This window comes from Sphaerodactylus townsendi, linkage group LG07 (genome assembly GCF_021028975.2).
Source record: "Sphaerodactylus townsendi isolate TG3544 linkage group LG07, MPM_Stown_v2.3, whole genome shotgun sequence".
NCBI lineage: Eukaryota > Metazoa > Chordata > Lepidosauria > Squamata > Sphaerodactylidae > Sphaerodactylus > Sphaerodactylus townsendi.
In genome coordinates, this window is record NC_059431.1 from 122,703,333 (window position 1) to 122,847,511 (window position 144,179).

At 45.7% G+C, this 144,179-nt stretch overlaps 3 protein-coding genes and 1 long non-coding RNA gene across 6 annotated transcripts in view; 1 reads left to right on the plus strand and 3 right to left on the minus strand.

Moving 5' to 3' along the window:
• Positions 1-15,352: 15,352 nt before the first annotated feature.
• On the minus strand, positions 15,353-94,298 carry NAT8L (N-acetyltransferase 8 like). Its single transcript, XM_048504464.1, has 3 exons — positions 93,986-94,298; positions 75,198-75,362; positions 15,353-19,345 (listed from the first exon to the last, which is right to left on the minus strand). The coding sequence occupies exons 1-3, from the start codon at positions 94,296-94,298 to the stop codon at positions 18,978-18,980; spliced, it is 846 nt and encodes a 281-aa protein (XP_048360421.1). The 3' UTR covers positions 15,353-18,977.
• LOC125436090 lies at positions 50,572-59,110 on the minus strand. The gene is made up of 3 exons (XR_007244996.1): positions 58,263-59,110; positions 52,123-52,128; positions 50,572-50,585 (listed from the first exon to the last, which is right to left on the minus strand). It is a non-coding gene; the product is annotated as an uncharacterized LOC125436090 (long non-coding RNA).
• Positions 94,299-109,960: 15,662 nt separating the features above from the next.
• LG07H4orf48 (linkage group 07 C4orf48 homolog) lies at positions 109,961-128,351 on the minus strand. Of its 3 annotated transcripts, none has more exons than XM_048502696.1 (4): positions 127,872-128,351; positions 123,994-124,135; positions 120,944-121,032; positions 109,961-110,287 (listed from the first exon to the last, which is right to left on the minus strand). In XM_048502696.1, the coding sequence occupies exons 1-4, from the start codon at positions 128,334-128,336 to the stop codon at positions 110,264-110,266; spliced, it is 720 nt and encodes a 239-aa protein (XP_048358653.1). In that variant the 5' UTR covers positions 128,337-128,351; the 3' UTR covers positions 109,961-110,263. The 3 variants fall into 3 exon arrangements, with proteins under 3 accessions (XP_048358653.1, XP_048358652.1, XP_048358654.1); XM_048502695.1 differs by having other exon boundaries at positions 109,961-110,946; XM_048502697.1 differs by lacking the exon at positions 127,872-128,351 and adding an exon at positions 127,250-127,510 and having other exon boundaries at positions 109,961-110,946.
• Positions 128,352-133,779: 5,428 nt separating this feature from the next.
• NELFA (negative elongation factor complex member A) overlaps positions 133,780-144,179 on the plus strand; it is a 43,290-nt gene continuing 32,890 nt past the window's right edge. The window contains exon 1 of the mRNA XM_048502704.1: positions 133,780-134,031. Coding sequence (XP_048358661.1) covers positions 133,780-134,031 — 252 coding nt within the window. The remainder of the gene's footprint in view (positions 134,032-144,179) is intronic.

The following is a 144,179-nucleotide window of genomic DNA, read 5'->3' on the forward strand; positions in this document are numbered from 1 at the left end:
CCTGCAGGGTGGCTTTCTCGATGGGCACTTCCATTTCAGACCTCCACTCAAAGTTTGGATCCCAACATGCTTCGGTTTTTTTCCAGTCAAGTAATATTTTACTGATGGTGACTCTGGGTGTTTTCAAGGCAAGAGACCTTCACAAGTGGTTTGCCGTTGTCTTCCTCTGCATGGTGACCCTGGTGTTCCCATCCAAATACTTGCCTCTGCTTTCTGCTGCATAACAACCCTCGTGTACCCATCCCAATGCTTTCCTCTGCATCAGAGGCGTTCCTCCCATTGGGCAAAGTGGGCAGTTGCCCAGGGCGCAGCCCTGTGGAGGGCGCAAAAACTGCAGGTTCGTTTGTGGGATTTTTTTGTATTTTCAGTGTTTTTCCATTTCTGGCCTGCATAGAGCGCTGTTTTTAGGCTAGCAGCACCAAAATTTCAGGGATGTTTTGGGAGACTCTCCTGATGCTATCACCCAGGTTTGGTGAGGTTTGGTTCTGGGAGTCCAAAGTTATGGACTCCCAAAGGGGGTGTTTCCAATGGGAGCTAATAGGAGATGAGGCTACACCTTTGAGAGTCGATAACTTTGGACCCCCTGAACCAAACTTCACCAAACCTGGGAGGTATCATCAGGAGAGTCTCTTACTGATACCACCCAGGTTTTGTGAAGTTTGGTCCAGGGGGTCCAAAGCTATGAACTCCCAAAGGGGGTGCCCCATCATCCATTGTTTCCAATGGGAGCTAACAGAAGATGGGGGCTACACCTTTGAGGGTCCATAACTTTGGACCCCCTGAACCAAACTTCACCAAACCTGGGTGGTATCATTAGGAGAGTCTCCTAAAGATACACTGAATGTTTGGTGCTGCTAGATTAACAATTGCACCCCTGACAGCAGGCACCCCTCAAATTTCCCCAGATTTTCCTTTTAAATCCCCCCCCCCTTTGACATGGATTTAAAGGGAGAATCTGAGGTCCCCACTGAAAGGGATGCTGTTTCAGGTTGGGGGAGAATCAACTCCAAAATAGCATAACTTTCAATGTTGCTTAAACTGGGAACCCCAGATTCTTCCTTTAAGGTCGATTTAAAAGAAGAAACTGGGCTCCCTAGTTTAAACACCATTGAAAATGATGCTGTTTGGGGGTGGATTCCAGCATCACTTGTTTAAACTAAAGAGCCCAGATTCTTCTTTTAAATCCACCTTAAAGGTTGAATCTGGGGTTCCCAGTTTAAATAACATTGAAAGTGATGCTTTCCCCCACAATTGGGGGGACTGGATACAACACCATAAAATGTTTTCATAGTAATAATAAAACAATTTGAAAGCATTTTGAAAATGTTTTCAAAAAATTATTTTTGCTGTGTGGCACGGCTTATTGCTGTGTTCAGATTTGTGAGTTGGGGCATGTTCCATAGTGTGATGGTGACTTTGAAACAACCTGGTGTAAAAAATCATTGCTTGGTCACAGTGCGGGAGGGTGGCCACCCATGGGGGGGGGCGCCAAACTCCAGTTTGCCTAGATGTGCCACTGGGCATAGCTACAAGGTGGGGTGCGCGTTGCATTGGGCATGTGCCTGGGGGGCATCAAACTCAGGTTTTGCCCAGGGCTCCAGTTTGCCTAGCTACGCCGCTGCTCTGCATAGCAACCCTCGTATTCCCACCCAAATACCTTCCTCTGCTTTCTTCTGCATGGCGACCTTGGTGTTCTGTCAGAGGGATGCTATCTAGGTATTCCCGGAATCATGAATCTGCCTAAAATAATACATTGCTGATGCTATTGAAATATATGTAACCACTGCCAGCTGTGCATTCTTTCCTTGATTTTTGCTGTATGGCTTCACATGCATTTAGACAACTAGGCTTCCCCTGGCCCTCCTGTCCCATGGGAACAATGTTGCTTTGTTATCTCGTGGGGCAGGAAGCCAGGTGGCTCTCTCTCTTGCTATCTGCTGGCGATCTTGGGTGCCTGAGCGCCAAAAACTGTTTTTCACAAATTCTTGGGGAAATGGGAGGGGGGCTCGCTTGGGGGATAAAGAGGATTGTGAATGCCAGATCCACCAGAACTGTCTTTACCAGTGTGGTACTTTGATGCCTGCTCAATAAATGCTACTGATCAATACTTCAGAGTCCATTTGTTGGCTTAAGGGTCCAAGACCTAACATGTTCCCATCCAAATACTTGCCTGTTCTGCTTTTGAGATCTGACAAGATCAGGCTAGCCTGGGCTATAGCGGTCAATGTGCAATGTACACAGCAGACTTTATTTAATTCCTTTGTACCTTGCCATTAGTGATTACATCATTCTCCTCTTCTCCATTTTATCCTTACAACAACCTTGTGAAGTAGGTTAGGCTGAGAGTGTGCCTGGCCCAAGGTCACCCAATGAGCTGCCATGGCACAACTGGGGCTTTGAATCTGGGTCTCCCAGACAATAAATAGTTGGACACTCTTAATCACTATAGCACACTGGCCCTCAGTGCTTACAATGCGCTGCCTTCCACTTGGTTGTTTGGGCCAAGAGCTTAGGCTCTGCATATACGCTGCACACAAAATATCCCACCTTGCACTGTCTTTAAAAAAAAAAGGATTTCTGGAAAACCAGATAAAATGCTATGAGTTCCACATACAAAGTTCCCAGCATGAAAACAAAACAAAATATAAATTATCAGATGCTGATAAGGCTACTAATAGCCATTCAGAGGCACGTATGCCTCTTTCTGTCAAACTTCCTACTGGTGGACATCCAAGAGGCAGTTGGTTGGACACTGTGTGAGCAGAATGCTGGACCTTATGGGTCTCTTTGTCAGACCTAGCAAAGGTCTCACATGGGGACCCTGTTACCTGAAATGGTAGGGTCTGTCCCTTCTAGAATGGGAAATTAGAAGAACAGACCTTGCTTTGTGAGAGCGGGTAACCATTAATCTTTTCCACTGGAGTTCACAAAGGTGGGTTTCTGCAAGAATTCCACAGAGTCAGAGAAGTAAAGTTTAACAGTTTTACTGAGGAAAAATAAAACAATAAACTTACACACGCAAATGAGAAATGCAGGCACACAGAGCATTCAAACAGTCCTAGGCTATAGACAGAGTTGGGGGAATAGGCTGGGAATAGAGCAGGGCATTGCAGGAAAGGTGATAATTACCTTATCTTGGAGTGGAAAGGCCCAGAAACAGAGTCCAATGCCTGTGCTGGATTCCAAAGAGGCAGGGTAAAGCAGTTGGTGCACAGTGCAACGGAACAATAGTCAGTTCAGAAGACACTGGGCACAGTGTACTAGACCAGAGGTCAGTCCAGAAACACTGAGCGAAGACTGCTGGACAAACAGGAAAATTTGGCCCTCTACCAATGTTAAGAGAGCTAATTTTCCTAAAACAAAGAAAGTTTTTGTCTTCTGTGATAGGACAGTAAAGTTGATGTTTGGCTTAATGACCCAAGCCAGGGAGTGTCCAGCAATTGATTAGATTTAGGGTAAAACTGGTAAAGGATTTCATTGACAGACTGCAATGAAAAAAGGAAAGATGATTCTGGCAAAAAGGGGCCAAGCAGTTGATAATATGGTTAGCCCCCATCCCACAGAGAAGCACAGACTTGAGGCCCATCCCAGCAGTAGACTCCCGAGGCCAGATCGTTAGATAGCAAGGCACCTGCAAAAGCAAAAGGAACTCTCCACATCTCCCCCTCCTAACAAAGCCGGTCTGACACCAGGGCACATCCAGGGGAGACTGCTAGAGCACCGCTTGTCCTTAATCTAGATTCGTCCTTAAGAGCAGCAGGAAACAGCCTTCGCTGCTTCCCAGAGGATCAGCCCTTCTGGTAATTGAAGAGTCTGGTCATGTTTCCCCTTCAGTCTCCCCCAAATTCGACACACTCCGTTTCTTTAATGTTTCCTCATAAGATTTGTTTTCCAGACCCCAGGACGTCTCTGCTATCTTCCGCTAAACACAATCTGACCCTTTTGTCCTGGATAACTAAATCTAAACAACAAACTAACCCACCATTGCCCTAGGTGTAATTATTCTGAACAATGTGATATAATCTGCAAGCTTTTCTAACCTCTTGTCCATTTTGACTCCAAATTACTTATATTTACCACTCATATTTACCATGATTTACCACCCACCTGCCTGCCCTCTTAAAAATATTCATTACTGCTACTTGTTCTGACACAGAACCTTGGGAGAACCCACTGCTTACATTAGGGGTCCCCAACCTTTTTGCGCCTGTAGGCATATTTGAAATATAGACACAGGGTTGTGAACACAGCCTCAAAATGACCCCCATGGAAGGTGGAGCTAGCCACAAAATATCTCTCTCTCTCTCTCTCTCTCTCTCACACACACACACACACACACAGAGGAAAACCAAGTGCAGGCAGCAGAAGGAGTAATTCTACAAAAGACACCCAGACAGAGGAAGGAGAAAGAGAACGAGACCAGTATTGTGGCAGCCACTGACGCAACATTATTTTAATCCGCATAGCCAATCAAATCTCCAGTTGCCAATTGGGAGCCCTTTTGGGTAGGAGCACTTTCCCAGCCACACTCACATTCTAAAAGTACTTTGTGGGCACCAGAAAAGTTTTCAGTGGTTGCCGTGGTCCCCACGGTGTCATGTTGGGGCCTTCCATTATAATCAGGGTCCATTTGATCCTATCCTTTACATTTTATTAACCCAGTACTTTTATCCCATGGTCACTAAGTTTCCTTTTGCCAAAACATTTGTGAAAGTTTTGAATATAATATCTACTCAGTTATCCCTTATGAATGTTTGTTGGCATATTTAACAAAATTTAATTTTAAGGAGATTCGTGACGCAAGACTTCCATTTGAAGAATTCATCCTTGTTCTTTTTCAGGACATCCTTTCATCTTCTGTGCGTTTCCATCAGCATTCACTGCAAATGCTACGTCAGAGTTTCAGTCACCAACTGGATTGTGATTTACCACCCACCTACCTGCCCTCTTAAAAATATTCATTACTGCTACTTTTGTTTGGCCAATGTTAAACAGGTAAACAAAATGTAAATATTAAAGGGAGATGGTCACTGATAATTTGGTCACCTGTTACAAAGGGGTCAAGGAGAGTCCACATGTCAGATGATATCAAAACATAATGCTACACCTCTAGATCCCCTTCTGCACATGCAGAATAATGCACTTTCAATCCACTTTTGCAATTGTTTGCAAGTGGATTTTGCTATTTTGTACAGTAAAATCCAGCTGCAAAGTGCACTGAAACTGGATGGGAAGTGCCTTATTCTCCATGTGCAGCCCAGGTGACACCAAAGTGCATTAATCAGAGTTATCAAACTGTGTTAGCCCATTTAACCAAAACTTATTGAACAGGAAAACTTGGCCAGGATGCCGGCAGAGTTAAAGATGGTGTCCTTTGATCTATGCAGTTGTGGGGTGAATGGGAGTTCGGCAGCATCTTGATCAGTCCCCACGCTGCAAAAAAGAGACTGTAGATCACGACCTGCTTTTGTATTAACGCTCCCGGCCAGAATGATCTCTGTCAGGATGACTGCATTCTAGCACCCTCACTGATATTACTGACAGTTTGTGCGGAGAAAAGGCAGTTCGGGCTTTTCCACGCTGTTCTCAAGATGCTGAATAGAGGACTGTTTTAACAAGACTTCGTTTCCATCATTGGGGAACTGACAATAAGGCTGTGAGGCAATTCCAATGTGCAAGCAAGGACAATTAGTCCAAACTGGTGGGCATATAAACATTGACTGCAATCATGGTATCAGTTCCAAAAATAAGTTGGATTGCCTGAGCAATGGGAAGGCAATTCTGAAGTTTGGTTGAATCCAGGGTGAAAGAAACAAGACCAGAAAAACAGCCTAATAAATGGCCTTGTTGAGTTGACTTACAGGCTGATAGGGGTTATGATTTAAATCCATCAACATATATCAGTGATTGGAGTCAGGCTTCCTGCAATAGAGTTAAATAATTTTTTTTAAAAAAATATAATCAAGAAAATCCTGGTTCTTAGCCTTATTCCTCCCCCTCGCCATGTTCCGTAAAATGAACTTGATTTTGGGTGGGGGTGGGGTGTCAGATTCTGTTTCACGGGGGTTGGGATATTGCCTTGCCTTTCGTGCTGCTATGCTTTTCTTCCACAGCTGCCTCATCTCGATGTAGCTGTAGTGGAGTCTGACCTTGGAGGACAAGTGACATGTTCTAGTGAATTCGGTACTGTCTTGGTTCACATGGGGGTGGGGTGGGAGTCATGCAACATCTTATCCAAATTCTGAGCTTGGGAGCTCAGAACAGTCTTCTGCTTTCCACCTGTCTCAGCAATAAAATAATCTTTGAACTTTCAAGTGTTCCATTGTCTGTTCAGGGGAGTTCTGACATTGGGTGGTGGTGAGTAAAACAGATAATGGACCATGACGATAGTATCAGAGGGCAGCCATGCTGTTCTGCAGCAGAAGAGATATGTTGAATCCTGGTGCACCTTAGAGACCATATTTTCTTAAGTTAACACAGCTCAATCTTCCTTCAGGTCTGGCTTTGGGAAGCTTTGGAAAGCAACCTCTGCTTGCAGCTGTATAAAGGGAAATGATCTGATCACTGCCTGTTACTAGCATTGGAACAGATCAAAATAGTATTGTGGGTTTTTTCTGTGCGTCATTGTGGATGACATCATTGTGAAGTCTGTGAAGTCATTGCAGGTGACTTCAAAATAGGCCAGGATTTAATCCTGTAGTGTTACTCCTTTCACATAGAATGTCCAACCTATGGGCCAGATTTTGAGTGTGATTGTCCATAGCCTTGGATGTTGTCAATACATAGATGATACCCAGTTGAATATAGTTGCAGATGGTAGTCATACTGGTCAGCAGTAGAAGAGCTAGATTCAAGTTTAGTAGCATCTTACAGACCAACAAAATTTTCATAGTCTCCCCCCACCCTCCAATCCAGTTGGTCTCTAATGTGCTCCTGGATTCAAATCTAGCTCCAACTCTGTATGTCATTGAATAAGCCTTCAGAAGTGCCAGGCCACTGTCAAGACGGTGTGGTCAACTGGCCAAGGAATAAGAAGCTAAGCTTGAATACAGTGGTAAGGGAGACATGATGCTAGCTGGTAAGGCAATGTCCTCGCTGGAGATTGCTCCCATCTACCCTAACTAATGTTAGGATGAAGCTTGGAATGAAAAGGCAGAACAACGATGCACCCCATCCACTCAAGTAACCTCACAATGTTCTGGAGTTAAAAGACCAGAACACGGACTCTCAGTGTATGGACTTTCCGAAGTCATTATTTCAATATATTACATATTAGGATTACCATTACAAACAACTAGGGGGGGGGCTTCATTCCTCCTCTCTCCTGCAGTATTGCAATGGATACATCAGCCTGGAACATCTGCCACACTTCCAAGGCTTTGTGTGAGTTATTTAGCCCCCCTCCACAATCTTCAAGTTTCTATACTTCCATAAGTGAGATAGGCAGGTTCCTGTCCTAATTCTCACAAGTGAGATAGGCAGGTTCCTGTCCTAATTCTCACAATCTTGGGCTGTGTGTGTGTGTGTGCAAATCTTGGGAAATAAGGCTAAACTGATCTAAGGATCATGTGTAAGAAATTAAGCTGCCCATCATGATGAAACTGTACATAGACACACTCAGATGCTGACCAGTTAATCCAAGACAACTGTCAATTTCTTTTTCATTGTCATCCGTTTGTTTTCAATACATGGAAATATGATATCTACTAGTGGCACAATTTTTATTAAATACATATCATTAAATGTATCAGTAGGCCATATATTAAATATATTTTTTAAATTGCTTGGGCAAAGTTATACAGACTTTTAGCTCATAACTTGTTACAGTTTTGTTTAAATTGGCAAATCCCGTAAGACTTTATTCAATCATACATCGTTTTACAGCAGCAGTTTCATATTTTCACATTTTGCTTAGTAAAATCTAACCTAATAACCCTTCTCTAATCAAGCTTTAATCACAGTAAAACTGGTTGGTTTTTTTCACAGTTACTGCGGCCATCGGGAACAAGAGATCTAGCCATTCACGTCCACCTGCTGCCCCAGTGGAGCAGACGGCAGCCACATTGACAGCCATGCCTTCAAAAAGGTCCTCAGCGCCCCACCCGTGGAAAGCTGACTGTGGCCCAGCAGCTCCAAGCACAGCCTGGAAGACACGGCTGAACAGCTCGCAAATTGAGCATCGACTGGCTCTGGCAACTGAATTACATTTGCATGCTCAGGATATTCAAGCATCAAGTATCTTTATTGTCGGCTTTCACAGGAAAAAATACATTCAATTGACATTCTATTGTTGAGAGACATTTGCTTTGTCATGTAGGAATCAGGAGTCCAGGACTGACCTTTGGTTGCTGGTGGAGCTGCCTGCGGGGGCATTTATTTATTCTGTACCTGGCCAGTGGGCTCTGGCATCTGGTGAAAGGGCTGGGGCAGCCTCTCTGTTTCCCAGTTTTTAGAATGCTTCAAAGGAGTCAGGTGCTTTAAAGCATTTCAAACATCCCTTCAGTAACCGGTTCCGTGTCAATCCGCTACACATTAAGGACGTTCGCACAAGCATGAAGGAAACCGAGATTTGTCAGTTTCAAGTGACTAATTAACAGCAAGAATGCAGAAGAAAGAAGTTTTAAACCACAGGTTTTTAGCAAGGGTTACAGTTAGGCTTGTCATCTGAATTTACCGATATGTAGAAATAAAGGTCCAATTTAAGACTCACTTGTGAAAACAGTCTTGATCTTCCTTGAGCAACAGCTCCCCTTGATAGCTGGGACTTCTGCCCTAACCCTTTTACCCCACTGGAGTCTGCACCTGGATTTTGTAAACAACGTTTTTTTTATAATGGTAATTATTGCTGTCTTAAATACACAGGACTCATAGCCTCTCCCTTTTAGAAAGCACAGGACTTACTATGGTGAGCATAGAAGGAACACAATTCCCCCCCCCCCCCCCCCCGCCATGTTTTTGTCACTGCAAAAATTGGCAGATAACATGATTGTCGAGGGCCACAGCCTGGTTGCCACTGACCTGTCTGCCCCTGACACTTTATACAGGAAGTCTGTCATACGATACATTCCCAAGCAGAGAGTTGACCGGCCATTGCCAGCAATGGAGGATGCAGGTCAGTAGGATGACGGGCAAAGGAAGACCAGCTCTCATCCATGCAACTTGTCGGCCATTTGCAATCTTCTCACTAAAGGAAGTGAGAACTGATTTTTCCCCCAACATTCAATTTGCAGAGAATTGAGCAAGACGACTGGAAATGTGTTAACAATCCACTGACTGCACACAAAACATTAACATCTCTGTTGCTAGTTCACATCCAAGGCTGTTTCCCCATCTGTGATGCGCTGATATTGACAACGGGCATTAGTTGTGGTCTGTGAGTGCACGGGGGGTTGTGTCCCACCTGGCCTTAAAAATCACACTCCCAGTCCCATCTGACGCACAGCCACACTTTTCGAAGTCCACTGACTTCAGTGGACTTGGCTGTCAAGTCGCAGCCAACATGTGGTGGACCCCCACGGGGTTTCCGAGACAAGAGAGGTTCAGAGGTGGTTTGCCATTGCCTGCCTCTGCCTGGGTGGTCTCTCCCATCCAAGTGCTAAACAGGGACAGCCCTGGGGTGCTGCTGTGTGGTTTCCGGGCTGTCTGGCCGTGTTCTAGCAGCATCCTCTCCTGACGTTTCACCTGCATCTGTGGCTGGCAGCATCTTCAGAGGATCATTACCCTGAGGATGCCAGCCACAGATGCAGGCGAAACATCAGGAGAGGATGCTGCTAGAACACGGCCAGACAGCCCAGAAACCACACAGCACCCCAGTGATTCCGGCCGTGAAAGCCTTCGACAATACAGGGACAACCCTGCTTAGCTTCTGAGATGTGGTGAGTTTCAGAAATTCAGAACAGGGATCACTGGACTTAGACGGGTGTAATTTTGAAGAAGAAAAGTTTTGATATATACCCTGCTTTTCTCAACTGTAAGGGATCTGAAACCAGCTTATAAACTTCTTCCCTTCCTCTCCCTTTAACAGGCACCTTGGGAGGTTGGTGGGGCTGAGAGTTTTGAGAGAACTGTGACTGACCCAAGGTCACCAGCAGGTTTCACACGGAGGAGTAGGGAATTGAACCCAGTTCACCAGAGTAGAGTCCACTGCTCTAAACCACGACACCCCACTGGCTCGCCTGGGCTGAGACTACAGATTCAGCAGAAGTATATCAATGTTGTTTCTAGCTGGCACCCCTGAACAATCCTAAGAGCAAAGGGCCCAATGATGGAAACATAACATTATGATCACAATGTACAGAAACCAATAAAAAGGAACGCACAAATACACACTCTAAACATGACTCTAGAGGAAAGGGGCACAATGATTCTAATCCTTCATGGTTTCTTACAGAAATGAAAGACTATATGATATGTATTTGGACACATTTTGCGCATAATCCAGGCAAGCTAGACAATCCCAAATGGTAATTATTTCAGTGGAAAGAAGTTTCGATTTTGCTCAGTTTACCTCCTTCTGTGCTGAAGCTGGTTTTACCTTCCCCATATATCATACGTATATGGAGATTTAAATCTACATTTTGTATAATGACCTTCTCGCCCCACCCCCGGCCCCCAAAATAATTGAAATCCAAACTAAACCACCATTTGTGATTATATCAGAACCACGTGGCTTCTGCTTGGGGAGATGGTTTTTTCAGGGGAGAACTGAACACGCGGCTGCTCTCTGGTCATCTGAGCATTCGTTTTGTAAAAGCAAGCAAGCACATAGTCCTTGTCTACGTAAACCTAGTCTCTTCCTTTATTTTCTATCGTCAGAGAGGTTCTGAATGCTCAGTTGTATCAATTAGCCAGTTTTTCAATAATCTCTCTATACCAACAATTGACAGATTTCATTTATACAGCTTTGTCATGTATAGCTTTCCCTTAGAGCCCTGGGTGCTGCTACCATTTTTTGCTGGCAGATTTTGAGTCTGTGGTAAGCCACTCAGTTGCAAAATATCTGGCTATTGTGATTTCCCTAAAAGGCATTGAATTATCATACTATCTTTATGTTGTGACTATATTATTAGTTGTTGTTTCAGCTGTTTGTACAATTTTGACAGAGTATTATAATTATTTGCTACTATTCCACTGATTTTAACTGCATTATAAATTGCTATTTACTATTCAGGTGCTTAAGAACTCTGATCAAAATGAGTTCAACAATAAAGTATATAGCACTGCATTGACGGGAGCAACAAAGGAAAAGTGGATAATGGTACTCTTTAGTCACAACTCTGCCCTCCGTCCAGGCATCCTTCAGTTGATGGCTATTCCACACCCACCACCTCAACCCTACCTGAGATAGCTCAGCAGGCCTACCTGGGCCTGATGCCTCCATTCCCATGTTAAAGGGACAAAAGCTTAGTTTCTTGTACCTGTCACTTCTGGGTGATCTGGTCACCCAACACAGCAATCAAAATACCACACAGACATGTAGACTGAACACCAGGTCATTCACCTTACCAACAGTGGACTATCTTATCTTGGCTTTCAGTGAAAATGTTTTTAACTGTTATTGTATGCTGCCTTGGACCATGAGGAAAGGTGGGATATAAATATTTTAGTAAACAAAATATACCCCCAACTCTCATAGCTGAAGGTGTTTAATGCCAAGGTGGTCCAGTACCTACTGTATGGAATCCCTGTCTGGATCCAAGCTTGGCATAAGAACTTGGAGCACATCCAATCAAACTTCCTATATAAGATATTTGGCACCCCTCATTGTGCCCCTTATGGTGTGCTCTGCCTGGAATCAGGGCAGCATCTATTAGAAACTAGGGCATGGGCTGTGACTTTTAAGTTTTGGCTGTGGCTGTGCTTCTGCATGGATCCAAAAAGCTTATCTTTGCTAGAAATGAGGGAGCTTCAGCTTTCTTAGTGGTGGCTTCATATTGGAAAAAAAAATCTTCTCCTTGGGTTTCTCATGGGAGTCTCTTCATATGCTTACCGCCACGGAAATCTACCATCATCTAAAGACCAGACTGTATGACCAGGAATCCCAATCTCTCCCGAGTGCTGCGCAAAGCTCTTGTTCCCCTCTATACTTTGGGATCACACCCCAGAAATCTAGCTCTGCTGTATGTTTAGAACAGCTTGTTAACTACAAGTGCAGATGGGTCATGACCAGAGCAAGGTGCAACTCATTCCCCTCTGTCTATCTTCAAGGTCGTTTCCTTAACATCGCACGAAGTGAGCATTGTTGTCGGTACTGTCCCAACACTATGGACTCAATCTCTCATATCCTGCTTTACTGTTCGAGGTATAATGATATTAGAACCAATCTGGGAGCTTTACTACCTCTAGAATTTATGTTTTTTTTCAGACAAACTAAAAATGTCTAAGCTATTGAACAGCCCTCATGTAGAAATTTCTGAAGCAGTTGCCACATTTTTAATCCATGTTCTACATGATGTGTAACAATGATCCTGTTATTGCATTTGGAATGTATGGTACTTCTGGTTTATGCCTAATAAAGGTTTTTGGATTGGATTGGATTGATTGGACATTACAGATTGACATTTAAGGAACAAAGGGTGTGCTAAAAGATGACAGGGAGATTGCAGAGAAGCTGAATGAATTCTTTGCATCTGTCTTCACCCAAGAGGAGGTGAGGAAAATTCCTGCACCTGAACCAAGCTTCTTAGGAGGCGAATCCGAGGAACTAGCAAAGATAGTGGAAGACAAGGAAGAAGTTCTGGCAGCCATTGATAAACTAAATGCTACCAAATCCCCTGGCCCAGATTGCATTCATCCAAGAGTTCTTAAAGAGCTCAAGCATGAAATTGCTGATCTTCTCACTTTAATATGCAACTTATCTCTGAAATCAGGCTCCATCCCTGAAGACTGGAAGATGGCCAATGTCACACCAATCTTTAAGAAAGGATCTAGGGGGGGACCCAGGAAATTACAGGACAGTCAGTTTGACATCTGTTCCTGGTAAATTAGTAGAATCTATAATTAAAGATAAAATTATAAAACATATAGAAAAGCAAGACCTGCTGAGAAAGAGTCAGCATGGCTTTTGCAGAGGCAAATCCTGTCTTACAAACTTACTAGAGTTCTTTGAGGGTGTAAACAGGCATGTGGATAAGGGGGAACCAGTGGACATTGTCTACTTGGATTTCCAAAAGGCTTTTGACAAAGTTCCTCACCAGAGACTATTGAGAAAACTCAGCAATCAAGGAATAAGAGAGGAAGTCCTCCTATGGATTAAAAACTGGTTGAGGAACAGGAAACAAAGAGTGGGTGTAAATGGGAAATTCTCACAATGGAGAGATGTAGGGAGTGGTGTCCCCCAAGGATCAGTTTTGGGACCAGTGCTCTTTAACCTATTCATAAATGACCTGGAAGTAGGGGTGGGTAGCGTGGTGGCCAAGTTTGCAGATGATACCAAATTATGTAGGGTGGTGAGAACCGCAAAGGATTGCGAAGAGCTCCAAGCGGACCTTGATAAATTAGGTGAGTGGGCTAGGAAATGGCAAATGCAGTTCAATGTAGCAAAATGTAAAGTGATGCACATAGGGGCAAAAAATCCAAACTTCACATACACGCTACAGGGGTCAGTGCTATCAGTCACAGACCAGGAAAGGGATTTGGGCGTCTTAGTTGATAGTTCCATGGGAATGTCAACTCAATGCATGGCAGCTGTGAAAAAGGCAAACTCTATGCTGGGGATAATTAGGAAAGGAATTCATAATAAAACTGCAAAGATTGTCATGCCCTTATATAAAGCAGTGGTGCGACCGCACTTGGAGTACTGTGTTCAGTTCTGGTCGCCACATCTCAAAAAGGATATCGAAGAGATAGAAAAAGTGCAGAGAAGGGCAACGAGGATTATTGAGGGACTAGAGCGCCTTCCTTATGAGGAGAGGCTGCAGCGTTTGGGACTCTTTAGTTTGGAGAGGAGACGTCTGAGGGGGGATATGATTGAAGTCTATAAAATTATGCATGGGGTAGAAAATGTTGACAGAGAGAAATTTTTCTCTCTTTCTCACAATACTAGAACCAGGGGGCATCCATTGAAAATGCTGGGGGGAAGAATCAGGACTAATAAAAGGAAACATTTCTTCACACAACGTGTGATTGGTGTTTGGAATATGCTGCCACAGGAGGTGGTGATGGCCACTAACCTGGATAACTTTAAAAGGGGCTTGGACAGATTGATGGAGGAGAAGTCGATCTATGGCTACCAATCTTGATCCTCTTTGATCTGGGATTGCAAATGCCTTAACAGTCCAGGTGCTCGGGAGCAACAGCCGCAGAAGGCCATTGCTTTCACCTCCTGCAGGTGAGCTCCCAAAGGCACCTGGTGGGCCACTGCGAGTAGCGGAGAGCTGGACTAGATGGACTCTGGTCTGATCCAGCTGGCTTGTTCTTGTGTTCTTGTGTATTACATGGCCTATGGAAACTTCTCTGCAAACCTGGCCATCCAGAGCTGGCTGCTGCTGCTCACAAGTGTCGGGATGGGACAGTCACAGAATGTGATGTCTCATGAGTTCTTCCTATCGCGAAAGGTACAAGAAGAAGGTTGTGTTGTGGGTTCCATTTTCTTGGCTGTGGGTCTGTTTCCACCCCAGGACTTTAACAGAAGTGCAAGGGGATCCAAAATGGGGATCTGTGTGCTCGACAGCAATATCAGTTTCACATGAAGGTAGCTGAACAGCTTATGAGAGAACTCCTGTTCACTGATGACACCACCCATGTAAGTCATATCTTGGAGAATATTCAGTTTATTATAGATCATTTGGTCTTTATCTTAAAATGCTCTGCTTGTGCTTTATGGAGTAGATAGTTGGTCAACACAACAAATATCACAGTTCCACCATAAATGACAAGATGTTTCTCAGTTCATCTAAGGAAGCTTGGACAGTGAGCTTCCTAACAGTTCCGTAGCTGAACAGTGAGATGCCACAGTATGTGTTTTTGGTGTGGGTGGGCATGGCACTGTCAACACTATTACTGGGATCCACAAAGTGTTTTTAGAAAGTGGGTACAGCTTTTGCCCAACAAGGCTTCTGATTGGCTATAGTAGATTTGACTCACTACTCTGGGCAAGGTTGGATGGAGATTTGGGTTGGAAGATAGTGTCTCTGAGTAGCTATATGTGCAATATCTGCAGAAAAGCAGTGCATAACATATGCAAACTCTGGATGCAGAGTGCTCCTCAGTGTATGTACATAAGCCAAACTTGGATTTGACCCTGTATAAAGTGTGAAGCTATTTATACTTCTAATGTTTTATCTCTACCGACAAGGACTCCAAGGAAAACTTTATTTCCTCACTGCATACTATACCTTTTTATTAAAAAAAAAAAAGCAAAACACTGTTATCTACCCTGTCTCCTTTCACAGATTTATACCCACAGACAACTGAAATCTTTTATTTCATGAATCTGTCAGGTTTCTGAAATGCCTGTTCTCTACTGCTGTTGTCTTGTAATACAAAGCACTCTTAATTTACCTTTTTTGTCCCCAGCCATCTTTAATTCACATTTAAGCACTTACTTATTGCGTCCAGTTTTGAGCATATTTACTGTGATCTTTTAGACTTGTTTAATAAAACTTACTTTGCTTTGTCCTCTGTAGGGTTTTGTGCTACAGTTTTAAGTGTAATTCACACATTTTCCCAGAGACACTCTGGACGTGGCACAGAGTGAGGGCCCTTCTTTTCTTTACTATAAAGAGTGGTACTTTCCTATCAGCTTCAAATAATTACAGAGTGTTTCTTGTTCAAAAGAAAATCTACTATCAAATCTGCCTACAACCTTTTTCTAGAATTTTTAAAACGTATTCTATGTATTTGAGCACATATTAAATTTTTGGCTGTTTTTTTAATCTTTGACATTTCCCCCCTCGAGCTAGCTGAGGAAATACAAGAGGTGTTCGCCTCATTTAAATCTGTGGGGAGTTGCCTGTTTAGGACAGGAGCTGTAAGCTTTTTGGGTACAAAGTTTCTTTGAATTTTGACTCTGAGTTGCACCTATCCCTTTCATCATGGTACATCCTTTTCCTATGCATTTTCCACTTAGAAGGGCTGTACCATGTCAGAACCAGAACATCACAGTCTGCTCTCAGTTTCCAAAAAAGGAAGCTGAAGTGAAAGAATTGTAGTTCAAGAGAGAGGTGACACCTGCTTGTGTTTCTCTAGCAAGAGGAATAACACTTCAAAAACCATCTATTTTTAAAAACTTATTCCAAAATGCTCTCTTAGAGGTAATCTAATGTTTCACTGACACTTCTGTGGTAAGGCTTGAATTCCAAGGGCCTTTTCAGATATGAAAGTGGTAAACTACACAAGAATAGGAATCAAAACCCATCATGTTCTTTAAGTGCCTCAGGTAAAAATAATATTCAATTTAGACTTCATGTCTTGTCCATCAGCAGGTTGTTCAGGCTAGATACTGTAACTGTTTCTCCAGAAATAATTTAGTGCAATGATAACAGAGGAACAAAAAATAATTAAAAGGCACAAGAAGGTTTTTTCCACTTTTCCTAACATTTTATAATATTATTCTGTGTTACGCAGATTAATGAAATCACCAAAAACAGCTAAAAAATATTTTACCAATTTCTGTACACTATACACCTCTATCCTACACCTTCCAACAAAACACATTTCAACTTCAGCATAGAAATAGTTGAGGAAAAAACACAACCCACACTCACACACGCTCTGTTCCAACAGGCACACTCTATAAATCAAACTCAACTGATACCCATTTGTTTTATTGCTGGGACATGAATTGATGCTCTTGTTTTTAGGGTTAATAAAGATGATGGCGAGAAGCAAACCAGCACTGTCAGGACATCAACTAATTAAGAAGGGGGGAGGGGGAAGAGTTCTGGATTTTGTACATACTATTTGGGGGCTTTTTTGTGTGCTGCCACTCGGTCAAGTGGTGGAATCTCTCTTTTGTGACAGCAGCCCTCATCTTGATGAGCTTCTCAGTCTCCTCCGAGTCACTTGAAAGGAATATTATGGGTGCTGCTGCAAGTTTAATCAGGGTGCTTGAATTAGACTTAACTGGTTTTGTTTCAGGAGCAGGCCTGGATAATCTACTGGGAGCCAGAAATCGGACTCTCATATCTACCGGTAGTCAGTGATCTGACTCTTATCTTCAAACTGCTGAATTTCAGCAACACTGCAAAACAAGAGTTGGTTTGCACACCACTACCTCTCGTGAACACTACATACGGCTCTTTTCGTCTGATGACAGCATCGTTTCCTCTTGACTAGGGGTACCAACCTCCAGGGGAGGACTTGCAATCTCCTGGAATTATAACTGATTGCCACAAAATAGAGATCAGTTTTCCTGGAGACATCGTGCCGTGCGGAGGTCTTGCTCCTCCCCAAAACCTGGCCTTCCCAGGCTCCACCACCAAAATCACCAGGAAACTCCTATCCTGGAGTTGGCAACTCCACTCTTGGCTTTAGCAGACATGAAAAGGGTCCCTCTTTACTTCAGAAATGTTCCTTGGCCTTGCCTAATGGCCATTCTCTTTTATTTGCAAGGGATACGTTAAAAGGGGGCTCCTCTTCGAGAGGTGCAATCTTTGACTCAACCAAAATTAAGTGCAATCAGAAATGTTCTTAAGGTTTCTTAATACATCATTGTTTAAAAAACTTAAAACCTGCTGATTTCCATCAAGATATACTACATGCAAAGTTGCTGTTTCTTGAAATAAACTATAAAAATTGGCATTTCAAGCTTGAAGTTGCTGTAACTTTTGGTGGCAGGCACTTCACACGCAGACTGGGCACAGGCGCATGCCAGAACTAGGTTGCATTGCTGTTGGTATCATACTGTGCAATTGATGCATTGGACGTCATTAAAGCAGCAGTGAATTCATGGCTGGCTCAACTACTCTGCTAGCTCCTGATCGACGCAGCCTCTCGGCTTCTCCCGCTGCCTTTCACACTCTCTCCCTTTTTTCATATTGCTTTCCCAAAGCATTTAGATTGGTGCGCAAATTAGCATACGAGCATGTCGCCATAGAAACTGAGGCCCTATCACACCTCAGTTCAACCAGTCAGCTAAAGCGAGAACTTCATGAGGAAATTAAAAAATAGCAATAAATAAAAGTCATACACGACAGTCTAATGAAACCCAAAGGTATTCCACTGCATGTAGAGATGTCTGGCACAGAGCTGCAGGTTTTTGTATATACACACATTTACATTTGTTACACTGGGCTCAGGGTTCAAAACGCTTCAAGTGTATTTGCTGGCTTAGGAAAGAAAGGAGGAGAAAGGAATGAGTCATAATGTTTGGATGCACCAGGATTCTTTCGGAGGCGCATCCAAGAAGTGCAACATCTAAGCCCGCTTGGCCGCTGCTCTTGTTGGAATAAGCATGCAAACACTTCCTCTTCATGCACTGGAGCAAGCAGGCTTTTCACATTTTCTTTCAATATTATTAGCCAAGGTGTTACAGTAAAATGAACATATATACTCCTCCATAAAATACTGAGAAATGCGGTCAAGTCAGATCTCTGCACTTAGCTGTATAATGAAGTCTATCAATACTTTTTTTAAATATTTTGGGCAAGGGGGCACACACTATTTACACACAAAGGGCAAGCAGTATTGATAACATATTTAAAGTTTCTGTGCTTATGTAAGTAACCTGGGCAAGATAAGATGAGAAGGAAAGGCAGAGACAGTCCCACCATGACCTCCTGGGCTACTGAACAATCGTCCGCCTCAAGGACAGCCAGCCTGACCCCCCCCCCCGGGCGTTAGCACCATCATTCTACTCACGTGTCCGAAAAGGAGGACTCTAGTTTGTACAAGCAATCTGTACAAAGCAAAGGAATAAAATTAAATGAAGACAAAGAAACAAAAAGAGGAAAACTGCAAACAGTGACCGAAAACTCCCACAAAACACCCCCAGAGAAGATTTCGGGAGGAACAAAATTAACAAGGGTGTGTGTGTGTTATTCTTCACGCAGCTGCAGGCAGTAGCGGTGATAGCGAAGCTGGAAAAATACTTGCTCGAGTAGAGAATGCGTCATCCCCGGCAGAGTGTAGTGTTCGACCACACCCACGTGCTTGAATCCTAAAGACTCATACAACTTGTGGGCTGCTACCTTCACGGCTGTGGTTCCCAGTACGACGGAGGAATAGTTATTGATCATGGCAAACTCCAGCACTTTGCGACCCAAAGCTTTGGCAATCCCTTTACCACGGTATTTGGAGTCGACAGACATCCGACGCAGTTCCAGTGTGTTGTCTTCTTCGTTGCCTTGGGCGGCCACAATCCCCACCACGTTGCCGTCCAGCATGGCCACCCAGAAGCAGGAACCTGCATGTACAAAGCATTGTATGAAAATGAACAAAGGCCTCTTCCAAATACACAGCCTCTTGACGATTTTCTAAAGCACCAGCAACCTTAGTGATAGATACAATTTCTGAAGCCTTCTGGCCCAGGGATTCTCCTGGCAACCCTAGTTATATATAAAATTTTAGCACAACGTATATGGGATACATATATGGGATAAATGAGAAAGAGATTCCTGCCTTACAAGTAAATCCTCAATTGTGACCCTCCATTTGATCTTCACCTCTTTTCCCTTTATAGTCTATTAACATAAGAGAGCTTACATTTAAAATGGTATCTCACCTCAAGCAAACCACATCATATTGCCCCTCAATATCCATCATCTTGCCGGAAGAAGAGCGGCAAAATTGGTTCATGTCTGGTGAGGCTGTGTCAAGATGTTAAACTTTTTGAAACTAAACAAGCATCATATCAGTAAAATAACAGGTTGTTCCATTTTCTTGTGAGCCAAAGTTAACCTATTATGAGTTTTAGGTAATAAATCAATACCCCAAATAGAAGACAACTCACTGTTCTGTTATAACATCAACCAAATTTTTACTAGTAATAAGTTGGAAGGGGAAATTTTTATAACCTAACATCAGAAGCTGGTATAAACAAAAGTGGGAAATCATGACAATGGAACAGATCTTGGCACAATTGAAACTTATGGAAAACCTTAATTTTATCTTAAACTCTTTAGAAAAATGGTTCTCCTTCATATGCACAAACTCCAAAGGAATATGTTATAAGACCATCTAGACTCTGTCAAGAGAATAACTCTGAGCAAAGTCACTCGAAGCGAAATTGTCACAGTTGAGACACCAGACAGGCAGCCCAATCAAGGGGGGGGGGGCACAGATTGCCAATGGTCGGGGATGGTTCAGGCGAACGGCCTTAGCGGAGGCTCCTGGTGGCGCAGAAAGTGCAAAAAGACAGGAAACTCGCAGATCATACTGCACGCACCCTTTGCAAGAGCCCCATGGGCAGCACCTGCCTTTTGGCTAGCATAGTTGCTACCAGCAAAAAGGGGGGTTCCCAAGTTGGAAGGCCTAAGGAAGCCCCACCCCCAGGAATACCCCCATCAGCACAAACATGGCCTCCTGTGCAGTGGTGGGATTCAAGTAATTTAACAACCGGTTCTGGTGTGGGATTCAAATAATTTAACAACTGGTTGTTTACAAGCACCATTTTAACAACTGGTTCTGCCAAAGTGATGCAAACCTGCTGAATCCCACCATTGCTCCTGTGGTGAAGGAGCCCTGAGGCAGACGCTGAAATGATGCCTGGGCGACGTGGATTTGCGTGCCCCCCACGCTGCGGTAAGTGGCACTTAAATTGTGTGGATTGTCAGTGGCGCTGGCACTGGGGTCTTGCTAGCTCTACATCCATTTAGGACCCCCTGGTGGGTTGCACTGTTAATCTTTCAGAGATTGACAGCCACATCAACAGAGGAAACCAGACGGTTCCAATGGTGATGGGGCAGAAGAATCCTTGAAGGCTAGTACCGGGGGGGGGGGGGGGCGCAGCGGCAGCGGCAGCAGCAGCAGCAGCAGCAGCAGCAGCAGCAGCAGCAGAAGGTGATACCGGTGGAGGATCTTTCATAGACAAGGCAGCGTCACTTCAGCTAACCATGGTTAGTGCTGCCCAGAAGAAGGCAATGGCAAACCACTTCTGATCATCTCTTGCCTCAAGACAGACACTTCAGGTCAGATGGCAACTAGCTACGGGGGAACAGCTGAGGACAACTACGAATAGTGGTATTCTTGATCGTGGTATTCTTGAGCACAAGTGTGCTAAAGCCAAAAGGATGTTCAGTTGTTGACATGAGTGGATGCAAAAGGAAAGTCCCAAGCTGTTTGATGCACATAATATGAACATGGTATGTGAGAAGTATCCATCATGGTAAGATCAAAAATAATAAAACAAGAAATGGAATATTTAAACACTGCAAACCTGAGAGTGAGTGAACCAAAGTGGACTGGATCAGAGGATTTTCAGTCAGAAAATTACAAAGTGTTTTACTCTGGAAATGACAAACACAGAAGAAACAGAATTGTTTTAATAATAGTGAGGTGAAATGTGGTACAGGCAGTCAGGAGTTATAAGGCAAAGTCTGACAAAACATTTTCACTCAGACTTCATGGAAGGCCTACCAACATAACCATCATTCAAGTTTATGTCCCAACTACAAGTGCTGCTGAGTAGGAAATTAAAAGATTTACACAAGGCTCCAGGAAGAAATTGATCACACATTTAAACAAGATGGGCTTATAATCATAGGTGACTGAAACGCAAAAGTAGGAAACGAAGCAGAATCAAATACTGTTGGGGGGGGTCTGGGTTAGGAGCATAAAATGAAAAGTGACTTACAAAATTGTGTGAAGACAATAATTTGTTTATTCTGATCACATGTTTCAGGAAACAAAACAGATGACTGAATTTGTGGATATCACTGGATGGCCAATCTAGAAATCATAGATCACTTAATTGGAAGCAGAAGATGCCGAAGCTCCGTTCTCTCTGCTAAGGCAAGACCAGGAACTGATTGTGGGACAGACGGCACAAATTGTTAATATCGAAAATTAGAGTAAAGCAGAAGAAAACCCCCAAAACATTCATAGTACCAAAATACCATCTAAACAACATCCCTGAAGTATTCAAAGATCCTCTGAAGATGCCAGCCACAGATGCAGGCAAAACGCCAGGAGAAAATGCTACTGGAACACGGCCACGAAGCCCAGAAACCACACAGCACTCCAATTTAAAGACCATGTAAAGAACCAGAAGAACTATGGGCTGAAACCAGAGACATTATCAAGGAAGAATGTGCAAAGACTGATGAAACTTAAAATTGTGAAAGATAGATAAGCAAAAGTAAAAGATGACAGAAACAGAATTAAGTCTACATGCAGCGTTCCCGCAACTTGGACATAGAGACGAACAGAGCTGTTCTAATAACCAGTGTGAAGAAATAGAACAACAAAAAAGGAAGGACAAGAGATCCATTCCACAAGATCCAAGAAATCAAGGGGAAATTCAAAGTATGTTTGTTTAGACATGCAGAAAGATTGACATTGAAACACATCAACTGAACAGGACAAAATAAAGATGGGAAGTATACACTGAAGAACTATAAAACAAAGAGGTGAAAGGATGATGGATCCTTCTAACAAGAAATTTTTGAAGAAGAACCTGCAGCTTTAGAAAATGAAAATCGCCTTGACAGCAATTGGGAGAAATTACCCAAAGAGTAATCAATAGATAGATCAATAGATCAATAGATTTAGGCATAAGTGGAGTGAAAATTGCTGGAACAACATTAACAATTTAAGATTAACAATCTGCTGGTAGAAAATGGTGAAAGTCTTGGAATGGCTACTGAAGAAAATTAGAGCAGAAAATGGCAAAGCGGGCTTACAGCTGAACATCAACAAAAGTAATGACTACTGGAGAATTACACAACTTTAAGGTTGATAATAAAGAAATTGAAATTGTTCGAGATTTTCTATTGCTTGGCTCCATTATCAACAAAAAAGAGACTGCGACAAAGAAGTCAGAAGGGGACTGGGGAGGGCAGCCACAAAGGAGCTAGAAAAAATTCTTAGAGTAAGGATGTGTTTCTGGCAACTAAGATCAAGATAATTCATGCCTTTACTATATATAGGTGTGAAAGTTGAAGAAGGTTGACAGGAAGTAAGCTGATTAATTTGAAATGTGTTGACCACAAAAAACCACAAATAAATGGGTTCTAGATTAAATCAAGCCTGAACTCTCCCTAAAAGCTTTTGTATTTTGGTCACAGTTGGAGAAGATAAGAGTAACTGGAAACGACAATAACACTATGGAAAGTTGAAGGTAGCAGGAAAAGTCGAAGACCCAACATAAGATATAAAGGAAGCCATCTGGCCCTCAGCTTGTAAGCTCTGAGCAAGACTGTTAACTACAGTATGTTTTGGAGACCGTTAATTCACAGGGTTGCCATAAGGAGCAACTTGACGGCACTCTCTCTCTCTCTCTCTCTCTCTCACACACACACACACACACACACACAGATTGTGCATATTTTTAATTTTTATTGTAGATTTTTTAAAAATGTCATAATTTGTGACAATACAATATACTACTGACAAATCTTTAATGATAAGATCTTACATTCTGTCTTTGGCCGTGGCAGAAAATGTCATCAAATCTCAGCTGACTTATGGAAATCCTGAAGGGATGTTCGGCAAGAGATGTTCGGAGGTGGTACACTATCGCCCTGCCTCTGCAGAACAACCCATCCAACGTATGGTTTTTATTTAAGTTGAGAGGGGAGGTGTTCCAAGAAGCTGCTGCTGCTGCGGCTGAAAAGGAGCAGAGTGGGAAGACAGCCTTTCTCCCTGGGGCACACACAGCACCGATTGTACCTCTGAGGGGAGAAGGTATTCACATTGAAACGCTGGCTCTGAATCAAAGCTCTGTGTACACACACACGCTATCAACAGTGCAATACACAGGGACCATGAAAGAGTAACTTTTTTTTCAAATTCCTGGATGTTTTACTTCTTTTACCTTGATACTTCATCAATATATAATATATTTGATGGAAAAAACTAACACAATGGCACAATCCCATTACTGTGTAATGCCAACTTATTACAGTTAATGAATTGGTCGATTCAAAAAATCTTGTTATCAGTTATTGGTAATGCAGTGTAATGCAATCATTTAGAAAAAATCATCTACAATATTCTGCACTGTTATCTGTCAAAACCTCCAGTGAAAAATACAGCTGCAACATGAAAAACAATTTACTTTAAAGTAAATGAGCTCCAATTTTCTAGCAAACTCAGTTTAATGTTATATTTTACATTCCCACATTATTTGCTTCCAAGGACATTTCATTTCAAAGGGTTTTTGTAAGACCATTGTTCAAATGCCACCTATCAAGTTTTTTGGAACCTCTGCAATAGAATAATAGAATCAAAGAGTTGGAGGAGACCCCAGGGGCCATCCAGTCCAACCCCTGCAATGCAGGAACACACAATCACAGCACTCCCAACATATGTCGATCCAGCCTCTGTTTAAAAACCTCCAAAGAACTCCACCACTCTCTGAGGCAGTGAATTCCACTGTCGAAAGCCCTGACGGTCAGGAAGTGCTTCCTAATGTTTAGGTGGAATCTCTTTTCCTGTACCTCCTGGCCCTAGACTCTGAGGCAGCAGAAAACAAGCTTGCTCCCTCTTCAACATGACATCCCTTCAAATATTTAAACATGGAGATCATGTCAACCATTAACCTTCTCTTCTCCAGACTGAACATCCCCAGCTCCCTAAGCCTCTCTTCATAGGGCAGACCCTTTGCCATTTTGGTTGCCCCCTCTGGACCTGCTTCAGTCGGTCAATATCCCTCCCGAACTGCGGTGCCCAGAACTGTACACAATATTCCAGGTGAGGTCTAACCAATGCAGAATAGAGAGGTACAATTACATCCCTCGATCTTGACACTATACTCCTATTGATACAACCCAGAATCGCATTGGCTTTCTTGGCCACTGCATCACACTGCTGACTCATGTTCAGTTTATGGTCTACTAAGACTCCCAGATTCCTTTTGCATGTAGTGTTGTCAGGTGTCACCCATCCTATATCTGTGCATTTCATTTTTTCTGCCTAGGTGTAGAATCTTACATTTATCTCTTTAGAAATTTATTTTGTTTGTTTTGGCCCAGCTCTCTAATCTGTCCAGGTCATTTTGAATTCTGACTCTGTCCTCTGGGATATTAGCTGCTACTTCTAATTTGGTGTCATCTGCAAATTTAATTAGCATGCCCACTATTCCATCATCCAAGTCATTGATAAAAATATTGAATAGCACTGGGCCCAGGACAGAACCCTGTGGCACCCCACTAGTCACTTCTTTCCAGGAAGAAGATGAGCCATTAATGAGTTCGATCAGTCAACCAATTAGAAATCCATCTAATAGTAGCATTGTCTAGTCCACATTTCACTAGCTTACTTGTGAGATTATGGGGCACCTTGTCAAAAGCTCTATTAAAATTGAGGTATGCTACATCCACAGCATTCCCTTCATCTACCAAGCTTGTCTCTCTATCAAAAAAGAGATAAGATTGGTCTGGAATGACTTGTTTTTCAGAAACCCATGCTGACTTTTTGTGATCACAGTATCCCCTTCTAAGTGCTGGCACAGTATCCCCTTCTAAGTGCTGGCTGTCTAATGATCTGATTCAGAATCTTCCCTGATATTGATGTCAGGCTGACTGGATGGTAATTATTAGGGTCCTCCTTTTCCCCCTTTTTGTACATGGGGATAACATTAGCCCTCCTTCAGTCCAGTGGGACTTCTCAAAGATTTATAGCAAGCGGTTCTGCCAGTTCTTTTAATACCCTGGGATGTAGTTCATCAGGCCCTGGAGATTTGAATTCATTTAAAGCAGTCAGGTATTCCTGCACTACCTCTTTATTTTGTGCTGAATTTCTCCTACTGTATCCTCTGTTTCATTTTCTCCTGGATGAGAACTGTTTCCTTTTTGGGAAAAGACTGGGGCAAAGAAGGTATTGAGTAGTTCTGACTTTTCTCCATCCCCTGTTAGTATTTTGAGAGGTAGTAGAGAGGTGGCAAGAATAAATAATGAATGGTAATATAACAAAGAAAAATCTTTATAATCCATTTCCAAATGGATTATTTCACAATTCTTGAATGCTTGTTTGATCAGATAAAAACCAGCACCATACATCATTCCACTTTTTCACCTTAGTTTTCAGCATAGGAAAACCTACATCCAAACAAGAAGTTGTTCTGCTTAAAGATGATCAGCCATACAAGAGTTCTTAAAAAAACCTGCTACCGGTCCGGATCCTCCCAACAGCTCTCTCCAAGTTTACGTTATCAACTGAAACCAGATATCCCACCATTCGAGCTTTTATTCCCAGATACTGATGATGTTTTTAAATAATTTCATGATCTTTCTTCATCTAATGAACCCATTTCCAGTCATTCCCATGTAGATCTGCTCATTATATATATCCCTAAAATTATCTAAAGTAATACTTCCAGAGATACTTCCAGATGTGTCAAAGTCACAAGCAATATGGAATACCACATGGGTAAATTTTTCCTGCATGGCAGCACATTTAAATCTCTTATAATCCACTATAATCTTAGCCAGCAAAGAATCAATTTTTGTTACATATAGTTTTTATCAACCAGAATTACAATAATCACCACGCTGCATTCAAACTGAAATTTGGTACAAGTTTCTGACTTCTGGTTGATTCTGGAATCAATTCCTAATTTGCCCACTAAACTCCTCGAATGCAGCATGATATTTTACTTGCATTTTCTAACACCACCAGACTGGCAAAATATAGAATTTTAAATGTCGCATGTTATCTATACATTTTTGCTTTCTTCAACAGATGTGATAAAACTTACTCTAATAAAATGAGTTTGGTCAAGAAAACATACAATCAAAAACAAAAACATCAAATAAAAACACAGTACAACACCAGCAGAGTCTATGTCAAAAAAGCAAAACAAAAATTCTCCGTTCTTAAAATGCTTGACAAAATGTAGCTGTTTTCACTTGCTGCTGAAAGTGTGGAAAGGAAGGTGCCGAACGAAAGTCTCTTGCAGTGATTTTAAATGCCTAATTTGTCAAGTGCCGCCAGTCATAGCTGACTTATGGAAACCCAGCAGGGCATTCCAGGCAGGAGGCTACAGAGTTGGTTTGCCATTTCCTTCCTCTGTATAGTTACCACAGCATTCCCTGGTGGTCTCCCATTCAATTACGACAGGGCTGACCTTGCTTAGCTTCCGAGATCTGACAAGAGCAGGCTCACCAAGGCAATCCAGGTCAGGATTTTCCTAGGCACCACCAAGGAGAAGGCCCTGTTACTAGCCAGCACCATTCTAGGCTCCAATGTTTTGGCCAACCAGACCAGGACCTCTGATGAAGACAGGCTCGTATGAAAGAAAAAGGTCCTTCAGTTTCCCACGCCTCATGTGCATGGGTTAGATCTACAAAGCCAGGGGAATGCTAACGTTCTGTCAGTGGTAATGCAGAGAAATGGAGTGACGACACCAACAGGGGTGGGAAGAGGGTAATGGGTGGCTGGGAGAACAGAAGAGGTGAAAAGAATGCCCACTAAATAAGTTAAACTGGGGAAAAAACCCACACACCATTTACTTTTTTTAATGCAAAAAAGGAAGGTAGAAAAGTACCTCAGAAAAACCAACTTAAAGAAATTAACTTGGAAAAGTTTGAAACATGAATTGTACAAACGTGCATTGTCTTTTCTCTGTAAAACAATTCCTTTATGGAAAAAATAGCCACCACTGAGATGTTCTAGGGGTTTCTTGAAGGGTTAGCCTGGGCGAATGTTTGGCTTTCCTTGTCTGCTTCATTAAGGCTGGTATTCCTGCGAAGGAAGGGAGGAACAAGATGCTATTATTTCTGTCGGAACCCAAATAACTCAATGTTGACTCTTCCCATCCCTCCTCCTTTTGCTTCTTTGTCAAAGCATTTTGTTCATTGCAACTAGATTCAAGTCCAGTATCAACTTAAAGACCAATGAAACTAATTATCTTGGTCAGAGTTCTGACTTTATGGGACCATCTTTCCAAATACACCCCCAGGAGAATGCCTTGCTGAATGGATAACCACTCATTGGTGATCCTTGGCCTGGAAGATATCTGGCGGTCCTCGACCAGGGGCCAGAGCACTTTGGACTCTGGTCCCAGCCTGGTGGAACGCTCTGTCAAATGAGACCCGCCTACCCCCCCCCCCCCAGTCCGGTCTAAGAAACGTTAACAGGCTTGTAGGAATTTTTAAAAGGTTTTATTGTGCTCAGTTTATAATTGCTTGTAGGTTATTTTTATGACTTATGTTGTAACTCACCCTGAGCCCTTCAGGTCTGGGGCAGGTTAGAAATGTATATACATAAATAAATAAGTTAGTTCTGTAGGGCCTGTAAGATGACACTAATCAGTGAGGCCTCAGGTTGAGGACAGCAACAGCCTGTTCCATCATATCTGGCCTCCCTGCCCCGCTGCTGTTTTGATTCTTCGTGCCTTTCCTTTTTTCAATTTCCTTTCCCATTGCCTTTAGCTAAAATTATTTTATGGTGCCAGTGATCTTTCTTAATTGTATGGGTTTTTTAACTCTCTTTTTTCTGTTAGCCACTATGAGCCCCTTTTGGGGAAGGGATATGTTACGTCTCAGGAATGAGGAGTCGGGGGAATAAAATACAACACTTTGTTGAATGGCTACCACTCGCATATAGCATAAGATCACACTGCAGCTGCGCTCAACATAACACAAATGCTAATGACCAATTACTGTGCAGCAGCTACAGACTCTTAAAAAAATACAGTACCTCACATCAATACAATACATTACTGCAATGAACTAGTAAAGTCCAGGCAAAAGTAACCATTTTCAGTTTTTTATTGTACTGGCAGTCATAGTCGAATACAGGCAATGCAAGTTCTAAAAGACTCAGAACTTTGATAATAGCTTTAATACAGTAGCAAACCCCTTTCCCACCACAGAATAATCAACAATGCATAGTTTCACACAGTCGAGCTGAGATAACATGAAAGCAGACCCAGCAGGAGGGAAGAAATCCAAGGACAGAACACACACCAACATCATCCTGACAATTACACCCCTTCCCCCTAACTCCTGTAATAGTCTGGCGGGATTCTCTTTCGCTGAGATCGTCTCAACTCCTGCTCTGGCTCCTGAGTCTGTGTTTGTTCCTGATCCTGCAAAACAATTGGACTATTTATTGCTTCCTCAATGGGAGCAGCAGTGGCGTAGGAGGATAAGAGTTCATGTATCTAATATGGAGGAACCGGGTTTGATTCCCAGCTCTGCCGCCTGAACTGTGGAGGCTTATCTGGGGAATTCAGATTAGCCTGTGCACTCCCACACACGCCAGCTGGGTGACCTTGGGCTAGTCACAGCTTCTCGGAGCTCTCTCAGCCCCACCTACCTCACAGGGTGTTTGTTGTGAGGGGGGAAGGGCAAGGAGATTGTCAGCCCCTTTGTGTCTCCTGCAGGAGAGAAAGGGGGGATATAAATCCAAACTCTTCTTCTTCTTCAATGTCCTTCCACATGGTGCGCCACCAAAATTGGCGGCGTAGCAGATGTAACGTTTTCAAAAATCCGAAATGCCCCACTTGTTTAGCGTCATGGCCAGCAAGAAGCACAGTTTTTCTGAGATGCGGCAGCACATACCAACAGTCTCCTTTTCACCACACCCCGTCCCGCAGTAACAGTGATGGGCCGCTTTCACTCTCTGGAACGGGGCTTTTCCCCGCCGTGAGAAAGTCATGTAGGAGAGAGGAAACCGTATCAGGATACCTGGGAGGAGCATTGGCCGGGGTTGATGAAACCAGGGGCGGTTCGGACTGCGCGCAAGTTTGGGACCGGGTGACTGCGAGACCCAATTGTGTTGGAGAAAGCACAGTACGTGGAATGGCGCATAAGGAGGTATCCGCCCCCGAGGAAGGTGGGAGAGCGCGTCCACTAATCGGTTGGTTTTCCCAGGGAAAAAATGCACTGTAAACTGGAACCGGGAAAAGAAATCAGCCTACTGCAATTGCTTAGCCGACATTTTACTGGGGGTGGGCAGAGCTGACAGGTTTTTATGATCCGACCCAACTTGGAAAGTGCAGGCAGCACCCTCTAACCAATGGCGCCAAGTGCTGAGAGCTTCTTTAATGGCTGCAGTTTCCTTATCACCTACTGTCCAATTGAGCTCAGGACCTGAAAACTTTTTCGAAAGATAGGCGCAAGGAGACAGTTTTCCATCCGCACCCCGTTGTAACAGGGCTGCCCCTAAAGCTTTGTCAGACGCGTCTACATGTACTATAAATGGCAAGTCAGGATTGGGATGGGTTAAAATAGGCTTGGTCATAAAGGCAGTCTTAAGTTGTTGAAACGCCCACTGGCAACCGTCGGTCCAATTAAGAGGGGCACCCGGCTTAGCTACTTGCGGCCCCTTGCCTTTTGTACGTAGTAAATCGGTTCAGGGCAAGGCTATTTGGGCGAATTGCGGAATAAAGTCACGATAGAAGTTAGCAAATCCCAGAAACGATTGGAGCTCCCTGCGGGTGGTAGGGATGGGCCAATTTACTACTGCTTCCACCTTAGCAGGGTCCATTTCCAATCCCCCCGCCCACGACACACAATATCCAAGAAAATCCAACTTTTCCTGATGGAAGGTACATTTGGACAGTTTCACAAATAAAGAGTTGTCAAGAAGCCTCTGCAGCACTGTGCGAACCAGAGCTACATGCTCCTCCTCGGTGCGGGAATAAATCAGGACATCATCTAAGTACACCACCACTCCTTTCAACAATAAATCTTGCAAAACCTCATTGATCAAGGACACGAAAGCCCCAGGCGCGCCGTGTAATCCAAATGGTATTACGAGATATTCATACTGTCCAAACTTAGTGTTGAAGGCTGTGAGATACTCATAACCTTCCGCGATGCGTACTCTATAGTAAGCCTCTCTCAAATCCAACTTGGTGAAAATCCGCCCCGACCCCAAAGCATCTAAAAGGTCTTTGATCAAGGGTAAAGGGTATTTGTTGGAGGCTGACACTGCATTCAAACCTCTATAGTCAGTACACAATCTCAAAGAGCCATCCTTTTTCTTGACAAAAACACAGGTGCAACGTACGTGTTCCTAGTTGCCTTCCGAACGAAACCACGAGCCAGATTCTTGTCCAGAAACGCCCTTAACTCAGTCTCCTCGGTGGGACTCATCCGATATACACAGCCCTTTGGTAGTTTGGCTCCTGGGATCAACTCAATCTTACAATCCGTATCCCTATGGGCGGGGGGCAGCTGGTCGCATTCCTGCTCTTCAAAAACTCTGGCAAGGTCCTAGAAATGCTTAGGCACTCCGGGGAGTTCGGGTAGCGAGGAAACGCCAGAAGCCAATGCAGGGGTGCTTGGTTCAGGTGGATCATGCATGTGATCCCCACAGGGTGATCCCCTTCATGCATGTGATCCCCACAGGGTGGCTCAGTAAAACAAACTATGCGAGATACCCATCGGATAGTGGGATCATGTGTCTCTAACCACGACGTTCCAAGAACGATCGAGTATTTTGCCACTGGGGCCAAAATGAAATTACGGTGCTCCCAATGCTCCTCACATTGCAACAGGACGGGTTCAGTTTTAAAATGAGCTGGACCACTTCCTCCTAAAGGGCTACCGTCCATTTGTGTAAACGGTAAGGGTTTGGCCAGCAGAATTAATTGTAATCCAAGTTCCTCCACTATTTGTGGTTGCATAAGGCAATGGGAACACCCGGAGTCAACAAGCGGCCGGGCCAAAATACGAGTATGCTTGGCCGGATTAGACAATGTAGTCATTAGGGTAATAGGGGCACCACCATCACTCAGCGCATCTTTAGGAGTCTCCGTAGTTTCAGGAACTGCTGTAGAGAGTCCGATGCTGCTGGTTTCATCTTCCTCGGGGAAATCAAGTTCCTCTGCATCCAAGGCTTTTGATGTGCCCTGAGTTGACTTAGGAGGCGCTGATCGCTGTGCTGGCTTAGCTGTAGATCTTTTTGGAGGCAAGCTGCCTGTAGGTTTGGTGTTCTTTGGGCAGGTAGCAGCTACATGACCAGGTTTGCCACAATACAGACAGAGTCCTAAACAACAACGTCGCTCTGAGAAACTTTCAGCAGTGGCAGGTGGGGTGGCAGCTGAGGCAGGAGCTTTCTTCACCTGAGGCACAGGGTGTTTGGCCGGCTGGGTTTTGGTCCCCAACCCTTTGGAACGGTTGAGTCTGCCCACAATGATACTGCTGATTTCAATCCATTCTGCCACTGTACGAGGCTCGTTGTTCATAACAGCCCAACTCCGGATTTCTGGATCAACAGCCTCATAGAAGTATTCAGCTTTCATCCGGTCTGGCCAGTCAGGAATTTTGCTGGCGACCGCAATTGACGTGCAAACTCCGTGAATGGCTTGGTGCCCTGCTGCATTGTTTTAAGTGTCTTTTTAGCGTTATCACAGGCATCTCGATCCTCAAACCGCAAGTGTAAGCCTTGCAAGAAGTCAGCTACTGAGTTAAGTTCCTCAGAATCAAGTTCAAAAAGTTCCACGAACCACTCTGCCGCTTCCCCGTCCAAAACCAATCTGATGTCATGGACCTTCTCCCTTTCAGAACGATACATGTCATCGTATTCCTGCATATGCGCATTCCAGCTGTAAGATGAAATACGGTAGTTTGGATGCAGTACCATCGAAACGAGCCGGAATACGTGGGCGAGTGAAATCATGACCCTGAGGTCCAGGACGAAGGGGTGCTGCGTGTTGGGCTGGAGCAGGCTGAAAGTGGCGTCTTGGCGGTGGTTGGGTGGATCGATAGTCCACCGAACGTGGGCGAGACATATCTGGCTGTCCGTGGGTCTGGCTTGCTGCAACATGTTGGTGTTCCAAACGCAACTCCGCCGTTTGAGCAGTTAGCTGGCATTGCAGGTCTGCCGCTGCAGCGCGTTCACGGGCCTCGATGGCCACCAAGTCACGTTCCTTCTGAAGCAGTTCGGACCTTTCCTTCTCCAGGGCTGTATGTTCACGCTGGATTTGAACAAGTTCAGCGCTGTAGACAGCCGCGTCCTGGGATTGTTGTAATCTCAGAGCGCGTAGTTGCTGTACTTCCCGGAGCAATTCTTGCTTGGACTGCTCCACGGCTTGCAAAACTACGTGTTCCTGTTGTTCTCGATCCTTTTGCAGCTGCTGATATAACTCTTCACGTTCCTTGTCATACTCTTCCCTGAGTTGAAACCGCTGACTAACACGTTCGTCAATCAAGGCTTCCCGGGCCTCCTGCCATTCACGCTTAGCCCGGTCCAGAGCAGCCTGTTGCGCATGTAGGGAACGTAGACCTGGGTCTACTTGGGAGTCCTGGCCATCCCGGCTCATCCTCCTCGCATGAAGGGGATCAAGTATTTCCACTGGTTCATCCTTCCCGAACACTCCATGGGGAAACGAGGCTGGGTGTGAAGTGCCCAGATTCACCAACTGACCCACTTCCACTTCCTCATCGGGCCAAGGCTTTTGAGACTCCCCTCAGGTTGATTCAGTTTCGCCCAAATCATGTCTAGGAAGCATCTTTTAGGGGACCTTGGGTCGAGCGCCGGTGCTGTGTAGGTGTCCAGTAGCCATGGTCTTCTCAAAGCGACGATCAAGAAATCATTCAAGCAACTCACGAGTAGTACCATGGATAGTAGAAAGACCAATCTCCTCAGTCACCATTCTCATAATGGGTTTGTAATCCATCTTGCGGCAGGTGGTGAAATGCATCGCTGCTGGTTCATTGTCCATGGCAGCTCCTCCGCCCATGTCACATTGTTCCTGGGTCAGGGGAAGGCAGCATGCTGACAGGGTTCTGCAGGTCGCCATCAGAGTTGTCTGTTCAACCTGCTCCTACAACCCGAGGAAAGTAACACTCCAGCTGAGATGAGGTCGGGACAGCGCAACGAATGACCGAGGCTCTGGTTCTGGATCCAGCTCCTGATCAGCCTTCTCTGCATGAATCAGGGCAGGGGGAGGTTGGGCAGGACTCTCTATGGGGGTCTCCATCCTAACCTCATATTCAGAATTGAAAGGACCCCTGAATCCCTGCTTATCAGGATCCGTGGAGATGAGACCACGACGAGACATCAGGTAACCTTGTACTTCACGTCAAAAGTTACACTGAGAGGTGAGAACTCGCATAATGTAATGAACTAGTAAAGTCCAGGCAAAAGTAACCATTTTCAGTTCTTTATTGTACTGGCAGTCATAGTCGAATACAGGCAATGCGAGTTCTAAAAGACTCAGAACTTTGATAATAGCTTTAATACCCCTTTCCCACCACAGAATAATCAACAATGCATAGTTTCACAGTCGAGCTGAGATAACATGAAAGCAGACCCGGCAGAGAGCCAGGACCGACAGGAGGGAAGAAATCCAAGGACAGAACACACACCAACATCATCCTGACAATTACACCCCTTCCCCCTAACTCCTGTAATAGTCTGGTGGGATTCTCTTTCGCTGAGATCGTCTCAACTCCTGCTCTGGCTCCTGAGTCTGTGTTTGTTCCTGATCCTGCAAAACAATTGGACTATTTACTGCTTCCTCATCCTGCATTTCCAACTGCGCCCGTACCACCCTAGATTCCTCAAGGACCTGGGGTTCCTGATCTGCATCTTGCCCCCCCTTTTCCTCCGTCATTTGTTGTGCAATTTCCTGATCTATTATTGGACCTGGCACTCTTTTCCTTACTTGGTCGACATGTCTGCGGATCACCCATCCCTCTTCAGTTTCCACCCTATAAGACAAGGGTCCTGTCGGCTGCCTCACTACTGCTGGGACCCAACACGGACCTGCTCCATAATTTCTGACATACACAGTATCATTGTAAGGGTGGGGGTTAGTGCGATCCCCCGCCCGACTCGTCCTTGGCACATTCCTTGTGCTGGGCTTGCTGCCCGGAGTACTGACCTTGCTATGCTTATGCTTATCATATCTGTGTGAAACTTACTTTCGCTTTTACTGTGTGAAACTATGCTTGGGAACTTTACCAGGGGGAGGGGCAGTGCTCTCGTCTGTAAAAACGACGATTCTAGCCGAGGGGGGCCAGTTCTCGCATGGCGTGTATCGTGTTCATTGAAGTTTATGGAATAAACGAGCTGTCCTAAGTCGCTTTGTTTCAAGTCCTTCAAGTTCCTTACAATCATCCCTATCAAATGTCCGAGGTGCTTTCAACACATGATCTTCTTTCCGTGGACGATCATCGACTGAATCGGGATGCATCCGGTCCAGCAACATTGTAAGTTTCCGATTCATCAGCAATTCTGCAGGACTCCTCCCAGTGGCTGCGCATGGTGTTATGTGTTGTGTTAACAAAAAATTCGCCAACCGATGGTGCCAATCCCCCTCTACTATCCGCTGCAACACATCCTTCGTTGTACGCACCATCCTCTCTGCCTGCCCATTCGTAGCAGGATGAAAAGGGGCCGAAGTAACCTGGCGAATAACACCATTTGCCAGGAATGCTCTAAACTCCTCGGATACAAACGCTGTCCCATTATCTGATACCACCGTGTCCGGGAGGCCATGGGTTGCAAATAACTTAAGCAGTGCCCTAATTACTGTCTGTGATGTCATTGACATTACTGGCACTACTTCTAGCCAATTAGAATATGAGTCCACTATGATGAGAAACACCTGGTCCTGAAAGTGGCCTGCAAAATCGATATGTACCCTTGACCACAGTCTTTTTGTGGACTCCCATTGACAGGTAGGGGCCTGAGGTGGGGAAGCTCGCATGATCTGACACTCCCTGCACCTGGCCACCCATTCTTCTATTTCACTATCCATCTTTGGCCACCATTCTCACTATTCCGGGGTGCTCTACATGTAAGGCCTCCAGCACCCTAATCCTTAAAGCTGCTGGGATCACTACTCTATTTCCTCACAGTAAGCACCCCTTGTGGACAGATATTTCATGCTGCCAAAATGGTCTGAATTTTTCCTCTAACTTCCCCAATGGCCAACCCTTCCATGCCCAATTCAAAACTCGGGCAAGCACTAGGTCCTTATCTGAACTCTCTGCTATTTCTGCCGCTTGCACTGGAGGCTCTGATAACAATTCCAACATCAAAACCTCCAAGAGTGGAGAGTGATCTTCCTCCTCCATTTGTACTGGCAAACGACTCAACGCATCTACATGACCAATTCTCTTTCCTGACTGGTGCTGCAAAGACATAATCATACGCATCCAAGAACATTGCCCACCGAACCATCTAGGGGACAATATCTGTGGTGTCTGACGCTCTGAGGAAAATCATCCCAACAGCGGCTTATGGTCCATCACGATCACAAACGGCCGCCCATACCCGTAATCATGAAACTTCTTTACCCCAGCCACTATTGCCAATGCCTCCTTATCTATTTGCACGTAATTACGCTCTGTTGTAGACAACGTCCTAGAATAATACACAATTGGAGCTTCCCGCATATCCTCCAACTGATGGCTCAACACTGCTCCAACTCCATACAGGGAGGCATCGCATGTCAGAATTAATGGCTTCCTTTCATCAAAATGAACCAATACGCTTTCTGATGACAACAATCTTTTGACATTTCGGAATGCTGTCTCATGCTGGCTTGTCCACTGCCACACTGCCCGCTTATCTAATAAACAGTGCAGCGGTTCCACTACCGTGGCCTTATGCTTTAAAAATGGTAAAAATTTAGCAATCCCAAAAATGCCTGTAACTCTTGCTTTGACTGTAGTGCCGGGGAATCCTGGATGGTCCTCACCGCTGATTTCAGGGGGATTCCCCCTGCACCTACCATGTATCCCAAGAACTCTACCTGCGCCACTTCAAACACACATTTTTCGCGCTTAATGCGCAACCCCACAGCTGAGAAGCACTGCAGTATTTTTCGTACCCCTGTCATCAGTTCCTCCTCAGCTGCGCCCACTATCAAGACATCGTCAAAATATGATATGACTCCCGGCAAGTTTCTTAATAATTCTTCCATCAAACTCTGGAATATCCCAGGAGCTACACTCACTCCAAATTGCAGCCGCTTTACTCTGAATGACCTCCTGTGAGTCACTATCGTCTGGGCTTCTGCAGTGGCATCATCTACTTCCAGCTGTTGGTATGCTTGCGCTAGATCTAATTTTGCAAAAACCTTTCCTCCTGCCAACGTTGCTAACAACTGACTGACAACTGGCACTGGATACGGATGTTTCTGCAATGCCTTATTAATTGTGCACTTATAGGCAGCACAAATGCGCACATCCCCATTGGCCTTCAGGGGGGGTCACAATTGGAGTTTCCCATTTCGCATTTGACACTGGCTCCAATATTCCCTGTTTCAATAACGGATCTAGCTCTGCATCCACTTTAGAGCGCAAAGCAAATGGAATATGCCGTGATTTTAGACGTATTGGGGGTACGTATTGGGGGATCAAGATACAATGATATAGGTGGACCCTTATACTGCCCCAGTCCCTCAGCAAACACACTCTTAAATTCTTCCACTAGTACCTCCCATGTTAACTTGCTAACCCCATGAATTCCGGTAATTGCAATTCCCAACCTCCCAAACCAGTCCAGACCCAACAGGCTCGTCTGCCTTCCTTCCACTACTAACAATTGCAAACATCCATCAAACATATATTTCACATAAACATTACACATACCAACCACAGGTACTCTATTTCCTTGATAATCGGTAAGTGGTAAGTCACAAGATCTAATGTCCAAATCGTCCTGTGGGCAAAATGTCTTCTAAGTGTCCCATGAAACGATGGAGAATGCTGACCCAGAATCCACTTCCATCACACAAGGGACATCCTGGATCCTCACAGTCACCGTCAATTTATGCTGGATCTTGGGTTGCACGTGGTTAATTACATCAGCTGCATAAGCACCATCACACTGCTCAAGTGGGGGTTGGCCAGACAAGCCAGCTACATGGGGACAGCAAGGTGCATCCACAGAGTGTGTAGCAGATGAGCTGGGAACATGTCTTCTTGGTCCCTGATGCCTTTTTTCTCTGCACACTCTCCCAATACGCCCCCAACGTTTACAACAGAAACATTGTGCCTCTTTAAATTTACACTTTTCTCTCTCATGGGGCCCACCACAACTCACACATTTCTCTGTTGACATCCTCCCTCTCTGTTGTGGTGGTCTCCCCATCCTCATTACACCATGCTGCAGTCTCTGAACTTCACCATTGCCTGGGTCTACACTCCCACTGCCAGCTGTTTGCAGTCTCTGCAGACTCCTGGCTTGTCGCACCTCCCGAGTAGAGGCTGCAGCAAGTTCAAAATTCAAAGCTTCTTGGTACGCCATTTGGAAAGTCAAGTCTGTCTTTGCCAGCAGCAACTTTTGCAACGATGCCTCTCTTAGGCCACAGACCAAACGATCTCTTAACATTTCTTCCAAATTGGAAAAATTGCATTGTTGCGCCAACCGACGTAAAGCTGCAACATAATCCGCAATGCTTTCAGTCCCCTCCTGATCACGTTTAAAAAAAACACTCTGCCTGGCTATTTCTGATGGTTGGGGGATGAAATGGCTCCTTAATGCAGTCAATATCTCTACAAGCGGCATTGCTGATATTCTCTCAGAGCTACCAAAGCTGTGGCAAGGTCAAACACTCCTTCACCACAAAGACTCAAAAACACGGCTCTTTTCCTTTCTGAGTCTGTTATGCCATTCGCCAGGAGATAAAATTTCAATCTGGCCTCATAACTCTGCCACTTCAAAGGAAATGCCAAATTAAACTGTTCCATCTGCTCCTGAAAGGCCATAATTTACTCACATTCCACACTTCACTAAAAATCTTCCCATAAGTTCACCTTTGTCACCAATGTGTTACGTCTCAGGAATCAGGAGTCAGAAGAATAAAATACAACGCTTTATTGCATGGCTACCACTCGCACATAGCATGAAATCACACTGCAGCTGCGCTCAATATAACACAAATGCTAATGACCAATTACCGTGCAGCAGCTGCAGATTCTTAAAACAATACAGTACCTCACATCAATACAATACATTATAGGATGCATATAAGTCAAATATATTTCCCGTAGTGATAGACTTGGACTTTCAATAATAGCGGAGGTGGACGTTGTTGAACTGGCCCGTGCTGCCTGTGGTCAAGAAAATGGCATCGAGGCATTGTACTAAATGCGATTTCCAACAGATTGCCAGCAAAGGACTAAGTAACGGGTTGGTGGCAGGTACCCCCGGCAGCTTGGCTGAGGGAGAAGAGACACTGGCCGCCTCCGTGCTGAGCTTCTACATCGCTACTCTTCATCGGCCCTTGCTTAATGTCGTTTATTATTAGGAGCATAAGTTACCAGGAGTTGTTAGTTTCTTGTACCTGTGAATTAGTTTCCCCTGTATTTAGCTAGGGATTGTAGTTATCCTTTTTTGCACATTGCTAGGAGTAGAGGTAGCCAAACCTTTTTTGAGTAACTAGGTAGTTCTATTACCGCGTTTCCCCGAAAATAAGACAGCGTCTTATATTAATTTTTGCACCCAAAGATGCATTAGGGCTTATTTTAGGGGAAATAAAGTACCTTCACAATTCATTAAGGCAGGCTCTTGGGTTGCTTCCCTGTCACGTGTGATGCCAGCTGCATCCTCATTGGCAGGGAGCACCCTGCTGGATCACACCACCCTGATCTGGAACTACCGGGAGGGCTTATTTTTGGAGTAGGGCTTATATTTTATGCCTCCTCCAAAAATCCTGAAAAATCATGACAGGGCTTATTTTCATGGCAGGTCTTATTTTTGGGGAAACAAGGTAGGTTATCTTTTTGCGGCAGTTATGGTTTAATGTGGGGTAGTCTTAGTTTATTGCTAATGATTTGATTGCACTGTTTAATGCATTGCTTTGTTGATTAAACTGGTTCATTGTTTATGTATTGTTATGGAGTTAATGTATTGATGCGTTGGAAACACATGGTTGTAAATGTATCAATATATTCCCAGTTGATTGTTTATGTATTGCTATTCTGATGTTGGATTATTGCTGTATGGCTATGTATTACTGCTAATGTATTGATTTGTTATTAATGTGCTGCTGTTATTGTTCTTAGTGATTGTTTAGTTCGAAGTGTTAAGTCGCCATCTGAAATTTGGTTTTATTTTAGTCCTATGTATTCTATTAGTGTTATATTGTTGTGATGTATTTGTTTTTTATGTTGTTAGCCACCCTGAGCCCTTTGGGGATAGGGAGGGGTATAAATATAAACTGAAATGAAATAATACATACATACATACATACAAGTGTAGACCCCAAGAATCTTGTTTGTTTTTATGGTGTTACTGGGCTTCCATCCAGTTCTTCTGCTGCTGACCAGCACTGGTTACCCTCTGAAACTTAGTTTCCTGTACAACATCGTATGCAGGGCTCACCCAGTCCTAACTCATGTTAGGACTCATGTTAAAGAACACCAAGAGATTTTGGTAATTCTCAAGGTCTGTGCTGGACATTCTTACCTCTTAGTCTGAAAGACCAGAACGCAAGAACATACTTGGCTAGGAAAACAGAATTCACACACCACTCATGGTTAGCCTGTCATCGTGATCTACTCTGGCTTCCAATTTGTATCCAGGCACAATTCTAGGTGCCGGTCTTGGCCTTCCAACCTCTATGAAGTTTGGTCTGAAGGACCACCCACTCCCTTATGAATCCCACCCCACCACTACAGTCACCCTCAGAGGCCCTGCTTCAGCTGAGACTTAGGTGGGTGACAATTCAGGAAATGCTCTTCTTGGCCCCACACCAAATCTCTGGAATTCCCTTCTCCAGGGAGATTTGTCTGCCTCCTATTGTTCCCATCTTCTGCCTGAGGGTGAAGATTATTTTTGTTTCAATTTGAATTCCATCAATGATTCCTCCATCCCAACCAACGTTTTACAAACTGCTTGTTTTGTATGTGTTTTAACTCTGTTTTTAAATGGCTTGATGCGTCTGGGCGGGGGATTGAAGAAGAAAATAGTTGGTTTTTAGACCCCACTTTTCTCTGCCGTAAGGAGTCTCAAAGTAGTTTACGATCTCCTTCCATTTCCCTCCCTTAACAGCCACCTTGTAAGGTAGGTGAGGCTGAAAGAGTCCTGAGAGACCTGTGATTGGTCCAAGGTCATCCAGCAGGCTTCATGTGAAGGAGTGGGGACTTGAAACCAGTTCTCCAGATTAGAGCCTGGTGTTCCTAACCATTACACAATGCTGGAAGATCTTAATAATTTCAAATGTGATTTTATCATGCATGTTTTAAATTGTTAACTGCCTTGGTGGCCCTTATAAGGGCAGAATGGCAGGATACAAATTTTGTAAATAAATACAAATAAAATGCTGACTCACTCAGTGACTTGGGAGCTACATGTGATCTCTGGCATGTTTCCTGATATCCACCCTATAGTCCAGGACACTGGACTGGATGGAGCTTGTGATTGGCAGGCAGTTTCCATCTTGAAGGGACCAGAGGACTGCTAAACTGTGAACCTCCTCTGAGCTGAAGGTCTCATGCCAAGGATGGAAGTCAAGCCCTGCTGTCCTGAACCTCCCAACAGTTCCTCTGCTCACATGTCAGCATCTGAGCCACTGCCGGGAGGACGGACAGCCAGCCAGCCAGCCAGCCAGCAGAAGAGGAGAGGGAAACCATCACAACAGCCACAGCAGCAACCTGGAAAAACAGCCACCTGGGGTTGGAGCAGGGCCTTTTCCCAGGCTGTTTTGTTCTTATGACTCATTGTGGCCAGGCCCAGCAGCAACCTTTGGGCAACTGGCTTCCATGCAACTTGTTTGACTCACCCCAATTGGGCTGCTTGCTACTATTTGACAGCAGTCAACCCATGGAAGCTAGTAACCCTTGCCGTTTTGAGACAGGAAATAAAGCACTTCCCCCAAGGAGTTTCTCACTGTCGTGTCCCCCCTCCCCCCAGGCCTTACACTGTGAAAACGCTTTATTTCCAGCCTGGGGACATTTTCATTGAACCCCCTTTTTAAATTATTCTTTAGCCTGAAACACTTTCAAAATATTTTCACTTGCTGTGTGATCTATTTGCTATGCTTTCCATGTCTCTGTGCCGTCCTGGATCTTCCTGCTTGATGTCACTTTATTGTGTCACTGAGCTCACTCCGTCCCCCCCCCCCCCCGTGCCTGGTCATTTGCATCATTTCTATGCATCATTTAAAAATGGGGGTGGGATTGATTATATGAGCTGTATAGAATCACAGCAAGAAGCACAGATTCAACGAATAACTCAGAAAAGGAGGAGGAAAAACCCCTTATTAGCAGCCATGAATTGTTTTGACAGGGTGAGTGCGGACAAACATTGTGGTAAAGGGGTGGGGAATTGAAAACATTTTACAAACGTTTTAGGTGATTTGTGTGGAAAGAGCCAGTCAGTGTGTTGTACTGATTTGAGTTTCAGGTTAGGATCTGAGAGACACAGGTTCAAATCACCATTCTGTCACGGAAGCAGATGGCGTAACCTTGGGCCTATCACACAGACTCAGCCTAGCCTTTCTCGCAGGTCTGTTGTGAGAATAAAATAGAGAAAGGGGAAATGAAGGAGGCTTCTTTGGGTCCCCCCTCTGGAGAAAGCTTTGGTATAAATGAAGTGAATAAATAATAAATACAGGTAAGGCTGGAGGGGGCAAACAAAAGGTAGGTAAGTTGGTCTGTGGGAAGAAGAGAAGAAAGAAGGGAAAGGTGAGGATGTGGGAGTTGCTTGGAGAAGGGAAAGAAGAAGTAATATGGAGGAGGAGATACAGAGAAAATAAGGTGCCCTGTGCAAGTCTCTTTGCACTGGCACTGGGCAACTCAACTCAACTTTTCCTAGGGAGAACAGGCTGAGGCAGGGATAGAAGAAAAACTGATGCTGCATGGGAGAGAGGAAGACGGGTGGACTGGAAGGTGGGAAGAAGAGAAGGAGCAGGAAAATAGGAGCAATTATAGGGGCCTTCAGGGAAGGGAAAGGAAATAGTGGGGGAGATTAAAATGAGAAGCCTCTTACAAGTCCTGGTAGATCCCTCGCTTGTTGTATCTAATAAGTATATCTTATAGTATTGCGTGTGTGTTAAGCTGGGGTAGGGTCCGGGACACTTAATAGTCAAAGGGCTCACTCATCAAATGGCAACTGCAAATGTGAGCCATGGAGTGAGAATCACTGCTCTAAAGCAGTTGTTAGGTTTGTGGCGGCTCTTACATCTAGATGTTAGGATTACCCCATCAGCCCCTGCCAATTGGCCATGCTGGCAGGGGCTGATGGGAATTGTAGTCCATAACATCTGGAGTGCCAAAGGTTCACCACCACTGTACTAGGGGCTATTGGGACTGCAGCAGCAACACAAGATAGGAGGTTTGGAGGAAGTCAGATTGCCTTGATCCGGTTTTGTATTGACGCCATGTTATGCCCATGCAATCCCGTCGTATCTGTGTGTGTTTTTGCCTCCAGTCAGGTGCCCTAGGATAAGGAGGGAGTTTTCCACCTTTGGTTTTCCAGTGCTCAAAATCTGGTTATTCCATCCTTACGGAATACCTCAGTTACGAGCAGAGGAACCATGGGGGTTGGGACACACACCAATACAAGGCATTTGATCTGTCTTTGGCCATTATCTTCCCTCAATGTTTCCCAAAGGCAAACTGCCGCCTTGAAGATCATTGGACACCACATAGAACAGCCAAGTCATACTAATGCAGGTGTCCCCAATATGGTGCCCGCCAATACCTTTCCTAGTGTCCACAGAATATTTTTTTAGAAAGCAGGCAGAAGTCTTGCGCAGGAAGACTTCTGATTGGTCACTGAAGATTTGATTGACTGTGCACATTTTTTAAAAATGTTGCTTTGGCAGCAGCTGCCACAAGACAAGGATGGTCCATTATACATAGGATGCTTACCTTGGGGCTCTTCAGTGCACAGTGGACTTGCAGAGGGGTCTCCTTATGTTTTTCTGTTTTCACACGAGGAACCATTCTCTCTGTGTGAAGCTAGCTTGCTGGTCTCAATGGTCATCTGCATTTTTTTCCTGGTTCTAATAACTCTGCCCATCAACTCCTCTTAAAAGCACAGATCTAATCAGACTCATAATTGCGAAATAAAGGGCTTTGTTAAAGCCTGTGCTGCAGGCAGCCAGGGCATGGAATGCTGTGAAGGCATGGTCAGGTCCAGTCTTGCAGGCAGAACAGGCGGCAGACAAGAGGACAGTCAGAAGACAGTCCAATGGGTCAAGGCAGGTGGCAAGTAAAGGTGTAGTCACGGGTCAGTTCAACAGGTCATGACAGGAGATCAGTTAAACAGGCTGGGAATCAGCAATAGGCCAGACACACAGAGGCAACAGGAAACACACTTGTTGCACCCAGGCAGAAGCCAGCTCACAGCAAGGCTTATATAGAGAGCCTTGTCCAAGGGGTTGGAATTCTGCAAGGAGTTAATCCTCATCAGATGCAGACAATTCTATCTTCCCATACGTTGCTGCAATACGAGCACTCCTCCTTTGCTTCTGCAGCAGCTGCCTCTGCCTCCTGTGCATAGCCGACTCATCACTGGGTTCCCTAGGACCATGGCGGCGAACCTTTGGCACTCCAGATGTTATGGACTACAATTCCCATCAGCCCCTTCCAGCTCGGCCAATTGGCCATGCTGGCAGGGGCTGATAGGAATTGTAGTCCATAACATCTGGAGTGCCAAAGGTTCGCCACCACTGCCCTAGGAGGATCTGCAGGCTCCTCCACCTGCACGTCATCAGGCAGGGAAGGGCTGGGAGTTGGCTCTGCTGCCTGGTCTTCCTCAGGAGCAGCCCACTCTGGCTGCACTGTGTTGTCAGGTTCTGCATCAGAGTCCTCTGTATCCTGTTAAGTATCCAGGGGCTGGCTCATGACAAAGCCCTTTAAATTGCATATATATATATTGCTATACCTGTGATAGCAAGTATACTGATATTGTAGCCCCTTTCCCAACATGACCCCCTCTCCAAAAGAAAGAGTCAAAGCATTCCCTGGACCATACACTGCTGAAGAAGGGGACCATGTGCCAGACTCCCTCTATTCCCCTCCACATACGCACTCTCTCTTTTTTCCTGCCATTGCTGCAGCCAGGAACATTGTTTTAAAATACCGACTTGCTTGAAATAAAGTTCTAAAAAGCCCTCCTGATCACTGGGGAGGGTGGAAGCAGAGTTGAGAGGGTGGGGCGGAGTCAGAAAGAGACCCTGCTTGTGGAGCTCCTTTGCAAAAGCCAAAGGCTTGTTTTTAAAATAGAAGCCTGTCTGAAGGAAAAAATTTAAAATCCCCTCCTGATCACTGGAGAGGGCAGAAGCAGAGTGGGGGAGGTGGGGTGGAGCCAGACAGAGGTCCTGCTTTGGTTGCTCCTATCGATGTATAATGGCAGAGTGGCCTGAGGGAGTGTGGGGGGGGGGGGGGCGTGAAACAAGGCAGACTGGTTGTGGGTGAAGAGGTCCGGGGCAAAGCTTTGCCCTCTGGCAAATGTGCCTGCTCTGGCTGCAAAGCAAAATTAAATTCGTGCTAGAAGAGGTGTTGCTTGCCGTGTGGAGAATAGCAAGTTAAAACGGGGCTTGAGGAAATACGTCCAGACAAGAAATCTTGTGGTGATGCACGCTTGCACCCATTGCACGGCAGGTGCCTTGTGGGTAATCGGCGGATCTTCCCTATCTGATTGGAGATGAACGGCAGCAGCCATTTCGTGCCGGCCTCCACTATCTGCAGCAGGCCTTTGACTTTATTTCAATGATTCTGCTCAAATGACCAATAGGTCTTAAGCACGACCCCACTGAAGCACAATGGCCAAAATATTTAATACTTGTGGGTGGGGGTGGGTGGGGGGGAGAGGGAGCAGTCTTTACCATCTCTAGTTTATTTGTTGTTTAAAAAACTATTAGGAAGGGTAAGTGCCTTCTTTCCTTTTAAAAAAATGATTCAACCTGTCCTGGCCTATCAATCTCAAATAACATGAAATGAAAAAAACAAAAAACAAAAACCAGCTTATTGTACCTATACTAGCCGACTCACAAGGCCAGATCTTACTGGAAACTGGATCTTTATTAAATCTGTCCTTCAACTCAGGTGATGACAAAACTTTCAATCGAGCCACCTATAGCCGTGGTGGCAAACCTTTGGCACTCCAGATGTTATGAACTACAATTCCCATCAGCCCCTGTCAGCAATTGGCCATGCTGGCAATTGGCCATGCTGGCAGAGGCTTATGGGAATTGTAGTCCATAACATCTGGAGTGCCAAAGGTTCGCCACCACGGACCTATAGGCATTCCTAAGCATGGGAAAGCAGTGGCGTAGCAAGAGTGGGATCAAGGGGGGAATTACAGCCCTCAGTGCCACTTCCTGGGGTCATGTGGGGGGCATTGCAGGATTGACCCCCACCCTGCCCCTGAATTTCCCATGGAGTTCGGGGCAGGGATGCAGCTGAACGCTGGCCAGCAAGGCTCACCCCACCCCCAAACGCCACATGGAGTTTGGGAGTGGTGCAGATCCATCTGATGCTGGCCTCAGGTTGCCTGGCTCCAATTTTATACTGGAGGCTTTAAGTCTGCAGGCTAAAGGTCAACCCAGGCAAGCTGAGGCCTGGATCAAACTGAGCAGCTGGGCTGACCCGCTCTAACTTTAATCTGCTGGCTCTGCCCCCAAGCTCTCCTGTACTTGGTGGTGCAGCAAAGAGGGTATGGCGTGGCTAGAGCCCCAGGTGCCACTTCCTGGGGTCACATGGGGGCAAAGTGCAGGGCTGCCCCCTCCACAACTATGCCCCACCCCCAAACTCCCATAGAGCTTGGGACAGAGCCACAGCTGAACGCCAGCCAGCAGGGCTCACCCTGCTCCCAAACTCCAAGTGGACCTCAGGAGAAGCCAGCTCATTTGGCACAGGCCTGTTTGTGGCTGGCCTCAGCTCATCCGGGTGCAGCTTTGAGCAGAGCTTGGGGGTGGAGGCAACAGGATGAAGCTGGAACTGGTCAGCCCAGCTTCTTAGTTTGGTCCTGGCCTCAGGATTAATTTTTTGCACTGTTTAATCCATTGAAGCCTGGATTCGGGAGAGCTCTGGTCAGCATCAAATGGGCTCAGGCCACTCCTGAACTCCACGTGGAGTATGGGGGCCAGGCGAGCCTTACTGGTCACCATTCAACTGTGCCCCTTCCCCAAACACCACAGGGAATTGGGGGGCAGGGCACAGTATCAAGGGGGTGAGGTAAAGTTGGATGTCGGCGCCCAGGGCAAACCCTGGTGCCATTTTACACAGCTACACCCCTGTGGGAAAGGTTTGCAGATTTAAATACACTGGCACACTGTGGAAGAATACCTCAAAACAAAGTGGGGAAAACTCTCTGTCCTCTTTTGCACACAGTATTGCGATCGAATAAAATGAAGTTTTGTAAAATGCTGAGTTACCTCCCTTCTTCCCCTCACAGGGATTTTGTTGTTCGGCATTTTGCAGTTGTGCCTGCTACTCTGTGTCAGAATTCCAATGGGGCCCTCCATAGTCTCCAAAAGGTTGGGGACCCCCAGACCTTCAGAAAACACAAGACATGACATCCCCCACATACAAATGTTCCCCCACATACTGACCTTAGCCTCCAGCACCTGAAAGGCCTGATGTTACTCTTTATTCCTGCAACTAAAATACAAAAACAAAGAATTCAAGCTACGCCACTTTCGAAAGCATACATCTCCTGGCCCATCCCTCACCATCTCACTCCTCCTATCGTATCTGCCATAATCTGTTGAAGAATATACCCCAATTAACCTACAGTTTCTCTTCCCGTCTCAAATACCTCCCTTTACAGCTTCTGACTTCAAGCTCTTGACACCCTCAAAATGTTTGCCACACAAGGACCAATGAATTTACCTGAGGGTAACTGGAGGTTGCCTGCAGGATGGAGAAGATGGCTCCATTCCCATCCGCCATTCAGGAGATGCCTCACGGTGGAAGAATCTGTGTAAAGCAGCTTCAGCCTGTGTAAAAGGTCCATGGTGTGTGTGTATGTGGAGAACCACTAACAGAGGTGTTGTTACTGCCACTGTCTTCTCCAGCAGAGCTAATGACTTCTGCAAACAAAGAAATTCTCTCTATGTACCCACTCTGATATCACTAGCAGACAATATCCAGAACTCAGGGTGAACGGTACTGAAACATGCTGTGCCCAAAATGTCAGTCATGCGCTACAGGGTTATGGTTCCAAATTGTGGACAACTAGCTAACAAGAAATTGCCTAATTTATTCATCCAATTGGGCAGAAACTGGATGGCTTCACCCAACTTTACTCAGGGTACAAGCGAGCCTTTCTTCTAGGGTATTTCTTGCATGTCAAAAATCTCCATTCTTGCTGGAGACATGGACAAACTAATCCAAATACTACACTACAAGGTGCGCGTACACCTCAGAAACCATATTTTGTTGGCTAACAATATTTTGTTGGCTAACAATAAATAACTAATAAATAATTTAAGCTGGTGAAGTAGAGTCCTGTTATATCAGGCTAATGCCCCACAGACTCCAGCCTCTTGTTTAACAAAGTGACCAACCAGTTGCCCTGGGTGGCCAACCACAGAGCAGTGCGGCCTTTTCTATGTAAGCAATGCCGGTACACTTTCCTAAATGTTTCGCAAAGTTACTTGGATAAATTATTAGGGTCTGTGATCTATGATTCTGTGTTAAGCTTGCCAAAACTAGGATCCTACTGTGTAATTTTAGCACTATTTAATGCGTCATGTTAAGACTACAGGCTTTGCTTCAGTTCTGCTTTTAGGAGTTTAATTGCTTCTGCAACCGTAATTCCTTTCGCATTGTTCACTGTGTCCCATCCTATCGATTGTATTGACTCACTCTGCTGTAATCCGCCTTGAGTTCAAGTGAGAAAAATAACGTAAATAAGCACACAAAATGCTCAAGGCCTTCCCCTGATGTTACCCCCTAGCACTGGCATCTAGAGGCTTTCTGTCTCTGTGAGTCCCTTAATCTAAGTAGCTACTGACCGGCCTACCCTCTGCAAATCATCACATTCCCCTTTACAGTCATCAAAAGCCAGTGGTCCAATTGGAAAGAACCCCCCCCCCCTTCCACCTCATGTTTTCCCCTTCCGCTTCATCTGCAATGTTCTAAAAACATGAACCTCAGATTAAAGCAGATGTCGACGGACACAGTTTGCCTATCCAACACAGGCACAGCTTTGGATACATAAATAAGTAAAACAGAATAAGCAGACACACACCAGCACCCACTTGCCCTTTCTCAGGAGCCCACAAACCACCAACCCACCCCGTACGCCTCCTCTTCTTTCTCTTGCACACCCACAGAAGGTCTGTCAGCAGAAGCTAAAAGAGCGGAATCAGATACTGCACTTTTGTTGTGGTACAGTGATAATTCATAACTGTTGTGTCTGCACAAGACAATCAAACCAAAATGATGCAAGTTCAGCTTCCTTCTCAAATCCAACTCCCTGTGCCCAGGAGATAAAGAAGGTGGTCATGACCGGCAGGGCTTTTTCAGTGATGGCACCGTGCCTTTGGAATGCCCCTCCCCCCTTGCAGGCTTACCTGGTGCAAATACACAGTATTTCATTTGCCACGCCACAGAAGAAGTTTTTACCCAGGCCTTTTAACTAAGAGGTGGTTCTGCGCCTTTAAGCCATTTTAAATGGCCTACTTCTAGCTCGAGGACTGATTTATCTTATTTTACTTATTTAAAACATGAGCCACCCTTATGGAGCTCAAGGGGGCTCACAACATAGATTTCAGACTGGTTAGTGCTTTTTAATGCTGTTTTTAGGAGGTTGGACTATGAAGGAAAAAGGATTACTTGGCAAAAAGTGGAAGAAAGCATAAAAGCAACAAAAAAAAAAGGGTATTCCAGCTATATATCTTTCTAAATATGATGTCCTTTCCCCACCCCCTTTTTTATGACAAAAGAGGATTTGAGAGGAGACCGCGATGGGAAAGGTTTAAATCAGGTATAAGTGGATTGGAATTTATTTTTTATTTTTTTTTAGTTTAAGCTGTGAGAACTGGTTGCTATGGTAACTCCTGGAATGTAAACAAAGTTATATTTCTGTGGATAATTTAAGACACCTGTTGCGAGGAAGAGGCACTGTTAGTTAAAAGAGTGTACCTTCTTCCTTTTAAAAAATGTGGAGCCATGGCCAATATCAGGAAACAATCCATGGACTAAAAAAGCAGTCACATCTGAGATGATGAAAAAAACATTTTGATCAATTAACAAATAAATGAGAGAAGTTTGAAAAGAAGATAAACAAACAGCGTTAATAAAATGGACAAAAGGTTCCAAAAATTGGAGGAAGAGATGTCAGAAGATGTTAAGAGTGCGATCGGAAGATGGGGGAGGGGAATGGAGTCTTGCCTACTCCATCAGCATATGGGGCAAATACTCCAGTGGAGGGGCTGCGCAACTACATGATGCCAGAACCTGGAAGCTGCCGTGCAGGCCAGCACCCCTTGGCTGCAAGAGCTCCCCCCAGCATGGATGAGGGTGATCCAGGAGCATATACAGGGCAGAGCTGACTTTTCTGGGTGCAAACGTCTGCCCCTAAAATGAATGATGTAAGCCGACGTTCTCAGTGGGGCTTTTTTGCTGGCCAATATTTTGTTTTTTTCTCAGTAGCTGTGCCACTGAGTACCACTCTGGAAGCTGCGTGGTGGTGCCATGCCCAGCCACTGCAGATCTACCTCCCCTTTAGATTGAGCTGTAAGAAACTGTAAAGTTCTATAGATTTGGAGAAATAACACAAACTAATGACAAAGTTGAAACTCCTGAAGGGAAGGCAGGAACTTTTAACAGAAATCTGGCAAGAGAAAGGGAGAATCTGGCTCTATTGGAATTGAGACAGAAAGAATTTTATTTGAGATTCAGGGTGGTTCCTGAGACTGCAGATGAAAATATAAGACAGTATTATAGCCTCCACAGCAGACTTTCTGAGAATTCTAGAGAAAGATATGGACATTGAAGCTAATGAAGTCTATAGATTAAATTCCAAATAAAATGCAGTGAGATATACTGGTTCAATGTATTGTCAAAGGTTTTCACAGCCGGAATCACTGGAGTGTTGTGGTGCTTCCAGGCTGTATGGCCGTGTTCCAGTAGCATTTCCTCCTGACATTTTGCCTGCATCTGTGGCTGGCATCTTCAGAGGATCCTGGTTCAGTTTGTAAGAAAGAGGAGAGATCTTACCCTACAACAGCCTTTTGAAACAAGATTAAATGCGTAACCATAAACATAGCTATTACAAGATTAAATATTGATAATATGAACTAAGCCATTTTGAAAGGAACACCTGAGCAAGAGAAAAGAGTACATCTTCCTAACTGAAAATTGAAACAGAAGAACGTTATGTCTTTTTGGGAAAACTGGAAGGTGTATCTTTTACTTTCAAGCAACAAAGATTCAGATTGATTGTGATTCAAAAGGTGCAAGAATTCCTTGAACTATACAAAAGGGATTTTAGTGATACAGAGATCTCAGAAGTCTCAGATCAAGATCAATTAGAAGCAGATCATCCACAACAGGGAAAAGAAGAGGAAACGAATTGGACTGGATAGCAATAGTTAATACTCTGGAATTCAACTATGGACTACAAATGTCTAACATGGAATATGATTAGAGCTAATGCTCCACAAAAGGGGAGAAAAATATTTCATCATTTGAAAAAACTAGAACAAGTTATAATTTGTCTACATGAAGCCTACATTTAAAAAAGGATGTAGAATATCTGTTCCATAAATCCTGGGAAAATAATTTATCTCAGGCAGCATTAAAGAGAAAAGTGGGATGGTTTTTAGATCCTAAATTGGTACTGACTGATGAGCATAGTAGATACGCGGAGGTGAAAGGTAATTTGTTTGGAGTTAAAATTACAGTGTTGGGAATTTATGCTCCAAAAAAAGATAAAGGGGTATATAAAACAATGAAAATTGGTGCCTGTTGAAGAACTGGAATGGAGTGAGGATGCCATAAATGGCTGAATTTTCTTAAAATAATATTTTAAATGCAAAGCAAATTGCCAAAGCTTTAAAAAAATTTGGTCGTCAACTGGAGACAAAAAATGAAAATTCAAGAGAATACTTTTCCCGTCTAGAAAGACGCAGATATTTTTCAAGACTAGATATGATTTAAGTTTTTAGGGATTTGGCATCTAATGTATCCAAATTAGAAATCTGACCCAAGACTTTAAGCTTGGTTTGTAAAAGAAAGCCTCTTAGATGGAGTCTAAATGAAACTCTGCTGCAAAAGGACATTGTTGCAAAGGATTGTAAGAAAAATCTGAAGTTTTGAACTTTTTTTCAATAAGGGAACAGACTTTAGAATCATTTGGGATGCAAGTAACGCTTATGCGAGGGGCTACCTGATACAACATAATTGTGAGCATATGAAAAAGACACAAGAAAATGCAGGAATGTTTCAGATCAAAAGAGAATTTTTTAAAAATCCAAGAGATAAGAAAATTGCACAACAATTTTTTTTTCAACAACTGGTATCTATATCAACAGTGAGAGATATGGAAACAAAACTGAAATATGCAAAGGCAAACAAATTTAAATATACAAACAATCTGCAAAAATGCTTCGCATATGAAATTAAAAAAGAGAAGAAAATGATATTGAAATGGCAAGAAAAAGGGAACAATATTTTAATGGACAACATGTCAATTCAAAAATACTTTATAATTATTATACAAATTTATATAACGGACAAGAGATGGATCACCTGGACAAAAGATTCCATTGGTAAAAACAGAAGAATATCTTAGAGAACAAAACTTGCCTAAGGTTACAGAAGAGCAGAAGCACTGGTGGATCAAGTCAGAAAATCAAACTCCATGGTGCTCTGGTGGTATATTTTATAATTTATTCAGGCGGCTGTTTTTTATTTTGTTTGTTTCTTAGCCTTCCTGCACCCCCTGAAACCTCTTGGAGGCAGCAGGGCCGTGGTGCTGCCCCTGGCTACAGCATGCTCTGGGTTGAGCTGTGATACTTAAAGAATGACAAGATTTAACTTTGCAAAGAAATGATAGACCAAACATAGTTACTTTATAATGACTATAAGTGGTTTACTACAATTTCAGTTGACAGACTGAAAACAATGTTACAAGATCAATGTAGTTTTTTACCTATAAGATAGTTAGAGGACAATGTCAGAACAGTACTGGGTATTCTGGAATATTGGAGAAACAAAATGAAAAGCAAGCCACTTTGATTTTTCAAAAAGCAGAGAGAGTATTTGATAAGTTGAACTGTTTTTTAAAGGTTTTGGAAAATACAGATTTTGGAGAAAATTTTATAAAATAGTGAAATAGATTTCTACGTTGTGCTCAGCACAAATAATTGGTAATGGAGATTTAATGAAACAATGTGAGATACAGAAAAGAACAAGACAAGATTGTCTACTCTCTTCTGTCCTGTTTATGTTTCTGTCCTGAAAGTATTGAATAGAGACATAAGACTTGATGAAAGGATTAGGGATATAAAATTAAGAAATAGTGTTATAATTAAAATTTGCTGATGATTTGGTGGTGGTTTTAGAAACCCCTTTAAAGGGAGCTGAATTTTTGCTGCTGTAGTTCAAAGCACTTGGTACTTTGGGGTTTTAAATGAACCAAATTAATGACATGGAGTCTAAAATTAATGAAAAATTAAGGTTTTTAACAAAAATATGAAATTTCAAGATCAAATATAGTTGATGAGTAAAGGATGCTTTAAGGTTGAAAAATGTGAAATATCTGCGTATTATGTCGACAAGGATAAACTGTTTGCTATATCAATATAATTATGTTAAAACATGAAATGAAGTTTAAAAAAGATCAATCAACATGAATAAATTCAAGCTATCATTTTGGGTGGTTTTCTGTGGTTAAGTTGTATCAAGGATGTTATTTTTGTTTCCAACAATACTGGTGTTGACAAATGAAGTCAATACTGAGTCAACGAATGAAGTCAGCTATTTAAACAATTGCAAAAGGATATATCAAACTCTGGCAAGGAAAAAAAAACCCCTGGAGATAAATTCAACGAAAAGAGGTCTGAGTGTTCGTGATCTGAAATTATATTTTGCTGCTTGTTTCTTAAGTTGGTTGAAAGAATGGGTTACGTTGAGAAATAGAAGATTGCTTGATTTAGAAGTACTTGATTTGAGATGTGGTTGCTATGCCTATTCATGGTATGATAAGGTTACAGTCAGTAATGCTTTCAATGATCATTCTATTAGACATGCCATTTGGCGAATATGGGATAAATTTAAACCAAGACTATGGCCGTTTCCGCACGGCCAAAAGCAGCGACGCGATGACGTCGCAAATTGCGACGCATCCCAAAAAAAGCGTTCACACAGACAGGCGGAGCTGCGGGCGTCCGCAGCCCCGCAGAACTGTGACGGTTCGCACGGAAGCGCTGCGGAAGCGGCGTCTCGCGATGTTGCGCCTGCGCACTTGCGAAGCCGTGCAGGCCCGACGCCATTTGTGACGACAGCTCCGTGGCGGCTGTTCGCACGAGTGCGGCGTCGATGCGTCACATGGGGAAAAAGAGTGGTTTTAAGCGTTTTCTGAATACACCGTCTTCGCGCCGGTTTAGCGTTTTCGCGACGGCGCGACTGCGCACCTCCGCCGCTGCGCGTGCGAACGCTCTCGCTCTGACGCTTCTTTTTCCGTTGCGACGACGTCATATTTTGCCCGTGCGGAAACGGCCTCTGTCAAATAAATGGAATAAATGCAACTGAAGAGACAAAAGGAAAAACTATGAGGGGATTGGAGGTGTGTGAAATGATTTCACAGAAAATGTTCCCAAGAAACAGGCTTGGACCACTGGGAAAACCTGTGGTAAGCTGTGCATGCAGAAAAGGCCAAGGTCCCAAGTAAAGATATCTTGTGATCTTTGGCTTCTAATGGCAGCACCTTGCCCCAGAGGCATAACAGGGCAAAATGGAGCCCCCCATGCCCCGTGGTAGCTATGCCCCCTGTGCCCCACTTACCTGAGTCGGCAGTGGTCCCAGATAGCCTGGTGGGGCCTGATGGGTTGGGGCCGAGGGGTGCTCAGGCCTGGCAGGGCGGGGCAAGGGGTGCCCTGTGGTGGCCCTGCTAGGCCACTCCTTCAGCCTCTGCTGGCTGAAGGAATGGCCTGGTGGGGCTGGCCGAGGAAGGGGCAGGGGTGTGGGGGCGATTTTCCGCCCCCACGTGACTGAATGGGGGCCCACCTGGGGCATTTGTCCCCGCCCCACGGTAGTGATGCCACTGCCTTGCCCTCTTTCTGTTTCCTTTTGAGTATCATGAGTGCAAATTAGAACTGCTTGTTCAAATTATGATTACAAGAAGGTGAAGGACATTTACATGGCTCTCCCACAGTCCTGTGAGGTAGGGTAGGCTAAAATTCAGCGACTGGCTGTAGATCACATAATATGCATGATAGTTCAGAAGGTATTTATATCTTCCCACTCCACATCTGGCATTACAACATAACTGGCAATGGAGAGTCACAGCACAGTGGAATGCAGTAGACCTCTCGGACAGGTCCCCTATGGGGTAGTAATGGGTGCCACACGGGTCACTGATACCTTTCCTGGTGACACCAACCATTTTTAGATAGTGAGTGGAGTCAGGTGGGGCTTCAAATTGGCCACTGGAGATGTGATTAGATGTGCTTCTTTTTTTTAAATGTTGCTTGAGCAGCAGCTGTACAAGGATCTTCTCTGGGTGACTGAAGATAAGCTGCAGCAACCATTTTGTCCTTGCACCCACCATGCTGGGTCAGAATTCCAAAGGTGTGAAGAGCCCAGTTCAACAAGGTTGGGGAACTCAATTCAAGAAACAGCTCAGCCTGTCCAGATTTTACTGCTCTCACCACAGGTGGTACTGCTTCTTTAAATAATGGAAATTTTTCTTCAAATTGGATGGACGTCAACAGTTTAATCAATGCTTTCATTATCTGCAGTGAGTTTTATTTCTGGGGGAGCGCTTGAAGCCCTGTTCTTTCTGGCCCTGAAAGAATCCTTCCGAATTTCCAGAAGACAAATTAGACCCCACTCATCCTCACTTAGCAGGGAACAATCCATGTGTTCCAACTCTTTACCAACTTGGAGCAAGGATCACCTTCACTGTCAGTTATGGGGAGAGAGCGGGGTATGGATGAAAATACAAACATTTGAAATTTAGGAAAGACACATGGAGCTGTAGGAGTTTGCTAAAAAAATCTTGCAATGTAGGGGAGAGTCTCTCTCTCTTGGAATCTGGTATGAGGTAGCAGATGTACGGCCTTTGCTTTCCCCCACACTCTCCTTGTATATTTTGAAATAAAGTGAACATTGCCAAAACACTGCCGATTGCTGCCATTGCCTCATCTGAAAGAAGCAGAATTAAATATCCACAAGCCCTGTTCACAATTCACAGTGAGCACGCATACAAGCTGTGTACAGTGTACATTCGAATTTTATTCTTTATAAGCGCACACAGTAATTCTCGTGTACATTCAATGCATGAATTCATGTGATTGAAACAACATATTTTTCCAAGGATGGGGCGTCGGTTTTGTTTCTACAGTGAACATGCACTTCTTCTTTCTTTGCAAACAGGTCTTGTATGTTTGTGTTCGCCATAACATATGAACAAGATTCCTGCATCTGGAATTTTGGAACAGTCAGAAAATCAGAGATTACGTGACAGGGTAGAAGGAAAATTACAGGATCCTGTTTCTTACTGTTTGAAATCTGTAAGAATTGACCTTAACAAAATGGACCATGTTGTGTTGCTGTCTTTAAAATATGGAATCCCACATATTTTTGCCACCTAAACAAGCTTTCTAAAAGTGTGGACTCACCTATCCCCATCTGTGAAATCACCATATGGATGCTAGCCAATTAACATCAGAGAATACACATGGCTATTCAATTCAGCATGGCCATGAGAAACAGGTATACTTAAAAATTCTCTCTTCAACTATTTTATGGGGCTTTATGGATTTGGGCAATCTCACAGTTGTTGCTTAGTTCAGTTAAGCTGGTTATGAGTCTCACAAAACATAACATTTAAAAATGGCTTTAATAAATGATAGCGCTAGAATTTAAATGGTTGAGTCTCAAGACCGAACTAGACACAATGGCAAGAAATCCATGAACATCCTTCCATTTCTAACCTAGAACACTGAGAATTCTGGAGGACTCCCCTCACAGCAGTTTGTAATTTGTTATTCAACCAAATCTATTTTACCTTTAGAAGAAAACTTAGTGTGCTTTTGCACATGCCAAATAATGCACTTTCAATACACTTTACATTTGCAGGTAGATTTTGTCATTTCACACAGTAAAAATACATTTTTTGAAAATGCATTATTTGGCATGTGCGAAAGTTCACACTTAGAAGAACTGCACAGGTATCTGAATTCTCCTCCCACATGCAAATAGCAGCTTTTGTGGTTTATTTAAACTGGGAAAACTGAGTGAGACTAAGGCTGATTCCCCACAGAGTTGACCTAGGTTCGACCTAGGTTCATCCCAGCAACTCCCCACTGCTGCTGAGTTCGACCTGGGTTCGTTTCAGTTCTGTCCCCCTCAGAACTGGAATTTCTGATTCCAGTTCTGAAATACAGCTTTTTCCCCAAACCTAGGTCGAACGCAGTTGGAAGCTAGACAGTGGGGAATCGTCCGTGGCGACTCTTCTGTTCAGCCAATCAAGAGCTGTGTTTTGGGCATGCACAGAATGGGAGAGTCACGGCAGGGAAAAGCGCGCCTTTTAAAAATTTTAACTGCTATTTTCAAAGCTACAATGATGCGACCACGACTCTCCCGTTCAGCCAATTCTACGTAGCTGCGATGTATAAAAACTTTTTAAAAAGGACACACACGTTTCCTGCCATAAAACAAGAGCTAATCAGGAATGAGGAGCAAAAGAGGTACCGAAGATGATCCCACCCTCTGAGGGTTCAAGTTGGATGAACTGAGTTGAACACAGTTGCTGAGGGAAGTGACGAGAGTCAACCCTGGGTCAGTACCAGTTAAAGGAACCGTGTTGAACCTAGGTCGACTCTGCAGTGGGGAATCAGCCTAAATCAGTGTTGGCGAACCTTTGGCACAGGTGCCAGAGGTGGCACTCAGAGCCCTCTCTGTGGGCACTTGCGCACAGAGTTCATCATGTGGGAGGGGGGTGGAAAATCACCCCCCCCACACACACACACACACACTCACATCTAGGCTGGCCTGGGCATGACCTTTACCTGGGAGTAAGCTCGGTTGCTGGCAATGGAGTTTGCTTCTGAATAAACCCTCCTAGGACCGTGATTCACCCATTTGAAGCGTTGCACGGTTCACTAAGCTTCACTAAACTTACTCCTGAGTAACACGTGCCTCGGAGCCAACCATTTTTTCTAAACTAAAATCTCAGTACTCAGGTTATATTGCCATGTAGGCCCTTTGCGATAAATAAGTGGGTTTTGGGTTGCAATTTGGGCACTTGGTCTCGAAAAGGTTAGCCATCACTGGTCTAAATAGTTAAAAAGAAAAAAAGTTCCCATCTGAGTGTAAATGATTTCTTCTCAGTTTGGAGGCCCCAATAGATGCTATTAACAAATTTCAAAATGGTCATACCCCACCATGAGTTCTTTGTCCCTTAACGTCAACTCTGGCTCAGGAAATTGCTAGAGGTATTTGGAGCAGTAGCTGGGAAGTATGGAGTTTGGGGAGGGCAGAACTTAGCAAGGACACAATCACTTTGTAATGTAATGTTTTGTGATGTCACTTCGAGGTCAAAGGTCAACTGATGGTACAGTGTGATGCCACTTTCCCAAATCCACCTCTTCTGCTGAGATCAATTTATCCTTTAAAAATTAAAATTCCTCAGTACAATAAAAAATTAAAAATAACATCCACCCCAATGAATGTGAAAAATCCATTCAAGGATTTATTTCAGTCTTTTTTTAAAGAAGAGATGCTATCTTTTCTAAACAAGAGGGCAAAATTACAACTCAAGTTGATTTATTATGGGTTCTCTTGATTGATTGTACGTATGAAAATTTCTAATAATCACTCCTTATCTCAACTACCCTTTTTAGATTACTCTGTTAATCACATTGTACATGGTTGTAAGATATCTTATCCTTAGTAAGTGTTAATTTAAAAAACATTAAATATCATATTTCCTGCCTTATATCATTTCTTACCCCCTCCCAACTGAAGAGGTAATTCTTGCTAGAATTGGCCCTGGAATCATTATCCTGTTAACTCAGTTGATTAATCATTATAAAATTTATTCATATTGCAAGTTTATTACAGAAAATGGCTGATTTAAAACAAACAAAAAAGATTGTATACAATATATTTATTGTTAGTTATGTGCTTGTGATAGCTTTAACGTTGCATGTCTTGCTGTAACTGACAGAAATCATTATTAGTCAGATAGCCATATCCAGTGGGGTGCTGTGTGGTTTCCGGGCTGTATGGCCATGTTCTAGTAGCATTTTCTCCTGACGTTTTGCCTGCATCTGTGGCTAGCATCTTCAGAGGATCATTACCCTGAGGATGCAGATGCCACAGATGCAGGCGAAATGTCCGGAGAAAATGCTACTAGAACAGGGCCATACAGTCCGGAAACCACACAGCACCCCAGTGATTCCGGCCGTGAAAGCCTTTGACAATATAGTCATATCCATCTCTCCCCCTGCCCCCCAACAGGGATCTAATCACATCATTCTTCCCTCCTCCATTTTATCCCCTTAACAACAACTCTGCCTGGCAGGTGATCGGAAAGGCCTGTGCCTCAGAGGCTGGAGAGCCACACTGATCTGTATGAAGCACAAAGCAACTTCTTGTGCACACACACACACTCGAGGGTTTTCTGCTGCTGTGCTTCATAAACACACAGGTGGGTCTCTCAAGAAACTTGTGAGGAGGCAGCATCTTTTGCTTCCTTCCCTTTCCCTCTATTTTCTCCCTCACTCTTTTGGCCCCACCCCTTATCTATCAATCTTCCCCCACCCTTTCAATGTCAGACTCCCCTCTGCCACCGCTCTCCCCCATCCCTTCCTCCTCTCCCCCATAATCATCAGGATCCACGCTGTCCAGGAAATGCCCAACATTTTTGTTTTTGGGGAGAGATGTAACCCCCCTCCCCGATTTTTTAATTTTAAGATTTTTCTGCAAGTCTGGGGGGGTTCCCCAAGTTGAAAAAAAACCTCCTTTCTTTTGTTGTGGGCCAAGTTGGCGGATTTAGACATCTGCTCTTTGTCAAATTAAAACCCTTCCAGCACTTTGTATTGCACGGTGATTTCCTCTCAGGAGTAGATTACAGAATTACCAAACCAATGCTGTCTTCCACCTCCCACATTCCTTGATGCCACAACGGGACTTTTTTTAATTCTTGCAGGTGAGTATTGCAACTCTCTGGCTGATCTGGGTGCATTAATATCACAGGCTGTGACAGAAAATGCCGAGCACCACCAAGTGTTTTACAACAAGGTGGAACATTTAATTGTACATTTCAAGCTCCATGGATAATGTTTCCATAAATTCAACAGCAACCCCTCAGCCTTGTGGCCAAGATGTTGACATCTGAGGAAAGGGAAGAAAGATAACAGAGATGAAGGAAGGAGTTAACCCGACGCTTCAAAAGAAAAAATGATCATGAGGAAAGATTTGGAGAAATAAATGCAGCATCACATCCAGGCAGAAAAGAGTCACAATGGAAAAGTAACAGTGCCTGTTTAAGAAAGGGGCAACTCTTCAGACAAGCAGCGCAGGGTCAGAAATCACCCTGGAAGTATGAATGCCTGACGGCTGTGCTAGAGCAGCATCATGAACGGGTCTAGGCACACACTAAAGCCTAGCTTATGATCATGTATCTCACACCAAAATGTGCCTGGACTGGAAACAAATTGCTGCCTTAGAATATCTGAAAAACACTGAAACTGGAATAGTGGCTTGGGGAAGCGTCTGAAACACCAACAAAGATACCTGCCTTTCATAGTATTGACCTTTACTGTCTCAGGGCAGGAACAACTATTTTATCATTTCAATTTTAATTGCTGAAATGTTTTAATTTTTTTTTTATCTTCACCACCTTGTGGACCCTGATAAGGTAGGAAGGTGGCATGAAAATATTTTAAATAAACTGGCAGGATGCCAATGTCACACCGATGGTGTCGCGATACACCCCTCAGAAAACAGAGGCCACCAAGAGCTGCTTGACCGCCACTGAAGAAACAGCGTCACTTCTTCCTGTCGCCAGGAAGCATCCACAAGGAGCAATGTGATCTCTTTGTCCCTGCTCCCCTTTGCTGGGCGGAAGCTCAGGAGCACAGCGACGTTGCATCACACTGTCTTACATGATGAGATGCTACCAAGGTAACAGCAGCGGCACATTTTTCACAGCACGTTGTCCCTGTGGAGTTCTCTCCCTCCAAGTAATACTTTCAGGGAAGGGGAAAAGAAATGATGCTACTGCTTTGAGGGAAATATTGGTCCTACCTGAGGAACTATGTGATAGTCTGGGGATGAGATGGCCTTCCCTGAAGACTTCGGACCAGTTCACACCACTCCATGGAAGAGAGCGGCTATCCCAAGACTATCTTCTTGCCATTTACTGAAACCCCAATTGTAGACTCCCTGTAAAATGCATGTACACAAAAGTCAACTGTGTACATAATTCACATGGTTGAACCAATGGAGAGGAGAAATTTCATTACAAAACCCAGCGTGTAGCAAAGCAAGAACCCTGGTTCAACTTGTAGGAGGTGAAAGGGGTCAGTGCTGCAAAAGCAGACATACCAGATATCCCTGGATGTGGGAAGAATATTTCACTTATTAGGTGAACAAAATCCAGAGTTGCATAATAGTAAAGATTGAAATCTAGACATCCCTTACTCATGAGAAACCTCACCAGCTAGTTAGCCCCAGAGCTTCCAGGATAGAGCTTCAAGGCAAAGGGCTCTGCGTGTGAGAAGAAGGCAATACTACATGGACAGGGTTGCTCCGTTGCCCCTGCAAAATATGTCCTCATGTTTCACTGGAATGACCTGACGTGGAGAAGAGCAGCACAAACCCTGGATATTTCAGAAATGACGCTTCTGCCAACACCCATTAAGGAAATGCCTATTCAGGCTGGGAAGAACAGCAGACCCACATCTATTACAGAAATGCCATGTTAGTTATTTATTAAATATTGGCGGTAGATGCCTTTCAAAATTAGCTGCGTATTTGCCTGCACACCCTACCCTGATAGTTAACAGCTGGCTTTCAGCCCCGCCCACCTTTCAAAATTTTTAAGACTGCTGGCCAACCAACCACCAGAAGAGAAATCGTGGCCAATATGAAGTTAACAGTGAACACATGGCATTTATTTTATTTTTCGTTGTGCGTGCGCTGGCTAATTCTTCCATTACATTCAGCGCATATACATTTAAACTGCAATTTAAAGCTCACACCTATTAAGGCACTGACTTTTAAAGAGTAGGTGTGCTGGTTATTTCCTGGAAACCGATGCGTGCATACATGCAAGATGGATTCGCTGCACTGCCTTGCCAAATCAAAGATAAAACACATTTTTAAATCAACGCATTTTTAAGTTAATGGTGGTCTGGAAATTAACTATCTAAATTAGCCCCAGTGCCTTTAAAGTAACGTTTTGCAGTGAAACTGCAGTTCTGTCATCTCCAGTGACTTCAGAACATGCGTGAAGCTGCCTTATGCGTGAAGCTGCCTAGGAGCAGCAGTGGCGTAGGAGGTTAAGAGCTCGTGTATCTAATCTGGAGGAACCGGGTTTGATTCCCCGCTCTGCCGCCTGAGCTGTGGAGGCTTATCTGGGGAATTCAGATTAGCCTGTACACTCCCACAGACGCCAGCTGGGTGACCTTGGGCTAGTCACAGCTTCTCGGAGCTCTCTCAGCCCCACCTACCTCACAGGGTGTTTGTTGTGAGGGGGGAAGGGCAAGGAGATTGTAAGCCCCTTTGAGTCTCCTACAGGAGAGAAAGGGGGGATATAAATCCAAACTCTTCTTCTTCTTCTTCTTATACTGAGCCAGGTTTTTGGTCTCTCAAGTATTTCTCACTCGGACTGGCAGCAGCTCCCCAGGGTCTCAAGTGGAGGTGTCCCAAGGCCTTCACTACCTGACCTTTTATCAGATGCTGCTGCTGCCGATTCAACCTAGGAACCTTGGCATAAAAAGAGAGAGGAAGAAGAGTTTGGATTTATACCCCTCCCTTTCTCTCCTATAAGGAGACTCAAGATGGCTTACAAACTTCTTCCCCTTCTTCTCCCCATAACAGACATCTTGTGAGGTAGGTGGAGCTGAGAGAGTTTGGAGAGAACTGTGACTAGCTCAAGGTCACCCAGCAGGCTTCAAGTGGAGGAACAGGGGAACAAATCCAGTTCACCAGATAAGAATCTGTAGCTCATGTGAAGGAGTGGGGAATCAAGCTCAGTTCTCCAGATTAGAGTCCACCGCTCTGAACCACTGCACCAGGCTGCCCTCAGGCCACAGCTTCAAGTCAACAAGGAAGCTATTTCTGAACTGGCAGATAAACAACCATGAACTTTCAGACTTAAGTTATTGATGTAGAGAATTATACAGAAAAATGTGAATTGGTTACGAGGCGCTTTCTGTTTTGTTTTCTTCCATTGAGGCACAATAGAAAAAAATACTTCTGTTCTCCAATTACCTTTAAACAGTAAATTTTAGAATACTTAAAATGACAGAATCACGAGGAGTTGGAAGAGTCCTGCTAGAAAATGTCGCTTGAACCACCTATCCCAAACCCCAGCCCCTAAAGGATTCTACCCAAGAAGTCTTCATTTTTAAATGTTTCTGAATAGCTACTGATGGGAGAGGGGGATGCTGCTGAAACTCTGGCCCGACTCAGCAGGGCACTCCAAAAGGCCAGGCTGCATTTGAATCAGTTCAATAGAATTGCTCCAAACAGCCTTGTTGAGACTATGGGCAATTAAAAAAACCCCAAACAAGAGCCAGTGCCGTATACTGGTGAGAGCATCACACTCGCTTCTGGGAGACCCAGGTTCCACTCTTCACTTTGCCAGGAAAACGTATTGGGTGACATTGGGTCGGTGACATAGTTTCCGCCTCGCCTACCTCACAGGGTTATAATAAAGATAAAACAGAGAAGAGGAGAATGATGTAAGTCATTTTTGGTCCCCACTGCGGAGAAAGGCAGGGTACAAATTAAGGAAACAAACAAGCAAACAATTGTTGTTGAGCCTAGAAGCAATTTTCAAATTTTTGAGAAGACCGAGTACAAAATGATTTAATTGATGTTGGTCTAGATCCGTTCAACAGAACTCCTTCCAACAACCTTTTTCACCCTGGGAACAATTGAAAGCCCTCAGCCAATCAGGCAGTTTTGAAATTTTGAGAACACTGAGCGGGTGTCACAAAAGGGCCACTAAAGGATGCTGGAGCAACTCCAAAATATCAAGAGACGGCAAGCCAATCCTCCTCTTATGACGAAGGCAGGGCTCTCCCTGCAGAGGTGAAGGTGATGCCTCCTGAGCTCTTCTGAAGAAAAGGTGGAGGAAAGTCCAGGACTGGCACTTCGCTATGGGGCAGAAAGAAGTGGCCACTGGTAAACCAGTGAGTAGGAGGAGGCTTGGCACCCATGGGCCTCACGCTGGGTGTCCCTGACGCAGAAAGAAGTGCGGGAAGCTTGCCAGATTGTACCATCAAAAGTGAGTGAAAAAATATAATAGTCTAGAAGCTCCGCTGAGGACTGAGAAGGTCCAGGAAGGTAAACTGTGGGTGATGGAAGGGTTCCAATTATCACTGTGTCCCCCTTTTGAAGTTAAACAAGTTCAAACAAGCTCACACCCTCTAGTTCTTTCCATCTCCAGCACATGCCGTTCAGCCCTCCTGTCCTAACACCAAGGTGCTTCTCAGCTTATTCTTGAAATGCTTGAGGGTCGCTTGCAACTTCCAGCATGATGAGATAGCCAGACTCTAATCTGGAGAACCGGGTTGGATTCCCCACTCTTCCATATGGGTGATGGAGTCTTAACTGTCATCCAGGTTTGTTTCCCCAATTCTACACACGAAGCCTGCTGGGTAACCTTGGGTTAGTCTCAGTTCTCTCAGAACTCTCAGCTTCACCTACCTCACAAGGTGCCCATTGTGGGGAGAAGAACGGAAGATGTTTGTAAGCTGCTTTGAGACTCCTTATGGTGAGAAAAGCAAGGTATAAGTCCAAACTCTTCTTCTTCCTCCACATGAAGCTTGCTATATGACCTTGGGCCAATTCACAGTTTTCTCAGAACTCTCTCAGCCCTACCAACCTCACATGGTGTCTGCTGTGGGAAGAGAAAGGGAAGGAGTTTGTAAGCTGCTTTGAGACTCCTTATGGTTGAGAAAAGCAGCATATAAATCCAAGCTCTTCTCTCTTCTACCTGTGTCACAGCCTACTCCATATCTGAACTATAGATCTTTATTTTGTCTCATTTACCCAGTCTCTACTCTTATCACCAGTTGACATTTGAACAATTATATCTCTTTCCTCTTAAACTCATTATTTCAGACCGTAGTCCTACAGCTTTTGCCATATCGATAATGTCTCACCTGTACAGCTCTGCTCAAAGTACAGCCCAAGTAACAGGTATCCTGTGTCAATAATTCATTTTGGTTTTATTCATGTTTCTTCAAGTATATTCAGCCTTTCCTTCCAATGAGGACCCAAAGCATGTTATGTCTGCTTCCTCTCCCTTTCATCTTCATAACAACCCTGTGAGGAAGAAAGGGTGTGACTGGTGACGCACGGAGCTTCCGTGGCAGAGCAAGGACTCGAACGCAGGTCTCTGAGATCCTACTTTAACACTCTAACGGCTGTACCATGTGGGCCCTCACAGTTCAACCCCATTTATTTACTACTTATTGCCCCCTTGAATCACAAGGAACGGCAGGGTACAAATGTTTTAATAAAACAAAATAAATAAAATAAGTAACCACTCCTAATAGGACAGGGAGCCAACAGAGCATTGGGTCTGCTTCTGCATTGGCCAGACTCTTCCTTCCAATCAGCTAGAAAAGAAGTTTATCAAGTACTGGCCACAGACATATATCTGCAGGTAGCTTTTGAGAATACCTTTCCCAGTAAACACGAAGGAGTCCCCAGTGGTTAGACAGACAAAGCAGTTTGAGCCCTCGGGGGAGGGCGGTATACAAGTATAATTAATTAAAGAGGTTAATAGACACAGGTAGGGTTGCCAACTCTGGGTGAGGAAACTCCTGCAGATCTGGAAGCAACATCAAGGGGAAGGCCCTCCTGTTGTCCCTCCAGAGGAACCGGCTGCCCACTTATGTGAGATGAAATGCTGGCTTAGATGGACAAGTGGTCTGATCCAGCAGGGTCCTTCTGATGTTCTGCCTACTAAGCACAGATTGGCGGTCTGTGGCATCTGCTTGGTGGAATGACTTTGAGGACAAAATAGCCTAAGAAAGCAGAGGGGGTAGAGGTTTGTAGGTGAGATTTCCAGGGCTTGCTAGAAGTTCCCCACCCTGCCAGCCCACACGAAATAACCCTTCCATGAAGAGGACACCCTACCAACATGGGATGTTGTTGGCCATTAGCAATGTGATAATTAGGAAGCGAGCTTGGGATGGACATTTTGATCACAGGGCGACTTGCCCACTGGGTACAAAGGCTGCAGATACAACAGGCAGCAGCACCAAGGAGTCAGTGGCCCTGGGGAACGAAAGCACTGAACACTCTGGGCAATGGGTGGTTCTGTGAGGAAAAACAATCGCTATGCAGAATATTGATGCAGAAGAAGAGTTTGGATTTATACCCAACTTTTATCAACCACAGGGAGTGTCAAAGTGGCTTACAAACTCCTTTGTCAGGAGAGCAGCAGTGGCGTAGTGGCTAAGAGCAGGTGCGCTCTGATCTGGAGGAACAGGGTTGGATTCCCAGCTCTGCCACTTGAGTTGTGGAAGCTTATCGGGAGAACTCAGATTAGCCTGTGCACTCCCACACATGCCAGCTGGGTGACCTTGGGCTAGTCACAGCTTCTTGGAGCTCCCTCAGCCCCTCCCACCTCACAGGGTGTCTGTTGTGAGGGGGGAAGGGCAAGGAGATTGTCAGCCCCTTTGAGTCTCCTGCAGGAGAGAAAGGGGGGGGGGGTATAAATCCAAACTCCTCTTCTTCTTCTTCCCTTCCTCCCCCCCCCCCCAATAGACACCTTGTAAGACAGGTGGGACTGAGAGAACTGTGACTGGCTGAAGGTCACCAAGCAGGCTTCATGTGTAGGAGTGGGGAAACATATCCAGTTCACCAGATAAGGGTCCTCCACTCATGTGGAGGAATGGGGAATCAAACCCAATTCACCAGGTTGGAGTCCACGGCTCTAATCCACTGCACCCCACTGGCTTCAAGGCAGCATCTTTAAAAAGGTGACCTTGTATAAAAGAGACGGGCTGGCCGAAATCAAAACAGAATTGGAATAATGACAGTTGATAGCAAAGGAGTCCCAGAGAATCACATGAACCAACTTCCCGGGACAAGTCAGCAGCCACTGAGGAGCCTGCCATCTGGGGATGCTCACAGCTCAGGACGGATGGTGTAGATATTCCAGGTCAGGTAAATGGAGCCAGAACTCACCAACAAGTGTATGGAAAACAGTGAAAGAAGTTGAAAGGGAACCAAGAGTTTTAAGCAAGAAATGGTCATGCCAAGAAGATGCCTGATGTTGAATTTGCTGCTGCTGCTCCAAGTTAAGCTGAGAGGAGAAAGCAGAAGCATTTCGTGTTAAATGGCAACTTGAGGTGCATTTTAGAAGTGGGTCAGAACTGGAATTGATAATAGGATACATTTTTTGCTGATATCAATCCTACAGAAAACATATGGGGATGATATAACTCTGTTATCTGCAAGATTCCATGAAGATAGTTTCAGCAGATAGCTCCACTGGTCTGCAATAGAATAGCTGCAGTCAAGTCCAGAAGCACCTTTGAGACTGACAAAGAAAGTTTTGATTCTGGAAAGCTCATACCCTTCAAAATCTTGTTTCTCTCTAGGAGACGACTGGACTGTTCCAATAAGCCAGAAATCTTAAAGAGGAATAAGAACAGCTATGGCTGGATGCCTCAAGTCCAATACACATGCACAGGACATATTCCCCCTCCAACCAAAAATTCGAGAGTGATCGTGAGATTTGGAAAGATCAGGAAGGCAGAGAAATTAGAGAGAAAGTGATAGAATGAAAAATGACAGCTCTCACTCATGCCACGTCAATTTAAAGTGTTAATAGTGGGTGAGTAAGAGTGTCTTTAAATACTCTGGAAACAAACACACCCTTTGTCGCCAAAAAAGTATTTTTATTTTGTAATATTTTGGGAATTCTATTAGTTTTAAACAATAACCTAATTCTTGGTAGTTGTGTATTTAGCTCCAGGGCTTCCACGTGGTGTAAACGCAGGTCAGACGGAGGCTGCTATACTTTGGTTACATTATGGACACACAGGAGTCACTGAAAAATTTCTAAATACCAAAAGCCAAAGCTATGGAATCCTGTGGAAGGCAAACAATGCTGCATGGCACCCAAGAACCCGGTCTTAAGATGTAAAAATTCTGCCTCAACTGGACTCCAGCAGAGATTTAAGTGAGATGTTCAAAAACAAGCAACATGGTCCCATTCCTTTTCACAAGAGGAAAACTTTCCAAGAAGAGTTTAGAGGAAACTCAAATGGAGAGTTAAACACTCCAAATCTCTTCAAAACACTTGCAAGTTACTTTAAATAACGTATTTGTTTGCTGGCGACCATAGTGTTCCTGATTACTATGAATGGCTTTATGCCAAATAAAGGCTAAATGATAAACTATGAATGGATGTGAAATGAAAGACTACTGGGGTTGATCAACTAAAAGGGTGATGAGGAAGAATTTGAAATTGTTTAAGATTTTCCATTCCTTGGATCCATCATCAACCAAAAGGGAGACTGCAAACAAAAAGTTGGAAGGAGAATGAAATTGGGTAGGGCAGCATTAAGGAGCTAGAAAAGGTTCTTAAGTATAAGGATATTTCACTGGCAGCTACGTTAATTCATGCTATAGTAGTCTCCTTTTTATTATGTACTAGCAGACCCAGCCACGCTTCGCTGTGGCTCAGTCGACCTTCGTGGTTCTCGAACGGGGGCTCCTTCCTTCCGCCCCTCCATTGGCGGTGTTCTCCAGCGGCGTGGGCCTGACCGTCTGCCCCACCCCCGGTCCCGTCCCCACTGTGCTTGGGGGCGGGACTGGGTGCAATCGGCTGGCCGTCCGCGTGTTTCGGTGGCTTCCGGCTGGCTTCACCATTCAAGCCCTCCGCTCGTGCCGTCCTCCCACGCGGGCTGTGTGCAATGGCTGTGAGGTGATGCACATGTGCCCCGGATCACAGCCCTGTTGCTCGTGTTTACCTGGCTCAGGTGTGTTCCCCGAGCCTTTTCAGGGGCGGAAAACACATTCGGCCGGCTGAGCAGGGTTTCCTGAAAATTTCAGGGCGTTTGCTCCAGCGGTTCGTGAGTTAGACCGTGAGGAACAAAAGCACGGTTAGCTTTTTATTTATATAGATGGGTGTGACAGTTGGACAATGAAGAAAACTGGCAGGAAGAAATCTGATTCATTTGAAATATGATGCTGGATGAGAGTTCTATGGATGCTCTAGAACAGGGGTCTGCAAGCTGAGGCTTTCCAGATGTTCATGGACTTCAATTCCCATCAGCCCCTGCCAGCATGGCCAATTGGTCCATGAATATCTGGAGAGCTGCAGGTTGCAGACCCCTGCTCTAGACCACAAAAGACAAATAAATGGGTTCTAGATTAAATCAAGCCTGAACTACCCCTAAAAGCTGAAATGACTACATTGAGGCTATCATATTTTTGTCACATTATGAGAAGTTATATTATTAGAGTTGGAAATGACAATAACACTGGGGAAAGTTGAAGGTAGCAGGAAAAGAAGACCCAACCTAAGATATAAAGGAAGCCATGGTCCTCAAGGCTATTAATGATCGGACATTTTGGAGGTCATAAATTCAGAGTTGTCATAAATCAGAAGTAACTTGATCACACTTACACACATAGATATTTTTAATTTACTGTAGACCACCAAAAATACAAGTAACTCGGTTCCAGATCAAATCAAATCTGGACTCTCCGTAGAAGCTAAAATGACTAAACTGAGACTACTATGCTTTGGTTACATTATGGGAACACAAGATGCACTGGAAAAGACAATAATGCTAGGAAAAGTTGAAGGCAGCAGGAAAAGAGGAAGACTCAACATGAGATGGATGGATTCAATCAAGGAAGCCACAGACCTCAGTTTGCAAGACCAGTTAACAACAGGATGTTTTGGAGGACATTGATTCATAGGGTTGAAACAGTTGAAGCTCAAGAAGCTTGATTGGGAGGTTCCACTGAAAATTAAGATCAAGAATCTAATTTTCTTTAAGTACATCAAAAGCGGGGGTGAGTGGGGGGGCAACAGCTATGGAGGTTAACAACTAGACAACAAAGAAGGAAAAATACTGACAGATGAGGAAAAGGAAACTGCAGAGAAGCTGACCAAATTCAGAAGAAGGTGGATATATTTGCACCACTATTGAGGAGGGGGGGGCAGAAAGAGTTTGGAAGAATTTAAATCAAATAGAGTTGATAAAGGGACAAAGTTTCAGGCTAAACATGGCATTGAGTCTGGATGGCATACATGAGGGATTTTAATTGGGAAACAGGAAACGTAGGGTTGATTTTTAAAATGAGACCTGGGGTGATGCAGGAAATTAAAGGCCAGGTAGTCTAATATCAAAAACAGAAAAATTGTAGGAATGAATAATTGAAGATAGACTTATTAAGCATACAGAGGAACAAATCCTTCCAAGGAAGAATGGGCATGGCTTCTTAAAAGTTCTGTCCCCCAACCTTCTCAAGAAGAGGGGTTTGGATTTATACCACACTTTTCTCAACCGTAAAGAGTCTCAAGATGGCTTATAAACTCCTTTCCCTTCCTCTCCCCTTGTGAGGTAGGTGGGGCTGAGAGTTTGGAGAGAACTGGGACTAGCCCAAGGTTACCCAGCAGGCTTAATGTGTAGGAGCAGGGAAACAAATTCAGTTCACTAGATAAGAGTTCACCACTCACGTGGTGAATCAAACTCGATTCTTCAGATTAGAGTCTGCCTCTCTCAGCCATTAAACCACACTGGCTTTGTGGTTAAAGGTAATCTAGCAGCTCTTATATATCTGGTCCTCTCTCACTGAAGGAGCTTGAGTGAATTTAAAAGCAGTGGGATACCGGAATATCTAGGGTCATAAATAATCTGGAATTAGGTCGTAAGCAGGCCAAATTTGCGGATAACACCAAATTACTCAGAATAGTCAAGGTTACAACCGATTGTGCAGAACTCCATGATGGGTGAAGACAAGCTGAACCATAAAACCAAATGAAGTTCACGGTAATAAAAGAAGCAGTGTTGGTCTGCAGTAGAACAGATGGATGGGAGTCCAGAAGCACCTCACAGACCAGCAAGGTTTGGTGGGTAAAAACTTTCAGCAAACAAAAGCCCTTTTATTAGATACCTTTAAGTAGACACTGATGGGGCTTGAATTGGTAGTGAGTGATCAAGAAAGGGTTCTTGAGATCCTGGATAGATCAATTAAAATACCTAGACAGATTGGGGTGGGTGAGGTAATTATTGGGCAATGGAACAAGGCCAGTCCCTGCGTAAGTCTATGGTGTAGTAGTATGTGGAATACAATGTTTACTTACCATCACCCAGTCTCAAAAAGGACACAGTGCAGTTTAAAAAAGGACAGAAAAATGCAGCCTGAAGAAACTGCACCCTTTCTCTGCGTCTGCAACGGTGTCTCGCCACAAAATGCACCCCACCTGGACCCTGGCCGAACTCCCCCCCCCACACACACACTGCACTGCTCCCCCGCAAAAGAAAACCCAAAAAACCTCCCTTGAGGCCAACTCCTGGACGTCTCTTGAAACGCAGGGCAGGAGCAGTCGGTCTCCCAGAGAGACCCAACAAGGCAGTCTCTGCAGTGGCCTCTCCCCAGAGCGGGTGGGCCAGGGGAGTGGCCACAGGCACCGACGCCCAGTTTCCAGCCACCCCGACAGGGTAGGACAGGGGGCATTCTGGACATTGCAGCTGGAGGAAGGTAATGTTCCTGCAAAGGCAGCTGGATTGGCCTCTTCTGGCGTCCCAGAATGGGGGTGGGAAGGGATGATGAGGGGGCCAAATGTGCCCCCCATCTGACCCAGGCAAATGGTGTCTGGGCCAAATGATCCCCCTGCCCCCTAGATCCACCAGTGTGTACAAGGAAAGTTTACAGACTTTGGAATGTTTTTATTTTAAAGAAAGAGTAGTAAGGAATTTTACAAAAATCACCCAAGGGGATAGAGGGCCAAGAACGGTCTCTCCCTCTCTGAAAAATGCTAGAATTTGGGGGTATCTAACAGAATTAACATGCTGTAGATTCAGGCTAAAGGAAGTATTTCTTCAAACTGTGTTTAACTTAAGGAATACAGTGTGTCAAGATGGGACAATGACTATCGGTTTAGATGGCTTTTCAAGAGGTGCGGAAACAGCTGTGAGTCCTGACAGCTAAGTGAAACCTCCAATCAGGGCCAGATTTTGGGGGGCTGTGGGAGACAGAGGCCAGAGGCCCCCATTTGTCCACTGCCAAGGCCCCCCATGCCTTCCTTTCCATGCCCACCCCCACACCTGCCCAAGCACCTTCCTCCCACTTGCAAGTCGTCCCATTCCCCACGCACCACCTGTGTATGTGGCTTCTCCCACTGCTTCCAGAAGTGCCCCGGGCAGCTGCCCCACCTTACTGTTTGCTGATGTCAGCCCTGCCTCCATGTTCAGAAGCAGTACGCCTGAACACAAGAGCTACAGAAAGAGGAGGGGACGGATTGATTGCTTTCCTTCTTGATTTGTATATTTTCCAAAGTCACCTACTTTGCCACGGTCAGCAGTAGGCTGCTGGAATAGACGGGCCCTTCGCTTCTTATCTGTTTTTTAATTGACTTATAATAATTACAGTCTGCCTTTTCTTCACTAAAGTTCAAGGCGGATTACAGAGTGGAAATAATGGAATCAATGGAATGAGACATCAGATAAGCAATGTTCTAGGACCAAGATTACTTTGTACAACAGTTGCATTTTCTACTTCTTTAATCAAATAGAAAGTCTAAATCAGAATGTTTCTAAAATCAGTTCAAAGCAATCCCTTATCACCAAGTACAGCATTACAAATACCTCCATGTTTTGAAAGCAATGCTTTGGACAATAAAATCTTGAGCTGCAGAATCATAACAGACCTTTTTTTGTTGTGCAGCTAAAACATTTTTGTTTTTGGGAGCTCTCTGCACCCAGGTGATCCCAGAAGCACGTTTTTTTCTCGTGGTAACGGACAGCCAGCTCACATTAACATGACACTCCAAAACAGAAACCTCATAATATTCAAACAAAACCCATCCACTTTCCTTAGGACTGGATTATTAATCTGTGGTTTTAAACATATCACTCAATCCACAAACATGTAGTAGACAAACATGAAAAAAAAAGTTGTATGTGTGGAAGAGAGGAAGTGTTTTAAGATGATCCAGACGTTCTCAATCATGATGACATTCTCAAGCCTGGTTAGAAATGCAGCATCCTTAACCCCCTCTGAAAGAAGCCTATTGCCAATTTTAACCTTTTCAGGGTGTCCTCTGCTTCTTAATTATCTTTATTCTGTGTCAGGCTTCTCCCAACACACCAATTTTCGAGTTACACACTCCTTCTCCCTTTACTGAGCTGGACCTTTACTGACGATCTTCTTGGCTGAGGTGTATTGAGAATGGACAATATCCTCAGAAGGGTCACTAATAGTGGAACACGTAACCCCTGCCCTCCCCACAACCCCTGCCCTCCTCCTCCCCTTTGACCGTGATTAACAGCTACAGTTAACCAGAGCTTCTCATAAACCAGAATCTGAAGCACCCAGCACTAGGGCACAATAAATTCTTGTATCCCCGAGTCATACACAGATAGTGTACATGCTGCTTCTCCCAGGATGAAAAACTGAACGTGCTTTGCTAGGCAGTAGTAGGACTGCTAACCCCAGGATGGGGAATTTCCTGAGGTTTTATGGGTGGGGTTTGGGGAAGGGACCTCAGCAGGGTGTGGTACCATAGAGGCCACCCTCTAACACAGCCATTCCTCCAGAGGACCCCATCTTCATTGCCTGGAGGTCAGTTGAAATTGGCAACTCTACGTGGTAACTAATTAAATGACTGCAAACGTTGATCCACAATCATTTAAGCAATGTTACAAAGGTTAAGTTGGTACGGTACCATACACATTTTCAGAACAGAGAAACCCTACACAGAAACGAATACTTGGAATTGCAACTTCCAATTCTATTTTGTTAGGGTTTCTGTCTTAACACTATGCAAAATGCCACATTTAAACATAAGGATCTGCCCTGTTATTTGAGAGACTTAATATGCTTATGGAAACAAACATCGTCAGTACTACCCACATATGTATACAACGCAAAACCAGATTTCAAAGAATGCTGCACGTTAAAAGAGGCCAGGAGTGTTCAAAATCAAGTACTTAGGAATTCTTATTTAGTAATTTTTTTTTGGTAGGGGAGGGGGGGATAAATATTCCCTACTAGCTAAATGAGAGCCACATCCCTCCTGCACAAATCTGCCCCCATCCGCAGCACCAGAGCTTAGAAACCGCTTGTCTTTCATAAGCAGGTAAATGTTCCCAAGACCTACTGATTCTTCTACACTGCTAGATGTGGGAGACCTGCTTGAACACGGAGATGTGCAAAACACCAAACACCAAGAGGGCTGCTTTATATATTTCTATTTCAAGAGTTTTCCCCTTTCCACCTTTTTTAAAGCTTTACATGCCACTTCTATCAGCCTCTGGAATGGAGAAAGTTTCATCAAACAAGAATTACTGCTCAATATATAACACTTATTTCAATATGATATGCTTAATAATAATACAATATAAGAAGACTCATCTGGTTCCCAGCTTCTGATGTTCTCCTGTAGACCCAAGTATGACAAAAAAAAAGGAGGGAGAAGAAGCGTCCCCATTCTTTTTGGAGTTCTGGTTTAAAAATTAAGGGTCTTCTCCTTATCTGGGTGGTCTATACGAGGTGAATTCATAGCATTTAAAAATTCCTCAGTCCAAGCGGCACATTAAAAAAGACGTTTCAAGTTCTTATTTCACAAAGTAGGGTTTGGTGATCAACCCCTTCCGTGGACTTCTTACTCACCTGGCGATTTCATGTAATATTGCTCAATATCAGACATGTCCGTATTCAGGGCACACTCCAGATAGCTGAGGATAACTTTTCTACTGAAGTAGTACCTCATACCCAATAGAAAGATGGGTAAACAGCAGGTCAGCAGCAAGGACTTGGTCACAACAAAGCAAATGACTATGGAGATAAGGAAGAAAAATAAACGATACCTGTCAGAAAAGAGAACTGAGTGTTGGTTTCGGAATACAAACCCGTAAGTCACAGACATTATACAGTTTTTAGATCAGCAAGAGCCATTTGTAACATAGGCAAATATTAACTCCTTTTCTGCAACTAGGTATTTAATTTTTTAAAAAACTGGCTGTTAGTGTTTTATATCTCCGTGCCGGTTCAAAGTGGCACTTTCCGTTGGCAGCAAAGTAAAATAGGTCCCAGCTCCCTCCCCTCTTAAAATATGGCTCCCACTCAACCCTTCTCCCCCCAAAACCCCAGCAAGCAAGCAAGCTGCAGCACCCCTTCAAATCACCAAGAAGGGGGGCCCTCTTCACATCCTTGGGGTGTCCATTCAGTGCCAGAGACACAATGGAGAAGGGTATTTGGTCACTGATTGTAAATAAAGTCTTCTTCTTCAATGGAGAAGGCCCAGGTGCTGGTCGATGGGCCACCCTGAGTGGTAAGGTAGCCAACTTCCTGAGGACCGTACTTGGCACACAGGCATATGGAAGGAGGCAGTCCTTCAAAGATGCACTTTATTTGTTTAAGCTGTTTCCCGATCCAATTGCCTTTAAGAAATCAGATTCTCTGCATCATCTCAACACGGGCATCAATATTCAGAGCAACTTAATGACCTGTTTTTCCCAAGCGAGTCCATCATGCCGAGTTGAAACAGGTGACCCACTTGCCAGCAAAAGGGCATAACCAGACTCAGAAAAAAGACTTGTATTTTTTCAACTAGAGTTATCTGTCTTTCACTACAGAACACAAGATTTTAGTTGAAGCCCAAGTGAACTCCTGCCTCCTACCAATATGCTGCAATGCCCACTTTGACTGCAAATGTTATCCCATCCGCCTGGCATACTATCCTTTTATCACCCGATGAAGTTAGTGTAAAAGAGTTATCCACCACCTACACAACGTGACCTAGTACCAGTTAAAGTGTTGGACTAGGATCAGGGAAACCCAGATTTGAACCCCCACTCTGCCATGGAAGCCTATTGGATGATCTTGGGCCAGTCACAGACACACAGTCAGCTAAATCTGCCTCACAGGGTTTTTGTGAGAATAAAATGCAGGAGAGGAGAGCTATGGAAGCCTCTGAGTCCTTGCTTATACTTTGACTAAGTGAAGGAAAACACTTTTAAACATTAAAATATACACAGAGGACTCTCAGAATATGCAGAAAAATAACATTTTGTGAATTAAAAAAAGATACCCCACCCAGGACTTGAGCGTGCTCATATCCCTCCAGGAGGCACTGAATATTCAGCACAGTTCAGAACAGTTAAGTATCATTTAAAGAAAAAAGAGGGAGAAAGGAAAACGGCAGAGAGTAAAAACTGGCACGTGTGGGGTTTTCATGCCAACCTTTTTGGGCTTGCAAGCGCATTTGGAATTCCGACACAGCATGGTGGGTATAGCAGTAAAATGGCCACAACTAAATGAATAAACACAATAAGATAAATAGGTGCAACGGAAACTAACAAAAAGCAAACTTCCCATACCTCAAACAAAACAAAAGTCTAAGTTATGACGTGACATGCTCGTTTAATAAATCTTATCTATGAGCAAAACGAAGAATGGCTTGCAAATGATAATAACAGATACAAGCATCCACATCCCAAACATTACGAGAACAACGGCATGGAATATTGAAAAGGCAAGAACGTGTGCCTGACTGCCCGTGCCAGGCATGCATAATAATAATAGTCCATATATCATTAGGTATCATTAGAGATGGTTTCTCCAGGAAACGCCCATTTCGTGGTGCCCGGTGGAAGTGGATTGCTAAGGTATGGGAGATTTTCTTTGGTGGATTCTGCACGGCACAAATATAACATCTTCAGGACATTGTATTTAGCACTGTGAGGAAGAACTTCACACAGGTTTCTCCCTCAAAATGACTTAGGCCCGTTGTATTTCTCCCAAAACGGGGTTTACAAAAACAGCTAAACCAGTGATCCTTTTGCACAGTCCCAGGTTGGAGGCACTCCTGTGGGAACACAGCAGGCAGGAGACACTTTATCCCCCCACCCCTGTTCCCCCATTCACTTTAGGTTCCAGCCCCATCTGCCATTTAAGGGAGACTGCCCGCTTGCCAGAGGCATAGCTAGGGAAAATGGATCCCCCGGTATGGGCGACCCCCCCACAACAAAAGTATGATTTTTTGCACCAGGTCATCTCGAAGTCACCATCACATTATAGAACATGCCCTAACTCACAAATCTGAACACACCCAGGGCTCCCTAGTTTAAACAACATTGAAAGTGATGCTATTTTTTGAATCCACCCTGAAACAGCATCACTTTGACTGTTGTTTAGACTAGAAAGCCCAGATTCTCCTTTTAAATCCACCTTAAAGGGAGACTCTGGGTTCCATAGTTTAAACAACATTGAAAGTAATTTGCTAGGGAGCCCACATTCTCCTTTAAAATCCCCCTTAAAGGGAGAATCCACCCCGAAACAGCATCACTTTCAATGTTGTTTAGATTAGAGAGCCCAGATTTTCCTAGATAACCCAGATTCTCCTTTTAAATCCACCTTAAAGGAAGAATCTGGGCTTTCTAGTTTAAACAACATTGGAAGTGATGCTGTTTCAGGATGGATTCCCCCCACCCCACCCCCCAAAACAGCATCACTTACAATATTGTTTAAACTAGAAAGCCCAGAATTTGGGCTCTCTAGTATAAACAACACTGAAAATGATGCTGTTTCAGGGTAGACCCCCCTTCCCCCCCCCACAAACAGCATTACTTTCAATGTTGGTTGTTGGGGGTTTTCCGGGCTGCGTGACCGTGGTCTGGTAGAACTTGTTCCTAACGTTTCACCTTCATCTGTGGCTGGCATCTTCAGGGGTGTATCACAGGGAGAAGTCTGTTATACACTGTGTCCAGACTTCTCTTATAACAAACTTCTCTCTGCGACAGTCGCATACCCTGCAGCTGTGGAAAGGTCTACATGGGAACCACAAAATGCAGCATTCAAACTTGTATTAAAGAGCACGAAAGACACTGTTGGCTTAACCATCCTGAAAAATCTGCAGTTGCAGAACATGTCTTAAACGAAACTGGACATAACATTTTATTTGAAAACACTGAAATTCTGGACAATTCAGAAGGTTACTTTGTCAGACTGCACAGGGAGGCCATTGAAATTTACAAACACCAGGACAACTTCAAAAGGAAAGAAGAGACTTTGAAAATTAGCAAAGCTTGGCTACCAGTACTTAAAAACACCAAAAGCAAACCACAAGGGCATGCTAAGTTCATGAACAATGAACTCCACGCAAACACAGGATTTGCATTCACCAATACTACTGCTGCTGAAGGCATAAAAATGTGAATCACTCCCTGGACTGATAAGCCCCACCCGCAATACAATACTATCAACCACATCTTTGCATAACAAGTTCCACCCGAACACTTACTGATTGGTTCCCCACCCTGGGACATGGACAATATATACTCCAAACATTTCTGTCTCTCTGGACACAGTGTGTAACAGACCTCCCTCTGTGATACACTTCTGAAAATGCCAGCCACAGATGCAGGCGAAACGTTAGGAACAAGATCTACCAGACCACGGCCACGTGGCCCAGAAAACCCACCAGAATCACCCATCCATGTTTTGTGACAGAGAGGCAATTTATCCCTGGCTTGGGTGGGATAGCAGTGAAATTAGGGATAAGGGAAGAACATGACACATGATTCCCAGGATGCCATAAACCTTTTAAAACTCTGATCACTTGGAGTTTAATCTTTCCTAGTAGAGGGATTATGCTCTGACCAGATCGCCCAAGATAGGTGATATTGTCAGATCCTGAATACTAAGCTGAGATGGGCCTTGGTTAATTCCTGGACGGGAGGCCACTGAGGGTTGCTGTAAAGAGGAAAGTAATTGCCAACCACCTATTTCTCTCGTGCTTTTAACACTTTACTGGGTTGCCATAAGTTGGTTGCGACTCAACAGCACTTTACAAATGAGGCCAGGACTATGATGCTTAGGAAAAAGGAGATCTAACCCTTTCCTGACAGAAATCACCCTTTCTCCAAGTTACTAATTTCTCTATTTCCCCATACAGATGTTCCACTTTTTTCAGGAAACCGCTTTGTTTATCTGCAGTAAAAGAGCTAGATTCAACTCCAGTAGCACTTTATAGACAAACAAGATTTTTGAGAGTTTAAGCTTTCAAGAATCAACACTCCCTTCATCAGATATCTTTGTCTCTTGACAGCTTAGTCCCCAAATCTTATTTTTCTCGAAGAAGAAGAAGAAGAAGAAGAAGAAGAAGTAGAAGAAGAAGAGGAGGAGGAGGAGGAGGAGGAGGAGGAGGAGGGAGGAGGAGGAGTTTGGATTTATATCCCCCCTTTCTCTCCTGTAGGAGACTCAAAGGGGCTTACAATCTCCTTGCCCTTCCCCCCTCACAACAAACACCCTGTGAGGTGGGTGGGGCTGAGAGAGCTCTGAAGAACTGTGCCTTGCCCAAGGTCACCCAGCTGACGTATGTGGGAGTGCACAGGCTAATCTGAATTCCCCAGATAAGCCTCCACAACTCGAGGGGCAGAGCTGGGAATCAAACCCGGTTCCTCCAGATTAGAATGCACCTGCTCCTAACCACTATGCCACTGCTGCTCCTAACCACTACGCCACTGCTGCTAAGGTACGACTGGACTCCAATCTAGCTCTTCACAGGGATTTTGGAACTACTATGGAAAGTTTGACCCCAATTCATAGCAATCATCATATAATTATTACCTAGCTTATAATGAGTTTTGCTTATTGTTATCCCCATAGTACGGGGAGCAACTTGAGGGGGACATGTTATATAGTTTATTAAATAATAACAATCCTCACAGCAAGCTCTCAACAGGTTTTCTATGCAAAATATAAACAAGAACTATTGAAAGGATGTGGCAGAAAAATTATGTAGCATGGAGCAGGAACAGCTGGATTTTAACAAACCAAGAAACTATAGATTCACACAGACACAAACTGAATGTTTGTTATGTTTATATGTGCGTGTGTGTGTGTAAGAGAAAGACAACCACTGAGCCCCACTGTACAAAAATAGTGACTATCACAAGACGAACAGAAAATCAGTTTGTTTAGCTACTCGCAGACATGTTGACAAAGCAGGAAATTAAAACCACAGGATCTGCTGCTCTGACAGCTGCAGGTGAATCCTTTCCTGCCGCCCTGAGTCCACACCCTTCATCATTAAAACCAAACTGAGTCTCCCCCTTCACCTCACCAACATTTCTGAAAGATAAGAAGGCCATTTGCTTTGATGGTGTTTACACCTATCACAGGTGACTGAAGGTGCTCCTAGGAATCCAGCCAACAGGGCAGGCTTCACTGCTAACTAACCCAGCAGCTGACTTCCAGGATCTACTAACTAGAACACACAACATCTATTTCCATTGTAAATAATTATAGCTGAGCTACACATTAATACCGGCAGTTACCTGACACCCTCACCCCACCCTGCCGTTCTCAACCAAGAATGTGCAAGTTCACTCAGAGCTGTTTCTTGGGAAAGGCAACCATTCATGCCCAACACTTTGGGCATGGGGCGCAACACGAGGCCCCCCAAAGACACTGCCCACAGCTGCCCAGCTGTTGGGATCGCCGAAGTCAGCCCCATTACTTGGTGCCAACTATGTCCAACTGTCAGATTACAGAAATCCAAAGCTGGCATAAAACGTTGCACATGATATAGAAAGAATACTCTGCAGAAAACGTGGTGATAGGCCAGTAGAAAATAATGCCATATGAGCAGGATAATACATATAGCAAACAGGTAATACATCCCACACATGTGCTACAATATATTTGGCATAATTCAATCCAAACTCATCAATCCATTGTTTCCACACAAACCAAATAACACATTTTGAAACAGGAAATAAAACATTTCCTCCATGGAGTTTCACATGGTTTTTAGCTTTTATTTCCCGCCTGAAAACGTTCTTTTTGCATGCTGTTCCTTAGCAATTAAAAAAAATGTTTTCAATCGCTGTGTGATCTCTTTAAAACATTTCCCACACCTCTCCGCAGTCCCCAAACTTCCTCGCGGGTGCCATTTTCTCCGCTTGCGCTGACCATCAGCTTTTTTTCCAATTTCAGGGGGTCATGTCTATGTAGCTATGTAGACACAACCCAGAGGTGGGATTCACCTGGTTTGGCCTGGCTCAGTCGAATCACTTGTGAATCCCACCTCCACGGCCCTGAAACGCTTGCTAATCCCACCCACGGCCTCCCTCCCACCCCCACAACAAAGTTTGGGCCCACAGAGAAGCTTCCGTCCCAAACCTCCTTCAGGCCACCCCTGCCCGGGAGGAGGCAGCCTGAAGGAAGGCCGGCAGTTTGGGCGAGCGCTGCGGCTGCGGGCCGGTCAAGGAGCTGGCCTGGTGCGGCGGCTGCCCAAGGCCCGTCCCATCCCTCCTTCAGGCCGCCTCCTGCCCTGAGGGAGGCAGCCTGAAGGAAGGCCGGTGGCTCAGGTGAGTGCCGCAGCAGCAGGCCGGTTAAGGAGCCAACCTGTTGCGGCGGAGGTTGGCCAAGCCCCGTCCCTCCTCCTCTCCTCTGTAGCCGCAGGCAGTCCGAGTCTGCTGCCACCCTCCTCTGCCAATTAAGGCAAGTGGGGCAGTGGGGTGAGGGGCGCAACGGGGGGGGGGGGGGGGGGAGCGCCAAACCGGTGGTGGTTGTTTTTGAATCCCACCACTGACACAACCCCCAGAGAATTGCAGAATGAGGTTTTGAAGCTTTGTAGATACAGATCTAATACATTTTTAAAAAACGGAACAACCACAAAACAGCAGGCAAGAAGCTTTTTCAAAGGGGTGAGTGTGGACAAAGGGGGGGTTGAAAATGTTTGCAAAACGTTTTCAGGGGCTTGTGAGGAATGGATCATTAAGAAATAGCATTCTGAGACGTGCAAGGTGGCTTCCCTTATTTCTGCTCAGGATACAGACATCACAGACACAGTTGCTAAGTTTCTGCAGCAAGCAGTGGGAACTCATGAATACTATATGTCACTATGGTAACTGTTAAATCTGGACTCTTGCTCAGCTTATTCTATGGATACTGTATTTTCCTGGAGCCTCCTTTATATGCCAATAAAGGTTTTTGAAATGGAATTAATAGTTCACAGTCCATTTCTCTTTATAAACATCTTCCTGAACCATTCTGCTTATAGCATAACCCTACCACCTTTACAGAAATGCTTCTGAAGCAATTCCGCTTTGCAGAGTGACAGAAGCGTGGCAGCCTTCCTGACCTCCTCAGCGTGGCCATTCCACACGGTGGCATGCCCACGTATGTGCAGTCGATTTCGCACTGAGCAAGGGGTTAGGTTAGATGGCCTCTATGGCCCCTTCCAACTCTACAATTCTATCATTTTAACCTTTAGAAGCAGCTGCCTCCCCAGCACAAAGATATTCAGAAAATATATATTTTAAATGTGTTCAATGTGTTCAAAAGGCATCCTGTTAAACAGAGTTCGTCTTTGAGTTGAAGACTTGCATTTTGCAGTTGGCTCAGCTTCTCAGGGTAGCCATTCTGCATAGCATCAGTGGCATAGCTACCACGGGGACATCTGGGGACAAACGTCCCGGGGGGCCCCCGTGGGAGTCATGTGGAGGGGTGGAAAAATCACCCCCACTCTTCTGGGAGGGAGGAGGGGCATAGACGTGCACACATCGCGCCAAGGCCCAGCCTAGGACAACACCTGCACCTGTTGGCCAGCCTCCAGCCATGGGTATGCTCTCCAGAGCACACCCACGGTTGGAGGCCGGCTTAGCCCCTTCCAGGAAGAAGGGGCGTGGCTGGGCCTCAGCGTTATATGTGTGCGTCATGCTGAGGCAAAGCCTGGGACGAGAGAGGCCTGCACCCGTCGGCCGGCTTCTAGGTAAGTGGGGCGCGCAAGGAGCATGGCGCGGAGCATCTTTACCTAGTATCCATCAGGAAAACCTGTCAGGGTACTAGTCTTGTAGAAGTATGAAATCCCACAAGGAAACAACTTGGAGATTTTTTCCCCTAAAGCCAGAAAGAGAAATAGTGGCCATGCCAAAAACTGGGCAGGAGGGGGGAGATCCTATGAAACGCTTTCACTCAGAATTATAAACGAGGACTGAGGAACTCATTACATATATGGCAAGCACAATTCTGGTAGGAATGACAAAAGCTTTCTTCAAAATGTCTTGCAATAGGAAAAACTGTGAAATTCTGTCATTCATTAGCCGCACTGACTCTACATGATGAGAACTTTTATTCTGAAGTTACAGATCAATCAAATAATTCCTGAGGCTGCTCTCCTGAACTCTATTTTCTTGAGTGTGATTAATTTTGTTTGTTTTTTTAAAAAGTATTTTCTTTAATAAAACCTGCATACCTAAACATCAGTGATCTGAATAATTCAAGGAAGCAAAAGCATCGCAGCAATTTGTACAGATTAATGCAATAGAGAAAAAAATTGAACAGCACATACTATTTTGAGAAATAAATGAAAACTGGTTCTGGTGGGTTTTCCGGGCTGTGTGGCCGTGGTCTGGTGGATTTTGTTCCTAACGTTTCGCCTGCATCTGTGGCTGGCATTTTCAGAGGTGTATCACAGAGAAAAGCCTGTTTCTCACTGTGTCTAAGTGAGAAGGGAAAGTTTAGTGTGGTATATTGTCCATGTCCCTTCGGGGATAAGGCGGCCTATAAGTTTAATAAAATAAAATAAATAAATAATATTTGAGTGGAACTTGCTATGCAAAGGTGTGGTTGAGTGCACTGTATTGCGGGTGGGGCTTATCAGTCCATTTTTTAAGTACTGGGAGCCAGGCTTTGCTAGTCTTCAAAGTCTCTTCTTTTTTATTGAAGTTGTCCTGGTGTTTGTGAATTTCAACTGCCTCCCTGTGCAGTCTGACATAGTAAGCTTCTGAATTGTCCAGAATTTCAGTGTTCTCAAATAAAATATTATGTCCAGTTTTGTTTAACACATGTTCTGCAACTGAAGATTTTTCAGGATTTTTCAGAAGATGCCAGCCACAGATGCAGGCGAAACGTTAGGAACAAAATCCACCAGACCACGGCCACACAGCCCGGAAAACCCACCAGAACCAGTTGAATCCGGCCGTGAAAGCCTTCGACAAAATAAATGAAATGTTGACATTCCTTATGTGTAATCTTTTAATTTAAAAAAAAAGCACTTCAAGTACTCTGTTCAGTTCTGGTCGCCACATCTCAAAAAGGATATTGAAGAGATAGAAAAAGTGCAGAGAAGGGCATTGAAAGTGCATTATTCTGCATGTGCGGAAGGGGCCACAGTGCTTAACTGGATCATTATATACAATGCTTTTGTAACTGTTCTCAAACTGAAGTAATCCACAAAAAGCACAGCTTGCAATACAATTTTACCCATGCTTAAAAGGATGCCCTAAAGAACCTCAAAAACAATCCGACATCACAATCAAGGTAGCTGCTAAAGAGGGTACCATTGTCACACTGGACAATAAACAGAAGGCCAAGAGACAACTCTTCAATAGCACATTTTACAAACCCCTATCCTCAAACATAGCAAAAGATTACCAGAAAGATCTGAACAAGATCCTGAGTAAACTTATCCACTTCTACACAAGAACAAATTGATATCAACACACCCTAGGAACCTCACGGACAGTCACCAAAGTGACTGCAGAATGGGCAAAATATTCATGTTCCGTCGAGCGTATGATAACCAACTGCAGCATTTTGAACCAACTGCAGTTTACTTCAAGGGCAGACCTAGGCAGAATGCAGTACAACAGTCTAGCGTCAATGCTATGAGACCCAGCATGGTGTAGCAGTTAAAAGCGGCAGAGTCTAATCTGGAAGACCAGGTTTGATTCCCCACACCTCCATGTGAAGAAATGGCTCCTTCCCCACCTTCTCCAAGCAGGTATCATAGTTTTGGAGGACTTAAAAATGCTAGAGGGACATCAGGAAGGACTACCTGACCTGGGGGAAGAGATATCTTGATCCAGACTGACCAGGTCAAAGGAGGGTGGGGCCTGGGAACTGATAAAACTCCTGGGAGCAGGGAGTAGAGGTGACTTCTAGCTGGGCCACTGAAGAAAACAGACCATGTTCCTGGGCCCTGGAGAAAGCAGCCATTTTGGAACCATGTGCTTGACCAGGTTGCTGACCCAGTCTTCCAGGTAATGGGAACTCTGTGAGGATTGTAACCCTATTGTACCAGCGAGTAGGGTGCATATGGAGAAAGGAATAGATCTGGTGCAGTGCTAAAACATACTTGTAATTCAATGTGCTCAATCTGGCGCAGTGCTAAAACATACTTGTAACCATTCTAATTTTTTAATAAATACTTTTGAACCTTAGATGTGGGGAACAGTTCTCTGCACCACCTGGGCCTCCGCAGCTGTGGATGCACGATCGGAAAAAGAGGGCACTGGAGGAAGGCTGGCAGTTGGCAAGCAGTGGCTCCTCCAGGGCCTCCAATCTGCCCTGTGGAACCCAGGAGACTGGAAACAGGGGAAACAGAGGCTAAGAGTTGAGAAGGAAGCGGAGGAGCCCTGACCCTATCCAGCGGGAAATTCCTCAAACAGTCAGGTGATGGCAGTTACCCAAAGAGAGAGAACGAAAGCCCTTTCCCTGGTAGAGGCTTGGGGTGGAACAGGGCCTGCTCGGCAAAGCCGGCCTGTTCCGCCACACTCTATATGAAGACTGCAGGGTGACACTGGGCCAGAAGCAGTTCTCTCGGAACTCTCTCAGCCCACATGGAGGCTGGCAATCACAAGTCACTTTTGAACGTTCTCTTGCCTAGCATGGGTAGTCAACCTATGGCACTCCAGATGTTCATTTTGCTCACTCCAGATGTTCAATTGGCCATACTGGCAGGGCTGATGGTAATTGTAGTCCATGAACATCTGGAGCACCACAGGTTGGCCACTCCTGTCCTATAGGCTTGCCATAAGTCAGCTGTGATTCTACGGCACACACACACACACACGCAGTATGCATGTTACCACAGCATGAATTCAGGTGGCCAGATCGGCCATGTCAGGACAGGGGGACATGGACATCTTCCAAGCTACACAAAGATGGAGTGAAGGATTTGTGTGGGCCCCTGTGTGTGTGCGTTTCTGCAGCTGCACTAACTTGCTTCTCCAGCAGTAATGCTAGATCCTGTAAAATGCTTAGGTTCTCACATCAGCATCGGTCAGTAGAAGTTCTTGAAAAGCTGCAAACCCAAACTCCTCCGTCTTCTTGAATCAGCACCACCTCTCTCTCTCTCTCTCGTCAGGATTCAAGGTCACTTAGCTTCCCTTCTGCCTCCGCCCCACAGCAGTCTGGCAGCAGGCCAAAATGTCTCCTGCAACCCCAGGAGATTCAGGCAGAGAGACACGGAGCAGAGTGTCATCAACATAATGATAACACCCAGTTCCAAAACTATGAAACGGGTTTTACATAGAGATTGAAAAGCAAGAAAGATTGGCACGTGCCCCGCAGAACCCCACTGGACAGCCCCACACTGACAAAAAGAGGCTCCAATATTCTCCTCCTGCCTGACCGCCCCCCCCCCAGGCATTTCGCTTTTCAGCTGAACTAAGAAAAGGAGGAAAATGAAGGAAGCGGGGTGGGGTGGGGGGCATGCAGAGGCGTAGCTGCCCCCCCCCCACTCCCACTCCCTTTAGAAAACCGAGCAGGCTGTAGAACAGGCCTTCTGGTGGGAACTACATTTCTCAGGAGACCCTGGGAAATGTAGTTCCCACCAGAACAGGAAGGCCTGTTCTCCAGCCTGTTCGGTTTTCTAAAGTAAATGTGGGGGCGGGGCAAAGCGGGAGGGGCCGGGGGGATTTTGCCCCCCCCCCACGTGACCCAAATTCGTGCGCCCGGTGCGTCGCACCCTCCCCACCCCCTGGGAGCTTTGCTGCTGGCGAAGCTCCCAGGCCCCCACCCCTTGTGTTCAAAGCAAACGTGACTCCCCATCCACTTCCTCCCGTAATGTAATGGTGCAGACCTGACCTGGTTGTCCCATCTTCTACCCCAGCATGGTGTAGTGGTTAAGAGAGGTGGACTCTAATTTGGAGAGCCAGGTTCAATTCCCCATTCCTCCCTATAAGTGGTGGACTGTCATCTGGTGAACGGGATTTGTTTCTCCACTCCTCCACATGACGCCTGCTGGGTGACCTTGGCCCGGTCCCAGTTCTCTCTGAACTCTCTCAGCCCCCCACTGCCTCACCAGGTGTCTGCTGTGGGGAGAGGAAGGGAAAGGGAGTCTGTCAGCCGCCTTGAGTCTCTTGCAGGAGAGGAAGGCAGAGGATAAATCCAAGCTCTTCTTCTTGAACCCTCAGCTTTTTGCAGGAATGGAAATCATGGAGGATCCAGCAAACAAAAGAAAGACTAAGATTATCTGGACTGAGAAAGAATTCCCTGACCTGGATGACCCAGGCTAGTCAATCTTGCAAGACCTCAGAAGCTAGGCAGGTTTGTATTTGGACAGTGATCACCTAAGGCTGCTACGGGGAGGCAGGGAATGGCAAACCACCTCTGAACATCTCTCGTCGTGAAAACCCTCCGGGAGAGGGGGGGGGTCACCATAAGACGGTCGCAATTTAACAGCACTTTCCGCTGCCAATTCTTTATTCCCACTGATCATCCATGTTGCTGCGGTCACTTCCTGCTTTCCGGAAGAAGACTTCCAGGTCTCCAGACTGGGTGTGGATTAGTAGCCACCTGGGTTAGGAGGCAACTGAGTTGACGGAAGATGGGGAGAGGGGCCCTTTCACCCACTTCCCCATTCAGGGCCCCCAACTTGCATGACTTTTAATCCACAAGGGGCCCACAACATCAGAATCTGGTTTCCTGGGGCCAGAAGAGAGGGGCCATGAATCAGGTTCACAGTTCCATTGCTGGTAAGACCATGAAATACATTTTTTATTCTTAACCCTGCCGAAGTACCGTTTGACATGGAAGAATTACACACTATTTGGTGGAATGGCACAGTAGTGGTGATGGAAAGAGCCATCGAGATGCCCCCAATTTGTGACAACCCTCTGAGAGTTTTCAAGGCAAGAGATGTTCAGAGATGGTTCTGGTGGGTTTTCCGGGCTGTGTGGCCGTGGTCTAGTGGATCTTGTTCCTAATGTTTCATCTGCATCTGTGGCTGGCAACTTCAGAGGTGTATCACAGAGGGAAGTCTGTTACACACTGTATTGGGAACAAAGATCCCACCAGACCATTGACCACACAGCTCTATGACAGAATTCCACAAAGTTGAAATCTGGCAGTGTTAAGCGTTTGACAATGCATTGTTCAGAGATGGCTTATCACTGCCTGCCTCTGTGTAGCCACCCTAGGATTCCTTGGTGGTCTCCCATCCTCGCAGTGACCTGGGAAAAGCCTCTTTTAGTTTCCCAAGCCTGATGAGATCAGATCAGCACGGGCTACCCTGGTCAGGGCAAGGGTTCGATGCAGTCCTTTGAAAAAAATACTACCCCCCTTGTGACCCTTTGATTGTAACTGCCAGTAAACTCTACCTATTCCATGTCCTCTCCAGGGAATAGCGTCTACACTCCAAAGCACGCCAAAGCATTTTCCCTTTCATCAAAATAAGTATACGAAATATTATGTATATGGTTACAGAGGGAAGACTGGCAATACCTTAGAAATGGAAAGGTTCAACATTACCAATGAAAAAAGAATGGACTGAGAAATCAATAGATTAAGCAGTAATGTGCCAATTAACAAACAGAATAAGACAACAAGTCCCAGGCCGGTATCTTAACATGTGGAAACCACTTATCGCCTACCTGATGAAATGTAAAAAAGATTTGTACATCTGACAGTAGTGAGTAGATTCTATTGCAGTAGAAATCAGACATTATGATAAGCATTTTAGTACGATGACAGCAAGTCAGGGGTAGAGCGAGGGGGAGCTGTGCCTGGGGCTGCGGCGGCGTCCACTGCCCACCCCCCGAATGCCCCCACCATACCCCCGGGGCGTCCAACCCCACTCCCCCACCCCACTGCAGCAAGTCATGACTGGCAAACAGAGATCAGCCCTGTCTTCGTGAAGAAAGGGGAAGTTTTTATTTGAGCTCAGAGTGGCACGCTCCCCGCTAGCTTCTGGACGGGCACAGAGACGCTCCGCCCTGCTCGGCCCTGGCTTGCCAGGTTCTCCACACACTGGGCAGGAGGGCTGGAGCCTGTGGCTCAAGGGTGGGCTATCTGCTTGGCTTGCAGACGGTCCCAGGTTCCATCTCTGACATATCCAGTTAGGACCAGGGAATAGTCCTAGATGGGAAAGATCCCCACATGAAATCTTGGAGAGCGACTGCCAGTCAGAGCAGACAACAGTGACCGTGAGGAACTGAGGGTCTGGTTCACCATAAGGCAGCATCATGTGTGTTTACATGTGGGTAACCTCCCTCCCATCTGGAAAAAGACGGTCGTTACACCAGACGCATAATCCTGTCTATGCTAACAGGATTGGGACCCCATGCTGAGCAGCGACTTTGCACCAGAAGAGTTTCAATCAATATTACACCATGTTTTGGGTGATGTAACCAATGGACACCCCAGCAACAGAATACTTCCTATCGTAAGGTAGCGTATCAGCAACACGCAAAATCTAAGTGCAGGACCAGCGGCGGATCTACCTGGAAGCACACGGACGTGTCCTCACCACATGTCCCCACTTTGCTTCAGCCCAGCTCACTGAAAATCATTTTTGCCTCTTTGCCGCAAACTCTAGCAGATATGCAAGACTGCAGGAATGCCTCTCCGAGTGGCTGGCAGCAGCCGTCTTCGCAGTCCTCGGCCCCATTCCCCCTCCGGGGCAGTTTTGGAAACTTGGGCTGTTCTTCGCTGAAAATAAACCTCCACGGAGGGGCTTTAAAAAAAAGAATAAATGCAGATTGCCCTGCAGCGGGATGGGGAGAGGAACAGAAGACCAACCACTCAGTCAGCACTGGAATGTCAATTAAATCGTAGACAGCGGAAAGCTGAGCTGACAGGGGTGGGGGGGGGGGGTGGGGTGGGGTGGGGGAATGCAGGAACGGCTGTTTCGGAGGCATTCACACCCGGAGTGCTGAATGCTGAACTCCTGGGAAATTGGAGCCTGGCAAAATACTAACCCTTTCGGCAACTGTCTAATTCCTTTTCTCCATTTCTTGCTCGTTTAGCACAAGGGAACTTTGGGGAAGACACACAGTGCCAGCTCTTTGTCCCACTGTTTACATTTGCTCATTTTCCCAGGAATCCCAAACAAGAACAGAGTTCGACCGCCAACCTCTTCTTTTCAGCAATAAGGTGACTCCTACACAGGTTTGCTCAAAGGTAAGTTTGATGAGGCGCAACAGGATTCACTTCCCAGAAGTTTCTGTTCCAGTTTCAACGTTTGGGAAAGTGTGGCTGTCTTTGGACCGCGTTATGTGCTGCTGCCGCTGCTGCTGCCGCCGCCCTGAGGTGGCTGGCCCTGGCTAGCCCAATCTTGTCAGACCCTGGAAGCTAAGCAGGGTCGGTCCTGGTTAAAACTTGGACAGGAGACTTCCTCGGAAGTCCAGGGATGCTAAGAAACGGCCTAACCACCTTGGTCTCTTGAAGTGAAAACAATATGGGGTCATAAATTGGCTGTGACTTGATTGCATTTCCCACTAGTGATGCCCTACCCATGGGTGGACGCAGAGAAACGGCAAAGGTGTTTCTTCCCCACGCACTCTAGCTTTTTGCAATTTTCAATTCAATTCAAATGCACAGGTAACAGATACGCTTGTAAAAACGTGCATGTTCTTTCCGGAGGGCGGAGGCAGCAAATGCCCCCCCACTTCTGTTTCATTCACTTTGCTCTGATAATCTGAAACCGTTCCTGATTTTATTCCTAATGTAGAACTTGCCAGTTATATTACTCTGCCCACTCATCCATTCTGCCCTTTTAGGATTCATTTAAACAATTCCCTCGTGTCGCGTCTTTTCTTCGTTCCGTGCATTCCAAGTCAGGACAGTACCTGCGTCCTTCCATTTTGTCCACTTGGAGCTGCCTGGGTTTTTCTTCCCACACTCATGCCTGCGCAAAGAAAGCCACTAAAAATGTCCTCCACCACCACCTCCCTCCCCCCACCTCAGCTGATGTTTAAAGAATCAGCCCGCTAGACCTCGTTCAACAGAGATCCCGATCCTTGGGAGCAAAATCACAGCACTCCAGGAAACTCCCCTTGACAGCGCCCAAGCTCAGACTAGCTGCACCACTAGTGAATCGTGGTCTAGCAAACCGTGGTCGAACAACACCAACATGCTCACAGGGACGGAGGCAATATGGAATGCATAAAGGGACAGCCAGGATCTTTGGTAGAGCCGAGGCCCGGCAAAATGCACCCAAGGCAGCCACCCTGCTCCAAGTGCCAACTTTGCAAGGCCGGTGGGATGAGTGAGGTCCTTCTGCAGTGTTATTCTGGAGCATCCAAGACGCCACCCCTCACTCCCCTCTCACTGCCGACACTCAAGAAGTTAAGGTTGTTCTTTTCTGGAGGACAACAGTGGGGGCGGGGCGGCAAGGCTCAATGAAGCGCCTTCCCGCAGACAGCTTGTTTCGCCTTGACGTTACCACGGATTCTATCCACCTCTCTCATGGCTTCCAGCAGCACCTCACCTACATGCCAGAGCCTGTCTAATCCATCTTGGGACAGATTTCTAACTCCAGTGTCCATTATGTTGTGCCAATAGTCTTGTTATTCGAATCTGATCAACCGAGTTCAAAAAATCTCACTTACAGCAGGCTGCCCCGGAGGGCCTTCTTGAGCACAATGGGCCCCAACAGAGGACAGCTGAGCTTTTGGGCCACAGGTTTGGGTGTTTATGGTGAGCAGCTGAATCGCTCACAGCCTCTTTAGGGCCTTAAACAATCCCCAGGGCCTTCTGGCCAACCAGTCTGAGGGTCCCGAAAACAACTCCAAGAAGGTGTCTTCAGTCTCCTCAGTTTGCCATTTACGCATTTCACTTACAACCCATTCGTCTCCTCAACGAGGACATAAAATGGCTCACAGCATCCTTTTTCCCTCCACTGTGTCCTCACAACAACCCTGTGAGGTAGGTTGGGCTGAGTGCATCTGATTGGCCCAAGGACACCCAGCAAGGTTTCACGGCACAGTGGGGGATTTGAACCTGCGTCACCCAAAACCCAGTCTGACATTCTATTCAATGAGATTCATTCTTGAGAAAGTGTTCTTGGGATTGCATGACCAGGTGTGAGGGGAAAGGTGGTCTATATCCGGCTTATACACCACTCAGAGTTTACTGCTGGGGCATCAAAATTAAAATTCTAGGAAACTCCCATTTGTTTATGTTTTGTATAAAGCATAAAATGTCAGTCAAGGTCTTTTAAGACCCAGCCCTGACCTTTACAGTCCAGGTTAGTTCAATTTCATCAGATCACTGAGTTAAGCAGGGTCAGCCCTGGTTGGTAGTTGGATAGGAGACCCCCAAGGAAGTCCACGGCTGCCGCCGCCTCTGGCTGTCTCAGCCCTGACCTGGACGGTCCTCTCAGATCTTGCAGCTAAGCAGTCAGACCTGTTGAGCACTTGAATGGGAGACCCCCAAGGAAGTCCTGGTCAGGTAAGGCGACCCACCTCTTGCTTTGAAAACCCTTCAGCACATTTCTCCAACTTAAATCCCCCCAGATGTGCATGGACTATAATTCCCATCAGCCCCTGCCAGCATGGCCAATTGGCAGCACTGGTGGGAACTGTAGTCCGTGCACACCTGGAGGGCCATAGGTTGGAGACCCCTGCCCGACAGGGTTGCTACAAGTTTCCTGCAACAAGTTTTCCGAGTGCCCTTTCCCACCACCTTCTAAGACACCGGCAGTCCCATTTGTTGCCAAGGGAGACAATGTGGAGACACTCGGGAAAAGGGGAAGCCACCTGCACCTTTACAGCAAGGTCCCTCGCAGAAGGCATGAAGTGGCGGGCACCAAGAACGGGCACCGTCCCAGACACAAAGACCCCCACGGAGCAGCAACTGGTCCACATAGCGGGGCAGTGTCTGAGCCAGGGCACCCCCACCCACCCACCCACCCACCCAAGCCCCCCAGCCACAGCACTTCCCCTGCCCACCTGTTCTTGAGCTGGGCCCACAGCGCAGGTTGGCTTCCTCCTGCTCCTCCTCCTGCCGCTGGGCACCACGTATCCGGCCAGACGCCGGGGCGATGCACAGGTGCCCTCTGGGTTGGGGATACAACTGGGGAGACGCCCTGCCAGGCAAGCGGGACCCTCCACCGCAAGGGCAGGCTGAGGCCGTCGCCCATTCCTGGGCCTCAAACCCGCGGCACCGGGGCCACAAAACGGAGCAGGTGCCCATCAGGACGGAAGCCAAGGTGGGCGGCTCCAGACCAGGGGTGGCGAACCTTTGGCACTCCAGATGTTCACGGACTACGATTCCCATCAATTGGCCGTGCTGGCAGGGACAGGTGGGACTCGCAGCCCATGAACACCTGGGGTGCCAGAGTTGGCCCCCCCTGGCCTAGACGCTCCAGGGCGCGTGGGGCCGCCCCCTCCCCAAGCCCCCGCCGCCCCTCCCGTCCAGCCGCCGCCGCCGCCGCCGCTTACCGGCCATGGCCCCGTAGGCCAGCTGCGCGCAGGGCTGGTCCTTGAGGCCGCGGAAGGCCGTGTTGGGGACGCGCTCCAGGATGCCCTCGTAGAAGATGCGCCGCGCCTCCGCCCGCTGCCCCGGCTGGAACTCGCGGATGCTGACGGCGGGGGGCCCGGCGGGGGCGCGCGGGGGGGGCTCCTGGGCCGGCCGGGGCGGGGGCGGGGGCGCCCCCCCCTGCGGCTCCTCCTCGGCGCCCCCGAGCTGGGTCTGGCACACCATGCCGGGCGGCGGCCGCTGCTGCTGCTGGTGCTGGTGCTGGTGCTGCTGCATGCGCGCGACGGGCTGGGGCCGGGCGGGCGGGCGGGCGGGCGGGCGGCAGGTAGCCCTGGCCTCTGCAGCGGGCGGGCGGGCGGGCGGGAGCGGCGCCGCAGTTCGGAGCGCGCTTTATACTGCGGCAGGGACGCTGCGGCGCCGCCTCGCCATTGGCTGCCCGGCCTCGCCATGTGGCTCCCCCAGGGCGGCCGGCCGGCCAGCGCCGCCCCTCCCTCCCCCCCCCGCAGTGACACCCCCTGCGCCAAAGCCAGCCTGCCTGCCTGCCTGCCTGCCTGCCTGCGGGGGGGCGGGGAGGGCGGGGCCCTGTGCGGCGAGGGATGCTCTGCAGAGGCGCCTCGTGCGCCAAAGCGCGCCGCTCCGCCCGCCCGCCCCCCGGGGATGCGCAGCCACCTCCTCGCCTGCCACCGGAGCTGGCCGCGGGGCCGCGTCTATCGCGCCTTCCCCGACGGCCCGCCTTCACAACAGCCTCGTAAGGTAGTCCAGCCCCTGCCAGCCCGAGCGTCCGGCGCACTCCCCCGCCATCGCCCGGCCAGAGGGAGGCTCGCTGCGCTACCCGGCGTGCGCCCCATCGCCGGCCTCGGCGACAGGAGACAATCGTCGGGCGAAGCGGTAGAGCGCAGGGGCGGGAGGGAGGCCGGTTGCCAACTCCAGGCTGGGAAATTCCGAGAGACTTGGGAGGGGAGATTAGAGGTCCTCCTGGGGATGAAGGACTGGAGCCCCCACGGCGGGATACGGTCTGGGGTCCCAACCTCTAGGTGGTATCATCCTGCATTGAGAGCCTAAAATGTCTGTGTGGTTAAAAGATAAAAGTGAGAAATGCAGAGTTGAACGTTTTTTGAGTTATTAATATGAATCCCTTGTGCCAGGGAATATCACAAAAAAGCAGGATTCAAGCCTACTGAGAGACTGCAGTGGTGCAAACAGCAGCCACAGATTATGTACAGATTATGTGATTATGTCATACAGCAGTCTCCAGATTATGTACAGTATGATTTAATACTGCTTTTTTGTTATATTTTGTTGGACAAGGAACTCATACGACTATTACATTCTGTATTTCCCCACTTTATTTTTCATCACAAAGATTTACACATTTTAGGCTCTCAGTACAGGATCATACATGTAACCTTTGTTCCACCCAGTTGTTTATTTTTGAGATATTTTGTCGCTGGTGTGGCTGTTTTATTTTTCATTTCAATCTCTGAGCAGTGGCTGAAGTTCTCTGGGGATTAGAACTGATCTCCCTGGCAGCAGGGAACAGAGCCCGTGGAGAAAATGCAGCTTTGGAAGGTGGGGCCTATGGCATTATAGCCCCCTGAAATCCTTCCCACCCTCCTCAGACTCCCCTTCCAAAATCCCCAGGTATTTCCCAACCCGGAGTTGGCAACCGTTGGTATGGTGCTATGGAGCTCACTCTCCAAAGCTGCTGTTTCTTTCAGGGGAAGGAGGGCGGTTATGATTCCAGGCGCTCTCCAGGACCTACCTGGAGGTTGGCAACGCAATCTGCAGGACAGCAGAACTTGCCTACCCTTTGAAAACTCTTGCAGAATCCTTTCCTCTCAGCTCCAGCCTGCAGTCGGCGGCGACGGCTTGAGAGAGTTGCTCTTTTCACATTCAAGGAATGTTGGGCTGAACAGAAGCAGAGCGGCACCTGGGCTCCCGTGGCCGAACCCACGCGACTCTCCTCAGATTGTCCGTGGGTCGAAGGTCGGCAGCCGAGGGTTGCTCCTACATCCAGGTTGGCAAGGAGGAGGTGCGGGGCCCCGCTGCAACCCTTGGTGCCCTTCAGCAGCTTCTGCCTGGGCACAATTGCAGTCATTCTGCCACAGTGAGCCATGGACTGGCTACACCCGTGTAGGACAACTGCAGTGCGCTCTGGATGGGGTCGCCCTTGAAGGCTGTCTGGAAGATCGGCAAGTTCAAAACAGGACAATCGCAAAGCTTCTTGCCCACTCTGAAAGCTTCCCAGCAGTTCCCAGGTTGCTTCTAGGCGCACTTCAGTGCACTGATTTTTTCCTTTAAAACTCTTCACCGTTTTGAGGCCAAGGATCCAGACGGCCACCTCTGGTCAAGGAGGCATCACGCTGCGCCATGGAAGACAAGACAGGGCTCTTCTTTGAAATCCCTTCCCTGTAGAGCCTCACCAGGTGCAAACATCACCAAGCAAAAGGGGTCTCTGAAGCCTTTTGTTGACCGCACAGTTTTTGCTGAGATTTTTATCAAAATGAATTTTTGTCATTGTCGACTTACAAGATAATATTTTTACCTCTACCGGTCTTTCTTGAAGACATTCCTTTACAGTCTTTGCTGTTATAGATGCTGTGCTTAATTTGTATGCTTTAAAAAAATTAAAAATACTGTTAATAAAAATGCAATATATAATACATGTGAATATATCAACAATACAAATACTTATTTGAATCCCTCTTTTCTGCAATAATCTATTCACTGATAATAAAAGACCAATAAATTATTTTTACATGTTATGTAGCTTTATATATGACATTTCTTGCAGGCCGATTAATTTTTTGTATGTTTATTGCTTTAAATCGTTGATTTAAACCCATGCAGTTTACTATGGAGAGCGTGGGATAGATATACTTGAATGAAAGGCATGAAACGGCAGTGAAAGAATAGATTAGCAGGAATCCCTGGTGGATCCCTGTTGCGTAATGAAAACCATCTGTCTTCCTTGTGGTTATTTCCTTCCCAAGATAAAGCACAGATATTGCACCTTGTGGTAATGCGCAAAAACACCCTCAGGGCACGGAGCCTCCTGCTTCTCCTCCTCTTCCTCCTCCTGTGGTTATATTTATTTTTATCATTTTTAACTTGTAGTTCAGCCCAAAAAAGAAGTGTGATTATAGTCATTAGGGAACGGCTAGTGAAGGAGAGCGTACGTTGGAAGACACGCTCCCACCAGCACAATCTCGAAAATTCTGGGTAAAACTGAAAATCCTATAAATATTTCGGGGGGGGGGGGGGTTCAGGTAAAAGTTTACTCCTTCCAAATGTGTTGTATATCACCCTGTAATCTCAGGGCAAGTGAACGAAACCACCAGTGAAATACAATTGCTGAGATAGCATTTTGAGCTTTGTTGATGCTCAGGGGATTTTTAGAGATTTTTCTCTAGACCAGGAGTTTCTGGCGTGAGACCCATGATTCCAATGATGCCCATCAACCCCAATCCCTGGTGCCCATCAAGTGTTTTTAGAAAGTAGGTAGATCCAGTTTGGTCTTTTGCCCAACAAGGCTTCTGATTGGCCATTTGAAAGTTGATTGACGGTTTAGATTTATAAATACATTACTTTGGCGGCGACTATCACTGCAGTGCAAGAATCTTCCTTGTGTGACAAAAAGTAAACTATGGCAGCCATTTTGTGGCTGGCTCCACCTGTTGTGGCAGCCATTTTGTGACTGTACTCACCCCACTGTATCAGAATTCCAAAAAAGCCCACAGACTGAAAACGTGTAGGAACCCCTGCCCTAGACAGCATGATATGTCCTTTTGGGAGTAAGCTCCACACATTCGCACAGCTCAGGAACACTCATCCCAATCAGTGGCGGGGTGAAAATGGCGTCCGGGGCAAAATGGCGCCCGGGCCCCACCCCTGCAAGGCCCGGCCCCAGGGCCCCCCACATACCTTCGTTCAGAAAAAGCAGCCACGGGCCCCCACCTTAACCCCCACTTACTTTAGTGCAGTTGGCTGCAAAGAGCAGCCAGCTGAAAAAGCAGCCTGACTGGGCAGCCACCCAGCCCTGCAGCCCACCCTGCCAGGCTGCTCCGGGCCGCGGGGCCTGGCTGGTGGGGCAGGGCTGGGCTGGGGCGCCCAGCAGTGGCCTCCACTGGGCCTGCCCTAGCAAGGCTGGCCCACCAGCGGCTTCTTCCGGGCCTGGCAAGGCAGTGGGGGGAGGGGCATGGGGGCAATTTCCCACCCCCACATGACCCCAACGGCATGCGCCCGGGGTGCAGCGCCCCCCCACCTGTGGTAACGACCCAACTGATCCAAATAATGGCGCCTGAGGTTCTTCACATGGAAGGAACAGAAAAGACATGTCCTCCTTAAAAGTGATTGTTGTCAGTTGGCTGTGATGACTGTGCAGATTCTCGGCTCTTGTGAAATCCTTCAACAAAGAAACTCTGCCAGGCACCCCTTATCTGTGTGGCACTGTTGTGGTGACGGCTCCACCGTGCACCCACGCAGCGTATAGGGAACCTTAAGCGTAATGTACCTGGGGCAGATGTCCCCAATGTGGTACCCCTGAGTTTCCATGCACCTGCTGACGTCGTTCTTGATGGGTGAGGCCAGGCAGATCTTTAGCCCAGCAAGGTTCTGATTTGCCTCTGGGGATTTAACTGGCTGTTTGCAGTTTAATCTTTACTGTGTGACTGAAAAGAAGCTGCAGCAGCCATTTTGGTGACTGACTCCACAGCTGTGCTCATCACTGTGACTCTGAATGCAAAGGTGTTCATAGGCTGAGAAAGGCTGGGGACCCCTGCCTTAGGGTTCTGACTAGGAGGAGGAGGAGTTTGGATTTATATCCCCCCCTTTCTCTCCTATAAGGAGACTTAAAGGGGCTTATAATCTCCTAGCCCTTCCCCCCTCACAACAAACACTTTGTGGGGTAGGTGGGGCTGAGAGAGCTCCAAAGAACTGTGACTAGCCCAAAGTCACCCAGCTGGCAAGTGTTGGAGTGCACAGGCTAATCTGGTTCACTAGATAAGCCTCCACAGCTCAAGTGACAGAGCAGGGAATCAAACCCTGTTCTCCAGATTAGAGTGTACCTGCTCTTAACCACTACACCACGCTGGTAGACCGAATGCTGGCCCACTCTCTGGATCTAAATCCATTTCGGACATAGCAGTGGTTTTCCTGATACCTTACAATAGACATTACAGAATAATAATCCTGGTGTACACTAGATATGTGCAATGTATTTTCCCAATAGCACAAAATATACTTTTTTGTGATACAGTTTTAAAAGGCACAGTAATGAGTCTTACCAAGGGTGCTCCCCAAAAAAATCAACCAAATGTCTGTTTTCAAGTAGAATGAAAAAAATTTAAGGTGCCAAAGAAATGGCTGTGAGAAGTACAATTCGTAGCTGAAGTTCCCTTCGCCTGAGTTCTGCCGGGCTTCTCTAACGGAGTTCTCAAACAGACAGGCAAGGTGTGAAAATGCCCTATCCCCAAACCCTTGAGGCTTCAGGTGCCCTATCCCCAAACTCTTGAGGCTTTAAGGGGGCAGGCAGCAAGCAGCACTTCGAATCGAACCAGAAAATGAACCCTAAGAAAATCCTATAAAATATTTTTGCTTTTTAAGGTGTGCAGAAGTGGCTTGCCGCTGCCTCCCCCTGCAGAGTCTTCCTAGTCGGGATCCCATCCAAGCACCATCCTTAGTTCCCAAGGTCTAACAAGATCAGGCTACACTAGCGGCCCCCAATGTGGTGCTCACGGGCACCTGGGCACCCGCTGATCCCTTTCCTGGCACTTGTCCAATGTTTTAGGGGCCAGATGGGACTTTTGTCCAGCAAGCCTTCTGATTGGCCGATGGAGATTTGGAAATATGCCTCAATTGCTATCACTGCACCAGGATCTTCTTTGTGTGACGGAAGGTCAGCCGCTGAAGCAGCCTATTTGGGGGCTGGCTCGGCCTGCAGCAGTCGCTATTTGATGGCTGCCCCCCCCCCCCCACACGCCCTGTCAGAATCCCAAGGGTGCTTGCAGCTGAAAAACATTGGGAGCCCCTGGGCTGCCCCCTCACGTCCTCTTCCCGCCTTGTGTAACCACTCAGAATATTATAGATTTGTTTAACACTAATTGACCTTCCTGCAACATGATTGTATTGCTTAGCTTCAGAAATCTTTCTGATTCAAGGACGTCTGCATATTGGCCATGCAATGGCTACTATACCCTGGGAAATGCTCCGTAGCCCCTATTCAGTTTGCTTTGAGCTCTCAGTCAGTGGTGCTGGTATTCATCACTGCTGTTTCATGTTTAGGAACGTGCCCACACCGCCTCTCCCCCAAACAGTCTGTTGCGTTTTCAGGAAATTTTTGCTCATGATGAAAAAACTGGTTAGGGAACGTTGTTAAATGTCTAGGGCATCCCGGGGTTCCATGAAACATGGTTTAGAAACCGGGTCCCCCTGCTTATTTAAGGCAACTGCAATCGCAGACGATCTCTGTGATCATGTTAGGGGGCCTCAAATGGCCACCCCATAACCACACAGGAATTGGGCTAAGGGATTGAAGGCTCAGAGGGTATAGCTGAGAAAAGCAAAGATTTCTCACTGTAAAAGGCAAAACCTCCAGGCTGAAGAAGACTTGCTAAGTTGTGGGAACCAGACAGTTAGTTACTAAAAGACCCTCTGGTGAAGAAATCTCTTCTTCTGATGAAGAAATCTCCTTCACAAAATGGATAGACGCCTTCTCCACTTAATTGTCAAGTTACATGAGAACACGACCATACAGGTAAGGTTCTCACACAAAGGTCATCTAACGGCGCCCATCTCTACTCAGAAAGGTGTAAGGCAAGGGTGCCTTCTAGCACCCCATTTGTTTAACTTTTATGTTAACACATTAATAACAGAACATAAGAACATAAGAACAAGCCAGCTGGATCAGACCAAAGTCCATCTAGTCCAGCTCTCTGCTACTCGCAGTGGCCCACCAGGTGCCTTTGGGAGCTCACAGGCAGGATGTGAAAGCAATGGCCTTAAGAACATAAGAACTAGCCAGCTGGATCAGACCAAAGTCCATCTAGTCCAGCTCTCTGCTACTCGCAGGGCCCAGGATGTGAACGCAATGGCCTTCTGCGGCTGTTGCTCCCGATCACCGGGTCTGTTAAGGCATTTGCAACCTCAGATCAAAGAGGATCAAGATTGGTAGCCATAAATCAACTTCTCCTCCATAAATCTGTCCAAGCCCCTTTTAAAGCTATCCAGGTTAGTGGCCATCACCACCTCCTGTGGCAGCATATTCCAAACACCAATCACACGTTGCGTGAAGAAGTGTTTCCTTTTATTAGTCCTAATTCTTCCCCCCAGCATTTTCAATGAATGCCCCCTGGTTCTAGTATTGTGAGAGAGAGAAAAAAATTTCTCTCTGTCAACATGTTCTACCCCATGCATAATTTTATAGACTTCAATCATATCCCCCTCAGCCGTCTCCTCTCCAAACTAAAGAGTCCCAAACGCTGCAGCCTCTCCTCATAGGGAAGGTGCTCCAGTCCCTCAATCATCCTTGTTGCCCTTCTCTGCACTTTTTCTATCTCCTCAATATCCTTTTTGAGATGCGGCGACCAGAACTGGACACAGTACTCCAAGTGCGGTCGCACCACTGCTTTATATAAGGGCATGACAATCTTTGCAGTTTTATTGCAAAGATTGGGTTTCATAATGAAACAGGGTTTCATAAGAAAGATACTCATGCACCTATCCTTACCACTGATAAGAGCATAGCCATTCTCATGTATGCCGATGATGCTGTTGTATTATCATTGACGAGAGTGGGGCTAAAAAGAGCGCTGAAGATATTTGCTCAGATATGCACAGAGGAACAGCTAAGTATCAACTACGCAAAGACCAAGATAGTGCATTTTAATGCCAAATTTAAGAAACTGAAATGGCAGTTGTTAGGTCATCAGATTGAACAAAGACCTAGGTGTGGTTTTCCAGTACAATGGAAAACCCTCAGCCCATATACAAACAGCCATACACAACACAAAGGAGCTCACAGGCAATCCTAAAATATTTTCGATCACAAGGGGGTGGATTTATTCCAGCGGCAATTAGATTATTTGAAGCTAAATCCCTGGCACAACTCACCTATGGGGCCACATTGGCAATAATTTCAGATTTCACTCTATTAGAGAGAGTCCTATCCACATTCCTTAGAGCTCTTTTTAACACTCCTAAATGTACAGCTAATGTAGTTCTAAGACAAGAAGCAGGGTTGGTTAAAGTCGAGACAACCTTTTGGAGGCTTATTATCAAATACTGGCTTAAAGTCCTTTCCCATCCCATGGGCTTGTTGCCTTTGCTACTGGCAGCAACACCATATCCAAGTTGGCTAGAAAAAATAACACTTAAACTTACACAGTGTGGCTTGGATCCTGTACAACTATTGGAACTGGATCATTGCAGAGCAACAGCCTTGGTCTATCAACGGCTCAATGACATTGAAATGCAAACAGATTTCCCCTTGTTACCGGTGTTATATAAACCATTAAAATCTTGGACAGGTATCTCGGCTGCCCCTTACCTGTCCAATATAACATCTACGAAATGCCGCTGGGCCTTTTCCAGGGCCCGTTTTGATGCTTTTCCATCAGCCAATCTAATGGGCAGATTTCAAAAAATCCCACGACATAGGAGACTATGTGTTTGCAACTCAGGGGAAATGGACTCTGTATTACATATTTTATTGCATTGTGAACTCCATAAAGGGGAAAGGGAGGCTTTAATTCATCCATTGTTTATCCAGTACAGAAATTTAACTAGAGTTAATTGCGATTCAGTTCTTGTGAGAATTTTGCTGGAAGACCGAGTTTCTCTTATACCTCAGCAAGTAGCTAAATTTTGTATGCTGGCATATAGTAAGAGAAGAGTCATGTTGGGACCAAGAGCTGGACCACATGAGGGTGACCGTGGTAATGCTACAAGCTGATGATATTCTTTGTGTGGATTCTGTATTGTGGATTTCTGTACAAATTCGATTTTTCTTTTGTTTATTGTTCTTCCTTTTTCTTGTTCTTCTCTATTCTTTTTTGCTGGCCTAATGGCCGTAATAAAACTGACTCCTTCACAAAATGCAAAGAAATGTGAGTTCGAAACCACACACCCAGAATTTTATTTTACTTGCTCCATTTGTAGCCCACTTTTCTCACTGAGGCAGATAACAAACATAGAAAACGGTTCAATCAGATAGCATAAGGCTAGCGATCCATGAAGCGAGGCAATATTGATTTGAATTACAGAAATGGGAAACAATTCAAACCAAAAGCTAAGGACCAACTTACGTTTTAGATTGCTTATTTTTTGTTGTTCACCTCATGTTAACTGAAAGTAAATTACGCGGTGAGACACATGCAATAAAGATCCCATGGACTACAATTTCCTTTTGTAACAACCACTGTGCAGAGGGCAGTTTCTGGTAAAAGATTTCATTTTAATTCTTCTGCCAAAGAATTTGTTTTAGAAGTAAGAATAATTGGCAAATTCTGCAAGAATATGGAGTTTAGTGGTCATGCTTTTTGGGTGCCCAGAGCTCCAGGTGGCGGCGGAAACTGCAGCTGGGGATGATGTCGAGGTTTTCCAGGCAAGAGACAATCAGAGGTGGTTTGCCATGGCCTGCCTCTGCATAGCAACCCCCGGGGAATGTTGGGGGTGGTTCATGATGACATGGCAATGCACGGGGCCACATCACTCCCAGTTTCCTACAGTGGCAGTCTAGGCCAAATATATTTCATAAAAACTGTAGATGTGGGGAATTCCTAGAGTGGCACTGTGACGTCACTTCCGGATACAAAAGTGGCATTCAGTGGGCCTCCTTTTCCTCTCATTTGGTTCCCATATACTCCATCAAGCAGCGGAGAGAGGGGAGGGGAGGAGGCGTGACTACTTTCTGGTTCTTGTCCAGACCATCCTTTCCTCTTTTTTAACTTTTGCAGAATCCTGGGGACTCCCAGGCGCTTTGTTGCTATTAAGCACTTTAAAGCTGCAAGACTGCACGTTTACCCACAAGTAAAGGTCATTGAAATCATTGAGGGTTACTTCTGAGTAAACATGGTTAGGATTCCATGGTAATTCTCGCAACAGGAGATGTAACCACATGCTGCATCCCTTTCAACCCAGTGGGGATTTTTAAATGCTTAGCTTGGGATAGATTGTGTCTCTTATCATGCTCCTTTTATACTGTGTAAAATATAGGCCAGACAACTTGTTTCCTACCGTAGTAGGAGTAGATGTGATGTGCTCTTCATTTATGTGGGAAATAGATTGTATAATTACAGATCTTAGACCCGTTGAAGAAACGTGCCTTCATCTGAGCAAAATGCAAATGCAGAAATGATAATAAGGATCAAACTAGGCAAATGTGTGTGACACAAATCAACAACTTTCAGTCATATGTCAGTCATGTGTAACATGAAGGAACTAATATTTCCAAGTGCTCCAAGGCCAATGAGGAGCGGGCGGGGGGGGGGGGGGTTTCAGCCTTTCCTCCTACATCAGTTTCCTGAGCCAAAATGTCCGCCAGGCCCCCGTTTGCCTGTTGTGAGACTCCACGTGTCCTGACTGTACACACAGCAAGCAAAGCCCGCCTGCAGCCATTTTGGCTCCAGAAAACAGTCTGGGAGAGAAGTCCCCTTCTCCCCCTGAGCCAAACCCGGTCCCAGACACACGGGGGTGTTAGTTTTCAGAATTATGATGTGTCAGCTCAGGGGACCTCCCACCGGACTCATGTCAGACATGCCGCCCAGTTTGCTCCCGAGTTCCTTTTTGGCCCTGAATGGAAAGCCTTGATGGATGGCGCAAGGACCGTGCCGGATGATGCGGCATTCTTCCGCAATCTCTGGAATGCAGCCGACACGGGACACCTTGGAAGGAATTGGATAAGTCTGTCTTTGGATCTTATTTAAGTCTGGAAGAGCACTAAAACGGTGGCAGCTGGGCTTGTGTGAAATAGCATCCCCAATACGGCCAGCTGCTGTTGCTTTTGTTTCTATTCATGGATTGGGAGGAGGAGGGAAGTGTTACCTTTCACTCAGCACAAGCAGCTCTTCAGAGCCAATCTCTTCTCCACCAGAGAGGGCTGAACTTTGGCTGCCCTGAGCCATTCCTGCAGATCCTGGGCCCTCAAACTGTGGGCCATTTGTTAGAGCCCAAGACAGAAGCAGTTGGGCACGGTCTGGCAGTCAGCCATGGTTTGGCGGTGCACTCGCTGCTGTTTCGGAGGAACGAAAAGAGACATTTTCCAGCTCTGGGTTAGGGAAGATTTGGGGGGTTGGGGCCAGTGGGGAAGGGAGGGTTTAGGGACAGGAGGGGCCTCAGCAGGATATGATCCACCCTCCCAAGCAGCCATTTTCTCCAGGGGAACTTGGTCATCTGGAGATCAGGGGTCGATTCCCCGCGGAGGATTAGATGCGTGCTCGTCACACAAAATATCCAGGTTTCAGCAGAACTCCCCACTGCACCAGCGCTGAACACGCTTTCATCTCGTTTCTGGCACTCCCCCCCCCCCAGCATGTGTTATTTTAGAACCTGCAAGAAAGGGCCTTTCCCCACTTACCTTAACCCCGCGCTACTTGAGAGTAGCGCAGGGTCCCCCAGCACTCCCCATGAGAGGGGCAGCGACAGTTCAGCCGCCCCAACGCTGCCACTGTCGCGCCCCCTCAGCGTGCGGCATCGCTGGCGCTCTTGCAAAGGGCGCCTTTTGATGATCCCGCGCAGAGCGCGGGGTTGTGGGGACGTCTGGGCATGTGCCAGGGATGCCGCGCACTGAGAGCATAGGGGGGATAGGGGAGAGTGGGGAAACGTCCAAAGTAGACCTTTTAAAAAAACGCGTGGGCAATCTGGAGCCCTGGGGAAGTTGCGGGGGTGAATCCGGATTCATTTTTCCTGCCACTGGCAGTGATGTGGAGCCTCCCATCCAATGAGAATGCAGTGGGCTGTGCATGATGTGGCCTTTTAAAAAAATTTCGTGGACCAGAGATCCATGTGGATACAAAGCAACATGTGGATGGTATTGACTGATTGACTGGGTAGAAGGCAATACAAAGCAGTGCTACACATCGTATCCACGTGGATCCGGCTACATGGAGGCACGCGGAAACAGGGCTTCGTTTTAATTGCCCGTTTCTTCGTTTCCGCATAGGGTCGTTCTGCGCATTCTCACAGAGACGTGGATCCGGAAGTTTGAAAAAAAATCCCAACACAACGCAACAGCCAATCAGGATAGCCCCTGAGCGGGTCGCGTGTTCAATCCACCTCAGTGGGGAATCCTTCATTGCCGCTGCGTTTCTGAGAACAGGATCGTTTGTGGGGCAGAAGCTGCAGTGGGGACTCTGAAACCGTGCTGAAAAGGTCCCGGTTCTTCCCAAACCAGTTTGTATCTACATTCATTTTTTTGGTGGGGAATTAACCAATGGCTATGGGAGGTCTCCAGACAGCACCTGGAGGGTGGCATCCCTAATCCAGATACCAGTCTTTAGAATGAATTCTCCAGGAGGGCGAGGTGTCGCTCACGGACCTTGCATCCCCAGAGCTTTGGAGAGTGGGGCTGGTGACTCCTCGCTGCCTCTTCAGCAGAACAACATTCTGACTCTGCCCACTCTGAGGATCAGAGGATAAGGCCCACGGAGACTCTCGGCAGATCTGGCCCCACGGCAGCCCTGGCAGTTCTGCCACCCACCACCCAATGGCTGCAGCATTTGAAACCAAAACAATAAACCGCTGCTGCAAAGCTTTCTTCCTGCATCTTGATATTTTTCTCATATTCTGGGGGGGGGGGGGCATTCAGACCCCGCCCCCATTCTTTTAATGACATCGGTCAATTTCAGTGTTGTAAGGGACATTAAACATAATCAAACTGGGAGTCTCAGAGCAGCCTGCAAATTCCTTTCCCCACAAGAGTCACCTTGTGAGGCAGGTGGGGCTGAGAGAAGTCTGAGAGAACTGTGACTGGCCCAAGGTCTCCCTGCAGGCTTCATGTGGAGGAACGGGGAAACAAATCTTCCAAGGATGCTGAGACTTGGGCCCCCAAATCCACTCAGCTTGATGTACATGTGGTGCAAACTTTGATTATGCAAACTGGGTGTGTCAACGAGTGCTTCCTTTCTCTCTGCTCTTGGCAAGCACTGCAAACATTTGTGGGAGTATTGTGGAAAAATCGTCCCTGACTTTTTGCTTATACTAGGACACGATTGTCTGTTCCGTCTTTCTTTTCTCAGAACTCCACCATGCACGTTGAAGAAGGATGATGCAGCTCCTCATTAATTCTGTTTCTTATTCAAAATTTCTATTGGCTGTTCAACTAATGTGAAAATGGCCTCACGCCATCATCATCCCAACTAATTCTTAACATGGCCATAGATGTCGACCGGGACCATGTACACGGAAAGGTGATCTTCCTATAAATGTGGGGAAACCCCAAAATTTGGAGGGGGGGAAATCTGAAAATGGTTAGAGGGACTTTTTCAAAGTGCCTCAACCCCAACTTCCAGAAAACTGATGCCAAGATCTTGCTGCATGTTGAGGAAGGCCGTGATGGCGGAGAAGCTGAGACAGGCTTAGTTGTCCTCACCAGGTGAGTGAGGAAGACAGGTGTGTGGGTATGGCGGTACCAGTGAGCAAAACAATGACAGCACACTCCATCATGACAGCAAAGCAGGAAGAAGTAGTGAAGAGGGTAAGATTCCCACCTCCCACCTCTGAAGCAGTGACTCCCAACCTGGAGTATGTGTGCCCAAGGGGTATGTTCCAGAGTGTTTGGGGGTACACGGAAAAGTTTTGTAATGGGCTTAATAATATTGGGTGGGTACAGTTTTAGGGAAATGGGATGCCAAGGGGTTCACAATTGAAAAAACATTGGGAACCCGCAGCATAAAGGGATCCACAGCCCTCCGTCTGCAAGACTTGAGCAAGGCTGCCAGTGAGGCGACATTTTGGAGACTGTCTGTTCACAGCATCACAATAAGTTGGAAGCAACAATGGCACTCAGCACACACAAGGTAAAAAATGAAACGAGGATACTCTGAGCACATATGGAGTGTTGTCCTGTCAACCACAGAATTTTTTTTTCATTTGGGCTTATTACAGAGTTGCAGCGATCTGCACTTCCTGAGGGAGCCCAGTTGCGATGGGGACTCTGGGGCTCAGATGTCACACCCGCTGTTTCCCTGATTTGCAAGTTGCCAGGTTCTTTAGGTGTGCTCTCATTTCAGATTGACGAGAATGGGGAAGTCAAGCTGCCAGCACGCTCCAAGGCCAGTTGCTTTCCACAAGTGGTGTAGTGGTTAGTGGTGTAGTGGTCATTCTCCTATGAAACCAGCTGGGTAACCTTGGACTAGTCACAGTTCTCTCAGAACACTCTCTGCCCCACCTGCCTCACAAGGTATCTGTTGTGGGAAGAGGAAGGGACAGGAGCTTGTAAGCCACTTTGAGCCTCCTTACAGTAGGGAAAGGTGTAAATCCAAACTCTTCTCTTCTCCTTTCCATGAAATGTGTATTGTCAGAGAGACAAGAACACTGTAGTCAGGAATCAAGCAAACAGATTCTTGTATATTTTGGACAATCCCATTTTTAGAAGATTGCAGGGACTTCTATTAGAAGAACGCATAACAACAGATATGATGCCGAATCATGCGGCTGATGTCTGGACATTCTAATTACCTGGTTCCAAGGCTTCTTAAGGAACTGCAGCTCCCATGTTATTGTCCCTTTGTATGCAGACGGGCGCATTTTCCATTGAACTGGCTCTTTTGAAAATAACTTTAGAAGAATAGACCACAAATCAGTAGAAGGAGGAGGTGGAGATAAGTGCCAGAAATGGTACAGAAAAGAATTACTGCAAAACTTGTGTTTTTTTTTTAAAACAAACATTAAATTCCCATAAACAGATCACTGCAATCTAAGGACAACGACCTTTTAAAAATAAATTCCCAGTGGCAGTGAGTGCAGTCAAGTCGCAGCTGATTGGTGGCAATCTCCCATGGAAATGTCAAGGCACTGCACACTTTTATAATCTTGCTGTTAAGTATATTGTATTGATGCTGCTAGTTTTATGAATTTTTGTGTATTGTTTTAACTTGTGTTAATTTATTTTATTTGGTGTATGTTGTTTTGGCCATTGTATGTTTGGCCCAGTGTACACTGCCCAGAGCCCTTCGGGGGTGGGCGGTTTATAAATTTGATAAATAGATAGATAGATAGATAGATAGATAGATAGATAGATAGATAGATAGATAGATAGATAGATAGATAGATAGATAGATAGATAGATAGATAGATAGATAGATAGATAGATAGATAGATAGATAGATAGATAGATAGATAGATAGATAGATAGATAGATAGATAGATAGATAGATAGATAGATAGAGGTGGTTTGCAGTTTCTGTGTAATGACCCTGGACTTCTTTAGTGGTCCCCCATCCTAGCGGTAACCATGGTTGACCATGCTCAGCTTCTGAGAGCTGACAAGATCAAGCTAGCCAGATGAATGCCCAGTGTCCCTCCACAACGCTGGGGGGTAAACTTCTTTTGTGTACATCTGGATGAGTTGGCTGAGGTGTTTGATATCATGATATCAAGGAAAGTGCATGGAGGCACGTGGCCAGAAAGGGATCGGCAGACTCTCCTGGTGGGAATCTACAAGGGTGCTTCCAAAAGACTGCTCCATTCCAGAGGGTTTGTGGACAGCTGATGAAACAATTTTGAGCTTTCTCATCTCCCCTCAAACCCAAGAGGGCTGCATTTTGTTGGCAGCGGCTGAAGCTGTTCTTGACATTAAATAACTTACCAAAGATTTCTTCGTCAGTAGAATATCAAAGGTAACTGAAGTAGTGGGATTTTTTAAATTGAGAAATTGATATCTTAATGGACAGACAGTGTTTTTCTTCTACCTTGTTTTAGAAAGTGAGACCTTCCATAATATATTTGTTTCATTAAGTATTTTTATTCATTTAAAACATTGATTAGGTGCCTTTCTTCCTAATGGAGCTCAAGGCAGCTTTTACAGCAGAGACAAAATAAAATACATCAAAAGGGTAAAAAACAAAATTTAGAATCACAGTTCAGGAGTGCTGGTAAAACTTAACCAAATGTGGTTCTAATGCAGACAAAATGTGATAGAAAATCTTGCATCAGTGAATGGTTGACTGGTTTACTTGTAAGTTTGTGACATTGTGCTGTTCTTCGTATACTTCAAATAACATAGGATTATTTCTGTGTTGGTCGTTTCAGAGGGTTGCTGTGTTGTTGGTCTGCAGTAGAAGAGTTAGATTCAAGCCAAGGAGCACTTTAGAAAGACCAGCAGGATTTTTGGGGAGTCAGCTTTTGAGAGATCCTTAAACAGTTTGAAAGCTTGGACTCTGAAAATCTTGTTAACTTTTAAGATGCTAGTGAAATCTAGCTATTATTCCTGTAAACACTGAAGAAATGAAGTGTGGGTGCTGAAGGAGGTATTTTGATCATAGGTGTACCACCCCTCCCAGTCCAGACAGAAATGTAAAGTTAAAACAGCTGAGCATTCCAAAATATTGTTTGAATTTATTTTACACCAAATCATAACTGAGCCCTATGGGGAAAGGACAGGATATAAATTTAACAAAATAAATCCCTTCTGGCTCTTGAAAATACCTCAGTGTTCATGCTAACAGTAACATGGGGAAAAAACTAGAGATTTGTAAAAGCCGCCAGGCGGCAGACACACAGCAACCTCACCCCCAAATCCCCCCCCCGCCCCCCCGCCCCCAGCCTGGTTTCAGCTGACGTGCTGGCGGCCACTAATTTCACAACTCTGTCTACATTAAGAGTGGCATTTTGAAACCAAAGAGTGGACCCCCGGCATTCAGTTCAAGGCGTTCGCAGGTAAGCAGTCACACAGAGTTCTTTTCTCCACTTTGAAAAGCAAGGTTTCCGTCTGCACACAAAAAGGGGAGAGAACAGGTGGAGTTAGGGGAAACGCTTCCTCTCATTAGCTCAACCACCACCACCCTGGCCCCAGTTTTTCCCAAAAGTATTGCTAACTTGCAATGTGAGGTTTGAGAAACATTAGCTAGAGATTTTGCTGAAGCCTGGATTGTTCATGTTTCTTACAATATAACATTATATCCTGGAAAACAATTGACTTATGGCAATTCTGTCGGGTTCTCAGGCCAAAAGGTAAACAGAGGTGGTTTGCCATTGTCTGCCTCTGGGCAGCAACCCTGGACTTCCTTGATGGTTTCCCATCCAAGTCCTAGCCAGGGCTGACGTTGTTTAACTTCTGAGATCTGACAAACTTAAGCTAGCCTGGCTTATTCAGGTCTGAGAATCAGGATCGGGTGAGTAGGAACCTGAGTCTGTGTTCACCTTTCCCACACTGGAACAAAATGTTCTGAATGTAAATAGGGACGCAACATCCATTGGGCAGTTTGGGCAATTGCCCAGGGCATCAGAATTTTGAGTCACATGGGGGCATGTGAGCAATCCGTTTTTATTTTTTTTGTTTTTTCACATTTTGGCCTGCAAGGGGCGCATTTTTGGATGTATCAGCACCAAAATTGCAGGGTGTCATAAGGGGACTGTCTTGATGATAACCCCCAAGTTTGGTGCAGTTTGGGTTGGGGGGCCAAAGTTATGGACCCTCAAAGGCCCCATCCTCCATTCTTTCCAATAAGAGCTAAGGAGATGGGGGCTGCCCCTTTGAGGGCCCATAACTTTGGCCCTCCTGAACCAAACTGCACCAAACTTGGGGGGTACCATTATGACCTTCTCCAGACGATACCCTGAAATTTTTGGTGCCGATACCTCAAAAAATGCGGCCCCTGAAGGAACATCCCAGAAATTTGCCCAAGAATCTTCGTTCTGGAGTGAGTTTTCTGCATTGCTGTCAATGGGGGGTGCAGGCTTGGGCGGGGGGGGCACATTTCTGAAGGCACAGTCTCAAAACTTTCAGGGTCTCATTAGGAGACTGCCCTGATGATACCCCCCAGGTTTGGTGCAGTTTGGTTCAGGGGGGCCCAATGTTTTGGATCCTCAAAGGGGGTGCCCCCATCCCCCATTCTGTCCAGGAGCTAAGGAGATGGGGGCTTCCCTTTTGAGGGTCCATAACTTTGGCTCCCCTGAACCAAACTGCACCAAACTTGGGGGGTAGAATCAGGACAGTTTCCTGATGATATGCTGAAATTTTGGTGCCAATATGTCTAAAAATGCACTCCCTGCAGGCACCAATGACCTGGTGCAAAAATAATTTTTGGGTTGTGGTGGGGTGGCCACCTATTGGGGGGGCATCCAACTCAGGATTTGCCCAGGGCTCCAGTTTGCCTCGTTACATCCCTGATTCTAACTGTTGCGTCAGTGAAAATGTTAAGCAGTATTCTTCCTGCATTGTGCATGTGTCACTTGGTTTTTATTGCCCTGATTTCTAATTTTTATGCTTTGTGTTTAAAATTTAAAGAATATGTTCCATTCACTTACCAGATTTGGGACCAATTATTTTGTTCATTTAACACATTTTGATTCCATTTCTTCTAGCAATCTCAGAGTGACTTACAAAGTTTTTGCCCACCCCTTATAACCTTGTAAGGAACAACCTCAAGAGGTAGAGGAAGCTGTGGGATATGACTGGGCAAAGCTAAAGTCTTTGATGGTAGAGTGGGAATGTGAATCCAGGTCTCCCTGTTGCTAATCAAGATTTGAAATGCTCCCAGAAAAGGGGAGTGTGTGGTATTTAAGAGTCTTGTCCTTGAAGACAGGTGGATTCTGTACAGCATATTTATAACGAGTTGCAGTCATTATAAATGAACAGAAAAAGTTTGCAAGTGTACCCTTTATGCGTTCAGGAAGCTATTGGAGCCCATGTAAACAATTCAGATTGCTTTGCACGGGAATGCTTCTCTTTAAAAACATGCATAGCTGCGCATACAGAAATGAACCCTTGCAGCCATGCTAATTATCCCACAATCTGATTGGTTGTACCTGCAGAGCTTCGCACGTTCAACACACAAAATAAAAAAGAAGAGAGAAAGGGGGACTTTTCCCAGCAATGGCCAGGCAATAATGAATGCGGTGAATGAGTGAATGAGTGAAATGGGGGTCCTACGCGCTGCCACAGGGAGAAAACATGTTTGGGGGACTTGTGAAATGGCAGGGGGCACTCAGAGACTCTGACCACAACGTGCTGGGCGAACTACACAGAATGGCGGGTGGGCAGCGGACGGTGGCAGAACCCAAAGTGAACAGGTGGGAGGGAGGAAGGCAAAGGGCCTCCTGCTGGCGGCTGTGTTTGTGCAGGAGCACCTCCAACCCAGGACTGCACAGGGTGTATGTTAAATTTAAACAAAGCATGAGCATTTTTTGTCTACAGAAGTGATGGGCAGGGTGAAGAGGAAAAGACACCTTCCTTTTATTCTGCCCCAATTCATTCCCACCTCAATGAAATTTGTGTTGGGGTTAACAGCAGGAGCCACCTGGCTTGAAAGGCAAGAGTTCAACAAGGTCTGGTATGGTTGACAGCTTCCAGGTGAGTCCGCCATGTTAAAAAAGGGGCAGGTGCATCAAAGGTCGATTCCGCACGGTCCAAATATCCAGGGTTGAGCCAGGGAAATATCCTGGTTTGGCCAAGAAGTTTGAATGGTTCCCAACACTAAAGCGGTGTTGTCCTGTGATATTTCCCTCACCCTAGGGTTTTCAAAAAATGCTAAAATGTTAAACCTTTTTCCAAAATCCCACATTGAGTTGCTTCCATGAGAAGGCATCGGGAGCAAAAGCGATTCATTTTTCCCACAATGCCACCTCATCTGCCCACCTTGCATCATGTCAGTTTCATTTCTGCTGAGTTGCAGCCCGCCAGCCCGTTCCCCAAGTAAGTTTTCTGCCCTTTGTCAGCTCTTCCAGGAGCCAGGCAAGGGAGCCCAGGCGGGACAGCCCGAGCACTCGCCCAGTTCCAGCTAGCTCCTTGGCTTTCTGAACTTCTGGCTGACACAGTTCCAATAAAGCTCTTGAAACTTTCCTGAGTCTTGTTTGCTGTAACAGACCCTGACATTAAGCCAAAGCTGCAGCTCTGTCCCCTGAACCCCAATATATACCTGAACTTGGCCACAGGGCTCAGCCCAGAACCCTCCCCCCACTCATTTCCAAAACATCAGCATAAGAACAGTGGTGAGAACAGCAGGATTGTCATGAGAACGAAAGACGCTTCTCTCCTCCAGGAAGCTGCAGATAAGGAGAAGCAGCAAGCTCTATTCACTAGTTACACGGCAGCAAGACAAAACCCCTCCCCAGCCTGGGGCCATGACCATGGGAGGCTCACCTGTGGCCTTGATGCAGACGGGCGAGATGCCAGGTCAAGTATGGCGCTAGCCTGGCAATTTGGTGGAAGGGGTGTGTGTGTGTGTGAGTGTCTCATGCTGTGGTTTCTTGAGCACCTTTCAATGTGGATGTCCTCTGCCCAGTATTGGTTAAAAGTTTTTACTTTGTGTGGCTTGCCGTGTTGCTCACTGCACTGGCTCTTTTTCAAAGGTAGAGACGGTGTGTGTGTGTGTGTGTGTGTCCTGCTTAGTTTTCCTGCAGTTGCTGTGGATCCCCCCCTTTGGGGGGTGGGGGAGAAGAGCCAATCAGAATGCAGCACATCAGGGATGTTTGAGCATGCGTGCTGCATCTGTATTGTAAAACTGTTACCGCAAAAAAAAATAGCCAAAATATTTTCCTGAGTCGAGTTACCTGACTACACTGGCTCCAGGTCAGGACACAGAGACCTGTGTGACTCAGAAGCCCCTAAGACCAGTAGATGTGATTTTTATCGATGTTCTTAAATAAGTTTTGTACCCTGATCTGTTCTGCAAAACATGTATTATGCTTTCCTGCTTTAAATTTAGTGTATCCTGTTTAAGTTTAGCCTTGTTTGAGTTAAGTAAAGTAAACTGTATTAGAGGAACGTAGTATTTTAGAATGGTTACTATTAAGAGACAGGGAAATTGGCCCTGGAATTTAGTTTGGGCCAACACCCAGCCGACTCCTCAGCAAAGACAAAGACCCCTTTGGTTTTGCAAATCGAATCTGATGACAGCACCCCAGATGTCCCAGCCATTGGAGAACGTGTCGGGGCCACCATTGGACAGTTTGAACTTTCTTTTGTCGCGGGACTGAGGCGCGGGAGCCTCAGGATATAACTCAAGGAAACAGCCCGTCTGATAACAGAGATAACTGGGTGCAGTAGCAGGCCCACCCAGTTCTATGAATGGACCTTCTCCGCTCTCCATTTCAGCACCATCGTAAAGCCTCGCGGGAAGACGCTTGACAGCGAGATTTCATGATCCCATTCACAAAAGTTGTAATTGTATCTTTCTTTTGTATTGATGTTTCTTTATTGGTGTAAGGTAAGGGACCCGCCCCCTTACCTGCCCCCTTACCTGTCCCTTTGTCCCCTTTTGATGTGTGTGTATAAAAGTTCTTGCGTTTGGCTACGGAGATGCGATTCCCCTGCCCGAGCAGCAGCAGCCACTCCCGAATAAAATACTTTGCTTTGAAGGACACCGGCTTCCTGCGCCTCACTACGTTGCCTGAGCTGAAATCACTTAATGTTACCCGAGCAGCAGCGGTAACAAAAAAAAGCCAGCCTTGTGCAAAAGAAATCAGAGTGTTTCCTCCTGATCTTAACTTTATTCCTTCACAGAAATGGGCACCTATACAAAGGGAGAAACCGGCATAAAACAGATCTGGATTTTTAAAAACCGAACGTAACCAAACCTAATTATGCTGTGTGGAATCGACCAAAGAATCAAATAATTACAGCATCACTTTTAATGTTGTTTAAACTGGGGACCTCAGATTCTCCCTTTAAGGTGGATTTAAAAGGAGAATCTGGGCTCCCTCGTTTAAACAAGTGATGCTGGAATCCACCCCCAAGCAGCATCATTTTCAATGGTGTTTAAACTAGGGAACCCAGATTCTCCTTTTAAATCCACCTTAAAGGGAAAATCTGAGGTCCCCAGTTTAAACAACATTGAAAGTGATGCTATTTTGGGGTGGATTCTCCCTCACCCTGAAACAGCATCCCTTTCAATGTTAAAACTGGAGACCTCAGATTCTCCCTTTAAACCCATGCCGAAGGGGGTGGATTTAATAAGAAGAAGAAGAGGAGGAGGAAGAGGAGGGGGAGGAGGAAAAAGAGGAAGAAGATCAAATGCCAGTAACCTGAAAAATATGAAAGAACAAAGATTAAAGAATGACAAGATCATGAAAGAATTAATTAGAAGGTACTGGATAGACACTAGAACAATTGAAGAAGCACTGGAGATCACCAAACAACAAATAACAGCCACAGCGAGAAAAATTGAAAGATATGAAGCAAGAAACATCCAGTACAGACAAAATCAGCAATTTTGTTCAGACCAAAGGCATTTCTACCAAAGCCTCAACACAAAGATCAATGTTGAAAGCAAAAAACCAGAGAAAAATGCAACACTTCAGTTTTGGAAAGATCTGTGGGAAAACGAGAAAGATTACAACAGTAAGGCGCAGTGGATAAAAGATTTTGAGAAAGATGTTGGCCAAAAACAAATGCAAGAGCTGGAAATAACAACTGATATGATAATAAATCAAAGCAAGAAAGTGAAAAACTGGACGGCACCAGGACATGATCAATTGCATGGCTTCTGGCTCAAATACCTAACCAGTTTGCACCCGGCAATGGCCAAGCAGTTCAATGAAGCCATGCAAAATGGTGAAATTGATCAATGGCTAACAACTGGGAAGACATACTTGATTCAGAAAGATCCAGCCAAAGGAGCAACACCTGGAAACTACAGGCCAATAACATGTTTACCCATGATGCTCAAACTGCTCACTGGCATAATAGCAGATAACATCATGGACTACTTGGAAGCAAATAGCATCCTGCCAGTGGAGCAAAAAGAAGGAGCAGGGGTACAAAAGATCAACTCCTGATAGATAAAATGATAATGGAGAACTGCAAGAATCGAAGAACGAATTTGCATATGGTCTGGATCGATTACGAAGGAAGCATTTGACTCACTGCCCCATGGTTGGATCATGAGATGCTTGGAAACAATTGGCATCATCAAAAACATTACGAGTATTCACTGAAAAAGCGGTTGACAGTGGAAAACTGAACAACAGTCGGAAATGAAAACTTTGGAACAGTCAACGTTAAGTGAGAGAATTTTCAAGATTCACTATCACCTTTACTGTTTTATCATTGCCATGATCCCATTAACAGTAATTTTAAAGAAAACAAAGTTGGGCTATCAAATGGCCAAAGACTCAGAAAAAATCTCACATTTGCTGTACATGGATGATTTGAAGCTGTATGGGAAATCAGACACAGAAATCCAGTCACTAGTAACCTTACAGTCCGAATATTCCAGCACAGCCATTTTCGATGGAGTTTGGCCTGGAAAAGTGCTTTACTGTGGCAATAAAGAGGGGCAAGATCACCCGAGAGTGATAGGACAGAAATGCCTGATGGCCAACTCATCAGGAGTGCAACCAAAAGGGCCGCTTATAAATACCACTGGGCATTTTGCAGCTGGATATTAACATCAAGCATGGGCAGAAGTGAAGACTGTTGTCAGCAGAGAGTACACCCAGAGGGTCAGGAAGAATTTTGAAATCCTAGAATTAAGCGGTGGGAATACCATCAAGGCCCATCAACACCTAGGGCCATACCCGACATCCAGGTACACTTTCTGGCTTGGGAATCATCAACTGGACACAGGCTGAGTTGGAAGCATTGGATTAGAAAAAAAACTTTGGGAAAGCTTATGACAATGCCATGTCTTTCACCGCTTGCCTTGGTGATACTGATAGACTATACCTTCACTGGAGATCTGGTGGCAGAGGGTTACATCAAGTAAAACAAACAGTGGAGGAGGAGAAACATGTGCTGGCTGATTATGTGAATGAAAGTCAAGAACAGGCATTGATTGAAGTGAAGAAAAGGCATTTACTAAAAGCCCAGAGAACCAAACAGGAATACAGAAAAATGTGATTAAAATGAGGACTGAAAGCTGGCACAACAAAGCACTGCACGGCCAATTTCTGGAGAAAATCAAAGACAAGGTGGATAACGAAAAGACCTTGCTGTGGTTAACAACTGGAACTCTGAAAAAGGAAACTGAATCCCTGAATCCCTGATCATGTCCTCAGCTGCTGCAAAAAGATTGCCCAGACTGAGTACAAACAGAGACACAACTCAGTGGCCAAGATGATCCACTGGAATTTATGCAAGAATTGCAGCATACGAACAGCTAAGAACTGGGGGGAACATTGTCCAGAGAAAGTAATGTAAAATGAGAAGGTCAAGATCCTGTGGGACTTTCGAATCCAAACGGACAAAGTGTTGAAACACAATACAACAGACATCACCATGATCGAGGACAAGAAAGCGAGCATCATCGACATAGCAGTCCCCGGTGACAGCAGGATCATTTAAAAAGAACACGAGAAGGTCATTAGATACCGCGATTTGAAAATCGAGCTTCAGAGTCTATGGCACAAACCAGCGGAGGTTGTCCCAGTGGTAATCGGCACGCTGGGCACCATCCCAAAAACACTAGGGCAGCACTTGAAACATCTTCGAACTGACAAAATTAACATCTGTCTTATTCAAAAGGCAGCCCTGCTGAGATCCGCACGAATACTACGCCGGTACATTACAACTTCCTAGGCTTCTAGGTGAGGCTCGAATTGTAATGAAGGCCAACAACCAGCTAAAGATCTGGCAGCTGTGAAATCTACAATCATCATCATCATCATCTTCATTAGGCATTGAGAGAATAAAAGAAATAAAGAAAACAAGCATTGGCAGGAAGGGAGTGGATTTTAAAAGATAATCTGGGGAAATTTAGGGGGTGCCTGCTGTCAGGGGTGCAATTATTAAGATAGCAGCACCAAAATTTCAGAGTATTTTTGTGAGACCATACTGATGATACCACCCAGGTTTGGTGAAGTTTGGTTCAGGGGGTCCAAAGTTACGGACCCTCAAAGGTGTAGGCCGCATCTCCTATTAGCTCCCATTGGAAACAATGGGAATTGGGGGCACTGCAGCTTTTCCACACACATGGCTTACCTCAGCTTTTCCCAGTGGTAAAACCTGGTTTTTGGAAATGTTTTCTGGGAAATCATTCCACACAACTCTATTCCCTTCATCTTTTCCCCCCGTGTTTCTTCAGTTGCATTTATTCCACATGCTACTGTTGAAAATGTATTATTCCTAACGGTGGTGGGACGTCATCCATGATGCAGAAGAACAACCCTCCCTATTTATTTTTTTTGCTCAGGTGCTGTAGTGTTACTGTGCAGTTACACTGAAGCGACAATTCAAAAAATGTCTCAGCCTTCATTTCTACCCAGGGACGTAGGTATAGATTTTTTTTTCTCTAGTGGCAGAAGGGGAGAAATACTAGGCTTTAAGTGAATGCAAGGTGTTTAAACTGTGCTGGGGACAGAAACTGTGGGGATTCATGTTGGTGTGTTTCGAGTAAACCCAAATGACAGTGGGACCAATGTATCAGAACCCCGCTGCTTTCAGTCCAAACAGAAAAAGCTTGTCCTGTTTTAAAAATCAGCCGCAATTCCTTCATACACGAATTTTTTAAAAAATTACTCATCCCTGGCAGGACTAGAACTGGCAAGCTTTCACACTCCAGCACAAACAGAAGGCTGCTTTACCCACTAAGCCACAGAAGCTCCAGTGCAGGGGTCTGCAACCTGCGGCTCTCCAGATGTTCATGGACTACAATTCCCAATTGGCCATGCTGGCAGGGGCTGATGGGAATTGTAGTCCATGAACATCTGGAGAGCCGTAGGTTGCAGATCCCTTCTCTAGTGGCAGAAAGGGAGAAATACTAGCTTTAAGTGAGTGCTCCCTTGCATTGTTAACTGACCCCTCGTTGCCACAAAAAGACATCGATCTCAGCTCCACAATATAAAAAAAAAAGCTGCGCGCACATCACACACAGCCCACTACTTCCTTATTGGGCAAAAGGCTCCACATCACTACCAGGGGTGGGAAACTCAAACCTGGAGTCACCCTCCCCCACCCCCCCGGACTTCCCCACAGTGCGGGGTTTTCAAAAAGGTGCTCTTCCGTCCAGGATCAGAAATGATGTGCGCTGAGGGGGTAGGAGAGCGGCAGAATTGGGGTGGCTGTATTGTTGCCACTGGTGCAGTGGGGAGTGCTGCTGGACCCCAGGTTACTTGCTGTGAGTAGCCCACATCAAACGGTGAGTGGGGAATCAACCACTGAAGTACAATAGGGTATAACTTGGCTTAGGGCTGCGTTGTTAGACCAGGACACGCCCAGGCTGAGATGCAGGCACTTCCATTCTGTTTCAAAACTGTTCAATTCTTACATCTCCAAGGCAAGATATTTAGGAATTCTAGTTCTGTGTAGAGACTAAGGAGGCATGATCAAACATCCTTCACTCTCTCAACGCAGAATTATTCCCAAGGTTCCTTGAAGAAGGTTGTATAATTTGCCTTGAACTCATTTCAAAAGCAGCTTATGTTTCCTTTGTGGACATATTCCTACTTGCAACCCGGACAAGCGTCAGAATATGTCTTGCCGCTTTACTTCATCCACAACTGGTAGAAGGGAGGCAGTGGCAGGAATTTGGCCTTCAGAAACCTCCTCACTGAAGATGTTTGATCATGTGTAAGGAAGAAAGAAAGTTGTGATCCTGTTATGGAGGGCGCATGGATTTACAGGCAGGAGCAAACACAAATACACACACAGAGGTACAAACTGGCAACAGTCCTGAAAGAGGGGGCCGGGGGAGGGAGCTCAAAGGGACACAATAAAAACTGTCCCTTTTCCCATATGTTCATTCTAGAAAAAAGGTAATTTTATGCAAAAAATAGAAATTAAAAAACACACAGACACACAAACCTTGTTAGGGAAAAAAAAGCCTTACCCGTGTATCTAAATTATATGCTGTCTTCTTTAAATCTTGCAGCGCTCTCTGCATGAATTCAAATGCATGACAGTCAACACAGGGACGACCTAGGGAGGATTTTTGGAGACATTGGTCAAATAGCATGAAATCTATAAGAAATCTATAAGCCTGCAATGTATGAAACAATGGGCTTTTCTGTGTTCTGTTTTTCCTGGTCACAAAGTTCCTGTTTCATCTATGCAAACACATGTTTTTAACTACCACACGTGCTTCCTCTCTCAAACGGACCTGGCCACTGTGATCCACGCAACGGTCACCTCCAGGCTAGATTATTGCAACTCACTCTACGCAGGCCTTCCCTTGCCTCTGATTCGGAAATTAAAACTGGTCCAGAATGCGGCGGCTTGTTTGCTCACAGGGGGTGCCGCCAGAGACCATATTTCACCTGTGTTGCGCCGTCTGCACTGGTTACCGGTTGAATTCCGAATCGTTTTCAAGGTGTTGGTTTTGACCTTTAAGGCCTTGCGTGGCCTGGGACCTCCGTACCTGTGGGACCGCCTTGCCCCACATGTCCCAAATCGGCCTCTGCGCTCAGCAGAGGCAAATTTGCTGGTGATCCCTGGCCCCTCAATGATGCGGCTGGCCTCCACCCGGGCCAGAGCCTTTACAGCTCTGGCCCCTGCCTGGTGGAACGCTCTACCTCCAGCTACGTGGGCCCTGCGGGATCTTAATAAATTTCGCAGGGCCTGCAAGATGGAGCTGTTCCACTGGGCTTTTGGGGAGTCCAGCCGCTGATGCCCCCCCTCCTCTTTATAACATCTGTCGACCCTGCCGTCCCCCCCTCCCTCTCCCCTTCTCTCTTAGGGGATTATTAGTAGGACGCCATAGGTACATTTGATATTAGGATGCTGCATTTTAATGGGGTTGTTTTTAACATATAGAGCCATATTTAATGATTATTTAAATCTTGATATTTATCGTGGATTTTATCGTGTTCTATCTATTTGTCTTGTTCACCGCCCTGAGCCCTCCGGGGGAGGGCGGTTTATAAATATAATTAATAATAATAATAATAATAATAATATGCTTCCTCTAGTGGCTGATTTGATAACACACCTGATTTTATCAAAAAGCTGCTTCTTGAATCAGCAGGGAAATAAGCTAGATCTAGAGGGAGCAAAACACTTGCAGGACTTTTTAAAAACCCACTGAAGAATTAGGAACTTTGAGGCAATCAAAAAAGAATGCAGAAAAGGCCAATGACTGGGGTATGCACCCAAAATATCCACTCTCAGAACAAGATGACCTGTCTGAGCAATTGGGGCCATGAATCAAGTGACCTTTTCAGAATCATGACTGTTTCAGTTGTCATTTTATAGGAACTGTGACCACAGTAGAAAATTCTTAGATCTATCTGCAGAAGGCACAACTGCACAAATGTTCTATACGTATTCATCCCCTTTCATACTGTGAGGCAAAAACTCTGCAAGTAGATGATAAAAACATTCTGAGTCAATCTGAAATGAGATAATTCTAACTAAAGCAGGCCTTAAGAAAAGAGTTTCCATTGAGAAAAGAGCAGAGCCAGAGCCACAAGGGGGTGGGGGGCCTTGTACCAGGCACAAAAATCACCCCCAGCCCCCTTCCTGCCTCACCCCGCCTCGCCAGGCCTGGCCCGTTTTCAGCAGGCAGAAAGTTGTTTTCTGCCTGCTGGAAAAGGTGGGGGGCGCGAGGGGGAGGGGCCGCAGAGGTGTGGAAAACACAGAATGAGCCCCAGGCGCACTCCTGCCCAGTTACGCTTCTGGAAAAGAGACAACTAAGAAGGGGTAGGAAAGAGGCTGATAAAATTGTGAATGGGATAGAGACAATTGGCAAAGAGAACTCTTTCTCCCTCTCCCAAAATACTAGAACTTGAGGCATCTAATGAAGCTGGTGAACAGTAGATTCAGGACAGAACTTCGGGCTGACGCAGTTCCAATAAAGCTCTTGAAACTTTCCTGAGTCTTGGAAGGAGCAGGGCTCTGGACTGGGCTGAAAATCCTGTCACAATGGACAAGCTGGCAAAGTTTCTACGGTTGATTATAAGACCTCGTGAATCTCAGTTGTAAGGTAATCCATCAGATTCTGTGTTTTATACTCTGTCTATATGCCAATAAAGGTGTTGTTGTTGTTGAAGAATTCAGTTAAGCATGCAAGCAATAAAACTGCAAAGATGTTATCACTGGCACTGAGGACAAGTCTAGGTGAAACACCAGGACCCAGCAGCTGGCCCCAAACATAGAAGCAAAAAAACCAAACAGGAATTACCCCAAAACAATGACACTCTGCATCGGCTATATCCACAGCACAATGACACAATTCCAAGAGAAGCTTCAGTATGTTGTATGCAAAGAGGTCTGGTGTCCTATGGCGTTTTGCATGTTGGCTCTGGTCCCAGCTCCCCCCTTGCAAGCTCCTTCCTTTCTGTTACCATTACTTCTAGTATTATTAAGCACTTGCATGAATTCAAGGAAGCGTGCTCTGATAGTCCACAATATGCTAGAATAAATATGTGCTAGCAAAGGCTACCCTAATCCTGCCAGACCGTGCCAGTTAAGCAGGGTCATTCCTGGGTGGGAGGTCACCAAGGAAGTCCAAGGCTTTGACACAGAGCCCGGCAATGACAAACTACCTCTGAACATCTCTTGCCTTGAAAACTCTATGGGGCTGTTGTAAGTTGACTGTGACTTGATGGCACTTATTTATTGGCAGGCCTGAATGGCCCACAGCAAGCCTGGCCCCATCAGATGCTGGAAGCTCAGCAGAAGCAGCTCTGGCTAGTCCTTGGATGGGAGGCCACAAAGGAAGTCCAGGGTTGCTACGCAGAGGGCAAACTCCATGAGAGGTCTCCAAAAATCAGTTGTGACTTGATGGTAGTTCTCTCTCTCTCTCTCTCTCTCTCTCTCTCTCTCTCTCTCTCTCTCACACACACACACACACACACACACACACAGAGCGCTAAGTTTCTCTCCAAGTAATGTGTGAAACAGGCTATGGTCTGAAAAGGCAGATAAAATGGAGGTATGTACTTTCAGCAGGAATTGCTGTTCCGGATTCTTCTTCACCCTTCGCCAGCTTTGTAGAAATAAGCCCAACGACAAGAATTAAAGGCACTAAAATGACCCCTCTGCTTAGGCAAGTCTTCGGCATCTTCTTAGTTGAGTCTTCCTCCTGCATTGGGGAAAAAACAGGAATTCAAAGAGGAACATTATGTGCAATACCAACAGTTTGAAGCATATTATCTGGATGGGTGACAAGAAGAAGAGGAGGAGGAGTTTGGATTCATACTGTGCTTTTCTCTCCCATAAGGAGTCTCAAAGCAGTTTACAAATGCCTTCCTTCCTCTCCCCACAACAGACATCTTGTGAGGCAGGTGGGGCTGAGAGAGTTCTGAGGGAACTATGACTGATCCACGGCTTCACATATAGGAGCAGGGAGGGAAACAAATCCCGTTTACCAGGTAAGTGTCCACTGACTACCTTTTAGTCTCTGTGACAGGTCAAAGTTCCTGACCAGCTGACATATTTTACCTGAATCTCCACAGTCGTCTCTATTAGGGATGCTGACAGCTACACAGAAAAATGCCCTGTCCCTTTAACTTTCACTTAATGTTTCAAATGGTCCACTGCAGATTTTAATGGCACAGGAGTAAATAACACCGCCTGGTAAATAACATCCCATCAAGTCCTTTATTAAGAGGGAAGGATATTTTTTCTCCAGGTTGTTTGCAACTATAGTCCTTAGAATAGTGGACAAAATAATATACTGAAATAAAAGGGAAAATACTGGACTTTCTCCTAAGAATATTATTGAGACCTCTGCAGAATTGATTTATTAAAGTTTCATATTTTACAAACTTTGTTGCATAATGTACGTTTTGATGTCCTGCTACTATATCTGATGGCAGAAATTTATCACCCACCTGACAAACAAGAAACAAATAAACTGAATGTGTGGTAAAGTGTGGCATGCCCATTCCTTGGCAAAAGAAAAGGTAGGCCAATTACACAATCTCTAGTTTTGACCTTTCTTTTTTTTAAAGGCTACCACTGCACGTTCTTCCTGTATGCTGAATGCTTGGTTCTAACACTGGTAAAATTGCAACAGACCACCAACATAGCAAGATATCACTGTGGCAATGACTATCTAAGATTGCTCCACAGTTATAAACCCAGAAGGATATCAATGCATTAAACCAGTGGTGGCGAACCTATGGCACGGGTGCCAGAGGTGGCACTCAGAGCCCTCTCTGTGGGCACGCACAGAGTCCCCTCCCCATCTTGGCTGGCCTGGGCCGCTGGGCTTGATTATTAGCATTAAACTTAAGACCGAGTTTTGGGGAAACAGTGCAGGTAACCCTGTTAAGCACTGTTAAACCCCACTGATTTTCATGCGAAGAACTAAAGCGCGATCCTTTACCTGGGAGTAAGCTCGGTTGCTGGCAATGGGGCTTGCTTCTGAGTAAACCCTCCTAGGGTCATGATTCACCCGTTGGAAGAGTTGCACGGTTGCTTCAAAGCAAAGTCTCCGGGTACCACCAAGCTTACTCCCGAGTAACCCACGCCTCAGAGCCAACCATTTTTTCTAAACTAAAACCTCAGTATTCAGGTTAAATTGCCATGTTGGCATTTTGCGATAAATAAGTGGGTTTTGGGTTGCCATTTGGGCACTCGGTCTCGAAAAGGTTTGCCATCACTGCATTAAACCATATTGTTGAATGACTTTTTTTACCAGCCAGTTATTGCAGATGAATGGGTGCTTGACTTTCAAAAATTGTAAGAGTGTTTTTCAGGTCATCTGCATCAGACACGTTTTTTACTTCAGCTGATTATTGTGGCCAGAATGTATTTGGCGCAGGAAATGGAAGGACCTTTTGGCACCATCATTGGACCTGTGGCCAAACAAAGTCTGGTTTATATAAATAACAATAAGAAGTCTTTGCATTGGTGTGGACTTGGGAAGGACAGTCGGCAACCAAATTTGTAGAGACTAGGAACTTATTTACATAGTAGTGGAATAACCATGAGCCTTTTGAGGGTAGAGCAGTTTATCAAATCGAATAAACAAGCAAACAAACAAATAAATAAGAGACATTAACATGTGTAACAACAGATATTGGAATTTGTATGAAGGATGGTTATTTTAATTTGTGTGTATGTGGGTAAAGTGTTGTCAGACTGCAGCCAACTCATGGCAGGAGAAGGTTAGAGGCCATGGGAAGAATGCTGCATACTTTACTTTATTTCAAGTATAAATATCATTTTATTTCAAGTTACGTATAAACACCATTTTAATAACCTAATTAGAATAAGGATTTTTGAAGTATTGTAACATTTTTCTATGTACCCAGATTTATAAGTATCTGTTTATTAATTTCTTTTCTAAATACAATCAACGAGAATGTAACAAAAATAATTAGATTGTTTACATGATTAATGATTAAGGTTGTTCCCTTTCAGTATACTTGTTAATGTTAATTTATCTTTATTAATATGATTAAGAAGCTTACAAAATTAGAAACACAGATCCACTTAATACTTAATTCTGAAATAATTATAATTGAATTATTGTTATGTCTATTTTTACTTACTTTTTAATTCTTTTAATCCTTTTCTGTAAATTTTGCTGGCAAAATAAAAACAAGTTAAAAAAACACAGAGGTCATTTGCAGTTGCCGGCTGGCTTCTACGCAGCAGTTCTGGACTTCCTTGGGAGCCTGCCATCCAAATACTAACCAGGGCTGACCTTGCTTAGCTTCCAAGATCCGGTGAAGTTGGGCTCACCTGGGCCATCCAGGTCAGTGGATATGTTTATTTAGAGAGTGGTAAAGCATAGACAGCAGTTTAAATTGTGAATTCAGGACACAGAATTTGCTGGAAGCGTCTTTGGAAAGAGGGTTAGAGACTGTAGTTTGCAGTGCATGATTAAGTAAGGTTTAGATATATGATGTATGAAGCCTATAGTTGCATTGTTTGTTCATCATTGTTAATAATAAAGGTTTTTAAAGACTGTTCTTTTGGTGCAAGAGTCCATCACAGCAACCATATAGAACAGGAAGGCAGAATATGTGGCCATAAAAGTTATAACTCTTGACACAGTGCTTTGAGGAGGCTCCACATCTGTCTACAGCAATTGAATCAAAGATACTATATAAGAAGGTTAATTGAAAATGCCCAGGGGGGCAATGCTGGGATTTCCCCAGTTCACATTTAGAAAGCAAACTCACCCCCCCCCCCGCCCCGTTAAACCACTAGGCACACAGACAGCCTTGTCCTCATCTGTTACCTGAACCAACTCAAGGATTTCATCTGCAGGCGGCCGCATTGCTGATCCTAATTCGCAGGGCTGAGTCGGAACACCCGCTTTGCTGCCCCGGAATAAACAGCTTCACTCTGAGATCTCACATTCATTTCTTTTACACGGTTCCCCTTGATGGCAAACAGCAGCTTTGCTAAGGATGCCTCTTTCTACATCATCATCACCCGCTCGTCGGTAGATTACATGTGGATGCTGACCGTCAGGGTTTGCAGAAGCAGGATGATGCCTTCTCTGATGGATGCCAGCACTTCCCCTTCCCCACAGACCCAGCGAAGCAAATGCCCTCTTACATTTCCCCGAGGAAGCTCTTACTTCTCGGCTTGTGGCCCCGACCCCCCAGGGGCGACCCCACGAGCCCCAAGTAAGGAAAGAAGGCGAAAGGAAATCACCTGCTTCAGGGCAGATACCTGGCTGCTCTATTTCCCCCGCTGAGCTACCTGTGAAATGTGATGCATCATCTAAGGATGGCTGCTGGCCGACCGGAGCGCGGCCCCTCCCCACACACTTTGGTGTTTTAAAAAAAAAAGAATACTGGAAAAACCGCCCCCCCCCGCCCCCCGGAAAACAGTAGGTTGAAGAAGAGAAGTACCTGCTCGCTGGCGCTGCCTGTGCGACGGTCTGTGTGAATGGCCGCTGCGAACGGAGCCCTCCTGCACAGATGCTCTTCTGAGCATGAGCACTGGGCTCCCCGGCGGAGCCTTCTCTGGCGGAGAATCTGCCATGGCAACACGCGGAGGAGAGGGGCCGCGGACAATGGGCTGCGCTTCCCTGCTCCCCGGGGGGGGGACGCGTCCCACGGCCAGCCGGGGCCAGCCGGGGCTCGCCTCCCGTCTGACGGTGGCTTTCCAACAGGCCACCCGTTTGTCAGCCAGGAAACTTTTCCTGACCGCGGTTGCTTCCTTTCAGAAGCCCCTGAACTGGCCGGGCCCGGGATCTCCTTCCACAGAACCGTGGCTTGCACGGAAGGAGGCGAATTATCAAAAGAGCTGGTCACGAGTACAGCAGCTTCGGGGTCAAAGGATGGATGGATGGATCCCAGGCAGGCTCTCAACATCAGCCTTCTGAGCTAATCCTATTCCACCAGATATAACAGCCATCCTGGGCAAATATAGGTTGATTTATAAATGTATTATCCTGGTCAAAGGGCTACACGGTATGAAACAAGTCACTTTTAAAAATCAGATTAGCTCATTATTTCCCCCCAGTATTCTCACCTTCAAAGCATAAAATATTTCCTAACTTGATTGTTACAAATGAATTCTAACCTTTTCTTTGTTCTCTGGATCCTTCCTTCCTTCCTTCCTTCCTTCCTTCCTTCCTTCCTTCCTTCCTTCCTTCCTTCCTTCCTTCCTTCCTTCCTTCCTTCCTTCCTTCCTTCCTTCCTTCCTTCTGGCTTTTAACAAGGTAGAATGCATTTATTTCTTCACCCCCAGCTTTGCCACCATGAATGCTAAAAATTACATTAAAAATAAAATGAGGGGTTTGTTGTTAAGAAGGCTTTATTAATGCCATTTGACTAGTTAATGAATATTATTTAGTGTTATGTCGCTTGACTTTCTTGTGGAGACTCAAGAAGGGTTATAGAATTTTTTTTAATGCAGACAGCATACCAAATATCCAGCAGTGCAACAAGACCAGGATTGCAGAATTTAAAAACAATGCAAGCAAGCAAAGAAGGTTTCTAAGATCCTTGTGATGTGTCCAACTACTGCCTAGTATCGAATCTTCTGTTCCTGGGTAAGGTAGTTAAGAGCACGGTGGTGGAACAGCTCCAAGTTTTTCTGGAGGATTCTTCAGCCCTTGACCAGTCTCAGTCCAGTTTCCGGCCTGGGTGTGGGACAGAGACTGTGTTAGTCGCCCTCACAGATGATCTCCGTAGACAGCTGGGCTGAGGCAGGATTATTATTAGTTCTTACAGCAGAGTTCGACACAGTCAATTAGGATCTTTCCTCAAGCCCTCGCTGTTTCTGGATTCCATGGGACCAAATAATTTTTGGTGTTGTTCTATAGAAGCAAACATTCTTATCTATTAAATAACGATTCTCGTGCTCTCTCTGAAACGGTGGCTGAGTACCTGTGTTATGTCATTAAATTGCAACCATGATTGTATTATTGTGTGATCACTATTAATCTTCATTGTTTCTTATGCCAATAAAATGGGTTTTTTTTAGTCCAAGCAGGAGAGGGTTAACCGGGATTGTGGAAGCTTGTGAATTGCAGATTCAGTCAGCTTCATGCCACAATTGCAGATTCTGTCCTGGTAGGGAATTTTTAGACATCTTCCTATTGGACTAGAACAGGGTCTGCAACCTGCGGCTCTCCAGATGTTCATGGACTACAAATCCCATCAACCAATTGGCCATGCAGGCAGGGGCTAATGGGATTTGTAGTTCATGTACATCTGGAGAGTCGCAGGTTGCAGACCCCTGCACTAGAAGAATTTCACTTACATACCTGACGTGCAAAGGAACAAAAGACACGAGTCAGTAATTTCAGAATTCCAGTATGTGCTTGATGTAATTTCAGAATTCCAGTATGTGCTTGATGGCATAGTGTGAATGTATGAATAACTGTGACTGAAGTCACAATCAGCCTTCTGCCTACTACAGGACAATTCCGGTGTCTCCAGTGGGGTTACTACAAATTGAATGCAGAGATGTACGTGATTTGGTAAACCGATAGCTTTGAATACTTTGGTTATGGAGGTGTGATAAAGAGAGTCAGGATAACAGTAGTAAGTTTGCCTCTAACCTGTGAAAGCCAGCCCTCGGGACCAGCAGCTGGGACTGCCCCTGCTTCAGCTCCGGGCTGTGGGAGGGAGGAAAGGAGGGAGGATGCAATTTCAGTGCTTGCCCTGGGCGCCATTATCTGCAGATACACCCCTGTCTATATGGGACCCCTCACTCTGTTAGCCTGGAGTTTTGGGTTGGGTTGTCATGTATATGCAGCTGACACCTAGCAGTATGTATGTATGTATATTTATTTTTATATTTATACCCACCCTATCCCCTAAGGACTCAGGGTGGCTTACAGTGGTATTGATGGAAGGCTTGCTGAACACTGTCCCAGATATATTGGCCAGGTGTCTGGAGGCTGCAATGAGGTGAAACATAATTCATTGAAGATGGAAGTCCTGTGTCTGAGCTGGAGAGGTTCGGGATTGGGGTACCAGCTGCCGAATTTGGATGGGGTGGAATGAACATCTACACCTACCATCAAGAACTTCGGTGTGACTCTGGATGCCTCCCCTCCTATGGTAACCCAGGTTGCAAATACAGTTAAGAGTGTTATTTTATCTTCATTGGTCTGTCTTGCCTTGACTTAGCCACTGTGAGACATGCAATGGTCATTTCCATACTAGACTACTGTAAGTCCCTCTATGCAGGGCTGCCCCTGTGGCAATACAACCTCTGAGGGCTGTTATGCTCTACTGGAAACAATCTACTGATGGTCCCTGGCCCTAGAAACATCCAGCAGGTCTCAACCAGAGCCAGAACTTTTTCAGCTCTGATCCCAACTTGGTGGAACTCTCTTGTCAACTGAGATCTAAGCCCTGAGGGATCTGGTACAATTTCGCAAGATAGAGGTGTCCCACCAAGCTAATAGTGAAAGCAGCAACAGTTAAATAACTGCTCTCCTCCCTACCCTTACCCTTTTTAGCTACTTTCACTTATTTTAATCCCTTTGCCTGTTTCATATTTGGTTCTTCTGTGTTTTGCCTTTCCCTCACGCCCCTCTCTCCTTGGCTGCTCATCCTGAGTAATGTGAATGAAGTTAAAGAATTTGGGTTTTAACTGGTGAAGTTTTTAATTGTATATTGTGTTTTTTAATGGATTGTATATTTGTACATTGTTAGCTGCCCTGTGCTTGACTCTAGTTAGGAAAGGGCATGATACAAATATAATTTAAAAACACTCTTCATTCAATGTATTGTCGAAGGTTTTCACATCCAGATTCAACTGGTTGTGGTGGGTTTTCTGGGCTGTGTGGCCATGGTCTGGTAGATCTTGTTCCTAACGTTTCGCCTGCATCTGTGGCTGGACTCTTCAGAGGTGTTTCACAGAGAGAAGTCTGTTATACACTGTGTCCTTCTCTCTGTGATACACCTCTGAAGATGCCAGCCACAGATGCAGGCGAAACGTTAGGAACAAGATCTACCAGACCATGGCCACACAGCCTGGAAAACCCACCACAACTACTCTTCATTCAGCTTATGATGTATCTTGACTCACAAAATGTTGGTCTTCTCTATAGCATGCTGGGAAAGGGACTGATACAAATCAAATAAATAAAATAAGAAACTGGGGTGTTGTGTGGTTTCCGGGCTGTATGGCCGTGTTCTAGCAGCATTCTGACGTTTCGCCTGCATCTGTGGTTGGCATCTTCAGAGGATCTGATAGTGATCAGATCCTCTGAAGATGCCATACAAATGCAAGCAACGATCAGGAGAGAATGTTGCTAGAATGCGGCCATACTTCACAATGCTTCCTAGCCTGATGATCCGGCCTTGATAAAACCTTTGACAATACATTAAAATAAGACACTGCTGAGCTGTTGTTCAGTTTCACGTTTCAGAGGGTAGCCATGTTGGTCAGCAGCAGAACAGCAAGATATGGGTCCAGCAGCACCTTAGAGCTCAACAAAATTTCTGGGATATGAACTTTTGGTCTCTTCTGCACATGCGGAATAATACACTTTCAAGCCACTTTCACAATTGTTTGCAAATGGATGTTGCTATTCCGCACTGTTAAAAAGTGCATTGAAAGTGGATTGAAAGTGCGTTATTCTGCATGTGCAGAAGGGGCCTTTGTGAGTGAAAACTCCCTTCTTCAGTTACCAGTCAAAATGGAGACCTCAGACTGTGCAATTGAAGGGTGTGTGAGTGTCTAAAGAAGCACTGAAAGTGACCCCAGGTGTTTCACGGGTGCCTGTGCCACACATTGTGCAAGGTGGCATGGACACTGGCACAAAGAGATTTACTGGCACAAAGAGGCTATAGTGCCGGAATCTGGAAGTCTCCTCCAACACCAGGGGTGTCCAACCCTGGCCCTCCAGATGTTTGGGGACTACGATCTCCATGGGCTGTTTGTGGCCAAGGTGCAAAGGCTCAATGCAAAATGTCGTCAGCATTATTCGAGCAGGCTGCAGAGGGAAAAGGCTTAGGGGTAGAAAACCAGCATCTCTCGTGAGGTAAGAAACCCATGTCCCTGGGAGCTAGTCCTGGCAGCAGAACTCAGTCACATCACAGAATCACAGGGTTGGAAGGGACCCCAAGGGCCATCCAGTCCAACCCCCTGCCATGCAGGAATGTACAATCAAAGCACTCTTGACAGGTAGGCATCCAGCCTCTGCGTGAAAACCTCCCAAGGAGGAGACTCCGCCACCCTCCGAGGGAGCCCAACGGCCCTGACCACGCGTAGGAGCCTCTCCCCTTGGCCCAGGCTCCGCAGCAGCAGCGGCAGGCGGCGAGCTGGCTCCCGCTCCAACGGGACATGGTCCCTTCAGATGCGCCGCCGCCGCCGCCTCGCTCCGGCCGATCAGAGCGCCCTGAACTGCTCCTCGCGGGACCTGGAACCCGGACCCTCCACTCGCCATTTGGGCCACGCCCCTCCGGGCATCTGGCCGGCCGCTGCGGGGCTTCGTGGCCGCGGCCTGGATCTCGCCCCTGAAGATGCGAGTGAAGCGCCGCGAGCCGAAGCGACCAGGCCGCGAGCGAGGCCAGGAAGCCCCGCCGGACTCCGGCCAGGACAGCAGCCTCCGGCCACGCGCAGGCCTCGGGGCTGCTCCGGGGCTCCCCCGCCGCCGCCGCCGCGTTCTGCGGAGGGGAGGCCGGGCGCGCAACGCCGGCCGAGGGAGGGGTCAACGCTCCCTCCCTCCCTCCCCCCCCCGCGGAGAGGCGCCATTTTCCTGCACGGAAGCCGCCAGCTCCGCCCCGCGAGGGCGCCGCCACGGGGGGAGCTCTGCGCGGCCCTCGTCGCCGGGAGCCGCTTCCTCGCGGGATTCGCTGGAGCGCATTTCTGGGACACGAGGTTTGCTGCCGGTTTGCGGCGAGAGGTTAACTGGAGACGGGCCGTGGGGGCATCGGCCGCCCCTGACGTCGCCCTCGTGCTCCTGCAGCCGCCCTCGAGACTCAGAGTAGTAAACGACGCCCAGGTGACAGAATAGGTCACGTTGAGCCAGTCGCGTCGCCGCCTAGTGCCCTTTCTGTCATCATGCCGCGTCGTGACGCGCGGAAGGCGACGCCGACCCGACGAGGGTCGGGCAGGAATAACCGCTGGAACAAGCGTGGTCGTTCCCCCCCGCTCTGTGGTTGTTAGATGTGCGCATGTTCTGCATTCGAGACAGGCGCGCTCCGCGGCCTCCGTCCCCGCCTCTCTCCAGCAGGGGCGGCGCCATCTTGCGTTACGGACAGAGGGGCGGCCCACCCGGCGGCGGGGGCCTCGGCGCTTCCTCCTCCTCCTCCTCCCCCCGCCCCTTTCCTTGGGTGTCTTCATAAAATGCCCGCCGAGAGTGGCCCCTTTTTCCCGCTCCGCTCCAAGATGGCGTCGATGCGAGAGAGCGACACTGGCCTGTGGCTCCACAACAAGCTGGGCTCCACCGACGAGCTGTGGGCGCCGCCGAGCATCGCCTCGCTCCTCACCGCCCCGGTCATCGACAACATCCGCCTCTGCTTCCACGGCCTCTCGTCGCCTGTCAAGCTCAAACTCCTGCTGGGCACTCTGCACCTGCCCCGGCGCGCCATCGACAAGGTGAGGCCAGGCGGGGGGGGCCGTCACGAACCCCCGGACCGGAGAGCCCCCCCCCCATCTCGCGCCTCCACCGGCCTCCGAGCGGGCGGGGTGGCGGCGGCGGCTGTAGGGCTCGCCGGGGGCAGGTCGCCATCTCCAGGTCGGGAGGCTTCTGGCGGGGGCGTGCTTAGAGCAGAGGAGGCTGCCACAGTCTGTGGCTGAGACAGCATAGGGTTTTGCCACAGCAGAATTGGGCATGATGGGCACATGTATTATCATATATAATATATACGTCTGTATATCTATATCTGTATGTCTGTCTCTGTTTAATACAGTGTGCCAATCATGCCCAGTTCTTCTGCGACAAAACCTTATAATGCCTCAGTCATAGCAGCAGCAAGCCTCTATTGGCATAGACAACAGTACAACAATAATAAAAAACGGATTAAAAAGCATATTCAATACAGGAAATAAATGTTAGGTCGAAGGAAATCTACTGGCGTTGCCTCAGCCATAGGCAATTCACATGTATGCGTACACGCGTGTGTGCATGTGTGTATAGCGTTGTCCCTCTAGTGCAGGGTCTGCTGCTCGGATTTTTAAACATCACTTCTCTCGATCGAGCGCAATGTCTGGTTGCAGGCCTGCAGTTTTCAGATCCGCATTGATGGTATCTCGCCAGCCATCATTGCTTTGTGCGTCTGCATGACCACTGACCAGCAACCTCAGTGGAATAGGCGATGTTCGCGACAGGGCCCGGGGCTGCTCGTTGGACATGGCCGGACCAGCACAGGCTCTCTAGTTGTTTCCTCGATGGGCGTGTTGCCAAAGTGTTTTCAGACCATGTCGTGAATGATGTGGTCGAGGAAGGAGACACCCAGTGTCCAGCACGTCATGCGCGTTTCCATGGCATGTAGTCGTCTCTCAGCTGCTTTCGTTACGGGCCAGCACGCTGACCCATAGAGTTCTACGGGGCGGACCATGGTCTTGTAGATTTTTTAGTTGTAATATATATACGTGTATGTGTAATGTGTACGTATATATGTGTGTGTGTATCTGTATGTGTAAGTAATATATGTATTTCATATGTATGTGTGTGTGCATGTGTAAATATGTATAATTAAAAAAATTAACAGCAACAACAAAATTGACAGAAAAGGGGAAAGCAAAAGTGATCCTGCCACCCTAATCCACTCACCAAAAAAATCTTCTACTACGTATACTGCATATAACTAATTGACTTCCGCCCTTACCCCGCTGTCAAACTTATCCATACCAATATTACACTGTATCAATATGTATTATACTCTTTAAGACTTTATGTGGAAGACCTGGGTGCCCATTTAAACAACTCTGCAACACCTCGTATAAAAAGGTGTTATAATTGCTATGTGTAGTCCAGTAGCTAAACACTGTATTACTTTTGACCACTGAGAAGGCCAGCTGGCCAAAACATGTTGGTTTTTAAGGATTAAAAAGGTGCTCTGTAGAACCCTTCTGTGTATTGTAATTGGGATATTGTGTGCATAAAGTAGGCTATTATTTTACATGTGCAGACGATTTTAATTTGTAATATATATCTGTTTTTGAAATCTAGCAGTTTTACAGTATATTTGATGGCCCCTTTAACAATTTCCTGACCTCTTTAGGTACTTAATTCTACTTTTGTAGGGTTAAGTTTGTTCCCCCTTTTTTGTTTGTGCATTTAATTGTAACCCGCCTTGAGGCTGTACTTTAGGATGGGGAATGAATCTAAATCCAAATAAATAAAATCTAGTAGAGTGCACCCTCGGAAACGGCACCTGTGGGAACTGATAGACGTGACTTGCAGTTTTGGAGGTCTCTGGTCCCCACCTGGATAGTAACAACAATCACTATGAGGTTACGCATGGTGGCAGCATGGACGTTGGCGATTTGTTTATTTTTTCACTGTGAGGTTGTAAGGTGAGTTTCCTCACCAAAGTTTTCTTTACTGAAGAATATTGTGTGACCAGATAACACGGCTGTTTTGATTTGGATTTCTAAACTTCCTCTAGTGTAAGCATGCAACATAAGAGGCTTTCTGTTGGGAGCTCTACATATCGTCTGTTTTCTATAAATTCTGCAGATACAATCTTTTGGATTAATTCAGGTGTTCAATAAAAAATTCCTACAGTCTTTGTGACTTGGAAGCTTTGGGGGGCAACTCTTTTCTTTATTGTCCACCTTTGAGGGGTGTAATAGTCTGTTGGAGGAGAGGGAAATCACAAGCTGGCCCCCAGGCGACTTTTGTGTCCACAGCATTTGTGAGTTGCGGCTGGTGAAATATGGAAGGAAATGTTGAGATTTGAATCCAACATCGCCTTGGAGGCTAGAAAGGTGGATGAGCTTTTGAGAGGTAAACTCAAAACCTCCTACCCCGAAACTCTTGGTGGTCTCGAAGGTCAAATCTAACTGATTCAAAACGAGAAGTGAACTTTTTTGATCTTGAATCGTTTGATGCTTAGGCCTGGGCAGCTGCGATTTGGAAACTGAGACAAGCAGAAACCGGCAATGGCAAAAATTATTCACAGACATTGCATTAACGGCTCAGAGCCACTGAGCCGTGAGTTTGGATGTCAGATTTCGATGTAAAAATTTAAATGCCGAAATGTGTTAACTTTTGCAACATACTGTTTTGGCTCAAGTTGAGATATGATTTGTCCCCCTTCTGCCTTCTTTGTGAGAAATTCCATACCCAACAAGGACACTACAGGGATCCACTAGCCAGGGGTCTGGGGTTTTTCCCTTCCTATTGTGTCCCTGTGTATTTAGGCCTCCTTGGAACTTAGATTTCTTGTGTTCATCTCTCCTTCGTCTTGGGACGCATTGTAGCAATTATTTTGGGTTTGCCAGGCTGAGTGGCTGTGGTCTCCATCCAGACACATGTAAATATATTTCACACCCATGTGAAGTGGACAAAGAATGTACCACGCCACACAATCACTCCACACCATGTAATGGAGGGAAACTCATGCCTCTGAAGATGCCAGCCACAGATGCAGGTAAAACGCTAGGAGCAAAAACTACCAGACCAGGGCCACGCTGCCTAGAAAATCCCAAACAGCCAGTTGATTCCAGCTGTGAAAACCTTTGATGGTACAAGTTTTAATGCTTTATTTAGGCATCTTACAGTTCGGCTGAAATTGCAAGCTCAGGAATACTGTTGATGCTTCTCTGAGGGAAGAGAAATATATCTGCTCTGTGATGTATTTAAAGTCCGATTTGAGTGTGCTCGGGTTTGCCTAAGGATCGGATTTCTCTTTTAGGATCTGTAGCTGTTAAAAGGAGAGGCCAAGAGAATTTTGGAGAAATGCTCCATAAAGATGACTGAGATGCTTGACCACCAGTATCGTTAGAGCTGCTTCCATGAATGCTGCTCCTTTGAATAGCTGTCCTGATAGGTTGGGAACGTCTCTGTCAGCCCCCTTATTGAAGTCTGTGGCATTCTGGGGGTGGGAGCGACAGGGGAGGAGTCCTAGTCCAGTGGCAGAGCAGGCCGACATTCCTAGATTCATCACCTGGCGTCTCCGTAAAAACATTCTGGGAAAGATGTCTTCCTGACCCCCCAGAGAGCTGTTGCCAGTCAATACCAATCTTGGCAGGCTAATGGCCGCTTTGTGCGATGTGCGTGGCAGTGCTGGATATTGACTGAGAATCTCTTAGAGAGCTGGAGAACTTGGGGATCTCTAAGGAAAACCAGGGTTGTGACGCGGAGGTGAATGACGGCAAACCACCTCTGAACCACCTCTGAACGCCTCTTGCTTAAAAGGCCTACGGGGTCACTGTAAGTCAGCTGTGACAATGGCAAAAAAAATGATACAAGAGAGTGCGACTAGGTCACTTGTCTTGTTCTGAGCAAGTTACTTCAAAATACACTCATATTTTACCAGAATGCCGGCTGCAGAGCGACCTCAGAGAGATATTACTAAGAACTGTAGCTCTATCTCTTTGCAGCACAAATAACCACAAGCTTCTTCAACTACTGTTAGCCTACCAGAACTCAGCTGTTACCTCAGAAGTGGAAAACTTTTTATTAATGGTTTTATCTATTATGTTATGCTATAGCTGTTGATTTCAGCGTAGTGCAGGGTCTAACCTCAGGTGGACTCTAATCTGGGGGACTGGGTTCGATGCCCCGCTCCTCCACATGAAGCCTACTGGGTGACCATGCGCTAGTCAGACAAACTCCGTCTCACCTATTCCTCAAGGTGTCTGTTGTGTGGAGAGGAAGGGAAATGAGCTTGTAAGTCCCTTTGAGTCTCCTTACTGGAGAGAAAGGGCGGGGTATGAACCCAAACTCTTCTTCCTTCTTGCTTTTGAAGAACTTGTGAAGATCTTCTTCTGGTGTCTCCCTGATTTGTTGAATATGGTTTCCATTCCCTTCTGCTGTTTACTTGAAGACCTGGTTTGGCCAGGGTTCATAAAGAACGCTGAAATTACTTTGCAGAAGGACAATGGACCCATTCTGGTGAAGAAAGCATTGCTTTGGTTTGCTATGGATTCCTCTTGGAAGAATTTTTCCTTCCTGTGTGTGACAAAGAGGAATGCCTTTCCATCTAATAATGCTTTATTTCGACTGTACCTCAGGAATGTTATGGTTCTGCTGAAATTGTAAACTTAGTTGTGAGGACTACTATCGATGTCCCCCTGAGGGAAGAGAAATATATCTGCCCAATGGTGCGTTTAAAGTCCGCTTTGAGTCCTTTTGGGTTTGCCTGACTCGGGATAGGATTTCTCTTTTAGGATCTGTAGCTGTCAGGAGAAGAGGCCAAGAGGATAGGGGAATGCTGCTCCACTAAGATGGTCGAGTATCTTGACCACTAGGGTAGTTAAAGCAGTTTCCACAGATGGTGCTAATTTGAGCAGCTGTCTTGATAGATCCAGAAAACATACAGTCAACCATTTTGCTTTCTTGTTTACATCAGTGGAATTCTGGGGGTAAGTCCTACCGGGGGTGGGGGGTGGGAACCATAGATCACCTAACTTTTTTCTTGCCAGTCTGTTACTGTCCTTTTAATTAAGACCTTGCTTTTTCCAGACAAGCTTAGATCGTATTGTTGAACCAGCTGACCAAGGTTATAGTTGTAGGAGATCATATTCCCCGCCCCCCAGCCTACCCCTTTTATTGAGGCATTGGTGGGAGTGGAGGCTGAGCGTCCAAGGTAAAGGCACGCACAAGGCAATCTGACGACTCAAAGCAACCTGGCTTTTAACTCCTCTTTAACAAGGCTTTGGGGGGTTTTATTTCCCAGAACCAAGGAGCAGGCATGCACCAACTGCCAGGGAACCTCCGAATGCCACAGGCTGGATATGACAGAAGTGTGACTTGGTTGGCGGGGAGGGGTGGCTGGTGAGCCCCCAGCAGGCTTGCCAGGCCAGATCAGAACCTCTTAAGACACCTGTGAAAACTTGTGGCCCTCCGTTATGGACTACAGTTCCCATCATGATGGGAACTGTAGTCCATAACATCTGGAGGGCCGCGAGTTTGACACAGGTGTCTTAAGGTGACTCATCAAGCCTGCGAACCAGCTGTGGCAATCCCCCCGCCTTCCTCCCGATCTGGCCTGGTGAGCAGGTTCAGGGAATTGTCCAGATCCGGCCCCCAGGCTTCGTGTTCTACACACAGCAAATGCATGTTCTTGTGCTCTACCAATAAAACTTCCCTGCACAGTTGGACAGGAACTGGCTGGGATTGCATTGCTAATCCACAGTAATGTATTTTGTCTCTATTCAGCCAAATCCCTGTGATTGTCATGCTGTTGTGTCACAGCAGCTGTGGTTGGTGTCACTGCAGGGAGCATCCCAGTTTCCCATTTACAGTGTGAATGCTGGGAAAGCACAACTTCTCTATGGCAGACGCACGGACGGTGCAGCCACAGGGGAAACTGTTCTGGATTATTTACTGTTTGTTTGATTACCATATGGTTTGCACTTCTCATAGGCAGATGTTTGAAAAACATTTATACCATAAATCTGAAAATCAAGTCTAAAAAAACCTACTATACAATATTACTGAAGACAGATTCAGTAAAATAGAATACAGTAACTAACAACATTACTCCTACAACATTTCTAGGCCAGATCTAGAAAGTAGGACAGGGAATATCAAAGGTAGGGGAAAGAACCGAGAACAGTTTTGGGCCCTGGTTTCCTTCCCTCCACCTGACAATTGTAATGTATGCAGTACTGTCATTCTTATTAAACTTAAATTTACTTTAGTGCTATAATGGCTTAAAATGCATCATCCATAACTTAGATAGTGCATACAATCCTCCTGCTTGGTGTGTTTATGAAATTTCGGCATAAATGCCTTTGTTTTCTATAACAGGAAATGGGATGTACCTGGCAAGAGACAGAAAGAGAGCTGTGGACTGCTTTACCCTGGGCTGCCTCTGCACAAGCATCTTGGCTGTTGTCATCTGGGAAAAAATAAAAGCTGAAATAGAAAACAACTCTTATGCGAAAGACAAACAGCCTGATAGAGCCATTTTGAAAACACTGGATTCTTCAATAGTATATTATGATAGTCCGTGTGCCATCAAGGCAGAATTGATTTCAACCCAGTAGGGTGTTCACATCGAGACTAACAGAGGTGGTTTGCCAGTTGCCTTTCTCGGCACAGCAATCCTGAACTTCTTTGGTGGGCTTGTATCCAATTACTAACCAGGGCTGACCCTATTTAGCTTCTGAGATCTAACAAGATCTGGGTGACCTGGGCCCTCCAGGTCCAGATGTTACAATGGTATATTGCGTGTACAGTGGTTATCACACCCCCAGAGACGCGTGAACATGTACTCAGGTGAACCTGGGGAATGAGCTTGCATATTTGTTCAGGGTGCAGCCGATCGGGATCTTTTACCTAAAGTGGTGGCAGGCTGTGAATATCAAGTCTTCAGTATGAAAAGAATGGCAGAGACCTGGTTTCAAAGGGATATGCAGTTTATTGAGAGATTCGGTACAATAGTACGTATGGAGCAGGGAGGGGGGGATTTATCCTAAACAAGTGCTAGCCAGACTGATTGAAAGCACAGACACATTCTTTATCACAAGTAATATAGCAACAGCAACCAAACAGCAGAGCTCTTTCAGTTTGGAGAAGTAGTTAGAGCCACATGTGTGGAAAATGGGGAATAGCGGTTTGGAAAATAAGAGGGGAATAGATGAAGAAGGAGAGCATAGAAGAAGAAGAGGAAGAGTTTGGATTTATATCCCCCCTTTCTCTCCTGCAGGAGACTCAAAGGGGCTGACAATCTCCTTGCCCTTCCCCCCTCACAACAAACACCCTGTGAGGTAGGTGGGGCTGAGAGAGCTCCGAGAAGCTGTGACTAGCCCAAGGTCACCCAGCTGGCGTGTGTGGGAGTGTACAGGCTAATCTGAATTCCCCAGTTAACCCTCCACAGCTCAGGCAGCAGAGCTGGGAATCAAACCCGGTTCCTCCAGATTAGATACATGAGCTCTTAACCTCCTACGCCACTGCTGCTCCTAGATTATCATGTGCAAAGAAAGTGCATGAAAGAAAGGGAATCCTGGGTGTGTTGGGAGTCTCTGTTGCAGCTCAGTTGGTTTCCAGAGCCAGACTCCCATTACTAGTTCTAAAGCTTGGCTGGTTATAGTGTTTTTGACCCAAAGCATAAAATGGGTTCTTTTTAGGAAATAAAACATCATGAACAGAGGATAACGGATTACTCCGAACTTCGGCATCTGATAAGAACTGACGAAAAGGCAGGGAGGAAATGGGGAAGGGGAACAGGAAGGAATGTTTCCGATTAAATTAGAATTCAGGGTGACAAAAGCAGAGCCATGCAGCCGAGTCAAAGATTTGGCAGGAGCTTTGGGGACAGTGGGAAAATTTGGTTCCAAGATTCCAGAATGCCAAAGGGCACTCGCTGTTCAAAGTGTGTAAACCGTCAGTGATTTCCAGTCTTGAAATTTTTTTTCCATTTACATTAGCCTTTATTGGCATAACCAAACAACAAATATAAAATACAACTGTAATAGAAGCAAAGACCAAGGAAGAACCATAATACATACATGCTATTAAATACTCTCAACTATCTCCATAGTAAAATTAGCAACTTCTTCACAAAAACCAGGGTCAGAGTCGCTCAACAGTAGGGATCATCTAATCAGATCTGGTAACTCAGATTGAAAAAGAGGGCATAAATTGGTACATTCGGATCTGATTTTAGCAAATCTGCTGCAGTGCAGAAGCTGGTGGCCCAGGGTTTCAGCCACGGTGGATTTGCAGCTGCATAACCTTGTAGATTTTTCCAGGTTGCTAAACCTACCATTTAGTAGGGCAGAGGGCATAACGTTGAACCGCACAATAGTGAGAGCTCTCCTTGAGTAGGGGTTCGTTAAAACAAAAAGATAATAGGCCATACGACTCTGCTCAAATGGAATTAAAAATTGTGTAGGGGAGCAAGTTCGTTTGGCTGCTAGATGAAAATCTGCAAATTCCCGATCTGGAAGCTGGTCTTTAAGCTTATTGAACGCTTCTGAGCAGGACATTAAATAGAGAGATTCAAGGGGCACACCAATAGATATGATCTTCCTCTCTATCAAAGAAAACCAGGGGTCAGCCTGTGTGTCCTGGAGTATCAGGGAGACAAGAGAATGTTCGGATGGAAGATAGGGAAGACGGAGCCAAAATCTAAAGGCTCTGAGCCATGCTTTTAGGATATTTTGCCCCAATTCCAAGCACAAGGCTGCGTAAGGAACACAGTTTGGAACTCCCATTATTTGATGAAAAAATGTTGATTGAGGGACATTCAAAACATGGTTCACGGCTTGAATCCAGACAGGGACCCCATAAAGTAGTTGGGGTTCAATCTTTGCATTAAAGATCCTCAGTGCAGCAGGGATGAACGAATGCCCTCTGCTATAAAAGAAACGAAGGATTCCAGAGATGCTGGGGGAGGACAGAGGGAGAGCTGCCTTTTGATGAAGGTTATACGAGAAGGTGATGATGCCACGGTATTTGAAATGAGAAACCTGCTCTAGAGGAACGTTGCTTAGTTTCCGGTAGTGTTTTTTTCAGAGATCTAGCGAAAATCATAATTTTGGTTTTCTGATAATTAATTGATAATTTATTAGAGTCGCAGTACTTGGAAAATTGTTTCATGAGCCGCATCAGAGCCACCCTGGAGCGTGAAAGCAGGACAGAGTCATCAGCATAAAGCAAAAATGATAAGTAATGTGAAAACAGCTTGGGAGCATGAAAATTGGAACCTATCAGGAGTGGAGGGAGATCACACAGATGAAGATTGAAAAGAGTGGGGACCAACACGCATCCCTGTTTGATCCTTTAGTAGCCTCAATGGAGTTCGTTAGAAGGCCTTCCTGAGAACACTTAATGCAGCAGCTGGTGCCTGAGTAAATTTGCCTTATTAGGAAGAGACGTCTATCCTCAATTCCGTAGGTGGCAAGCTTAGCCCAGAGAAGATCTCTGGGGACTGTATCGAAGACTGCCTTCAAATCAGTGAAGGCAGCATAGAGCTTATCAGGTGGCCTGCTCACATATTTGGAGGCTAGGTGGGCTAGGACTATCGCGTGATCAAGCGGCGACTTCCCTTTGATGAAACCAATTTGTTTGAACCCAATTGTTTGTGTTTGTAGGGCCCATTTCTGAAGTTTCTGTAAAAGGAACATGGCATAGATCTTCCCAATTACTGATAGCAAGGTGATGGGGTGGAAATTTGAGGGGCCAGAAATAACCCCCTTTTTATAGATGGGTACCACTATCGCAGATAACCAGGGTTTGGAAATTACACCAGAGTTGTTAATTTGTGTAAACATGGTGGCTAAGAGGGGGCCCCCCCAATCAGCATGCGACTTCAAGATCTCAGGGATAATGATGTCTGGCCCGGGGGCTTTCCCCCATTTTAGTCCTTCTATATTCATAAATGACCTGGAAGTAGGGGTAGGTAGCGTGGTGGCCAAGTTTGCAGATGATACCAAATTATGTAGGGAGGTGAGAACCACAAAGGATTGCGAAGAGCTCCAAGCGGACCTTGATAAATTCGGTGAGTGGGCTAAGAAATGGCAAATGCAGTTCAATGTAGCAAAATGCAAAGTGATGCACATAGGGGCAAAAAATCCAAACTTCACATACAAGCTACAGGGGTCAGTGCTATCAGTCACAGACC

Bases quoted from the DNA above. Each gene is read 5' to 3' on its own strand.
- NAT8L (XM_048504464.1), bottom strand. From the start codon at position 94,298: ATGCAGCAGCACCAGCACCAGCACCAGCAGCAGCAGCGGCCGCCGCCC. The intron at 75,363-93,985 runs GTAAGCGGCGGC...TTATCTCCATAG, and splicing joins GGCCTACGGGGCCATGGCCG to TCATTTGCTTTGTTGTGACC. The intron at 19,346-75,197 runs GTGAGTAAGAAG...TTGTACATGCAG, and splicing joins ATATTACATGAAATCGCCAG to GTTCCTGCTTCTGGGTGGCC.
- LG07H4orf48 (XM_048502695.1), bottom strand. From the start codon at position 128,336: ATGTTGAGAGCCTGCCTGGGATCCATCCATCCATCCTTTGACCCCGAA. The intron at 124,136-127,871 runs GTACTTCTCTTC...TCCCCAATGCAG, and splicing joins CAGGCAGCGCCAGCGAGCAG to GAGGAAGACTCAACTAAGAA. The intron at 110,947-120,943 runs GTAAGGCTTTTT...TTTTGTGTGCAG, and splicing joins CATATAATTTAGATACACGG to ACGGAAACCTTGCTTTTCAA.